The sequence below is a fragment of the Acipenser ruthenus genome, chromosome 5, assembly GCF_902713425.1.
Source record: "Acipenser ruthenus chromosome 5, fAciRut3.2 maternal haplotype, whole genome shotgun sequence".
In the NCBI taxonomy this organism is placed as follows: domain Eukaryota; kingdom Metazoa; phylum Chordata; class Actinopteri; order Acipenseriformes; family Acipenseridae; genus Acipenser; species Acipenser ruthenus.
In genome coordinates, this window is record NC_081193.1 from 11,861,058 (window position 1) to 12,005,236 (window position 144,179).

Below are 144,179 nucleotides of genomic sequence, written 5' to 3' on the forward strand. Positions count from 1 at the left end.
TTCTAATATTGTTTTGTCAATATAAATCGACGATAGGAAGTAGTACAGTACTTCAGGCGGGGGAAACCGGTCCTGGTGCTGCCTAGCGCAGAGGCCGGGTCGCTATAGATGCAAATACACAGCCACTATGCTATATTAAAACGCTATGCTATGGCAGGTAGAGTGATACTTGGACGAGCTGACTGTCCAATTAAAGTGACGAGAAAAAATAAAATAAAACATATAGCCAGCTATCCCGGTTTAGCAACACATTTAATGTCATCATAAAAACAGTTACTTGGATTTTTGCTGTGCTGGCGTTAAAACATTCTACATGAAAAAAAAAGATTTATCAAAACGTATTGCAGCTTAACATCACATTGCGCAGTGGAAAAACATCAATATAAATGATACATTCTCTTAACATTGATTCTTACCAAGATTTGGCTTCTTTAGAAAGAAATGTGTAATTGGTTGGTTTTTCCTCCGTTTCATGTTAGTGCTGCACTGTAAACCAGTGTACAGAGTAACTTGGGAAACTGACTAATGAGAAACGTCTTTGTGGCGCGAATTTTACATACCGCAGTGTCTGTACAGCCCGAGATAACAGTAATGTGAAGAAATTAAAAATAATATATATTTACACTCACAAAAAATAAAGTGGGTACGTTTTGGGTTTTTTTATCTTTTTTTTTTTTTCGTCTTCACAATTAAGAATTGAGCCGATTTTTACCGAGGCGGCCGCCTTGGCTGCCTCAATGGACGCTACGCGCCTGAAATACTTTACTATTCTGGCTTCCAATAAACCTCTGCGATATAATTTTGTAGTTCCTTTGATTAAAATGATGTTAAATAAAATACCTACATTATGTTAATATACTTTTTTTTATTATGTCTGAAATCCTAAAATTCTAGTGATGCCAACTTTTGGCCATAGTTGTACATAACATTTATCAACTTCTTGAGTGACAAGTAATTGAGGTTTTCTTAAAATGGGGAACCCCCCCCCCCCCAAAAAAAAAAACCCTTTTCAAAGGACTGGTTCCGGGACCCCAAATTCTTGGCTGCAACCCTGTTCATACACTTAGATAGAGTTTACATGGTTTTCAGTCAGCAAGTCGCCCCCTCCCCAGCCGCCAATCAGACACAGGTTCCTACCACATTAGACGTAGTTTATGGTGCATTAAAAATAATACAACATGTAAACGTATTCAGTTAATTAAACTGTTTTTTTTTAAAGCAGTTTATTTTATTTTTTACATCTATGATAATTTTCAGCACCATTTTAAAAACGTCAATGTAAACCTGCACCCCCCCCTCCCCTCACCCCCGCGAATCTCAAAGTTGGAATGATCGGAAGCGGTAAAAATGTGACGGAAACGGTTAGGTTGGCTTGATGGAGTTTGTAAAGATTGGACTAGAGACGATATCAGAATAATAAGCAGTGTTATTTGCAACTTTCAAAACTTTGATAAAATAACGTTTAATTAAACATATGTTTGAGACTACTCAAGATCGTAAACATTTTACCCAAATTAAACTGAACATTATGCAATGTGTTTAGTGAATTGTTGATTAATTCTGTGTGGATGAACAGACCGTTTTCCCTCCAACTTGTTAGTTGAATCTGACATCGTGTACTAAAGGAAAAAACAACGCTGGTGTGCCTGAAATACGAAAGGGGATAAGTAAGTCGTTTTTTAATGTTAAGTTTACGTGTTTGTGATATATTATACCTTTTATCAATTGCTGGTTGTCTGCTTTGATAATAAATGCCCCATTGGGGTTGGTTTTGTAATTTTAAACGCCGTAAATAAACCTGCGTAGTCCATTTTTTTTTTTTGCGCTAGGCCTTAGTTTTTCAGACTGCATACTATTCACTGTTAAAACTCAAGTGAACCCATCAAAATTATTATTTTTAGAAAAATGTCAGGTAATTGATGGCGTACATTGTTTTTTGTGTAAGTATAGTTTATTAGTTTACCATTAGATTGAGGCAGAAAGACGGAATTTGTGCAACCAACTAGTTAACATTATCAAAAAAAAAAAAAGAACCGTAAAAACTAATGTACAAAATAAATACGTTGGATAGTTCAAAATTTTCAGCTTGAAAGAGAAGGAAAATGAACTAAGTGTGCCAGAAAAGTTGTCTGTCAGTACGTTTAATTGAGGTAGTTTTCAGAAAAACTAATCTATTCGGAAAATTGAATCAGAAAATTGGCTTTCTGAAAACGACACGTATGTGTTTTACATGACTTGCCATAGATAATCCAGTTACACTTCCGATAAATTCAACTGTATGGATTTATTTTTTCGCAAACGTGGAGCATTTGCGCATACGCAGTAAGACTGAGGCATGAATTGGCAAGTATTTTAGATTTAACGAAGTTGCAAATTCTTATGCTGTATATCCTACATTTCAACAGACTATTATGCCGTACACCTCTCTTTAGTTGATGTCCACTCCTTGCAACAGCTGATCACTTTCTTAATATAACTTAAAACCTACTGACTTTGCATACATAAGGTACTGTAAATTCTCAATGCTTTTTCCTAGCTAGAATTGATCAAGCCTGCTTTATTTCCACCCTTACACAAGACACCATTCTATATAATTTACCAAGCAAAACTGATTGTTATCCTACTTCCCTTACTCTGTCTTGGTCTTGTTTTGTTAAACTTTCTACGATAAAGTCATTGGGCTATAATATTTATAAAAGTACAACTGGCGCCAACACTTTGATCACTGGACATTGTAGTAAAGAAACACAACTCCTTCTCCCAACTCCCTTGTTAAAGTACCAAGTCTCTTCTCTGTGTAAAGTTTAATCATATTGCCGCTGTGTTTTTTTTAAATTATTTTTTCTTCTTGCTAGAAATATGGATATAGTTGCTTTAATGATCACGTTCGAGGGAATTGTGAGTTGGCTCATGTGCACTGCACTGTCAAAATACATTTTCTGAAAAGTGTTTACATGTCTGTGGTTCGAATTTACACCTTTCTTTAACTCAATTTAAAAAAATGGAAAACGAAACAACGGTGTAACTTGAAAATACTTGCAGACGTGGCAAACGAAAAACAAATAAAATAAATGTACACAGTTTTTAATTTGTTTATTGTTATTAAAAGTATTTTAATTGCAGTTTATTTCAAATATTTAAAACGGTGCGCATGTGCAAACACCTTACTGTACTATTATGAACGGACGCAGAACCTACATAAAGCACAACGATGTTGAAGTTGCCTTATTTGCCAGCTTCTTATTCGGCCAACTTCTTTGCATACGCAAATGTAGCACAACTTGAATAAGTAACCTGGGGTATTTCAGGGGTCAGGGACTGTGGCTTTTTTGTCTGCATTGGCTCATCTGCAGAATGACAGTAGTTGCTGTCTTGGTATGATAGTAATTGATTGGGAGGAATGTGGCTGGTAATCAATTTCCAATCAGTCAATCATCCAACCTGCTGTTTTAAAATAGGTGATTCTCAATAAAAAGGGCAGCAGGTAGGAACCAGGTACACACACACAATCTGCTCAGCATGTTTTGACGGACTTGCAGAAAATAACTATTATGGGATTTTGCAAACCAAACTTAGAAAATACTGTCTTGATCAAGATAATAGTCATTCGTAATCACAGCTCAGCTCTAATACTGATTGTGGCTCTTAGAGCTGTTTTTAAAGTAGTGAAAGCTTACCGAGTGATGGACAAATCCTCAGTTTTATGCATGAGAACCTGCAGTATTTTATAAATAGGGCCATGGAAAATTCATGATTTTCACGGAAATCGTATTTGACTGCCTAATGTGAAACTTTTTTTTTTATTAAACATTTCTCTTCAACAGATTTTATCCTGTAGAAACCATAGACAACTACATAAATGTCTGCAAAGATAATAAAACTACAACTAATAGATCTTATTTATCATGGTGTCAGTCTTGGATGTCACATCTTTGCCACTAGATGCAATCCCTGATTTCACAAGCTGTAAAGATGAAATTGAATCTTACAAGCACCATGCTGCTGAAAGTGACAAATATCAATATTGGTGATTTCTGGGTGAAGTCTGAAATCAGATTCCCAAACATGGCAAAAATTACATGCTGCTTTTTGTCAATTCCACCAAACTCTGTGGATGCAGAATGAGCAGTTTCCACATATGGACAGGTTTTTACACCACAAAGACAAACCATGAGTGTTGAAACTGCAACAAGATGAGCGATGCTGGCCTTCAGCAAATAACTAGTTTTCACATAATTATTGTGTGTGTGCACAAAACTCTTACATTACTTTTGATGTTGGAGTTACTTTTTAATAAACTGTATTCCAAAAATTAACGGAATTCTTATGTTCATGTAAACGTGCTGTGTTAGTCGGTTTGCTTCCTACTGCTGGTAAAGCAAACTAATTGAATTATGAATGGTCGTCGCCTGTATTCAGTGATATGGGTCTGCACTTGATGGGAGTCGTTGCAGTGGACCTCATTCTGGGGGTGTTTGGTTCATAAGTAAGGTAACCCACATGTGTTTGAGAAGATTCCAAGGGTAAATTTCAAATGGCTTGTGGATTTTTATTTTTTGTGGAAAGTGTAAGCTAATGCTGTGCCCTTAATCAGGAACAGATAAAACTGTAAACTGTCTTGTCCGTGCAACAAAGAAATGAGGGGACATTAAGTTTCATAGTTTAACACTGACATTTAACTACATGGAACGTCTACCATACGAGGAGGGTATTTCTCAGGTCATGACATTTGTATATATTTTAAGTGTTATATGTAGTCATGATATTGCCTCCCTTGTACACCAGGGACAGTTTCTTAAAAACGAGTTGTGACAATTTGCAATAGTAAGCACCTCGCAAATAAAAATTGGGTTTCCTAAAAGTACCGCAGGTCTGCGACGTCGCAGATTTACCAGAAACCTGCGACAGCCAGACAGCAGCCGCAAGTAGCAATGTATCGCAGATCCTATTAGAACATACAATGGTGCTCATACTGCTAGTGAAATCCTCTTGATGCATGTACAGACTTAAGTACTGATCAAAGTACAGATTGCTAATATTAGGGTGGTAGATTTAACCAGAAACAAATCTAAATTGATGTGTTTTATTAATCAGTTTAAACTAACAGATTTAATTATTACTGTGTTTTTTGCTGTTATTTGATTTTCTGCTGATTTTTACTGTACCTTTTATAACCGCTGTGATCTGTAATGTTATATATCTGCAATGACCGGTGCCAATATGTTGAATTCGGAGTCGTGTCTTCTAGAATCGATGTGCAGTCCCACACGGAATGAAGCGGAGTTTACATATTACAACATTATTTAAGCTTTGCCACTTTTTATTTATTTATTTATTTATTTATTTACAAATTTTTCCTTTAAATTGTTTAATGCTGACGGGTATCATTTAAATCAGAGACAAAAAACCCCCCAAAAAACTTAATGTTAACTGCTAGATCTACTGCTGTTTTGTATTCCATATATTTTTCTAATGAATAAAGTGATCAGTAATTGTGCATAATCAATGTCGTCCTTCTGGAGTCCTGAGTCCTGGGTAGGCTTGGCTTGGCTCGGGTGTGCAAGTGTGAAAAGGCTATTGTAGAACATGAGGCGAGTCCACACTGAATTCTAAACTGGCCAGAGCAGGTTGAATTTTGCTGATTTTAATGTTGAGATTATAACCACTAATAATATGCCTCTGCTCAGCTGCCGGCAGACAAAAACACCCTTAACACAGTGAATGGTAGGTGAGGCTGCTAGAGTACATGATGATAAATAATCTTATTTAGTTGTGGGTGTTGACATAAATTTTAATGGATACTCATGTTTGTTAGCAGACAATTTTGTTTTTATATAAAAAGTGTCGCTATCGATAATCGTCTCAAGAAAAATCACGGTTCACTGTGTGACTCGATGAATCGACACACCCGTAATTGACAGTTTTTTCTGAGTTTTAATTCTGAAACAGAATTGGCTAAATTTGTTCAAAGCCCTGCTTGTGTGTGTTCAGATTTACTTTTTCCAAAATACTTGTTTTATTTCTTGGCAGTATGAACCTCTGTTAATATCGGTCATTTCACATTATTTTAAAATAAAACCGTGCATGGTGAGATACTATCATATTAATTTCCGCTGTTCATTGCGCTGCTAGGAACTGTAACCAAAATGTAGTTGTCGCCAATAGTTGGGTGGGTTTTTTTTTTGTGTGTGTGTTAAAACCCCGGTTTTTCTCACCAGGGATCGCTGGTGCGCTGTGAACCGTGGATTCCCCTGCCAACCTAAGCCCTCCCTACCCTTGCGCCGCCCCTCAGTCACAGTCGCTAGTGACATAGCCTGGATTCGAACCAGCGATCTTCAGGCTATAGGGCGCATCCTGCACTCCATGCAGAGTGCCTTTACTGGATGCGCCACTCGGGAGCCCAACCGAACTATTTTAATAGTAATAGTGTATGTACACGGTACGCCCAACTAAACATGAACCGGTACTTCAGTGTGGATGCTTTAATCTGGATTTAATTAAAACGCTTTTCAGTACCGTACTCTAAATCGGTTATGTAATGTGGACAGGGCCTTAAAGTAAATACTTAATGCTGTGTAAGCTAAATATGAAGCTTACTGCTGCCACTTGGAGGACTGGAGTGTACCTTAATCAATGCTGTTATATTGCCGAACAGTGTGGTGTGTCGTGTGTTTTTATTTAAAAAAAAAAAAAAAAAAAAAGTTTTTATTTTACGGTAATTTTGCTGCAGTGTAATAGATTACCGCGACTATGCATGTCTGCATCCCTTTCCCATTCTGTGCATCCAGTGAACGTAAGACAAAATATTTCAGTCCAATGTATTTTGCTTCTAGGACGCAAAATTTTGTGTTCTCGCAATCTGTGTTTGTTTTGGTTTGTTTTTTTATCTATTTATTTATATCTATATATGTAGAGATACAAGCAGATTTGTTGTCCGTGAGATGTTTCATCAGCTGAGTGGCTACAGCCCTTTTGAGAGTTTGGGAGAAAAGGGAGATTGGAGATGCGACGGAAATTGGATCAGTCAGCTGGGTCATTGGAGGGTTTTTTGAGTACTGACAAGTCGGGCAAGCTTAAGGGCAGCAGGAACATGCCTTACAAAAAAGTAGTATACTGGTATCAAAATTGTCTAGTTTTAGTATACTGTTGGTACCATTATACTATCCTATTTTGGCACAAGTATACTTGCAGTATACAACTTTTTATATTCTCTTTGTAAATAATGCAACATAGTTCTCAAATATTGGGCATTTCTTAGATTGCATTTTACTTCTATTTTGCATACCTGCATTGTCTCTTGCTAGATAAGCACCTCCAGATTCTGACATACTTTTACAAAACCAGGTGCAAGTTCTGCTCTGGATCAAAAAGAAATAATGCTCTGCGGCTGCCCGCCTACGTGGATAACTATCGAAAAACTAGTAGAAACTAACTGAAACACAAGTCTGGGAAAAACAAATGGAAGTCTGGAAAAAGGATGGAAAAACTATGGAATTTTGATGTTGAAAAAGTGTATGAACGCTGATATTTAGTTTGCTGTCTTATAATACTATTATAAGAATTTTTTGAGAAATCTTTATTTTTGCGTTTTGATTTGAGAGCAACTAAAGATGTATTTGCGTTGGCAGCAGAAATTTGGAACGACTTCATTGAAAACTGCATTGCCCGTTTCAAGCTAAACATAAAACAATACATGGACAAGCAGCTGTTTCTGACAAAAGCACGGTGTTGCTGGACACGCATGTCAAACAAACCTGTCAAATTTGGGATCAAGTTTTGGTTGGCAGCGGACCCTACCCCTACCTGTGCAAAGATGAAACTCGCCCAGCTGGTCAGACTGGATGACAATGTGGTACTGAGGCTGATGTAATCGTGCTTAGGAAAAGGGATGAATGTTACCAATGACATTTTATTTCACTAATTAGCAAAACAGTTGAAAGGGGGGTGGGGGACGGACAGCCTGGTTGAAACGGTAAACAAAGCAAGAAGAGAGTTTCCACCATCTGTGCATAACTTAGTACTCTGTTTTACAATGTACTGGACATGGCAGCCATTAATTCCTTAGTTTTGTACAAAGAGTGCTGGGAAAAATATCATCTTATGATGCTAGCTACGGAGATTTGGCAGAAACGTTTAGATAGGAAAACTGCAAAGTGCCACGGAAACGCAGCTCAACCGGGATATAGTGCGCATCGAGTGAAATCAACGCCAGGTAACTAAATGCAATAAAAATCAAACGTTTCTATGCCCAGTGTGAAAGAGCAGTATGTGGTAAATGCACACGACAAGTTGATAAGCGTTTACATCTGTGTGGATTGTGCTAATATGGGGGCTATTTCCCTGAATGCGCATTCCTGTTGCACAATGTGAACAGAGTTATTTTCTTTTTTGTAAATATTTTGATTTTATAATTATGTATGTAGGCCTACATATAACCATTTTACAGCTGGTTACACTATTTTCTTTTAAAATGTTTAGTTTTCATTTTTTGAAGTCGTGCTATGCAGTAGGCTAATGTAAGCCTTTTATGATGATTTTGTAAATTACTTCATTTTTACAGTTTTGTATGTACATATAGCAGTTTATACCTGTTTACACTATCTTTTGAAATGTTTATTTTAGTATAGTTTTTTCAATTTTTTTACATCATGCATTATATGCGCTAATTTTGAAAATAAAGCCTTTTATTTTTTTTTCTTAATTATGGTGTTTCTGCTATGCAAATGTTAGCTATGGTCATAAATAAAACTTTTATCTGACAGTTTGTTTAAAATGTACCCGTCAAAATGATTACCGCTGGCGATTCTAGGTAGTAGCATAAACAAGGCAGTTCTAGTGTTAACATGCTAGTATATCTGCACTTTTTTTTTTTTTTTTATTATATAAAAGCACTCGCCAACAGGACACGGACATCAGGTAGTCCTCCGTTTTAATTCGCCTCGGCTGAGCGCTGGTTTCTAACCCTGCTACATTATGCACTAGACCAGGGGTCTCCAACCCTAGTCCTGAGAGCTGCTGTGGCTGCTGGTTTTCGTTTCAACCAATCTATTTAATTGAACCAGGGGCCGGTTGTACTAACGATCAAAAAACAGGATCGGATCCAGGCTCACTGGAGCCGGATCATGAAAAGGCGCTGTACTAAGCGGATCAGGATCAAGCTCCACTGATCCGAAATCTTGATCCAACCCTGGAGCTGCGCCGCCGTAACTAGGGAAACTGAACAATTAGAAGCGAATATGCGTGGCGCAGAGATTGAAGAATCAGAATGTCAGAAAATGAAGTGCGTTTAATTTAAACGACATGAATCGGAAGCAACTACTGTACATGTATAATTTAAAACTTCAGCGATTCTATAAAAACAGATCGAGTATATTAATACCGGTATCTGGTTTTGTTTTGTTTTTTAACTTCTAAAATGTTTCAATAAATGTTACCGTAATCACGGCCGTGTGTATTTTCTGATGGACACACAGATAATTTACAGCGGTATAACCTCCATACACACAAGCATCTAGCTGCAGCGTCGGTTCAGTGCAAATTATCAACACAGTTTGAGCAAATGTAATCAAGTGCTGACACAGATTGAGGCTGTGAAAAGGTAATCTTAAGTTATTGAAAAGAAAGAATTGGTGGTGGTGGGGGGGAAATGATATGCATTTAAAAAAAAAAAAAAAAAAAAAAACGACGTTAAATCTAATTATTGATTTAATTGTAATCGATACCCTGAGAACGCCAGTATGACTTTGTCAACACAGAACACGTAGAAATATTATTTATGAAACCTCATTAGGCAGTCAGGTCTCTTTTTTTTTTTTCTGTAGCTATACGGCGAAAACAGAAATGTCAGGTATAGCTAAACACAAACAAATATTGTACAATTTTTTTTTTTCTAATTTGATATTATCTTAATACAGTACTGTTACAGCTACTTTTTTAAATGCATTGTTGCTTAATGTTTTCTAAACTGTTAAATCATCTCTGTTTCAATCTATGTTTAGTTCCTCAATTTTTCAAAAGTGGGATCAAGTTCTGATCCTGCTCAAAAGCAAGATCAGGTTTGAGCTCAGATTGAGCACTGATCCTAGTTGCGTTGTACTAAACGGATAAAGATCAACATCTGAGCCCGGATCTGGGATTGGATCCCTTTAGTACAACCGGTCCCAGGTGTTCCAGATCTTTAGCCACTGATGATGTAAAGACACCTATAAAACCTGTTGGATAGGGGCTCTCCAGGACCAGGGTTGGAGACCCCTGCACTAGACAGTTTCATCTGTCTTGCAGGCTGCCTTTTTGTTTTTACATAGTTAACCATCACTATAGTCTGTAGCTAAATTACCATAGAAATAAAAATACTGGTGGTTTTGCATAGTTACCCCAAACTGCACAAAGTGAAATCTCTTGAGACCCCCTGCACACAACATATTGACTTTTACAATGTTGGTAGTAAAAATTAAAAATCACTTTCTCGTCATGGAAAGTGCCAAGCTGTTGGTTTGAGTTTTTGGGGGTCAAAATTGTTTAAAATAATTGAAACCTTCAATGACAGAATTTAATGATGGAGTATGCATAATTTTAAATGCATAACTATTGCTTCAAAAAAGTGTCAATTGCACATTTTTTTGCCTTAAAAAAATTAAATAAAAAAAAATTAGCATTTGTTTTTTTTAAAAAAAATTAACTGTTTTTCCGTCAAGGCAATTTGTATTTATTCCAAAATCACATATGAAGCTTTCTATTGATATCGCTTGTATTTAAAGTTAAGGTCAATGTGAATTTTTTTTTTTTGGGGGGGGGGGGGGTGGACGGGGGACACCTACTAAAACTTTTTTCTTTTCTTCTCCCCCCCCTAGGTTGTGCAGTATCTGGACATTTTTGTTATAGATCTTAAACCTTTTAATGGAAGTCTTTAACTTTGGAGTTTCTTCAAAATGTGCTCAACTCCTGGACTGCCAACACCAGGTTCCAGTATTACTGTTAATTTTACCAGGATCAATCTACATCCATATTCTGTTCTAGTGGAGATATGGGGCCAATTTGATCAGGAGAGAAAAGTAGAATACCAGCGTTTAAGAAGAGAAATTCAAACTTTCCCGAAGACTAGGTTTGGTGATGCAGAAGGAAGTCCTGGGGATTTGTGTCTGGTGCAGATAATTGAAACATGGTACAGAGCAAGGATTCTTGTTCGAAAAGGAAGGGATTATCATGCGTTTCTCATTGATGAAGGACGAACCCTGAATGTCGGTGCTTATAATTTAGCTCATGGGCGGAATTACTTTTTTCACCTTCCTCCTGAAGTGGAATTCTGTGTTCTTGCTAATGTGGTGCCACTTTCCACAGAGAATAAATGGTCCCCTATGGCTTTAGAGTTTTTGAAGTGTCTCAGTGGTAGAACATTTGAAGGCTGTGTTCAGGATGTGTTGGTGCCACACAGGACTTTCCTCATTGATGTGCCCTGTGTATCCAAACAGATGTTTGAAATGGGATTTGCTAAAAGGTTGTCCAGTAAAACTTTTAAATTCTTTGTTGAAAGATCAATGCACTCAATGACTACTGCTTTATCCAATCAGGAATCTCAGAAGCTTTCCCAGTCCATCGGATGTGAAGTTGTGGAGACTGGAGATGTTCATGAGAATGACATTGTGATCAACCAAGATTATTTTTATCCGCAGCTGCAAACTGAAACTACAGAGGCGGTAGTTGTCACAGAAGTGCTTAGTCCTTTAAGATTTTTTTGCCAGCTGAGAATTTTTTCTCAAGAACTGAATAAATTAACTGAGCATATGAGTAAGTTTTATGAAGGAAGATCTGGCTTTACGAAGACTAGACCTGAAGTTCTGGGATCTCCATGTGCAGCTAGAGGAAAAGATGGCAGGTGGTACAGATCTATTGTGCAGCAGGTCTTGTCCAGCAAGAAAGTTGAAGTGTTGTATGTAGATTATGGGAAGAAAGAATTAATTCCTATTGGTGGCATCAGAAGTTTGGCCGCTGAATTCTACAGAATGCCTGTTATCACTTATTTATGTTCCTTGCTTGGCATATCGGACCATGGAGTTGGATGGTCAACTGCCCAGATAGAGAACCTGAAATCTCTTATTCTACACAGAGTTGTAAATGCCAAGTTTGAGTATCACAGTTACTCAGAGGGAGTTTACTATGTTACTCTCTATGGAGATGAAAGTGTAAACATAAATAGCGTGTTTGGCATGAGAGAGCAGTGCTTTTCAGAAACAAAGGAGAATCCTCTTGAAGGTCAGATTACCGGAGAAACGTTCTGTCGGCAACCTCAAGCATTAGATCAAAGTGATAAACTGACTTCTGCAGTGCACAGCACTTCAATGGCAAATATGTACATTAAGACAGAAACCCTTGGACTGGGCTGTTTCTATGATGCAGTTGTTGAGTTTGTGACTGACCCCTCGGAATTCTGGATTCGGACGCAGGACTATGCAATTAAGTTTGACCAAATGATGTGTAGTATTAGAGAGGTTTATACCAAGGCAACTCAACTGGAAGGCACTGTCAGAACCCCTAAAACAGGACTGTATTGCATTGCTAAAGCCAAAGATGGCTTGTATTACAGGGCTGTCATCCGTGAATTGCATGGGCAACAGATTAATGTCTATTTTGTAGATTATGGAAATACAGAAATTGTTGAAAAGTATGATTTGAAAATTCTTCATTCCAAGTATCAAGAGTTGCCTGCTCTAGCAATGAAATGTCGTCTTTCAGGTATCCAACCCATAGGTGGAAAATGGAGTAAAAATGCAATTGCTCACTTCATAAATAGAGTTGCCGACAAGGTACTTATGATTCACGTATCTGCAAAACATCAAGATGGGTATGCAGTTGAATTAATGGATAGATTTGTTGATGGAGAACAATGTGTAAATAAGCTGATGTGCAGTGCTGGATATGCAGAGTACGAAGAAAGTGAGAAATCTGTCGCCAAATTTACAAGAATTGCACAGTCTTGCCTTGCAATGCCAACTCAAAGTGAGAAATCGGTAAACTTAAATCCTAGAACAGACCCCAGTAAACTCACCAGAGGCCCTCCTGTGTCAAGCAGCATTCCAGCAGGTGGCTATGAAACAAGGTCGGTCTTCAAAGAAACATTGTTTCCCATAGGAAGTGCAGTAGAAGTAAATGTATCGTATATTGAAAGTCCAAATGACTTCTGGTGCCAATTGTCTGAAAGTGCAGGCAATCTTGAATCGCTTATGGAGGAAATTCAAGAGTATTATACGACTTGCCCAGACCCTTACAAGCCTGGTGAAGTAGCCTGCATTGCTCGGTATGCTCACGATGGAAGGTGGTACAGAGCATTAATTATCAGGAATATTCCCTCCTCCCTGGAAGTTGATGTTTTGCATATAGATTTTGGCAATACAGAGAAGGTATCCTTGAAGGACTTGCGTGCCATAAACCCAGCATTTCTTCGGTTGAAAGGTCAGGCTTTTAGGTGTAGCCTGTACAACTTGATTCAGCCTGTTGCCCAGGATCCTTTACACTGGAATGAGAGAGCAGTATTTCAGTTTCAGGAGTTTGTTGATAATGCTGCTACGGCCCGTCTGCCGTTGAAGTGCACTATTTATGCAGTTATGTACGACTCAAACAAGGTTGTCTTCAATGTGGTGGACCTAGAAACACCGTTTCAAAGTATTTGCAGCTTACTTGTTCAGAAAGGATTTGCTCAGCGTGCACCACCAAAAAAAGCCCCACAGCCTCCCTTTCATCTCGACACCTACTATTATTCAACGCACAATATAAAAACGGGTGGAGAAGAAGAGATTTATGTAACGCATATCAAAAATGTGAGTAACTTCTACTGCCAGTTAGGAAGAAATGCAGACATAGTACATCAACTGGCGGAAAAAGTGAACTATCTGTGCCAAGAGCTGCAGCGCATAGACTGCCCCAAAACATTTGGCACAGTGTGCTTTGCAAAATATAGTGATGGGCATTGGTACAGAGGGCAAATTAAATCTGTACAACCGACAATCCAAGTGTTTTTTGTGGATTATGGAGACACACAGATGGTGGAGAAATCAGATTTGCTTCCTATTCCGATTGAAGCTAGTGACATTATGTCTGTGCCTGTCCAAGCTGTTATGTGTTGCTTATCTGATGTCCCAGTCGATGTACCTAGAAAAGTAAATGAGTGGTTTGAAAATGCAGTCTTTGGCAAGACCTTGAAAGCTCTAGTAGTAGCAAAAGAGTCAGATGGAAAGCTGATTGTTGAACTGTATAATGAGAATACACAGATCAATGCAAATATCAAAGCAGAACTTGCTTCCTTTGAAGGAGTGGAAACCAAGTTTAGGAAGGCACAAGAACCAACTCCAATGAGGAAAGAAACTACACCAACTTTTAAGAGCAGAGATGAATATAAAGCAAGATTGCCTTCCCAAACCAGAGAAACTAAACCATTCAGTGGCGATTCAGGAATTGCAAAAAAGCAGCAGATTTCCTCTCCCAAATTTGAACACGATAAGAAAGTTGCTCCATCTAAACAGATGGATAATAAAAGTCCTTCTGGTGGACCTGGACCTGCACCTACACATGACTGGGAAGTTTGCAGTTTAAAAGAAAGTGGTGTGGGAAAAGTGAAAACAGGGGTGCTGTCTTTACCTAATCTTGGAGACCTCCCCCCAAAATGCATAGAGCCTGGTGAAGTAAAGGAAGTGTATGTTTCACATTCAAATTGCCCATCTAGTTTTTTTGTTCAGTTGGTACAAGAAGAAGGTGAAATATATTCTGTTGTGGAAAAACTGAATGCTGATCAAGTGGTTGCTACAAACTTTGATGCTGACAGTTTACAGCCAGAAGATTTAGTGTGTGCAGAGTTTCCTGATGATGGTTCCTGGTACCGTGCTGTTTTAAAAAACAAACTTGAAGATGGCACGCTTAATGTGGAATTTTTAGACTTTGGAAATACAGCTACAATTGATGCCACAAAAGTTCGTCCACTATCCCAAGACTTCATAAAAATCCCAAGGCTAAGCATTCATTGCTTGCTCACTGGAGTGGAAAGTGCCAGTACTGATGGTGAGTGGGGACAAGATTCTGTGCTGCAATTCAAAAAGGCAACTGGGGAAAATGAAGGAATCAAAAAATTAATATGCGAGTTCATGAAGCAGTCTGGACAGTTGTGGGAGGTTAATCTACTTGACCAACAGACCGTTGTTGCTGACTATTTAGTTAGGAGTGGTTTTGCAGCCAGTAGGGGTGTTGCAAAACAGTGTCTACAGAAAGACCCTGAAATGGATAAACATGCATTGCAATATGCCAGATATGAGATATCACCTGGACAGACATTGGAGGCCTATGCTTCTTCTGTGGTGGGTCCAGAATATTTCTGGTGTCAGTCTGCAAATTCAGATGTCCTTCAAAGAATTGCTGAAATAGCTGATGCAGCTGGAAACAATCCAGAAGAGACCAGTGTCTGTGTTGGTTCTCTGTTTCCTGGAAACCCATGCCTTGCTCTATTTACAGAAGATGAACACTGGTATAGAGCAGAAATAAAAAGAATAAATGATGATGTTCTCTCAATAATATTTGTGGACTATGGTAATGAAGTTGATGTAAACCAAGAATTAGTTAAGTTGGTGCCTGCTGAATTTTTAAAAATACCCAGGCAAGCATTTTTGTGCATTTTGGAAGGGTTTGATCTCTCTGCTGGTTTCTGGGATGTTGGTGCTGCAGAGAAGTTTTATGAACTTCTTTCAGACAAACTTTTAAAGGTTTCAGTTTTGAAGTGTGAAGAGCATAACCATGGAGTTAATCAATTTCATGTCAAAGTAGAGAGTGATGAAGCAGTGGTAAATGACATCATGAGAAATTACTGGAAAATGCACACTGCAGAAAGAAAGGAGTATGTAAATACTGAGCATGAACAGCAAACTATTGCAGACACACTGGTTGCAAATGAAGGGTGTCCACCTGAAGATAAGTCCGAGTTGCAGAGAAGGGTCATGGAATTATTGAGTAATGCTGAAAAACTTCAGATTGGCACAGAACAAAGTATTAATCTTGCTTCCAAAAAGGAAAGCTTTACACTGGATGAAACAAGAGGAGACACAGTTAGAACAACATATGAAGCTGTTGACCATGGTCTTCAAGCCTCTGCTCAAAAATACGTTCCATCTAAAAAAAATTCTTTGTCAACTGTACAAAAAAATATAGAACTCTTTAGTGACGCTGGAAAGAGTCGGACGGGCATGCATGAAGAATGTACAGTTGAAAGAAGTGATTTTTCTCAATTGCTTTCTGTACATGAAACTGGAAACAATGTTTGTCAGCCGCTAGACAATGTTCCAAAAACCTTTACAATGGAAGAAAAGTATGAAGTTGTGTCTACAGTACAGAGTGCTACCAAAGAGCTTCAAACAGATGAACAAAGTGTGACTCTTCCTTCAAGTACAGACACTTTTCAAGATGTAACTGATGTAAACAAACTCTCAATAAAATTAAGTGATGCTGTTGAATGTGAAAAAGCAACCCATGATGTCCAGGATGTTGACAGAGTTTTCTTTGAAGAAAATGTTAACAATCCTTCTAGCGGAGAAAAAACTTGTCCAAGGGAAGAAACCAAAGCTGAACAACCCACAGTGGATTTACCTTCTCCATGTAAATCAAGAAGCAATTTTCATCCCCTAAAGGATGTTCAAAAAATAATTCTGTTTGAAGAGTCTGAGTATTTGGAATCAAGTATTGATGAGCGAAGCGTTAATCTTTCTTCCAATGGAGGAGAAATTTTTACACAAGAAGAAAACTATATGGACACAAACACAGTTGAAATAAATTATACAGTGGCTAATCCTGAATATGACCATGTTTTCCAGCACCTTGAAGATATTCAAGGAAGTGATTCAAATGTCAGGGAAACTAGTACAGCATGCAATGTTCTAAATCTGTCTCTTGCAGAACATTCTTACTGTATGCTGAATGACGTAGATCAACAATGCGGCATAATGGATGAAAACCTTGAGCCTTTAGTTTATGATCAGGTAGAAGGTAATGATAGTCACAAAGATGTTCTCGGACAACTAGTGGGTTCTGATACAGCAGCCAAAGAGGAGGAGGTGCTGGATATTTCGGTTCTGGACACAGAGATCGAAAGGTTGCAAAACAAACAAAGTAACCCTCAAGGATGTGAACCAGGTGGGTTGGCTTGATTTTAATTATTGAATCCGAATGTTCATGTAAAGTCAAAATAATATCCACAGTAAGGGGGCACCCTTTTTGCATAACTGTGTTTTTGATCGGTTAATTTTACTGTTGTGGGTAAGTGCAAGTACACCTCCTGAATTAAGCAAATAAAAAGGCATTTGTTTTTTATCTGGCCATAGTTAACAGCATATTTATCAGATAGCTAGGTACCTTTTGGCCTTACTAATAATCCTAGATCATGTCCTTTACCTCGGCTAATGTTCATCTGTGTTTCAGCTATGTGTAGCTCTGTTACCAAAGTGAATGCAACTGTATGGAAAGCAATGCAAAAAAATCAGTTTTTTTAACGAAAGTATCTTTCTAGATTTCGTTGGATTGAAGCTTGAGACTGGGGACGAGCTTGGTGTTGGATCTGATTGTGTTGTGTGGTCCTACGCCTACAAAACTTGGTGCAAGGCTCAGATTCTGAAGGTCTATGATGAGACGACAAAGGTAAGTGAAAATCGGCATTTGAGTTCTATGCCACTTTTACAGTGGCAATTAGGTGAAACATGTAGCACTTTTAATACCTTTTTTTAATACTCATTTTCAACACTACAGACCAGTATAGGTCTAATGAAAGATGACTCAAAACTGCACACTGTCCTTGGAGTATGTCTGGGTGGGAAAACAAAAGTTAGTGGTGAAAGTTAAGTTAAATGTAGATGTATATCTCCTTGTATTTACCAAAGCATAAAAAACAGAAAAAAACACCAATTTTTGACATGTACTAATCGGACGTCATTTCTCTTTTAGTTAACTCCTAATACATCATTTTATTTACAATTGTACAAGTTTTTTTATTTTTTAAATAGTTTGAAGTAGGACTCAATGTGTGAAACCTGTGATTGTAGGTATTGCTATTGGAATCTAATGCTGAAGATACAGTGGTGTCGCAGAACATTTTGAAAAGTGCACCCAAGAGTATAAATCATCCCGCTCAGGTTGGTATGCAGTACTGCCTAATTCAGAATGTTTTGTAAAAGCATTACCTTCACTGGATTACCTTTTGTCTTCATGAACTGGTTATGAAATGGATTTATAACCTGCGGATGCAGACTTAAATGTAGGGCTACAGTTTTTCCAATCTTGACTTGGCAGATTTCATTTTTCAAAAATGACCCAATTCCACTTTTTATGAACTTACTAATAATTAAACATGGCATTTGAACATAAATATAATGTTGCTAGTTAAAGTAAATTTAATATATTACCACGATTATTTTTATCAACCCCTTCTCTGCTGAAGCCCCTGTAATGCCCTGTGCTACAGGCATCTTTTTAATTTAGGACTCTTTTGGCTTGCATCAGAATTACTCTGTTCCTTTTCAGGTACCCCTGGCAAACTGTATATATATGTGTATATACAGTTGTATGCAAAAGTTTGGGCACCCCTGGAAAAAATGTATGTTACAATGAATCTTTCAGTGAACAAAAGTTGACCTGACCTCTACATGGTACAAAGTTAAATATGACACCTTTCTGCAAATTAATACAGGATTACTATTTATTTGCATTTATTACAGATTCAAAATAATAAACAAAAGTGAACATGACGCGTGCAAATGTTTGGGCACCCTGTCACTTAGTACCTGGTAACACCTCCTTTGGCAGATAACTGCTTCCAAACGTTTCCTGTAGCCAGTTAAGAGTCTTTCTATTCTTGCCTTGGGAATTTTTTCCCACTCTTCCTTGCAGAACTCTTCCAGCTCAGAAAGATTCTTAGGTCTCCTTGCATGCACTGCATGTTTGAGATCTCCCCACAGATTTTCAATAATATTCAAGTCTGGGGACTGTGACGGCCATTCCAAAACCTTTCTCCTTCTTACTTGTAAATATTTCATGGTTGATTTTGAGGTATGTTTTGGATCATTGTCTTGCTGAAATATCCAACCTATTTTTAGCTTCAGTGTTCTGACTGACTTTAGGACATTAGCTTCTAGGATTTGTTGATATTTAGTTGAATCCATTCTTCCTTCCACCCACACAATATTTCCGGTTCCACTGGCTGCCACACAACCGCAAAGTATATATAGTGTGTGTGTGTATATATAAACAAAATGCAACTTTTTCATAAAATGTGTTATACCTGCATCACAATTAGTCCCTAAAATGATAATGTTTGGTGTAAGAATGTAGACACTTTTAAAATGCTGACTGTGCCTGTACCTGTGTGGAAATCTTTTCATTGGGTTTGGGGGGGGGGGTTTACATGCTCTTGATCAGGGGTGCCCAGACTTTAGTTACATAGGATCTACTTTTTCCACCCTCTTCCTAACGCGGTCTACCTACCCCCCCCCCCCCCCCCCCCCATTCAAACATGTTGCACACTACATTACCAGACCACAAATAAAATAGGCCTTATTTTTAAAACAATTGTACAATAATAATAATGGGGCAGCAGTGTGGAGTAGTGGTTAGGGCTCTGGACTCTTGACCGGAGGGTTGTGGGTTCAATCCCCAGTGGGGGACACTGCTGTTGTACCCTTGAGCAAGGTACTTTACCTAGATTGCTCCAGTAAAAACCCAACTGTATAAATGGGTAATTGTATGTAAAAATAATGTGAAATAATGTTATATCTTGTAACAATTGTAAGTCGCCCTGGATAAGGGCGTCTGCTAAGAAATTAATAATAAAAAAAATAAGAAATAATAACTTTTTACCTTATTGATTTGATGATTTGCACTGCATGGTGTCAGCAAGCTTTGCATAGTCTGGGTTGTAGCTGCTGATTGCTAGCCTCAAGCAGGTGTCCAGGTGATCATCTGTTAGAGTGGACCGGTATTTTGACTTGATGATCTTCATGTCTGAAAATGCTGACTCGCAAAGGTAGGTAGATCCAAAAAATGCTGTCAAGTACATGGCAATTTTTCTCATATTTGGATATTTTTCCTCCACGATAAGGTTCCAAAAGTGTTCCCCTGATGCCCTCGATTTGATTTGGAGGTCGCTTTGAAGAGTCAGAATTTCACACTCGACGGCAGATGTCTCCATGTGAAACAATGATGCTATTTTTGTTGCAATTTCGTCAACATCAACTTCCACACCAAACGGAAAGCACATAAATGTTGCCACAGGTTCCAGGATTGCAAAGTCTTGAAAGCGTCGGTCAAAGTCTGCGATAATGTTGTACACCTGTTCAACGTATCGACCACTGTCGCAATGTGCAGGTGCTTTTCCCTGACTTTCGAGCTCTGACATCATATTTTTGAAATTCCTCAGTTCGTGTCGCTGCAATTGTGAGGACAGCAATTTTAATTTGTTTAAAAGCTGTCACAGAGCTAATCATTTCAACAATATTTTTGCCTTTTCCTTGCAGCTCTAAATTGAGCTCATTCAACCGAACAGTTACGTCGGTCAAAAAAGCTAAATCTAACAACCACACTTCGTCTTCCAACTGTTTATATTCCGCATCTTTTGAAGCCAGAAACTCCTTGATCCCTAAATCGCTGCAGGAATTTACCTCTACTAAGCCACCTTACATCCGTGTGTAGCAAGAGGTCTGTGTGTTCAGCTTCACTTTCTTCCAGTTGAGACCTGAAGAGGCGCCTCTGCAGACTTCTGCCCCGAATCGAATACACGATTTTGAGCGCGATATCCATGACATCTTTCATATTCAGCATTTTACCACACAAAGCCTGCTGATGGATTATGCAGTGATAATTGAGGAAGTCTGGAAAGTCATCATCACTTTTGCAAAGGGCAATAAACCCATTGATGCGGCCAGTCATGGCTGGTGCTCCATCCGTAGTTATGGACACAAGTTTGTAAATGGGTAACTGAGGGCTATTAATAAAGTCCTTGAATGCCCAAAAAATGTCCTCCCCTCGAGTTTTTCCTTTCAATGATATGATTTTGAGCAGTTCCTCTTTGGCAGTCATATCTTCAAACACCATTCTAATGAAAATGCACAACTGAGATGTGTCGATCACGTCTGAAGTGAAAAGAACACAGTCATTTACGTCTTTAAGATGCTCCCCCAAATCCTCATCCATCATTTCACAGCGCCGTGTAACGGTATTTCTGGATAGCTGAACATCCTTAATAGCAGAAATGATTTCTGATTTATTTTTGAAATCATCAAACAATGATTCTGCTGCCTCCTAAAAAGGCCTCTTTTACCATTTCTCCATCCTGGAACGGTTTCTTGTGCTTTGCTAGTATGCGACTCACCCGGAATGATGCAATCGTGGCTGCCTTTGATTTTGAGCTGGGCCTTGTAAAGATCGATTGTTGGGCAGCTAGTTGAGACTTCAATTCTTTCACTTTTTTCTCTTTCGTAGTTCACTTTTAGCTGGAAAGTTGCTTTCATATTTCTTGTGAACAGTTTTGAAATGCCTCTGGACATTTCCCTTCTTAGCAAGAGCTACACTTGAATGGCAGATCAGACACACACATTTTGAATTTGTTGTGGTGAAAAAATAATCTTCCTCCCACTCACTGTGAAAGTGGTAGGTTTTCGGTTTCTTGCTGCTTGGTCCAGCACTCGTATTAAAAACTTAACTGCAATTTTATAGAAAAAAAAAAACTTAGTAAAAAAACAACCAAGAAGAAAAAATATTCTGTTACAGGTCTCCTGCTTCGCAAGCGTGGAACGTAAACGTACGAACAGCAGACGGTTGCTATGGTAGCGACAGTTTGGAAAAAAAACAATGTAGCAACTACAGTGCCATGGGTTGGTCAAATTTTATGTCAATCAAGCTGTTTTTTTTATATTTTGGCTGTGCAGTAATATTCGAGCAAGAAGCAATCATTAGTGTAAGCAAAGCATACGGTGCTTCAGAACTGTAGACCTCATTATTTTTAAGGAGACTTGATGGTCAATCTGTGAATTGCCAAAATATATATTTTTAGTGCATAAGTTTTGAAAACTTTTATGCGGTCTACTAGAAACAAGTTTGGGATCGACCGGTCGACCGCGATCGACGTCCTGGGCACCAATGCTCTAGACAGATACCAGGCCACTTTGAAAAACACAGCCCATGGTCTATTGTACCAACCATGATTTTCAAATGGCCACTACTCCATTAAATAATAAGTAATATATTTTCTTAAACGGCACGAGAAGGATTTTATAAATGGGTAAATGACCTTGTGCGTCAGTGGGGTGTTACCCATAATCCTTCTGCAATTTGAGGTAATGTCACTGCATATCAAAGTCACACTTTCTTATTTGGACCTGTGAATCTAACTTCCAGGTAATATTGCTGCATGACAAGTGACTTTTTTTAGTACCTTTTGTTACATTTGTTACTGGTCATGGTGGTTTGTTCTGGGGTTTAGTAGTTCTGGTACTCCTGTACTGTGTGGTACCTTTTCAAAACACTCCTCCAAACAGAGACCTGGCTGAGAGGGACACTGCGGACAGTAGTACCGTGTATCCCACTGCATGCCCTTGCAGGAACATAGTCTAGCCCACTGTCTCTAATCTTACTGTTTCTGGCATTTCTTGGCTGGCAAATACGAGGCTGGAGGTGACAGAAGTTTGAAAAGCTAGAAAAGTACGCTTTGTTTTCTGGAGTCGTACAGTACACGACATGACTGTTATATAACGAAATCTGGCAATTTTTTTTAAATTTTTTTTTATACCATGCCATGGTCTTTCTTGCAGCATTGTACAGCTCCAGCATTTGGTCCGACTTTACACCTCATGTATCTATTGTAGTACAGCACACACTCAGGCTTGTCAAATTCTGGATGGTCCATCGGGAGAGCATTAGAATTGTCATTATAGTGTTAATTAATTGGAACCTGTCCCGGCTCATGGTGGCCGGGACAATTGGGCAAGTTTGAACAGGGTCAGTGAACCAATATAAATGAATTCTAGGTTTATTCACCAGTCCCATCAGAAGGGATAAACCCCAGGACTTTTTCGTTTTTTAGATTAGTGGGGACCCATTTGCGCACCCTAGAATATCACCCCAGGTTGTCCCCCTTATTGTGCCATGTATTGCTGGGCATACAAAGTGGTCTGAATAACCAAATACTCAGTCATCAGTGATGAACAACTGGAAGAAGTCAATTGGAGTCAATCCAGTTGTGTTCATCCTGGTACCTGGTGTGCCAGAAAAAGGTGGAATTTGAGGCTGGATGTTAGGGGGGTCCTATCCTAGAGTGGCTGAAGTCCACCACTCCTTGGTCCAAGACCTACTGTACGGGGCCCAGGCTCAATGTCTATTAGCTCCTCTTTCTCATTACTGCTGGATTTCTCACCTGGAAGAAGAGTAACTCTGTACATATTAACTACCAGAGTCATCGGGCACAAAATCACCCTCCGAGTGACTCCATTAGGAGGTTAGCAGCAGCCTCTGCACTGAGCCGCTTTTTTGCCATTTTACTGAGAGATTAAAATTAACAATAAAATAATAAAAACACAAATTAAGGCCAGTTTATCCAAATTTAAATTTATATATATAAATTGTTGAAAGGCGAGAAATTGGATCTATACAGGATTTATTGAAAAACCAACCCCCAAAAATCCTTCATTACTATAAAATTGTAGAAAATATATAACCTAAAATAAATCAATAAATACTAATCAAAATAGTGCGGGGGGAAAAAAAGAACATTCTTTTATAGGAAAAATACTCCTCTGAAATATGCAATGCTATCACAGTACAAAATTGATAATAAAATGATATCCTATTATGTTGACAGGAGATTTCCTTTTTTTAAAGAAATTTTAAAGCCAGTCCTCCTCAATTGACAGTACTGAAGTTTTTTTTTTTGAACAAAAGAAATACATTAAAACCAATAACTATATTGTATACAATCAAAACTATTATGAAACGGGAATGTGAATCTGATTTTAGTAGAAAATGAAAAACCACCCTTACCTAAAAACAAATCATTGTCAAATCTAAGATGCAAATGTAAAATAGATTGATCAAACTCACTAGACTAGTTTTGTCTCCAACTCCAACTAAACCAGACACAAGAAGTCTGAGATGCAAGGTTTCATGCACAGTAGCTATATAGCAAAAACGTTTTGTAATTTTTAAATAGCGCCCCTTTTAGTGCAAACGCATAATTAATCCTCCCAATTTGTTTCTTTGCTAATTCTGCCTTATTTGCAAGTTAACAGGAGGTGTGTCTCCAGACCGAAGGTTTCATAAAAACAAACGGTGTGTAGTAACTACATCCACACAATAAAGCGATCAATTTCCTTTCTGTTAATATTGTTTAAATAAACGGTCATGGTTTAACATTGCTAATTATAGCTTTTAAAGGCAGGTAGCGTGGAAAGGATATAAACTAAACAGAATTTTTTTTGGCTTACTTTGGGAAAGCCCCACCTTGATCACTGTACATTTTTTGGTCTAAGTTTTTCAGCATGGAAGAATGCAGGTTTTCAATTGGTTTTAAAGTACGTGGCACATCTAAGATGGGTCCCCCTTACTATCTCAGACACGTAGCACCGAGGGGGGACTGTACGGGAGGGAGGTTTCCCAGTGGAAGTTTTTGAAAAAAGGATTGCAATGTTGCATTCTGGCACACATTTTGGATGGTTTAAGCATGTGCCAGACTAATAGTCTGCTTGTAGTGTCTGACAAAGTACTCCGTTAGTGCAATGAAGGAGCTTTAATTCAGCACTGCTCACAGCAAGCCAAGATTAGCAAGAAGAAAAATGGACTTTGAGCATCAAGGCCTCCCAACAAGTACACGCTTGACCACATAGTAGAAGTAATTTGTATAAATTACACACCACAATTTTCTAATCCACTAATACCTTGGCAACGTGTGTGTGTTTTTTTTTTTTTGTTTTTGTAACTTTTTTACTAGATTGCTGCATTTAAATGTCAGGTTCATGTATGAAGAAAGCAGTATCACTTATTTGCTAAATTACCAAAAACGTAAATACCTTAAGTTTAAAAGATTAGTCTGTGCGTTGCCTGGGTTTCTTTTGTAACCAACAGGAGATCAGCTTGTTCCACAGCTAGCCAATCAGAAGTAAGTAGGGGTGGGATGTAAACACTGCTTTTTTTTTTTTTTTTTTTTTGTGTGTGTATAGTAGTTGCTGGTCTACCGCAATTCAGTTTTCAGAAACTTGCGTGGCTCTAGAAATATACCCAGTGTTTTGCTAACAGGATAAACATAGGAATAATAAATAAATAAAGTACTTGTCCAACGGACAAAGTATAACGGCAAAACTTTTTAATGGTATTGACTCGTACATGATTAATCAACTGATAGCAAAACTTGAATAGTATCCTGCCATCCTCCTATAGATCAATTTTTTTAGATGAGTCTTTTACTGAAGCATTGCATTGTTTTATTTATTTTCTTTGTTGGTGCAGCTGCCATGTTGAGTTTCAGCAGAGACACACAAGTGAAGTCGCATGATTAACTCAACTTGGCTGGCTGTAGTGCAGGGGGGAAAAAAAAACCTAAAAAACTGGAGTAGAAAAAGAAATTCCATTCCCAAAATGCCTGATTCTGCGATCATGGAAAATCAGTAGCCCTACAAGTGTTACCGAGAAAGTATTCAGCCTTGGAAATATAGCTCCTGGTGAATTTCTTTCCAGTTTTTATGAAATTGTATGTATCTGTTTGTTTTTCTACTATTCTACATGGGTCATTTGGATATCAGTGTATGTAAATATATCTGTGAAATCCTGTTGTACTGTGTATTAACATTTTTTGTTTTTAAACAGATGGCTGTTCAGGTCCCAGGTGCAGCTCTAAAATGCAGTTCTACAACTGGTGCAGTCCAGCTAGGTATGTCTTTTACGTGTTAGCTCATTTTATGCATTCTATGCACAAATTAACCATGCTGACTTTAATGCAAGATGTGTGAGATACAAATGGCTTTGGGGTAATTCACAAATTTCACCCATTTATTTGCAGCATGTCTATAGTAATGATGCACATTCCCTCCATGTTTGAGTAAATATTTTGTGTGAAATTGAGTAACTAGGCTCCCGCAATAGTTCACCATTCTTTTTAATTCATTGTAGGTCCATGTTGACAGTAAATTGTACTAATTTATTTTGTAAGGGCACGTCACTAATTCATTGTTTTTATTTATATAACGTATTTGTGTATTACTTTGCCTGTTGGACAAGCGCTTTTTTTCTGGGGAGTCGTGCAAGGTCCTGAAAACAGAACTGCGGAAGTCTCGCACATACAAATTAATAAAAAAACCCAAAATGCGTAACTCTAAACCTCAAAGCAAAAATCTATACAGAATACACAAATGCACACATCCTTTTAATTCACAAACCCTCAGTCACACACAGTAACAAATGTATTGAAAGTAATGCAACAATACTATTATATTGCCTTTTGTCTACAGTAGGACCTCAGTAAAGTTTGACCACCAGCTAGAAGAATATTTAACATAATAAAATTATAAAAACCTGTAAACTATTTTATATGCAACGGTTTATCAATAATTTCATTTAAAAAGCTACTTTAACACTAGCATCGCCATAGCCGCTTTTTGAACAGCTTTTGCAATTCAAATTTAAATATCTCTGCATATGAACATCTCGTGCATGTCTGTTCTTAATTGAATTAAATACCCATATGGTGTTTCAGCTGCAGAATCGTAAAAATGAATAAGTTATAAGCACATGCTTCAACTGCCAGACCCGCAGTTTATGCGGCATTGAAATCAATACAATATAGCAGACCATTTAGTCTGGACTTTTGTAATAAAATCAACATCATTGTGAAATAACTCATTTATAATCCTGTTGAGTGCTTTGAAACACTAATGAAAGTCATTCTACTCATTATTATTTACACTACATTTCTCAGGCAGAACGACTGTGCCACCCTGAGTGTGACGGTGCAATTTATTATTATTTCTTTTTAATGTGCGTATTCTAAGCTCTGCACAGATCAGTGACCTTCGGGACGAAACGAAAGCCAGAGACTTGCATTTCACAACGCAACAAAGTGTATATGGCACGGCTGTATTCTGTCAACAGTACTCACAGGTGGCCTGTGTCTTCTTTTTTTATAATGTTTTGGACCTGGCAGCCTGGTTTTGTACAAGGAGTGCACCGGCAACACAATCACTCGGAGGGACTTCATTTTGCAGCTAGCCCTGGAGCTACGGCAGAAACATTTTGATAAGAGACGCGAAAACCGGCTGGCAAATGCCCCTCAACCTTCAGCCAGCGCTGCGCCCACTGGCACATGGAAAAGACAATGCCAGGTTGCTAAATGCAATACATAACTTTTGATGTCTGCGGCAAATGAACTCTGAACACAGCCTTTGAACTCTTTCACTAAAAGCGCTTTCACGTTGCATAAGTTATGTAATTTTTGTTTTATGCTATTTTTTATAGCTAGTTATTTGTTTTATAATTGTATGTGCATTAAGCTTTCTACACCGGTTTACACAAGTTTATTAGTTTTTCATGTTTATGTATGTGCTCTTGAGAAATAAGTTTAATTTTCAATGTAAATATGGTGTTTCTACTGTATGTATGATCAATAAATAAAAATATTAAGTGGTATCCAATTTCTGTTTTTCATTTTCATATCGAAGCCGTTTTAAAATGGAGCCGCACATTTTGCGGGTGCAGTGGTTATATGTAGTCCAAAATCTCAGCGGTTCTAGTGTTTAATCGGGTGGTTGGCAGTAGGTTTGTAAGCTATAGATTGACTGACTTAATTATTTAATACAACTTTGCACTGTGAGACAGACAGCACAACGTCCACAAAATACTTTTTTTTTTTTTTTTCTCTTTTATCCAATGGCCATATGGAAACCAAAATGTATTCAACAAGCGGCATCGCCATTCTTCTGGGTACTGTAGTTTAGAAACCAATCCTTTTAATCCGTCCACTCCGGTAAACATTCTACCTGTTTGAGGTCTGACTGACATGACATGACTTTCAGCTTGTGTATCAGGACAAATATCCACCGAAAGTATACCGTATTATAGCTTTCTGAAGATTAAGAGAATAACGTTTTCACTATATGATGAAATATACTTGGATTACCTAGTTTTGAATGTGGAAAAAAAAAAAAGTTTTAATGTAATCAAATTTAATTTCTTTAAATGTCTCCATAAGTGTAATTTAGTGATCTCATACCTAAAAACTGTAAAGGATCTGTGGTAGCCACAACACAGGAAGTGTGATCAGAAAGAATGTGAGAAGTACCATGTCTGGTTTTCATTTTACACCAAATTGTTTGACGGTAACATTTTCTTTCGGCATAAGCATTCTTGGTTATGTAAAGCAGTTTAGTTTGTTCTCCGGTAATGCTGCGCTTTTAAAATCATTGTGTGTGTATACAGTAACTGAAATCCTAAAATACTGCACCTCGTATTAAAAAAGTATCTCTACTGGCCTGGTGTGTGCAGTGCGACCTTGCCATATGTCAAGTACAAGAAGTAGATGGGCTCAGTTTTGGCAAGTGTGTTCTGAATTTCATTTTTTATTTCATGAAGCAAAAAATATTATTGGCCACTAATTGATTGTTTAATAAAAGCTAAATTCTGATAGTTATATTCTATGTGTTTTTGTGGGACAGTGAGCAGGCAAGTAGATTAAGGGCAAGCAGGTTTTTTGAGCATTTTGTCCCATGGACTAGAAATGGTGTGTTTTTAATTTTTTTTCAAAAATGACACACCCCAGGCTCCCGAGTGGCGCATCCAGTAAAGGCACTACGACCAGTGCAGATGTGCCCTATAGCCTGGAGGGGGGATTCACACCCCTGGTACTGTAACCCCCAACTCCACAAACCAGCCAGCATTTTTGTAAATCGCAACACATGTACTTTTAACAGTAAAATAAACAAACATTTTATTTGTCATCGGTGTCAGTTTTGGGTGGAGTTTCGTGGAGGTGACACGGCTGATTTTCCCACTGTCATCCCATCTGGTGCTGTCAGGGTCAGTTTCTCAGCACAGTACAGTAGTAGCTCAGTAATCTCTCAGTAATGAGGTGCAGACAGGTGATTTGATCGATCTGCAGGAGCGTTTACTAAGGTGCCTTTTGTGTTTTTTTTTTTTTTTAATTCTAATTTTTATAACTGATTTTATTTTTTTTAGGAAAATTTAAAATGTAAGCCTATTTAGGGATTTTTAGTTTCTAATCCAGGGGGTAGATCTAGCCTTTTAGCTTGAATGGTTCACTAAATTCAAGATACACAAAAGGTTCCCTGTGACCCCACCTCAACAAATGTGTAACACTTACAGAAATGTTCCATTTTAAGTGCAGTTTTGAACACATTTGCTAGTAAATTTAAGTAACATACTAAGAGTACATCTCTAATGAGCAGTACTTGAGTTATTCAAATCTAAAAATAGCTTCTGTCTGTTTTATTCCACCCTTTCTCTATATGCTGAATTCAACTCCTGATGTACAGGTGTTTTAGTTTGTTGCATCATATATACAAAGTCATTGCCAACTATTACTGCTGCTTTGTGGAATTGATATTTTTTTTTCTTGACATTTCAGTTTTGTAACCGCTGAACCCCAGATTTTTAAAGGACTTGTGCACACAATTTTTACAGTAGGCTCCATGAAATTCTGCAAAGACAAAACAGTATTTTTTATTTGTATTTTTGTGTGTGTGTGTATATGTATATATATGTGTGTGTGTGTGTATATATGTGTATATATATATATATATGTATATATATATATATATATATATATATATATATATATATATATATATATATATATATATATATATGAATGAGTACAAGTTTTTACAGCTATTTTTCCTCATCCGACATGTCCTATGATGGCTAACTGGAACAGTTTCAGTTTTTTTTAGGGCAACATTCTTTCCCTGCACTACCCGCACAAAAAAATAAATTTTATAGATATATATCTATCTCTCTCTCTATCTCAGAGCATCAAAAGAAACTTATCACTATTATATAAATGATGGACATTGACTAAATGTTTTTGGATTCTTAATCACTCGATCATTCATCCTTGACCATGACACGCCTGAGTGACTGAAGCATATGCACTTAATCCCCTAATTAGTGAGACAGTTGATTGGACACTGGATATGGAGTGATTTCAGCTGTTGAATTGCAAGCTTGAATAAAAGCAATAAAGCAAAAAAAAACAATATGCCACGTCTGTCAAGAGACCAGTGCCTTCATGCCATTGGCATGATGGAGGCTGGACTAGGGCAGCGTACTGTGGCTTGCCGTCTTGGGTGCTCACAGCCAGCAATTTCAAACCTGGTGAGACGATATAACCAGACACGCTCTGTCAATGACAGGCCACGAACTGGGAGACCAAGAGTCACAACACCTGCCCAAGATCGACAGATCTTTTTGCAGCATCTTCGTGATGTCGATTGTTAATCAGCACAATAAGAAGTCACTGCACCTGTCAGTTTGACATTTTCGTGAATTTTATCCAAATATAAGCGATACGTTTTTTTGATACTCGGTGTGTATATATAGTACAGATAATCTCATAAGCATTTCATTTCTGTCAGTATAAACATGTTTGTCAGTCTCCATGTTTAGTCTCACAAGTCATTGGGTTGTGCATGTCCAATAAATAACTGATATCATCTCTTCTGTTCAAATCTTGTAAAATGTGTGTTTTTTATTAATATAGCATTTTAAATCTAAAATTTGTAAATGGTAAATAGCAAACTAGGTTAGTAACACTAAAATCAAAAGATAAACCTTGTGTATTTAAACATCCCAACAAGTACATTGACCAAGAAGTGTTCTAAATTGCACAACACTAAGTGTGTTTTTTTTGTTGTGTTTTTTTTTTTCTTTCTAATCCACCAATACCTTGGCCACTGGCGTGTGGCTTTTTTTTTTTTTTTTTTTTTTTTAACTTTACTAGATTTTGGCATTTAAATGGCAGGTTCATGTATTGAGAAAGAAGTACCACTTATTTGCCAATTTACAAAAACCATACATAACACCTTAAATCTGCCAGCGGCGCGCTTGGCAGCCATTTCTTGGTTTCTTTGTAACCCATAGATCAGCTTCTTCCACATCTAGCCAATCAGAAATGATAGGGGTGGGACGTAAACACTGTTTTTATTCTGAATACAGCAAAAATGATGGTGCTCTGTGTACTTCGCAGCTAATGTGGTACTGTAGCTTAAATTGGAAGACAATCTCACTGACGTTGCTGCTTTGAGTTAGGGTGTGTCTTAGGATGATCTTCAGATCAGGTTCGGGTTAAGAGAATTTTCTGCATCACGATGGGGTCATTCGCAAGACAACCCCACCCCAAACACAAAAAGAATTTGGGGATCTAAAACTGTATTAACCCCAACCAGATGGGGTCGAACCGATGTAGATTGGGGCATATTTCGGATTGGGGTCCTAACACATACACAAATAAGATGAAATTAAAGATGTTGGGATATCCTATCTAGGCTACAAAAGGCTAAAAGTAAAATGTTTTAAGTATCTTTGATGCAAACAGTCATGAAGGCATTGGCTGAATTGTCAAAGAACATTTATTTGTCGCTATTATATAGAATGATAGAGCCTTCATTTTTATACCACCTTAACCTGGGTACACTTACCACAGTAAGATTTTGCACAGAATTAATAAATTAAATGTGGTAGACCTCCCATATGTTCTGATATCCTTCATGTATAAAATTAACATTTAATGTTATGTGTTTTAATATAGATGTGCCTGCATTGGATGTGGAAAAAGAATGTGCCTCAACCTCGGGATTTGAAACATTTTCAAGAGAGCCCCATTTTGAGGAGGAACCGGTACTGAAATTCCTGTTCATAAGAATCTGCTTGAATGACACTGGCTTTGATCTATTAGGGAGCGAAGGGTGGGGACACACAATGGGTTAATGCTAATTCTATAGTTGTGTGTGTGTGGGTGTGTTTTTTTTTTTTTGTTTTTTTTTTTGGTACAGCTTTTGATTCATTTAATTTAAGTATTTGGCTACAGTGACAAATTGGCACCCTATATTTTATTATACCATAATTCAAGGTAACTGATTAAGGACAATCATTTAGTAAACGTATATAGTAAAATACACTTTATAGTAATTAATATCTTTATCAAAAAGAAACTTATGTTATTTAAAGTATTCATTCATGACAATTATTGGCACCCCTGCTTTTAGTATTTATTTAGCGTCCTTTTTGCTTTTTTATTAAGATTCAGATGTTTCTGAATTCTTAACACCACTTGTTGAATTCTGGGCCCATTATGTCTTGCATATTTCTAAGCATTGGACACACAATGCTTGGCTACAGCTTTTTTTCAGATCGGTCTAAAGCACTTCTATTGGATTGATCTGGTGATTTGCAAAAGCCATTCCAGAACCTTTATTTACCCATGTGCTTTTGGTTGTTACTGTGTTGGAAGATATCTGCCTACGAGCACATGTTGTTGTACTTTGCAGAATGTTTGATAGTGTTCAATATTATGCCTGAGGCTTCAAAATCTTTCAATTAAGTCATTGGCTGTTAATGTTGGAATTTTATTTAACTGCTCAGATGATTCTCCCACCTGTTGTATCCGTAATTCTTTGGACATCCATTTTTCAAGCGTTTTCAGTTAAATTTGTTCTGAGGAACATCTTGATTTATCATTACTCCGATTTGTGAATTTTGGTATTCCCGATTTCTTTTGATACTATTCTGTAGCCATTTCCTTTGTTGCAATTTTGCTACGAGTGCTTTTCTCAAATGTGAATCTCATTTGTCTTGACCATCTGCCGTGTTGCCAAATTGTTCAACAAAAGATGGAAATAATTGGCCATTACTGGCTGACTTTTTATAATGCAGCTTAGTACTGTGTACTGGTTTTCAATCAAAGAATGCGTATTTTTAATTGGTTCTGTTACATTTTTACCGACAATGTAAAGGTGCCAGTACTTTTTGTCATTTAACAAACACTTGAAATTGTTGGTTTCTAAACAACCAGAAATTGTTCATTTTTGGTGTTTGTCATTAACTGGTGGCTAATGTTCGCTAAATGCTTGTATTTTAACATGTTTTATTACATGTAGGTGCCATTTACTTTTGTCTGCAACCTGTGTAACTTGTTTGCATTAAAGTACCTTTCTCCCCTACAGGTTATTCGGTTGCCAGAAGACGACAGTTATGTTGCAGAAACACAGGGTAGGAGAGATTTATTTATATATATATATACAGACGTGCTCAAATTTGTTGGTACCCTTACAGCTCATTGAAATAATGCTTCATTCCTCCTGAAAAGTGATGAAATTAAAAGCTATTTTATCATGTATACTTGCATGCCTTTGGTATGTCATAGAATAAAGCAAAGAAGCTGTGAAAAGAGATGAATTATTGCTTATTCTACAAAGATATTCTAAAATGGCCTGGACACATTTGTAGGTACTCCTTAGGAAAGATCATAAATTGGATTATAGTGATATTTCAAACTAATTAGTTTCTTTAATTAGTATCACACATGTCTCCAATCTTATAATCAGTCATTCAGCCTATTTAAATGGAGAAAAGTAGTCACCACACTGAACATGGACCAGAGAAAGCAAAGGAGAGAGTTGTCTGAGGAGATCAGAAAGAAAATAGACAAGCATTGTAAAGGTAAAGGCTACAAGACCATCTCCAAGCAGCTTGATGTTCCTGTGACAACAGTTGCAAATATTAAGAAGTTTGTCCATGGAACTGTAGCCAACCTCCCTGGGCGTGGCCGCAAGAGGAAAATCGACCCCAGATTGAACAGAAGGATAGTGCGAATGGTAGAAAAAGAACCAAGGATAACTGCCAAAGAGATACAAGCTGAACTCCAAGGTGAAGGTACGTCAGTTTCTGATCGCACCATCCGTCGCTTTTTGAGTGAAAGTGGGCTCCATGGAAGAAGACCCAGGAGGACTCCACTTTTGACAGAAAAACATAAAGCCAGACTGGAATTTGCTAAAATGCATATTGACAAGCCACAATCCTTCTGGGAGAATGTCCTTTGGACAGATGAGTCAAAACTGGAGCTTTTTGGCAAGTCACATCAGCTCTGTTCACAGACGAAAAAATGAAGCTTTCAAAGAAAAGGAACACCATACCTAGAGTGAAACATGGAGGAGGCTCGGTTATGTTTTGGGGCCACTTTGCTGCGCCTGGCACAGGGTGCCTTGAATCTGTGCAGGGCACAATGAAATCTCAAGACTATCAAGGCATTCTGGAGCGAAACGTACTGCCCAGTGTCAGAAAGCTCTGTCTCAGTCACAGGTCATGGGTCCTCCAACAGGATAATGACCCAAAACACACAGCTACAAGCACCCAAGAATGGATAAGAACAAAACATTGGACTATTCTGAAGTGGCCTTCTATGAGTCCTGATCTGAATCCTATCGAACATCTATGGAAAGAGCTGAAACTTGCAGTCTGGAGAAGGCACCCATCAAACCTGAGACAGCTGGAGCAGTTTGCTCAGGAAGAGCGGGCCAAACTACCTGTTAACAGGTGCAGAAGTCTCCATTGAGAGCTACAGAAAACGTTTGATTGCAGTGATTGCCTCTAAAGGTTGTGCAACAAAATATTAGGTTAGTGGTCCCATCTTTTTTGTCCATGCCATTTTCATTTGTTTTATTATTTACAATATTATGTTGAATAAAAAATCAAAAGCAAAGTCTGATTTCTATTAAATATGGAATAAACAATGGTGGATGCCAATTACTTTTGTCAGTTTCAAGTTATTTCAGAGAATTGTGCGTTCTTCGTTTGTGGAGGGGTACCAACAAATTTGAGCGTGTGTATATATATTAATTGAATGCTCATCCTAAAGTTATTTTACTCTTGGGTTTTTGTGGATTTTTATACACAACCTAGGTTGAATTGTACTTCTGCTTGAAAATGGCTACAACAAGTTGCTGAAGTTTGTTTAGATAGAGAAAATATGAATAAATTAACTGGCAGATTAATAACATTTGATAATATGCTACAGCCCTTAACCATGAATTCAGAACCCCTATGAAATGTGAAGTACAGTAACTTATTGTAATTGTTGAATGTGCTATGTATTAACACAATGTACTTAATATTTACTGCATAGTTTTATGTCGTGGTGGTTTGTAATGCGAGACAAGGATTCCAGGTTCATCTGTAGTTGGGTCAGAGTTCCACTGCACTTTTATTAACCATGACAGTTTGGGTTTATAGTTTTTGACTGATGTAAATGAGAACCTTCTATGGCAGTGTTTCTCAACGGGGCCAGTACCACTCCCTAAGGGGTGTTCATCCAAGAGGGGGTTGTTTTAACTAAAGGAAGTTCTTATTTAAAATTAAGGAAACCTTTTTAATTTCTAAATGTAACTTCTCACACAATATGCCAGTGGTGTACTCACTGACTTGTACACATCAAGTTAGAAATGTTTGTTGCTACGCAGCAACGTCGCTGCCATTTGTGGTATCTGGTTTGTCATGCAAAAGTAATATGGTCCAATCAGAACGAGGCAGCCATTCCATTTTTATGCCTGTTGCCGTGTTACGTTACACATCTGAGTTTCACAGTTTATTCTTGTTCTCTATCTAGTGATGTGCATTTTGGAATCGGTTCAGTTGCCGAGTGGGAGCGACAGGAGCCGAGGCAAGGTGGGGTGGGGGGATAGATATATCTCATGAATAGTCATACATGGCCCTGGTATCAGATAACGGGGCGGTCATAGTAAACAAGCTGGCTGAGTGCATCAGCGCACAGAGACTATCATGGACATTTGCAGAGCATTTTTCAGATGTTATAGTAATAAAATAATGACTTGGATCGCATTATTGAGGAGTTTGGTGATAAAACGAGTGATCAGGAGATGATTGATCGGTATGTACGACTATTTTATTTTTATTATTTATTTCTTCCATAGGTGAAAGCGATAGCGAACGAAAGGGTGGGGCGGGGCTGGAGATGCCTAGTGAGTGCTTTGTTGATATGCAGGGCCATTTAAACCCGTTTGACTGTGGAAAAAAATACTTTTAAACCGTGTCTAAAATTAACTGCGCATGTGAAAATAAATTAGACCTGACGTGCCTGATGCGCAATTAATAAATGGACTGCAAAGGGTTAAATTACTTTTTTAGGTAGTTGAAATAGTGTCATGTTTGGCTTGGGGTTGTCTTGCGTACGATCCTGTCGAGGTACAGAAGATTCACTTTTACCCAAAGTGTTTTCATCACTTCATGTAAAAGTGAGACTGAATTGTTCTCCAGGGAAATACATTATTTCTGTTATTGCTGTAATGAATATTTTGTAGACCTTTATTTCCAAGTGTGAACGGGTCAATTATAGTTATCAAATGCATTTTTGACATTTTAATGTTTTTAATAATCTGTTTTACTAAATATAATGGTACTCGCTGCAACCGGATCCCTGATATTTGTATCCAGTTTGTTGGTTCCAAAGCAGGAACCGGGTACCCAATTTTCAAAGGAACCGGTTCGCATATCTCTATTGCTATCCACAGCATGGCGCAAGCAAAGAAGATATGTTGGCAATATTCCATAAGTCAGCATTTTATGTATGTATCTACATGTTGAGTATACCAGTGACTGGGGTTTTAATTATTTAATTTCTCTCGAACTAGTGGAATTTAAATGTAAATAATAATTGATAATTGACCGGCATTGTTAATCTGCAATTTTTTTCTGTGGCAAGGGGGCGATGACTAAGCTCAGCTGATCCTTGGGGGGCGTTGTTACGAAACAGGTTGAGAAACACTGTTCTGGTGGTAGTGTTCAAAACCCAATAATAAAAATAGTTGTACAAATACTATCTTTACCTTGGTACATCCACACATACTTGAATGCAATGTCCTAAATAACAAGTATGTGCATATATTTGAAACTACCAGTAGGCTTATTTAATCAAGTAAAGCATTGTGTGTTTAAGGACTGCTCAGGATCTTTCACCCAATCAGAGCGCAACTTTCTGCAGTCTGTCATTTAAATAGGGTTTCTGTGTCATCAGCCATGCCACTAAGTGGTGTGTGTGTGTGTGGTGGTTTTTTTTTTTTTTTTTTAATATTTTTTTTTTTTATACCAAACTCTAATTTTAGTGTTAAACTGTATAAATAAATGCAGAGTATATAGTGTACAGAACGTATAAGAGCAGGACAGAGGAAAAAATAAATAAGGCAGCATTAAATATTCTTTGCACACTGATACCATCAAAACAGCACAGCCATAAATGCATATGAAAGAGTACAAAGATAACTAGTGTATTCAAGATTAAATCTATGTGTAGTACTTGCCTAACAGCTTGTTCTAATGCACTGTTGAAAACTCGATTTGTTAAAGAGAGAACAATGTCCAGCGTATTGTTTTTATCTGGAACTACTTACAAGGTTGTTCGATTTATTTGTTAATATATACTTTTTGCTAGTTCGGCGAGGTGTGTTGGCTTTTAGGCTGTGTCTCCAGCTGAGAATGCACAACTCCATAAACTGAAACTTATTTCCACATCGCAAGTATTGCAGGGTACAGCTAGACACTGTGCAGCCATTTGATATAGGTGAGGGAAATGATCCTTCATTGAAGACCAAAAGATCAATGAATTGGTGTCCTGGGGCACTTCCAAAGCCTCGGCTCTATCCTCCCATTTCTTTTAAAGCGTCATCAGTGTATCCAGGTAAGGAAGCCAAAAGCGAGTTTTCTGTCCAGTAAGCTGACAAGGTTTGGGTTCAAAAGCAGCAGGCTGGCAGAATTTGGGAGCAGGATCAGATGGTTTTTTACCTAATGCGAAGTACTGTTTAATTTTCTGCACAGAAAGCTCCAACGATTGTTTTGCATTACCCGTATTTAAGGGTAAAGTTTGTAGTTGGTTAGTAAAAGAAAGGAGATCCATTGCATTGTTACACACTGACTGGGAGACTCAATTTTCAGAATTATGCTACAGATTGGGTGACGGTTGTCGGCAATGTGTCCGACTTCACACTGAACAGATTTGGATTTTAGTAATTCCACTATCTTGACACATCGTGGAAGCAGAACTTTCCATTTCTAGAAAAGCAGTTAAAAGCTCTGTTTTCATTGATGTATTGGACAGCATCAAACCATGTTTTCCAGCGGGTAACAATTGGCTCTGGCGGTCCTGGTACCTTTTAAAGTGGCTTTCCTGTTTCTTCTGACGCATACTTTCGGTAACGCAACTTGCATGCAGCTGATTTTGTTTTGAAAGATTTTTTTCACTGATGCAACTGTTTGGTTGGCAAAGGTAAACTTGGTCTGCCAAGTGTTTCCGATAAGTGCATAGAAATACGCTGTACATGTGACATGAATAGAGTTTATAGCCATGTCTTTGATAAGACTCGTAACATTTATTCATATTTGCAGCATTATCAAAAACAAATGCAGCAATTCGTTCCCATTCAATACTGTTGTCGCAAAGAGTTTTGACAATTTACTGCGCTATTGTTGCTCTGTTTTGTGTGGTGTTTTTTTTTTTTTTTTTTTTTTTTTTTTTTTTTTCTAGAAACACAGATTGTAGATTTGTAGTCTCTAACTTCGCCAGCTTTGGTCTGAGCAGTAAACAAACTTGAAACAGTAACTTGCTTTTTCCCTGGCTCACCAGAATCACGCTGCACTAACTGCAGCCGTTTTCTTTAAGTGTTTCTCGTGTTTAAGATGTTTGACACAAGTCTCCTTTCTATTGTGGTCTACTGCTTCGTTACACACCGAACAAAATAGATCATCCGATGAAACTCATCAGAAGGAATCTGTTTTGCGTTGCTAAGCTTGAGTGCGAGATGTGGATGCATATCTAGCAGCCATAGTTGCAGTTTAACCCTTTGCGGTCCTATGTCGGACCTGGTCCGACATCAACAGAAAGACGCAAAAAACAGGTCTCCTAGTCGTTTTCTCTGGAAAAATAACCGGGAAAGCCATTCAATGCCGAATGAGACGGATAGGAGCCAAGAAGCCGAAAAAAAAGAGCGTATCATGAATACTGATAGACCCGATAGATATAGATAACACAGACATAAACAAACAAGATAGCTGCTTCCGCATCCAGCGCTCAAAGAACATTACAGACATTTGCAGAGTTTTTTTAGATGTTTATAGTAATACAATAACAACTTGGATTGCATAATTGAGGAGTTTGGTGATTTAAAACGAGTGATCAACAGATTATTTAAATGTCTTCAGATATTTTGAGAGCTGGAAATTCTTTTTAGATATCTCCTAAATGATCATTTGGCTTGCCATAGTTTAACCCCTACCCACCTCTTCTCCTCTGGACTTCTAATTACCCAAGTAAAATTTAAGATTAGCCTAGATCCTAAATTTGAAAGTCTATGTGGGGGATAGTAATGTTTCACTGGTCCTCTTTTAAATGTAGACTCCTACAGTGGTTGTCATACATTTTGTTCTCTTAACAATTTCTACATATTCTTTGTAGAGAATCGTGCATTGGAAAGAAATCAGCAGGAGTTAACCAGCCTTGTTAAATTACCCTTAAAAGTTGAAGAGGACTGTTCACCTGAGAGACCCATGGAAATTACTGAGATGAGTCTGGACTGCACTGAAGGTCCTGAAATCTTTGAAATAGAAAAGGCAGAGTGAATGTAACTATTTTGCATGCCCTGTACGCCCATACGTATTTCTAGCACAATGGAATAACACCCTACTGTGTTCATATTATTGTTTTGAAAAAGTGTTAACTACAGTTAGTGTCCTTTGTGCCTTTGTCTGTCTTTTAGTTATTGGAGTCTGTTGTGGGGTAAAGGGATATGTAACTATCCATTGGGGGCGGGGCGGGGGGGGGGGGGGGGGGGGGGAACAAACAAAACCAAAAAAAAAAAACCATACCTGTCATGTATTCAAGTGATCTGTTCTGGAGTACTAAAATGTTCTTTGTTATGGTTCAGTTTAGTATTGATATTTCTTAATTCTAGACACATGCTGAAGTAGCACAACATTTTCAAAGTGTTGCAAAATGTGATTTAAATACTCGCATTTATTTTTTTGCTGTATTATTTAAGAAAGCATTGAAGTATAACATGTATAAAGACTTTACCATTGTAACAATTGTATACTTTTCAATGTACATTACTGAAAAGTATTTAAGGAAATGTTGTGGACTTATCTAGAACTCGGTACTTAATCTTTTTTGTTTTGATGAAAATTGCAGAAAATAAAACATTGTTGAACAAATCTTGTTTTTAAAACTTGGCTTTGCATTTTAATGTGTAGTTTTACTGTGCATTTTTATAAAACCATTAGCCTTTTGAACTATTATCCACTACATGATATAAACCCTGAGCTCTCTTTTGTTTCAACTCTTCACAAACATTTTATATAGCCAAGCAGATGTGATCAACATTGTATTTGTTCAAATGACATGTTTTTTAAGTTGTTAAAAACAGAATTGGCCAATTTAATAAATAAATAAATAAATAAACTGAATTTGTAATTCCCAAGAATGGAAAATCAGTAGCCCTACTATTACATCAAATGTCCTATCCAGGATTACTTTGGTATAAGAAAACAAGGCCTACTGTTTCCTTAATATCTATTGAGACCCTGAGAGTAGAAGCACCAGGCAAGACACAATTCAAAATCACAATAATCTGGTTTTATTAACACAGGTAAAACTATACAGAGAAATGTACTATTACTATATGATCTAGCCCTAATACAGATTAACAGATAATGTAAAAACTTGGCTGTAGAATCTGGACAATTGATGTTCGCTTTCTCTCCTCTTCTCCAACTGTGAGTGCACCAGTATACCAATACATATAACCTAATCCCCACCCTCTACTTGCCACAACCTACACATTCCCCAGATATGAGAGAGTGAGAGACCCTCTCCTTAATTATGTTCTCCAACACAGACCCTGAATGTCTCTGCCTGTCTTGACTTTTGTAGGCAGTCAGCAACTCCTCAGGGTGTTGCCGCTTCACAAGGTTGTCGGACATTACATGTACTGAAAAAGTTCAGTCCTCAGCAATTGAATGATTATTAAAATGGTTAAGTACTAAATGCTATAGTGGTATGTACTGCATTTTTTACACAATAACCCTTACAATTGTTGCACACAATTTAACCCTTAATTTAGTCAATTTTATTTAGTATTTATGTAAGAGGTACAATGCTAAACTAAACCAAAGTCCAGTATAATAATCTCATGAGTAAAAGTTTCTCAAAAAGCCTTAATTAAATCTGTGTTGGCCAAATTCCCAGTCTTATCTTGAGCAAGATGGCCAGGTGGTGGTGATTTAACAGCTACATTATTTTACTGATTTAATCATAGGAATAAATATTGGCCAATACAAATGAGTGCAGTCTACCTAATGAAAGTATTATAATTTTGGGTTAGAGTTAATAGAATGCATGAAAAATACATCTGGTTTGCGCTCTGGACTCTTGCGCTCATTTTTTTCAGACCACTGATTAAAATTCTGCAAGGCTCAGTTTACCAAACTTGCATTTACAGTCCACATAAGCTACACCATTCTGCAATATCTGGCTGTCTTTACAGTTGTCCTAAATCGAGGTTAATGGGTTTTGTTTTTATTACATTTTTATTCCAGAAGCAATATGAGGATCATTTTTACTACTTGTCTGAGAAATTCTCTTCAAATCAAACCAAAATTTTGCACTTTGTTTTTATTTTTTTAAATGATCAGGTACAATAAAACAGCAGAACAAAAAATACTATAGGTCAGAATTTTAACTTTGTAAGAGATATTTGTGTTGCACATCATTTACTTATGAAAAAAGTAAGAAATACAGGTGTACTGTACCGTACGCATTATTTTACACATGCGCAGGTTCCATTAGGTCAGTGACTGCCATTGTGACTGCAAACATGTCGGCAAGTAAACGTAAAACACAGCTTTCACAATTCAAGAAAACCTTACAATGGTTGAGAAGCATAAGGCTGTACTGTAAAACAACTTTCAGTGGTATCTTGATTGAAAGAAGGAAGAGTTAATTTCATATGCGAGTAGCTGATTCTTCAAGCGGTAAGTGTAGACGTGGTTCACAGCAACACAAACTGCACTAACAAGTCTGAGGTATTAGGTAAGAGCATGGCCCACTGCATGAGCTAACATGCTCTGGTTTTTCTTGCATGGAAAGGCACAATGTATTTTCTGTTTGAAATACAGAACAGGTCCTCTTCACTCTGTATTTGCAGAAGGTAGATGAATGTTTGTGCCTGGAATAAGATTTGGATCCATCCCATCGATTAGTGGGTCCCACTGATTAAAGTTATTGTGAATTTCTGAAAACAAGCAATTTATTGTATTTTAAGAGCCAATAATTTGAAATGATTTACCAGTCTAGACTTGTATTTCCACTTGCATACCTGCACTGTTCTGTAAAAATGACTGCCTCTTCCCATATCAATGATTCAGACCACATGCTTTGACATACTTTTTTTTTTGACATGTTTTTTTTATAGTCGGTCGATGTATTCTTGGATTCCATTACCGGTGTTGTCCAGTGAACATTAACATTTCAGTGTCACACTGTTTTACCCTCAGGACATCAACCATACAGATATTTATCAAATAAACATTTTACTTTAATGTTTACAACTATGAAAAACATTGGTTTGATTTGGAAAAACAGCAATCAAACCAGGTAATACTGTGGTGTCTTACGCACTCTTAAGTTTGTTAATATTCCTATTACCTGAAAGGTAAAATCCAATACAATAAAACCACCTGGACTGAATATCTGACCGACTCGCTTTTAATATCGGTATGCACAATTAACAGATCTTAACATGTCTTGCAGCAAGAGTGCTTTATAGTAGCCAAGTAGTAAGAGATTGGAGCAAGGGAGGCAATCGCCACTGTGTCAAAAAGCTGGGCGAGAGGTTCTAACAACCAGATACTCCAGTGTAAACAGCATATGTCTTACCTAAGTGTCTCTGAAGAAATGCTAATGATGCCTTATTGCACAGATCTATGGCTATGTTGGGGTCAATCTCTCCCTTCAGCTTGAAGATCTTCCCTATCAAGGTGCCAGTCAGAAATGTGAAATCTGGAAAGCTTTGGTGAACAGTTCCCCTGGAAGCACAAATTGTTTTAAATCACACAGAACATGTATAATAAAACTTGCAGCAGTAGGTGTTTAAATAATGCATTCAATCTTAAACATAACATACAACTGCCCTGGTGTAGTAAATCAAATGTGTCATATAAAGGGAGTCCTCTGACTAGAAATACAGGTTTGTCAGACTAAGATGATGTTAGATTTTTCCTGCGAAAATTTCTCTATGCATCAGGTGGAAGATCTTACGTTTTGTAAGCTAAAAGATATTAAGGGCACCACTGTTTGTAAAATAAATAAGGAATAGATCACAGTACTAGCAAGAAATAGCTAAGATGCACGTAACTCATAAATGACTCCCTTTTATTATTTCAATGTTTTATTTTTCTTAGCTTGGCACTGTGGGGAATTCTTTGTGAATATGAACTTCTTGAGGTATTTTTTATTTCAATACTTCCACCTCAGGCAGCAGTGTTACTTACTTGATTGTTATCATTTTTCTCTGTATAGTGTTTGCATCAAGCTTTTTCATCTTCATGATATTCGCCAACCACTGGAATTTTTCAGAATTGATGAACAGTATGGGTTGGGTCACTCTAGCATACACCTCATCGTCCAATGGTAACATCCATGAATCGAGAGCCACGCCACATCTACAAATTGGATAGAAAGTGAAACACAAATCTTTTTCATACTTATTTTTAAGCTAGAAGTATACATTATAAAGATGCAAAATGCTTTAGCTATCGCTTCAGATACACTTTCAAAGAATAACTACTTAAATGTGCCCTTGATACCACTATCTTAGTCAGTAAATGTTATTAGCTAGTGTAATGATAACATGGAAGGATACCATGTTAAGATACAGTGCGTTTACATGAGCATAAGAATTCCGATATTTTTTCGGAAAACTAAGTTTTCTGAAAACTAATTCCGATATCAAAAGTCATGTAAACACAGTTTTCGGAAAATGTATCGGAATATTCCTTAGGTCAGTTTTCGGAAAACCACCTAGAAATTTCTGATTCAATTCCGAAAACGAACCAAATGTATTATCATGTAAACGCACTTTTCGGAAAACTTCTTCTGATAGCGTACTGCACATGTGCAAACTCTGACCTTCATTCCTGCACGTGGTTTTAGAAAACAGAGAAAATAATAATAATATGTAGTCAGTCTGCATGGATCCATTTGCTCCGTTATTGAATCGTATTTTGTCATATACTTGTACTTGCTAGAACCGAAGTCATTGTATTTTATCTTGCTCTTAATTGTATTAATACTTGTACTGTGATTCTTGAAATGTATTTTTGTTTACGACTGTAAGTCGCCCTCGATAAGGGCGTCTGCTAAGAAATAAATAATATTAATAATAATAATATTATATAAGTTAGGGATAAAGTAATGTTTGTCCCTATGTATTTATTAATAGCCCATACTGAAGCAGCAGATGTTTTCCAGCTTTAAAATGACGTGATAATTTAAAATAATGTCTGCAAAAGAAACTGGTAATATAGAACAGGATGAACTGTTGGAAAGGGTGACTGCACATTGTGGGGAATCTAAATAGAGGTATAGGATAGTTATCTATGAATTTAAGACCTGACACGATAAAGCACTTGTTATTGGATTGGTCTCCGTTCTATCGCAGAAAAAATGTCCGATCTGTTCAAATCGTACTTTGGGTACTACAGTACTTTGCATGCGAAAATATCCTGCGTTTTCTGAAAACTTCAATCCATGTATACAGTTGAATTCTAATTAGACTTTCTATCGTTAATCATGTAAACACAGAAAAGTGACGTTATAAGAAAATCAGTTTTCTGATTCAGTTTTCCGAAAACATTAGTTTTCGGAAAACACTTTGTCATGTAAAAGTACTGAATATCTGCAACTTACTTGAACTTTGTCTCCCTGCAGAGAGATTGGATAACAGTAGCTCCTCCAAAAGAATGGCCCATGATCGCAGTTCTACACAAATCCATAGAGTCCTGCAGCATTGAAACAAAAATGTAACATGGTAACATCCATCCGCAGTGACTACTAAATACAAATTAATGCAAAAATATATCCACTGTACGTAAAGTGGCTATAGTAAGTATTCACCCCCCTTGGACATTTCCACAGTTTGTTGTGTCACAACCTGAAATCTTGATGCATTTAAATGACATTGAATATCCCTTGGAGCACAGTCAAGTCGATCATTAAGAAGTGGAAGGTATACGGCACCACCCAGAATCTGCTTAGAGCAGGCTGTCCTCCCAAACTGAGCAGCCGGGTAAGAAGGGCATTGGTCAGAGAAGCCAGCAAGAGGCCAATGACAACTCTGAAAGACCTACAGCGTTCCATGGCTGAGATGGAAGAAACTGTCCATGTGTCAACAATAGCTCAGGTACTCCACAAATCTGGCCTGTATGGAAGAATGGCAAGAAGGAAGCCATTTCTGAAAAAAGCCCATGTAAAATCCCGCTTGGAATTTGCAAAAAGGCATGTGGGAGAAAAGATGTGGCAAAAGAATCTGTGGTCCGGGGCTCCCGAGTGGTGCATCCGGTAACGGCGCTCCGCGTGGAGTGCAGGATGCGCTCTATAGCCTGGACATCGCTGGTTCGAGTCCAGGCTATTCCACAGCCGACCGTGGACGGGAGCTCCCAGGGGGCAGTGCACAATTGGCCGAGCGTCGCCCGGGGAGAGGGAGGGTTAGGTCGGCCTGTAAGCTGCCCGAGAGCTGCATTGTCCTCCAACGCTGTAGCTCTTGGGTGGCTGCATGGTGAGTCCGCAGTGTGAAAAAAAGCGGTCGGCTGACGGCACACGCTTTGGAGGACAGCGTGTTTGTCTTCGCCCTCCCAAGTCAGCGCAGGGGTGGTAGCGGTGAACTGAGCTTAAAAAAATAATTGGCAATGGGCTCCCGAGTGGCGCATCCAGTAAAAGCACTCGCTAGAGTGCAGGATGCACTCTATAGCCTGGACGTCGCCGGTTCGAGTCCAAGCTATTCCACAGGCGACCGTGGACGGGAGCTCCCAGGGGGCGGCGCTCAATTGGCAGAGCGTCGCCCGGGGGGAGGGAGGGTTAGGTCGGCCAGGGTGTCCTCGGCTCACCGCGCAGCAGCGACCCCTGTAGTCTGGCCGGGCGCCTGCGGGCTTGCCTGTAAGCTGCCCAGAGCTGCGTTGTCCTCCGACGCTGTTGCTCTGAGGTGGCTGCACGGTGAGTCCATAGTGTGAAAAAAAGCGGGAGGCTGATGGCACACGCTTCGGAGGACAGCGTGTGTTCATCTTCGCCCCTCCCGAGTCAGCGCAGGGGTGGTAGCGGTGAGCTGAGCCTAAAAAATAATTGGGCATTTCAAACTGGGGAGAAAATAATAAAAACTAATTGGCAACGACTAAAATATTAGGGAAATAAATAAATAAATAAATAAATAAATAAATAAATAATAATTGGCAATTCCAAATTGGGAGAAAATAATAAAAATAATTGGCAAAAAAAAGATTCTGCGGTCCGATGAAGCAAAAATTGAACTGTTTGGCCTAAATGCAAAGCGTTATGTCTGGCGCAAACCCAACACAGCACATCACCCAGGTAACACCATCCCTACTGTGAAGCATGGTGGTAGCAGTATCATGCTATGGGGATGCTTTTCATCGGCAGGGACTGGGAAGCTTGTCAGGGTAGAGAGGAAAATGGATGGAGCTAAATACAGGCAAATCCTTGAGGAAAACCTGCTTCAGTCTGCAAAAGACCTAAGACTTGGAAAGAGATTCACCTTTCAGCAGGACAATGACCCCAAGCACACAGCCAAAGTGATACTGGAGTGGCTTAAAAACAAGAAAGTGAATGTCCTAGAGTGGCCCAGTCAAAGCCCGGACTTGAATCCGATTGAGAATCTGTGGCAAGACTTGAAGATTGCTGTCCACCAACGATCCCCATCCAACTTGACAGAGCTTGAACAATTTTGCCAAGAAGAATGGGCGAATATTGCACAATCCAGATGTGCAAACCTGGAAGAGACTTACCCCAAAAGACTCGGCTGTAATTGCTGCCAAAGGTGGTTCTACCAAGTATTGACTCAGGGGGGTGAATACTTATCTAACCAAGACATTTCAGGTTTTTTTTATTTTTCATTAACTGTTGTTTCACATTAAAATGCTCTTGCCTCTTCAAAGTGTTGAGTAGGTTGTGTAAATCAAAGGAGAAAAAAAATCCCATTTAAATGCATCAAGATTTAAGGTTGTAACACAACAAACTGAAAACATCCAAGGGGTGTGAATACTTACTATAGGCACTGTACGTACGTACAAGTATAAATGTAAGTGAGTAGTAAAGGTTTTCTCCATATGTCCCCAAATTTTGATACTCTCAATAACTGAAAGACGGCAGGCAGGCATCTTGTTCTATACAGAGATTCTAATACTTTTAATAAATAAACCAAGTTTCACCATGCAGTTATACTGTTTGTAAAACTAAAATGTGTTAGGAACGCAAGCCAAAATACAACCCCATCAGCTTGGGGTTAATTGACATTTTTAAAAACACTAAAACTTTTCGTGTTCGGCTTGGGGGCGTCTTGTGAATGACCCCATCACGACACAGACTACTCTCTTTTTACCAAAAGCTGATCTGAAGAAGAAGATCCGATACCAGAGGATTAAACCCATACAATATCCGGCTTTTCTGATCATTTAGGAATTTCATAGTTTCTGACTATAAAACAACTCATGACAAGCTTACAGCTGTTACTGAAAAGCACTGTATAGCATAATATAAAAAACACAACCGAAGATCTAGATATTTTTTTTTTCCCCCATCCACAATTGAGTTCTTACCCTGAGCTTGGACCAATCAAAATGTAGATTTAGCACATTGTTAACAGATTGTCCTGCGTTTATATCAGTCAGAAGATTCAAAGCCCCAATACATTCATTGGCTCTCTGTTGTACCTTTTAAAAAAAAAAAAAAAACATTAATAGAAACTTAATAATAAAGATTAAGAATTGAAGTGAAATGTGACCAGTATTTAAATGTAACAAACTGGTCAAGTGTAAGATTTTAATGAGTGCTTTTGCACGTCACTGTTTTATATATACAGCTATGGGTAAGTGTTGCGTCACCTAGAGTTTTAAGATTGAGACATATTAAAAAACTATATGAACATAATTTAGATGTTTTATTTAACATTCATTTTATCAAAGAAACTACAAAAGTCTACTGGAAGCCATAATAGTAATACAGTATTTCACGTTACATTTAAATATATAATACGACAAAAAATTGGAATAATAATCGTTGACTATGTCTGGTTGCTCTTTTTTATGTTCTACGTTTTCTTTTTCATTACTGTTTTTCTTTTTTTTTATTATGGTAAATTACCGTGCTTATTTAGGCACGCTACGATTTGACTGGGGAAAGATAACATAGGGTTATTGGAGTTCACAAAAAAAAGTAACCTTTTCACTTCCTTTTTAGCTTAATTATTGAGCTTATTGCTTCATTTAAATTGTTTTCTTTGTGTTAAGTTTTCAGGGCATTTTGTCTATTTTTGTTTTTCGCTGTTCTACGTTTTTTTAATGCAACTGTTCATTTTAACCATTTTTTTAACACAACAGTACTCACACGCGTTTGGTCACCATCATAACTGTTGCATGAAACCAGAGTGTAATAATCCAGCACCTCTACACTTAAGCATTTGTTTGTCAGCTGACAAGTGTTCAGCTGATATCCCATCACGACTTTCTTCTTAAAGGCGTACAGCCGCTATATATGAGCTCCCAATATCTCTAACAAGCACCTGGGTACATATTGTTACGATATCACAACAAAAGGAATATGCTTTTTTTTTTTTTTTTTTTTGGTGCATATGTATAGCTATTATGTACTATATCACCTTACAGTACAATAATGACAAAAAATTCACTGAATAATAATAATACCTGAAAATCTTTTTTTAAAGTATCCGGCGCAAATAGTATTAGGCAGTGGATTGCGCCAATCGCTGGCTTATCTTGACCCCCTGCATTCATTGTCACTATTTTTGCTCTCGAAGTGCTTAACACAGACGACCCGCCCCTTCAACTCTCTGATTGGTTAAATGTTGTGTCAAGACGTAACACAGCTGTCATGTGGTTCCACGGTTTTTTTTTTTCACTCAGCAACGCGCAACTGATCTAGTCTGCTAGAAGCACAATCAATCCTTATTGTTAAAGGCACAGTCTGTAGGTTTTACCAAATCTTAGACTTGTGAGGTTGTTTGTAAACTAGAGTTTCAGCTGCTCCCCTCTCCTTAGCAATGGCTTGCAACAGACATAAAAAAAAAGGAAACCCACAAAGACAAAGCCGTTATTTACTGCCCTTTCCCAGCTGTCATTTCAAACGGGAGTACACAAGGCAAACAGACAAGATCTAAGGGTTTAGTACTTAAGCTTCCTGTTATTACCTGCTGATTCCGGAGTGGAAACTCCGGTTCACCTGGTTTCAGCGTTCTGTAGTACAGCCATTCCTCTTGAAGATGTTCTGGTGTAGACGACACTTGATGTTGTTGCTCTGTTGATTGATCTTTATAATAGAATGTAGCTGAAGCAGATTCATCTCTATATATAAAAAGAAAAAAAAAGAAAAATGCTTTACTTAACTTGAGGTAAATAATGTGTAAGGACTATCTGACAGAACTGGTTATCAGTTGCAGATAACTTTCTTAGAACTGTATGTTGGTCTGCAGTGTTGAGTTACTGTAAATACTTTTTTTATTGAAACTGAAAGTTGTACATCATTAACAACACTATTTGCAAAACTATTTTTGAATGATAACATTTTCTTGTATAGTTAAAACCTCAACAGTTTTATTGAGCATTATCTCAATTATTTAAAACAATTGAAATGTATTGTGTTCAGCAGTGACTCTTGCTGTCAAACTCCTTTATTTTCTGATGATGACAGTGTGAAGTTGCAACAGCATTTTCTAAACTAAGTTCCAATTTGATGAGACCACAAAGCAAAATAGTGGTTTTTGCGGTTACTGCAGGAAGTGCTAGATCATGACACCTAGTGTTTTAAAGCAACAGACGCGCTACAATGGCCCAAATTCCAGACAATTTCAACACTGGAGATACACCCGCCTCCACTTGAACAAGCACCCAGAGATATGCATTGTATGCTATGAAGGCTACTGTCTATTTTTTGGTCCGTCACTATCTTTACAGCTGTTGATATCCATACAAATACTCTATAGCACAAAAGGCTCTGCATTCAAAACTAGACTGAGATTACTCAGGATTATTACTACTGCAGTATACTGAATAGACATACAGTATGTTCTCAGTTCACTGGTGCTGCTTATAGTGACTATAGAGTTCAGTTAATCAGTTTGGTTTCTGTATGCAGGACACATCACACATGGGCCTTTATGTTAACCATATAGCCCCAATGAACTATACTGATAAAATGTGATGAGCTAGTTTGTACTATTGTCTGTGGGCCCCCCCTCTGTCATAATGTTTTCATGGAACATGCTTTGCTACTGTTCGGTTTAGCCAGTGACCCAGAAACACTGACCTTGTTTCTTTAACAACAGCACATTCATACTCAGCACAATTCCCCTTTCCAGACACTATTCTTAAATGGGGTAACACAATGGTATGGAATATATACAGCAAAGTTAGTTTCTTCACATATTTTTTTGAAGGATTGCCAGCAGAAGCAACTATATATATATATATATATATATATTTTACTGTAATCTTTAATTGCATCAGATAAGCATTGCCCTAGCACTGTATGAGAGTTTTTAGATAACATGTAATTCTTGCAAAACACTTTTTATTCCAGAGCTTACCTGTGCTCCACAGCAGCAACAATAAAACCCTGCGACGCAATTTCTATGCAAACAGCTGAATACAGACTCCTAATGGGGAAAAAAGAACAACTTTTCAGTAGAATCTAGCTCAGAATGTAAAGGGCTTATCATTTGGTTTGCTTGCTTAATACATTTTGTTTTTGGTGCATGGGCTTGCGAAATAAAACATCTACACCATTTTGTTTCTTGCTTCATATATGTATTTGTACAAACACAGGAGTTTGCTTGTTTTATAAAACTTTCCCCCTCAATACAGTGTAAAAGAATCTAGAGCTCACGTACAGTATATATTCATACAATGTGCCACCAAACACGGATATTCAATACATTTTGAAAAGGGGGAATTATTAAAAAAAAAAAAAAAAAAAAAAAAAAAAACTACCTGAATGCTCCAAGTCCATGAGAGAAAATAATTAATGGATATTTGTTTCCGGGCTTAAATGGTGCATTCCACTCAGCAGGAACTGTATATGACCCTGATTGGGGGAAAAAAAAAACACAACAATGAGGACACGTTTAATATTACACTGCACTCCGTTTATAAGAATCACATCCGTCCCGGATTATTTGATTCTTAGAAGCAGACCGATATGATTACAATTACCAAAAACGTGCCTCCATGCATCAGCAGTTTAAATACAGTATACAAATGTCAATGGTGCTAAATAACTGAGCACAATACATCAAAACCAGTCGTTGTGGGTAAGCAGCTTGTTATACGATCACGGTTGTGACTTATGCTTACGCAAGGCTGCAGAATCCTATTTTACTACCGTATACTTGAAAAGCGATCGTCTCGTGAGGGTGCCTAGTTTAACTGCTGTGCGGTGTTACGTGTAATGGCCTTTGAATTAAAATGACATTACAGGACAGTATTTTGCCACTGCATTTCAGCATCTGCGGCTTACTTATTTTCAGTTGCAATGCAAATATAACAGTTTTTCACGAAGCAGAGATGCAAAGCTCCACAAGCACCACCCCCCCCCCGCACACACACACACACCATAACAGTGCTGTACTCAGCATGTCTTCAATGAATGTGTATTCACTTTATTAAAAAAAAAATCACTAACACAGAACACAAAAAACATACCTGCACTATGCAGTGAAGCAGTCACTGTTTGATTACAAAGTGTTCCCTGGATCATTGCACGACCCACGCTGCGTACGTCCCTAATCACGCAAGATGTGATCAAATTCAATTAAAAAACAGCTTTATTGGCTGTACACGTCATTGCACTTGATACAGTACTGTTTTACATGTAGCCAGTTTGCCCCAAAATGATTCTTATAAGTGGATTGCTTGATTCTTACAAGCAGATAGTATAGTATAGAATAGGAATGATTTGGTCCCAGTGGTTTTGATCACTATATGCGGTTGATTCTTATATCAGTGATTCTTATAAACGGACTGCACTGTAAAGTTCTTATAGAATAAAACTAGCTGTATAAAAATACACAATATAGCTGTTTTAATACATACAGCACTTCAACTTTATATTTTTCAATCGTAAATGCTGTTTCTGTCATAGGTTTTTTCTTTACTTTTAAGTTTCTCCTCTTTCTGTGCTTTGGGGAACAACTACAACATACATTAATATTGTACTGTACAGTTTTTTTAATATTGCTATATGACTGACATGCATTTGTGTCAGACTGCGTAATTATATATTTAAAATGGCATGGTATTCAGTAAGCTATAGCTACTGTGTATTAAGGGCACAGTGCTCCTTGAACATCTACAAACCGTGTGCCTTAACATTATCTGATGTGCTGGAACAAACACTGGATTTTCATGTTCGGATATTTAATTTAAATATTTGTTCGGATATTCGTTAATTTTCAAAAAGTAATGAAAGCCATTATATTGCTCTGAATGCAGGCAGAGACGGCATAGCAGCAGGGGCAGGGGGACGTGGCCCCTGTGTGTGCGCCTTTATTTTACAGCAAGACCTTACAATATGTAACACGTTAAAATAGAAATAAGAATATGTTGTGTAGGACTTACTTTACCCCAGTGAATTAACTACAAAACAAAGGATGCCAAATAGCAGTTCAAGTTAAATGTTGTTTTGTTTATAGTACGTAAAGTTGACGCTGCACCGAAAACACTCAGCATTTTGGTTCTCGTTTATTACATTCCACATAAGAGAGTCGGAACAAAATATATAATATATATATATATATATAATATATAAAATCTATATAAAAATCACTCCACATTTCCAGCAAGTTGGGCACTGTTTAAGCAAGGCATTTCAGAATGATGTGTTTCCCTTTTTTCAGTCCCATGAGATTATGACTCGCTCTAAAGCAGCACAACGCGTTTTTGTCCTAGATGGCTTTCCATAGAGATCACTATGTGTGCATGTGCATAATCTGGTTTGTTTACTTTTTGCTGTCTAAAACTTTTAAATAGAAGTTCAAGAGCTGCTGTGTTGATCCTGTTTTTTTTGTTTGTTTTTTTTAATAACGTAATCTCACATATCACACTGAGCTCTTTTTCATTTGCCATTTTTAAACTGTTGCGCAACTTCTGGTGAGGCGGTAAATAAGTGCAAGGTATTTTTGTCATTTCTAGCGAATACGATCATCTGATTTTTGTATCCGAATACATGTCAAAAAATATTCGTTATAATATTCGGCTATTTGTCCCAGCCCTAATTATCTGTGGTACAAGTATAATTTAAAAAGGAAAACTGCTTTGAGTTTGCATACAGCACTATAGAAACCCTTTTTAATGAAACTCTTACACTCCACTAGCCTTGTTGGAAAACATGGATCGAGAATTGATTAGCAGTTTGCTACGCATGTGGACTGGCAGAGCTATACTGGTGTTCTTTTCTGAAGAGACTAATATTGCAGATAGCAGACTGTTTGGTTCAAATTGCATTTACTGCTAACAACTGATAAGAGACCTTGCGTCTACAAGCTTCTTGTCCAACATTTACTGCAAGCTAACAAGATAACAATGCTGCTCCCAGGGACTGCCGTTGGACCCAAAGGTTCACAGGGAGAATAAGAGATAATGCCACTGGACTCAAAGGGTCTCAGGCAAAACGGAGAGATAGGAACAAGGAAGATGACAAAAACCAGATGTATGGACCTTTTTGGGGCACCACCAGGGGTCTGAAGAATGCACTGAGTTCAGAGGTCGTCACACTAGATTACACACACAGACACACACACACACACACACAAAATTAAATATATGGTAACAGAATAATGTGTTGTACCTTTTCTATTGGTTAAGTGTAAGAGAAAGAGGAGGAGAGAGACACCTATGCAGAAGGGTATTTAATGTCATGTAAAAGATGTAACAACTGGTAATCGGTTCTATACTTGGACTGATTTCCCTGCATGTATGAAATAAACTTAACACTGATTAAGAAATGGCATCTGTACAGTTTCTTAAGAAACATCGATACTCACGTTTTAAGTTACATCAAGCCTTTAAACATAAAATAAATAGCTTAATCAAATATACCGAACACCAATTCATAAATACCTTTAGTTAGAAGTTGCCAAGTTTAAAAAATGTGTCTATTTTTATAGTAACTTAATTCATGTTCTCAACTATTTGAAAATCTCAAATTCAATGAGTTAACCAGAAGATTCCAAATTTCTGAGCTCAGGCAGCAACTCTACCTTTTGAAAACAGAGCTCAGTAACACACTGACGTTATCTTTGTACAGCGCCATGCCTCTTCAAGCATATTTGTGTGAAATTTTGCTACTATTTGTTTAAAGTTTTTTTATTTTTTTATTTTAGGGTTGTTTATTTTATATCATCACCAGAAAATACACCCAGAGAGAAGAAAACGTCACATTGGAAATAATATAATATTACAATTGATATGCTTACATACAGCAAGTAAACAAAGAAGACTATGCGGTGATCTGATTCAAGCATTCAAAATTCTAAAAGGTATTGACAAGGTCGACCCAGGGGACTTTTCCAACCTGGAAAAAGAAACAAGGACCAGGGGTCACAAATAGAGATTAGATAAAGGGGCATTCAGAACAGAAAATAGGAGGCACTTTTTTACAGAGAATTGTGAGGGTCTGGAACCAACTCCCCAGTAATGTTGAAGCTGACACCCTGGGATCCTTCAAGAAGCTGCTTGATGAGATTCTGGAATCAATAAGCTACTAACAACCAAACGAGCAAGATGGGCTGAATGACCTCCTCTCGTTTGTAAACTTTCTTATGTTCTTATGTACATTACATTGCCTTAAGTTCCTTACCATACAAATAACTAAAAATTCTATCACCCAGGCTTCTGCTGATTTTAAGAAAGTCGGCAAGACCATTAAAATACTCCTTCTTTGGGATCCAGGGTGGCCGTTCAGGGCTTGCAGAGGTTTCACATGGGTAATACAAGCGAAGGAAGGTTCCCTGTTTGAATAAAAACAACATCATTTCTGTCTCTGGCTACATTTTCTGAAAGACAATATTAATTATCATTTAGAGTCAACCCAAATTAGAGCTGAAAATATACTGTAGCTATCCTGACTGGCACAGTTGTAAAACTCATTATAACCTATTTTCTGTAAAACCATTTCATGATTACAACCAAAAGTCCAATACTGCTGTATAATTGATCAACTAACAACTATAGGATAGGATCTTAATGTAGTCCTAAGTTCATGACACATTATACACTTTTTCATATTAGCCTACATTATGAACAATCCCTTTATTTGTGCAACCTTTAGTTTTTCCAACAAATTTAAAGGAATATACTCTGGGATACCTGGATTGTGTGGCCCACCATCAGATCAGTGCATCCCACATTGTTTGGTCCTTTTCCCGAGGGAATTCCAAGACTGCAACTGCCTCCCATATCCAGCTGTTCCTAGAAACCTGTCAAATATAATTAAGCTCACAAGTATTAGTCTTCTTTAAAAGCTCAGCACCAAGAACAGTGACTAATCCAGAACATAATGAGAACAATTTTAAGACACAGACGGCAACTAAACTGAGGTGCTCATTACATCATATTAATGCTGCTGGTGTTTACCCCTCAGGGGTGACTTACTGACCTCTTTCTTAACTTCACAAATGAATTACAAATACAGTGAAAAGTGGTCTGCAATATTGCACAAACTATGTAACATAGAGAAAGACACACAGTGACACCATATGTATTTGTTAGCATAGCTTTAAATATACCACTGATTGTGTCTGATGATAATTTGATGATCTTCCCCTCTGCTGCTACTGGTTACATTTAATTTTAATTAGGTAATGCTGGTACTCATAATTATAATTGCCTTTAAGAAGCATTTATTGGCAGGTATACAGCAGTATAAATATCAGTGCTTATGCTTCCAACCGGCTTTTAAAACACTCAATGCAGAAGTTAATTGCCATTGATGGGTATTCACTTGTATAGGTGAGGGAAGGACAGCTTTTCTTGTTTTGAAATCAACACATTAATGGAGAGATTTATTCAATACCTGCTGATAGGTACTTCTTAAAGGCAATTACGAGTACACACATGAGCATCAGTACATCCGAGTACAAATACTCAGCTTAATCAAATATAGTCTGGGCATCCTTCATTAAGCATTGACGTGATCAGTGTTCGGGTCCCCCTTTTCTTGTGCTGAGAATCTTTTGGTTCTTCTTTTACTTTTTTGAATGTTAAATACTGATAAACTGCTGCATCCTGGCACCTTTGCTGTTGTAGGCTACATGGTCTGACTGCAGCTGGATAGTTAGCGTAACGTAACTACAAACACACATATGATTTGGTACCAGGAAGCAGCGGTATGGCTACATCTATTGTACTCCAAACTGAAGTATAAAATGCAAGCAAAGAACCAGAAAAAAGAGGGTGAGGGCAGTGGTAATAATGCTAGTGCTAATCATTTTGGATTCAGTGAGTCTGTTTTTATATAGCGCCTTTCCTCTAAAACATCTCAAAGCGTTGTACACAGCATAAAATGCAGTTGTTAATATAGCTTTTAACTATCCACTTTTGCATGTAACAAACCCACACTACTCTACCTATTTACAAGTATCATTACTGCAGTATTACTGAACAGTTAAATTAAGCAGAAAGATTTCCCAACATCCTAGCAGAAGACTATCAATGATCACCCTATCAGTTAACTCAAGTAAAAGAAAATGTTCTCATATATGACAGAATAGAACAGTCTTATGGCTAAGACCTTGTAGAATTGATCAGAACTGTTGAGTACATAATATACACTATTGAAAGGCAATGTAAATAAAATGAAAATATGTACGGCATACCTTATTACAAACAAATTACAATTGCAATTAACCATTGGACCTCCACTGTCGCATTTGCCAATCTACAGCCTGTCAGCTCGACATGCTCAGCATCTTTCAATAACAACAAACCGAGACACGGACAGTTCAGTAATATTGCTCCATTCTGATATCTGGCACTGTCCAGACGAACTATAAACCACTCTGACAAGTAAAAAGCGATTACAAATTCAAGGTAAATCTATGTTTTAAAATGTTGTTTGAAAGAAAATAATGAGAATAAAGTGTTTTCTAATATAGTGTCCTCTCGATTAAGGCTCTACCATGTTGTTGTTGTTGGCCTTGACTTTCATTAGCGCCCTTGCCTTTGGCTTGGGATGTCTAACTCCCATTCAAGTACCACACGGCAGAGCCACTGTTGCCAGATCAGAGGTGTACCCACCAGGTCTAGAGGTTTTAAGTTTCTGCTCAGGGCAATCTGGAGGTAAGAAATGGGCAGGTTTTTTTTGTTTTGTTTTGTTTTTAAAGTACATTTTTAAATTTAAGAGGATTTTCTAGAGTGTTTTTTTTTCTGTCTGAAACTAGTTCATAATGTGCAAGTCATTCCTTTAACAAGATGGAGGATGCTCTGTGACATCATGCCTGTCTCTTAATAAATAAAGTAGATATTGAACATTTCACCAGCCCAATTGTGTGTGTGTGTTTAGAATTAGAAAAACAGGTACTCACACCCTCATACTAAAAAAAAATAAATAAATAAAAAAAAATCTCACTTTGTTAAACAGTTTTTTTGGAAGGAGGGGGGTGTATCTGGTAACACTGGGTAGAGTCTTCTGGTGGAAATCGTTTTGAAAATTGATACTAAAGTTTTTTCATGTTTAGTTCCAGAGAGAAGACTAAATGGTGCTAAATTATCAAACCCCACCTTAATCAAGCCTCCCACACATAGTGCCAAATTCGCACAGGTGGCCTTCATCGACTGGCACTATGAATAATGTTACATTTCAAAATTCTACTGGGTCTCTCATTTTCACTTTTTGTATAAAACAGGAGAACATTAAGCACGTCCCTAGTGTAGGCTACATTGCCACTGTCCAACTTTTTGGATGCAGACCAGAGTTGTTCTAAATTCCCAAACAATGTAGAGTAACATACCTTTAAAATACTAATGGCGTAACATGTCACGTGTCTAAAGTGATGTATTATGTAGGCCTTCAAGTTTACTACAATGGATCGTGGGTGGTTTTAAATTAACATACTGTAACCTTCTAAAAACGTGTTTTTCTTCTTGTCGCTGTATTTTTTCTGTCCCACAAGTTTTAAAAGTTTAAACGATTGTTTCTATAGGACGGTCCACAAACACATTCACTTAAATTTACTTCAGGGTGCAAAATAATGAAGAGTGATAATATTTTGTAATGATTACATTACTAGTATTACTACTAATCTAGCAGTAAACGTATTGCTGCTGTATCAAACATTGTATATTAGTGTAAAAATAAACACCAAGTCATTGCTGTGCTTTTAAGTTCAATATTCCCTACAGACTGTCGGTACTTTTCCTATTTTCACTGTCTTCGCTGAACAAATATAAGAACAATCCTGGGCTAAATACCGTGATTATTATTACTAAGTTATGCGGTCTGTGTCAGGGTTGGTTCGCAATTTGACAGTCGCTTTTTTCGAAACTATTTGCATTGTTGTAATTAAATAAACACGATACTTAACTTATGCTTCTTACCTTACTGATTGGGACGATCTGGCTATGAATCCACGTTATAGTTGTGTTTTTTTTAAATAGGTACTTAACCAGTGCCACAATAGGACAGCTTCACTCGATGAACAGACACAGCTTGTTACTCTATAGCTAGCTCATTTCTTTTTACACTTAGACATTGGGGGAGTGGCTTAACTTTGGCCTTCTTTTCCATCGATTAAATCAATGCAATATAACAATAAAGCTTGAAGTTTTGCCATTGTGTAGAAATATCCTGTTGGTTGAAGCAGGGTGCGTTTTATATTTACATAATTGGAATACCTGTGACTAATATACTGTTGGTGTTTCACAAGAAATGGGAACACATGAATGTACAGGGTTTGTATTTATGGACTGACCCTCACATAACTAACTTATCTTATGTAAATTACATCTGACATCTGTAATATATTAATGTCTTTCAATGTTACAAGTACGTTTTAGTCAAAATGGGCAAAACAGCATATTTAAGTTTTCCTTTTGGGGGGGTTCTGGATTTGAATTTGTACTGGGAACAAGAAACCTGTCAGCAGTTTCGTCATAATTTTTTTTACAAAAAAAAAAAAAAAAAAAATCAACACACATTTTCACCTTCAGACAGAATGAAATCCAGGCAACTTCCATTTTTGTCACGCGGGGCACCCGTAGCTTTTCAAATACATGTGGAGGGGAAGGAGCTCGTTTCCATGGTTTACTCAACAAAACAAGGATCTGGAGGGAGCGTCGCTAGTGTTACACTAACTATTTATTGTAAGTATATTGATTAGACCTAAGGCCATATTCTTTGTATACGATTGCAATGCATATGTATGTATGTATGTATGAATGTGTATCATTCACAGATAAAGTATTTTGCTAAAATGTTTATAATAAACTTTTAAAATGATTACATTTCACTTGCTGCTACTGTGCATAAAGCATTCATTTAACTACATACAGAAAACAAATCGACGAAACACCGGTTCATGTGTATATCCCTGTTCCATAACTACTGGAAAAGGGGACATTACAATATAGTCAGATACATTTGCCTGTAAAACGATCCCATTATACGTATCCCATGGAGTTAAAAGAAATGTTGCTGTATTTAGTTAGATCATTCCAAATTGTACGTGCTAAGGCATATTTTCAAGTGAAAACAAGTACTGTATATCACTAATACATCCTGCAGCAGAGCCTAAATTCAAAATTGCAGCTAGTGTGGTGAACACGTTTATAACATATTAACAGTATGTCCAGATATACAACAGAACTTGGCAATAAATATATTTTAATCACAATTCGATTCACCAGAAATATGCACAAGATGTGAGTGTGACATGCAGACGGACAGACAGACACCCCCATACAGTAGACCCCCAGCATCTGATTTTCTCAGTTATGTTAATATCAGGTTTCATGACAATTGGATAGGTTCTAAAGATATATGGACAGGTGTAGTGTAGACAGAACAATGTAAGACTCCACTACACCCACACTCCACTACACCCCCTGTGCAGGGGATTTCATCCAGAGCGGGAGATAATACACAAACAACTGCTTCTAGAAGATTACACTGTGCTAGTGAATCAGCATTTTTAGATAACTGCTTTCTGGTTTTATCATACTTCTCTGAAATTACAAAAAGGAAGTGCCTCAGTTTATTTAACAACACATTTTCCAGTGCAAAACAACCCTGTTATATTACTGGATTCAGAATGCAGTAAATAACATGCACAAATACAAACACACTTGACACAAATGAAGGCTCTGAACCAGGGTTATACATTGTAAGACATTTAAATATACAGGTTGGTTTCCAAGAAAAGTAGTCTATAGGGTGAATTTTAAGATGCAATGCAAACCTATCACTGCAACAAAGAAAAAAATGCATTTTACTCCAGTGGGACTGTGTGCAGTATGTGCTGAACATTGACTTTTTTCAATCTTGATAAATAGATAGTTGAACACCCTTATAAATAGCTTCTTTTCAATTGACAATACTTATCTTTTATATTTTTTGGCATTTCCTTTTGAATATGTTTGAGCGAAAAGTAAAGTGGTGGCATATCCACTCTTGTGAAATATCTAAATTGTGAATGAAGTTTGTCTGGGGGGGACACACATCTTTTTCACTCCCCTTTTGCTCATGGGCCATGTCTTGCTTTACAGATGACTGTGACAAATGCTTTATTGGTATAAACAGCATCCCACGTGGTTACCTGTAAAAGAAATGTTGCCGTTTGTAGTGTGAGAGTTACACATGCTGGCGCTGCAGTATGTTTTCATGTGAAAGTAACAGCTGTCAGAATTGTGGTTTTGTGTGATTATATCACACATAACTGAAGGAAGTGCCCCATTTACAGTACTTATTCAACTACATTTTTTGTTGCAAAACTAGTTGCTGTGCATAAACACCTCCAAGTGCAGTAATTAATATGCACAAATGGAACTCCCTTCATAAAAATCTTATCACTGGCATGAAAAGCACATATTTACTCCAGTAGGTCTGGTGTTGAACATTGACTTTCTCAATTTTGATAATTAGTTTCAAGTTAAACTCCCTTATAAAACTTTAAATTGAAGCCTTAGTTACCAGGACTTTTCCTTGTTACCTCACTGAACATTCACATTTCAATTTAAAATAAAAATAAGGAATATGCTTTTGAGGTAGGTTGAAGATATGAACTCTAAGGTATCTGAACTAAAACTCAGGTAGACAAACATTTTGGCTATGGCTTCCATCAGTATAGTGTTATCAGCATAGGAAAAACACTAAAAGGTAAAAATAAATCCTTACTTTCCTTCCTGTGCTGCTTCTAACCAAGCTTAAATGTGCTATTTAATTATAGCCTCCAACTGCTGCAAGATGCTGCATGTTGGCTCGGAGTGTATTGTGGCAGACAAGTGGAGGTAGAATCTATATCTACAGCTAACTACTTTTGGGCATTATAAAACTATGGGATGATGTACAGTAGTAAATGCAGTTTCATTATATTTTTTTCTGATAGGTGAACAATTATTTTGCTTTCTTGGAGTTAAAAACGTCAGAGATGACTGAATTACACCAGGCTGCAGCTGCAGGAGATTGTGATCTGGTAGAAGATATTCTGAAAAAGGGTTTATGTAATCCAAATCATAAAGATATCGATTGGGACTGCAGGACTCCTCTACACTGGGCTGCTTCCAAAGGTAGAAATCAATATATATATATATATATATATATATATATATATATATATATATATATACAGACGTGCTCAAATTTGTTGGTACCCTTACAGCTCATTGAAATAATGCTTCATTCCTCCTGAAAAGTGATGAAATTAAAAGCTATTTTATCATGTATACTTGCATGCCTTTGGTATGTCATAGAATAAAGCAAAGAAGCTGTGAAAATAAATTAATTATTGCTTATTCTACAAAGATATTCTAAAATGGCCTGGACACATTTGTTGGTACCCCTTACAAAAGATAATAAATAACTGGATTATAGTGATATTTCAAACTAATTCATTTCTTTAATTAGTGTCACACATGTCTCCAATTTTGTAATCATTCAGCCTATTTAAATGGAGAAAAGTAGTCACTGTGCTGTTTGGTATCATTGTGTGCACCACACTGAACATGGACCAGAGAAAGCAAAGGAGAGAGTTGTCTGAGGAGATCAGAAAGAAAATAATAGACAAGCATGGTAAAGGTAAAGGCTACAAGTCCATCTCCAAGCAGCTTGATGTTCCTGTGACAACAGTTGCAAATATTATTAAGAAGTTTAAGGTCCATGGAACTGTAGCCAACCTCCCTGGGCGCGGGCACAAGAGGAAAATCGACCCCAGATTGAACAGAAGGATAGTGCGAATGGTAGAAAAAGAACCAAGGATAACTGCCAAAGAGATACAAGCTGAACTCCAAGGTGAAGGTACGTCAGTTTCTGATCACATCATCCGTCGCTTTTTGAGCGAAAGTGGGCTCCATGGAAGAAGACCCAGGAGGACTCCACTTTTGACAGAAAAACATAAAAAAGCCAGACTGGAATTTGCTAAAATGCATATTGACAAGCCACAATCCTTCTGGGAGAATGTCCTTTGGACAGATGAGTCAAAACTGGAGCTTTTTGGCAAGTCACATCAGCTCTATGTTCACAGATGAAAAAATGAAGCTTTCAAAGAAAAGAACACCATACCTAGAGTGAAACATGGAGGAGGCTCGGTTATGTTTTGGGGCTGCTTTGCTGTGCCTGGCACAGGGTGCCTTGAATCTGTGCAGGGCACAATGGAATCTCAAGACTATCAAGGCATTCTGGAGCGAAACGTACTGCCCAGTGTCAGAAAGCTCTGTCTCAGTCGCAGGGCATGGGTCCTCCAACAGGATAATGACCCAAAACACACAGCTAAAAGCACCCAAGAATGGATAAGAACAAAACATTGGACTATTCTGAAGTGGCCTTCTATGAGTCCTGATCTGAATCCTATCGAACATCTATGGAAAGAGCTGAAACTTGCAGTCTGGAGAAGGCACCCATCAAACCTGAGACGGCTGGAGCAGTTTGCTCAAGAAGAGTGGGCCAAACTACCTGTTAACAGGTGCAGAAGTCTCATTGAGAGCTACAGAAAACGTTTGATTGCAGTGATTGCCTCTAAAGGTTGTGCAACAAAATATTAGGTTAGCGGTCCCATCATTTTTGTCCATGCCATTTTCATTTGTTTTCTTATTTACAATATTATGTTGAATAAAAAATCAAAAGCAAAGTCTGATTTCTATTAAATATGGAATAAACAATGGTGGATGCCAATTACTTTTGTCAGTTTCAAGTTATTTCAGAGAAAATTGTGCATTCTTCGTTTTTTGTGGAGGGGTACCAACAAATTTGAGCACGTCTGTATATATATATATATATATATATATATATATATATATATATATATATATATACTGTGTGTATATATATATATATATATATATATATATATATATATATATATATATATATATATATATATAATTACTGGTTGGGAACCTTAGTCATTTTAATATTCTGAAGCAATATATCAGATTGTAGATACCATAGTTTTTGTCTATAATGTGTTTCAACTCTTTCAGCAATGCAGATATGTAAAGAGATCTAGGAAAAATAACTCCACTCAAAACAACAGACTGCTAGTGCAGTCTAGGAAACATAACTCCACTCAACACACCAAACCAATTAACCGGTATGCCCCACTATAATTCTTCTGTGTTTTCCATTTAATTAGTCCTTGTAGGGTGGTTGTTTTGCAAAAAGTTTAACTGTCATCTGTTACAAAAGGGTAAAAAAACTGAGTGGCCAGGAAACCGCTTAGCCCACCAAAAAAAAAAAAAAAAAAAGAACATGTGGTTTTGGTAACCCAGACTATCACCACCATTGATTGTTGTCTTCAAGAAACTTGGCAAGGCAAAGTACCTGTAACTATTAGGAACCATGGACAACATACAAATAAAAAGCTATTCATACATAAGAGCTCCAGGTCAGGAACAAAAGCAAGTGGCAGTAACATTATGCAGAGGTGAGAGGGTACTCTACAGTCCATACAGTCTTTTTTAAATTTAGTAGTCGCCAATTAGTGTTTTTTTGTTGTTGTTATTTTCTCCCCAATTTAGTAGTGTCCAATTATTTTTGTTGAGCTCAGCTCACCGCTACCACCCCTGCACTGACTCGGGAGGGGCGAAGACTAACATGCTGTCCTCCGAAGCGTGTGCCGTTAGCCGCCTGCTTTTTTACACACTGCAGACTCACCTTGCAGCCACCCAGAGCTACAGCGTCAGAGGACAACGCAGCCCTGCACCTTACAGGCAAGCCCGCAGGCACCTGGCCAGACCACAGGGGTGGCTGGTGCGCAGTGAGCTCAGGACACCCTGGCCGACCTAACCCTCCCTCCCCCCGGGTGGTGCTCGGCCAATTGTGCGCCGCCCCCTGGGAGCTCCCGTCCACGGTCGGCAAAGGAATAGCCTGGACTTCAACGGCGACGTCTAGACTATAGGGTACATCCTGTACTCTACGCGAGTGCTTTTACTGGATGCGCCACTTGGGAGCCCCATGCAAGGTGTTTTAAGAGCATAAGAATAAGCTATCATTCTTCAAACCAGGTGTTTATTTCGACAGGCCATTATTATATATCACTGTCTATGGCTGAACTTTTTTTGGAGCTATTAACCCTTTGGATCATTAGGCACAATACTGTTCTTGTTGAGTCTGTAATATTCACAAGAACTGCTCTTCAATGGGTACTCTAGGATCTAAAATGCTTACTCGAATTAGTTAAAATAAAAGGCTAGGATTTATGTGATACTGTTTTTCACACTGTGTAATACTGTTGTTCGTTTGCTATCCTTTAGGACAAGCTGAAACAGTAAGGATTCTGGTAGAGCATGGGGCTCGTGCTTGCCTTAGGACTGACACTGGCTGGACTCCGGCTCATTTTGCTGCTGAAGCAGGAAGGCTGGTGGTCCTCAGAATGCTACACTCACTGCATGCTCCTGTTGACAAGGATGACTTGTTTGGTGACACACCTGCAAGAATTGCAGCAATATATGGACATAAAGAATGTGTTAAGTTTCTAGAAGTGTAAGAAGTAATAACAGTATATTTTTAACAGTTTGATTTATCAATCATCTATAACTGCTGAACCCTCAATTTCTAGTGCTAAAATATTAAAGTAATGTAAATAATTTAAATGGACATTTCTCCACTGGGGAAAAAAAATAATGTTTGTCTTTGAATTTATTATTTTTCTTTTAGTATTTCTGAATCATAATTATGTTTTGATCATTTTAAGCATAATGTATTTTTTCGTTGCAGAGCAGAACTTGAGAGCAAGGATTACCGGCAGATGGCAGAGTCCAGAGGCATTACTTTGGATGACACGGATGAAGAATGGGAGCAACAGAAGAAAGACATGGAGGAAAATAGGTTTTCATGTTTGGACAAAAATGCTAAAGCATTGGAGAAACAAAATGAAACTACAGCAATTGCCTCTAAAGGAAAAACCAAGTTGGAGACACAGTCAAGAAAAAATCGAAATAATACATGTAGGCCTAGACTCCAGAAACATGGTCCAAAAGCTCAAGCTAGGAGCTAATACACAGACTACACGTGCAGGGATGATTCCCAAAGTGTGTGTATATACCGCTTTGTAATAATCTAGACTTTTGACAACACTAGTCATTTTGTAGACATTTTGTCTGATGTTTTTGCAAAAACGGGGACCACCAAAACATACAAAAAAAGAATTGATGGAATAGATATACAGTAGTTCCAGATTTTACAAATACTGTACACATACACAGACACTTTCAGTTTAGCTGATTGACATACTGTATCCTGTATAAATATGCATGTATACATAATGTATATGTCTAAATATGGATTTATAGACATACTGTATGTGGAATGTAGTGGCAGGGCAGTAGTGTGGAGTAGTGGTTAGGGCTCTGGACTCTTGACCGGAGGGTCAAGGGTTCAATCCCCGGTCGGGGACACTGCTGTTGTACCCTTGCGCAAGGTACTTTACCTAGATTGCTCCAGTAAAAACCCAACTGTATAAATGGGTAATTGTATGTAAAAATAATGTGATATCTTCTAACAATTGTAAGTCGCCCTGGATAAGGGCGTCTGCTAAGAAATAAATAATAATAATAATAATAATGTTATCAGAAATAAGAAAATTGCCTACTTTGTGGCCCATGCAATAAAGATGTACCGTATTAAATGTGTCATGCAAGTACTGTACTTACTGTTAAATTTTGTGCATTTTGCAAATACTGTAGTGGCTGTTCAATTTTGTGAGTGAGCTTTTACTGTTATGCAAGTACTGTATGTTATGCGTCATTATTTTTAGTTGCAGCTCTTGTCATGAAACACAGCGTAAAACATTTTATTTCAAATGGTGATAAAGAGGGAGTCTTAAGAACTTATGTTCTGGTTATCTGTTTGTATTTTTTTTCTTGTTTTTGAACAAATGAACAAAAATCCATCCAGAAAGCAAGTATATACGTGCAAACTGTTTATATTTATGACCATGCCGAAACTGCAACTTTATTACGCAGCGGCCACAACTACTTGATAAAAAAATCACGATTTTCTTACAGCCTTATATATATGTATGTATGTATGTGTAATATATTGATAATCTTTGTTTACACTAATCATTGTGGTCCAGTGGTTAAAGAAAAGGGCTTGTAACCAGGAGGTCCCCGGTTCAAATCCCACCTCAGCCACTGACTCATTGTGTGACCCTGAGCAAGTTGCTTAACCTCCTTGTGCTCCGCCTTTCGGATGAGACGTAATTGTAAGTGACTCTGCAGCTGATGCATAGTTCACACACCCTAGTCTCTGTAAGTTGCCTTGGATAAAGGCGTCTGTGCTAAGTAAACAAATAATAATAATACCAGACACATACTGTAGACACTGCTGTTCTGTATGTGCACTAATGCACTAGGTTCACTAGAAGTATTTTGGCAAGAAGGTTTGTTAACTCCATTGCCATAGCTTTATTCAGATTTAAGCAAATAAAATAATAATAAATCTAAACTGGCAATAGAAAGCCCTAATTTGTCTGCATGTTTTCTTTTCTGTGCTTCAGTTAATAACTGATGAGAAATAGTGTTGGCTGTTTCCTTTTAACTTGTATTTGTCTAAAATATGTTTTAATTTTCATATACATGTAGTGCTCCATATTAATGACATGGTTTGTTAGTTATGTATGTTTTTTTTTTTTTTTTGTACAGTAACTGGACAAGAAAAATGAGAAATCAATGCAAGCAGGTGAGTAGGAACTGACATATACTGAACTTTCCATAATATAAAATAGAATTTAAGGGTATTAGGCCGGTAAAGTCAACAAAGTAGGATGTTTCCCCAAAGAAACAGGCATTTTCCAAAGTATTTAGCACATTTTAGTTCTTTTTAAATCATATGGTTGGCGGTTAAAACATTCAGTTCCCTTGTTAAGATTATTGCTGGATCATGCTACTCTGTAATGAAAGATAGACGGATAAAATTGACATTTGACCCTTGTAACCCTGTTTTGTTAAGCACACTCTAAAACAGAGTTCCAGCACACACAGAGTTAATCACGTGCATACAACGTGCAGGGAACAGGTGACCTAACTGAAAAAAGTAAATGTATCTTTTTAGAGGCACTAGAGAGAAGCTTCTAGAAAAACTGACAAAAAAGACAAAGTAAATTGCAAGCAACAGAGCAAGTCATTAGAGCAATATATAGTGCTTTTATTTTTTTTAGAAATAAATAAATAAAAAGCAAGCAGAGTGTAAACAATAGAAAATACGTTTTACTTATTTTTGGTAAATAGAGAAAGAAATCGCAAGCAACAGCAAGTTGTTAGGATTTATTTTGCAAACAATATAGTGTACCTATGTATATATATAGTTTAAAGGAATCCTTGAACTTTGGGAAAAGAGCTGAAGAACTTCAACGCTTTAGGGACTGAGATCTGTGATTTTCTGGTGAGTTATAATATATTAAAAAATAACTTAAGAAAAACGGTATTTTTGTTTATTATTGTTCTGCAATACTGTATAAAACCAACCAGAATTTATTTGTGTTATGTGCTTTTGAACAGTAATGGTAAACAGAATGTGTACTATGATATATTTTATTTTTGTATTATTTTAAATGCAATCCTTATGTGTGTTTTGGTTAAATTGAAAGAAAGTGAAGCTTACGATTCTGACAGATAGTAAGGAAAAAAACCCTGTAAATTAAATGTAAACACATTGAAATTGTGTTTATAAAGAGATGCTGTAGAAATCATTTAAGTTAAAAGAAAGATAAATATAACTACGCAGTTGCAAAAGAAATTAAAACAAAGGCAGAGGAATACAGAATTTGTGAAATGCTGTATACTTTTATTTCTGTTTTAGACAAAAGGTTTATATAAACGCACATTTCTTTTTTGTTGATAGTATACTGGAAAATTAAACTGAAAGAAAAATACACTATGAATAATCTGCAATGTTAAAAGAAAAAAACGATTGTTTAACTGTATATCGAGTGAAAATTATTTAGACCTGCATAATGATGTGTGTTCCAATATGTAGGTTGGTTTTTTTGGGGGGAAACGTTTCTTTGACCGAGAAGCCATCACCATTCCTTCTTACCAGGACTGATGATATTGTAACAGCTATTCAGCAGCAACGTTATCCACAGCTGTGAACCAACTCTCTGCAACGACTTCATTTCAATTATTTTATTGGCCTAAGGATTGAACTGAGTGGTAGGATAAACCTAACTGGGTAGATAAATGAATGGACGGTGAACTGTGGATTGTGCTTATTTGTGCTGTATCAATTGGTGATGTGCATGATGATTTAATATTGTTACTGTTTTTATTTTCTTTAAGAAAAAAAGATAAATGTCATATGCAAGAACAGTAATTACACTTGTTGTCAAATTATTTCTTTAGATTACCGGTATGTTACTATTGTGCAAATCAATGAAACCAGTCTCCCAACGAACCTAACGGTAACCTGGAAGTATATTTCACTAAAGTAGGGTTACACCCTCATGATTGTTGTGGATTTTAATGGGGTTTTTATGTTCATAATGACTGGTCTTGTGTACACTAGCATAAAGTATTTTGTCAAAATGTTGTTGTTGTTTTTTTTAACAAGATTTAAACTAGGTCAACTAGAATAACAAATGTGGATTGCTCCAGTGGTTACATTATCTGTGCAGGGATCTCCACACACCAACCCCTATATAAGAAAGAAAAAAAGAAAATGCACATTGGTAAGTAGAGTAGATTGCTTCAAGCAGCTGTATTTAAAACAAGGTTCAATATGTGGATTCTGTGGATGGCCTTTACTTTGTGAATGCTCTTATACTCTTCATCAGGCAATCTGTTGATTTCAAATGCAATAACTGCAGTATTTCTTTAAAATCCAAAACAAAAATCATTTATATATATATATATATATATATATATATATATATATATATATATATATATATATATATATTTTTTTTTTTTAAATATATATATATATATACAGTATAGAATATTGTATAGGGTGCTGTATGACATAAGCTGATATCCGCCCCACAGGTTTGAGCAGCTGCTTTGCCTGTTTATTTTAAAGGCTTCCTCGGTCAACATTGGTTCAATTTCCATGGAAAATGAAAAATAAGTCTCACTTTTTTCTCACTCTTTTGGTAGTACTTTCAGGTTGTGTGTGTTTCCATGTACCAGTATAGTGCTAAAAAGTGGTACATTGTTGGAATGTGGTACACATACTAAAACTGGACCTGTGTAATGTCAGAAAGTGGTACGCTGTCAGATTTTGTTACTGGTGCAATCAATTGCAATCAGAGGTACATTTCCCATTAATTACAGATTCTTTTCTTGCAAACTTAAACTGGAAATGGACAATCAATTTCTCTAAAAAGAATAAAACAATTCACGTTGAACAAGACAAAATGAGAAGTCCACCACAAACTTGCACAAGTAAAAAAATGTACAAGACCCAATGTTTGCATATGATAAATATTTGTAAACTATTTTCTTAATGGTGGAAAAATATGATAAATGACATTAATAACGATGTTCCAGACTGGAAAATATGATATTCAATTTAAAATTATACAAGGATAGTACACAGCACTTTCCTATGGAATGTATTATTTGCTAAACATTTTTGAGTGCATCTATATATTAATTATAAACCTATTATACTTATTATTATTATTATTATTATTATTAATTAGTCATTCAAGATGCTTTTTTTTTATCCAACGCTAGAGACTTGGGGTGATATATGCATAGGATATATACACACGTACATATTGTAGCGGCCGGCTATGCGGGAGGGTTCTGGTGGTCAGTGAATAGGTAGACAACAGTGTGCAGTTAAAGCAGGGAGAACGATAGGTTACGGATGTAACCCTGGTTCCCTGAAAGAGAAGATGAGCGCCAAACATACTTTTGGGATTTGCCTGCTTGTCAGGTATTTGCTGAGCATTTTATATCAAAGCTGCCGATAGGCCCCTTCGTGGAGTGATGTCCTCCTAGACTGGATTTAACTGAGAATACTTGGATATATAGTTGCCTGCTTTGAAGTTTACTATGACGCTTCTACCAGCCCCTATCAAATATGTTTTAGTTAATTGTTAAACCACATCTATACATGTAACGAAGCCAACCAAATAAGGAGGATGTCTTTTGATATTAAAAGGAACATATATATATATATATATATATATATATATATATATATAGTACTGTGCAAAAGTTTTAGGCAGGTGTGGAAAAATGCTGTAAAGTAAGAATGCTTTCAAAAATAGACATGTTAATAGTTTATATTTATCAATTAACAAAATGCAAAGTGAGTGAACAGAAGAAAAATCTACATCAAATCAGTATTTGGTGTGACCACCCTTTGCCTTCAAAACAGCATCAATTCTTCTAGGTACACTTGCACACAGTTTTTGAAGGAACTTGGCAGGTAGGTTGGCCCAAACATCTTGGAGAACTAACCACAGTTCTTCTGTGGATTTAGGCAGCCTCAGTTGCTTCTCTGTCTTCATGTAATCCCAGACAGACTCGATGATATTGAGATCAGGGCTCTGTGGGGGCCATACCATCACTTCCAGGACTCCTTGTTCTTCTTTACGCTGAAGATAGTTCTTAATGACTTTCGCTGTATGTTTGGGGTCGTTGTCATGCTGCAGAATAAATTTGGGGCCAATCAGATGCCTCCCTGATGGTATTGCATGATGGATAAGTATCTGCCTGTACTTCTCAGCATTGAGGAGACCATTAATTCTGACCAAATCCCCAACTCCATTTGCAGAAATGCAGCCCCAAACTTGCAAGGAACCTCCACCATGCTTCACTGTTACCTGCAGACACTCATTCGTGTACCGCTCTCCAGCCCTTCGGCGAAGAAACTGCCTTCTGCTACAGCCAGTTCCTGTGTTTTCGTGCATAGTTGAGTTGCTTGGCCTTGTTTCCACGTCGGAGGTATGGCTTTTTGGCCGCAAGTCTTCCATGAAGGCCACTTCTGACCAGACTTCTCCGGACAGTAGATGGGTGTACCAGGGTCCCACTGTTTTCTGCCAATTCTGAGCTGATGGCACTGCTGGACATCTTCCGATTGCGAAGGGAAGTAAGCATGATGTGTCTTTCATCTGCTGCAGTAAGTTTCCTTGGCCGACCACTGCGTCTAAAATAGTTTGGAAACACTTGCGGATTCTACATAATTCAGAAAAATTAAAAAAAGTATTTCTTAAGGCCCCAGTTGTAGCATTCAAAAGAGAAGCTAATTTAGGTGATATTTTAGTTCACAGTAAACATAAGAGTAATTGACAAAATAGGTTCTACGAACATGTGCACTAGTAGATGTAAAGTGTGTAAATACATAGACAAAAGTAAAAATATAATTAAACATAAGAACACCACATATCCACTAAAAACTAATACCTACTGTAAAAAGAGCAATGTTGTTTATGGAATAGCCTGTGAAAAATGTGATGAAATCAAATATGTTGGAGACTGGAACTACTTTATATAAAAGAATTCAGAACCACCTTTCATTAATTAGAAATAAAAAAATGAATGAACCAATAGTACAGCACTTCACCAGTCAGGGACATGACATAAATGATGTAAAGTCTGTAGTATTAGAACAGCTCAAATTAGACAATGCGACATATAGAAGAATAAAAGAAAGTAAATGGATAAATAGACTGAACACGATTATGCCAGCGGGACTCAACAGAAAAGAATGAACTAATTAACTTCAATAAATATATAACATTTAAATAAATAAACAAAATTCATTCAAAAGTTGTGCATGCTGATGTGCTGGGGAGGCCAAATCTAGACTGATCCTCAGAGCCAGCATTGCATGATATAATAAAAATATAAGTTTATATAAAGTAGTGTTAATTAGAATTAATACAGATTCAAAGATAGAAGTAAAAATGATGTCACAATATATAGAACACCATTACATCATGTAAGATTAAATCATGGATTTGAATGTAAACAATAACAAGTAGTTGTCGTGCCGTCAAAACCCTATAAATACCTCCAATGTTTTGATTCAAACACAAGCTCCCTTGAGAAAGATATGTACAACATATCGAAACGTTGGGCAGCTGGCTCTTTGAGCTAATATACATTATATATATATATATATATATATATATATATATATATATATATAGTAAAAGATCTAGTAGACACATGTTTCTGAACTACTGCTTTCACGTTCCACCAACTGGCACAGACTCAATACGTTTGCAGGCAAGTATCTTTTATTTACAATATTTACATCAAATAAGCAGTTTCTGTCACAGTACTCGCCCTGTACGGGCCACTGACTAACTAACTTCTTCAACCCTCTCTAGCTACATCAGGAAATGGAGATAAAAAAGAAGTCCAAGGGTCCTCCAACTGAAGTGAGTCAGTCCGCGGGTAAGAACAGGGTCAGCTCCCTTCCCTAGAGCTGTCCTGGGTCACCGGTTAGTGTAAGTTGAGCTCCCTCTACTGGAGTATTCCGGTAACCCAGGTAAGTATAAGCCTGGCTCCCTCTACTGCAGTAGATCTGCCACACAGGTAACTTTCCAACAGACTCCCTCTGCTGGAGTAGTCCTGTAACTCAGGTAAGAACAAGACAGGCTCCCTCTGCTGGAGTAGTCCTGTAACACGGCTCCCTCTGCTGGAGTAGTCCTGTCTCACAGGTAAGTTCAAGACAAGCTCCCTCTGCTGGAGTTGTCCTGGAACACAGGTAATTACAAAACAGGCTCCCTCTGCTGGATAATAAGAATGGATCAGTTTTAAAGAAGACTTCCAGGAACACAATAGAGGTAACCCCATACGTCAAAAGAAGTGTACAAAGATAAAACAAGTTATATCCGGGCTGTGGAGAAAGAACTCCTGCAGCCAACTCCCGGTCATCCACAGAAGCAAATTGTATTCCTTCTAAAAGCCAGTGTCCATTTTCCCTGTATTCATCATATGCAAGTGTGTTATGAATAAACAATGTCTTGCACTTCCAGTCTCACAAGTCCGTTCTTTCTGGTTATTATTTACTGTCTCTGCAACACGTAAATAACCAATACCTCTCCGGGTTATAAAGCATATAGTACAACACACTATGGTTGTGGCGGCGCACAACCGCACAGCACAGAATACCGCGGGTCTCTTTTAAATTGCTAAGGAGTACGATATCTTCAAGTCGCACCCCGACAACAGAAAATAAAAATAAACTTTAACAAACAAAAGGCTACCTCAACAAGAGGGAAAATTGCACTTTGTAGAAACTAAACGCCGACTATATTTTAACACAAACGATAGCTTTACCTTGCGAGCTCTTTCTTTTTGGTTGTTTTTCCAACACACTCGAGTCTGCACGCTATTTCCTTGCAGGAACAACCGGGCCGTGTTCCCCACACTTCTCTCTCTATGGCTCTGCCCTGCTCCTTTTTAAACCCAGAAACCCCACCCAATTAATTGGCACTTGGATTTCTGGGTTGTGTGGTTTCTTCCTTAGCGCTGCCATTTCTTAAAGGCGACGCTATCCTTTCCTCACTATATATATATATATATATATATATATATATATATATATATTGTGAGATTAAGAGTGTCAGAGGGGTTAGAGACATTGAACAACCAGGAACTACAATTCCCAACAACAGGGCAAACACACCTTGCATGACGGGTAACAGCGGTAGCTTTAAAAAGCTGCGGGAATCAGCTAGAGGAGTGAGTGAGAACAGGTGCACACACGAGCCGTGGGACGGGAGAGTACCTAACCAAGACGAAAGTGGGCAGCTGCATTGGGAGCGAGATTGGGATATTAACCAGTGGTAACCCAGAGGAATACAATTTTAGCACTTGTTTCTAAAAAACGGTACAGCGTAGTGGGGCATTACATTGAAGCAACCTTGCGGACTTCCATTGTCACCAGTCGGAGACAACCATTGTTTCTACAGCGGGACAGTGCACGGTGGTTTTACCTTGAAAACAACACGGCGGACTACAAGCAACGCAGAGAACGCGGATTGCTGTAGAGTGAGTACGCTGTGTTTACCGTTGATATGCTGGGAGCTACTGAAGTACGGGACTTGTGTGTATTCAAACAGAGTGCTTAAACACTGTATCAAAAGCCCACGAACTGGGCAAGTGATTAACCCAGGAGAACTGTGTCCGGCTGGAAGTGTTGAACGGTGTAAAAATACGCAGGGACACAGAAAGGGTGATTTAAACAAAAAACAACTTTATTGTATGTCCGGGGAACAGGGGAACCTGCAACAAAAGAGAGGCGAGAGTTAGAGAACGCTCATTGCTCACTGTTTATCACCTGTATTAATTCTATTCTACACAGCAGTGTTATTACTTACCTTTACGAAAGGTTGGCCGGGTGTTGGGGCCGCACTATACTGCAAACAGGCTTCCGGGGCCATCGGGAGTACGAACCTATGAGTAGGACGGGGACTTCCACAACTCCACAGCGCCATCTGGTGGATGACTTTGGAGCCAACAAATGAGGTGTCGAGGCTATAAGCACCGAGGCACCGAAACCCTTGAGGGGATCAAGTGCACTGGTGCAGTATGCGATTCTGGACAGAGGGTGTCGAAGCACAGAGGCTCTGGGGTACTGGGGTCGAGGGTGCTGAAAAACACAGAGGACACTGCTGTAGGGAGCTGTGGAGCGTCGCAGGCGTTGAGCGCTGAGGTGACAAGTCCTCGAGGCTATGGAGCACCAGGGACCCGAGGGTCTCGAGGGTACTGGAGCACAAGGCTTAAAAAGTCTTAGCGCTGAGTTGTATAGTCCTCGAGGCACCGAAGGGTGTCGAAGCACCGAGGTACCGAGGCTATGGGGCGTCGGGGCACCGGTGTGCAGGGCTTATATGCATCGAAGGCGTGGAAGCGCCGAGGTGTTTAGTCCTCAAGGCACCAAGGGTGTCGAAGAACCGAGGTACCAAAGTTATGGAGCGCAGGGGCACCGAGGCCACCGAGGGCGCCGATGCGCAGGGCTTAAAAGCCTCAAAGGCGTTGAGGCACCGAGGCGTGGAGTCCTCGAGGCACCGAGGGTGTCGATGCACCGAGGCTCTGAGGCAGCGTGGCACTGAAGGCACTGCTGCGCGGGGCTCGAAAAGCCTCGAAGCGTCGAAGCACAGAGGCATGTAGCTCTCGAGGCACCAAAAATGCCGAAAAACCGAAGCACCGAGGCTATGGAGCACCGAGGACCTGAGGGTACCGCGGGCATTGAGGCCTAGACACTGGGGCGCCAAAGCACTGAGCACCAAGTACAGATGGCAAAGCACCAAGGTACTGTGTCTGTGTCTGGGCTGCTTGCAGTCACACAACCAGGAACAGCACGTAGCTTGCAGCGGGGTGGCACAGCCTACAGACCTGGAGAAGGGAGAAAAAGAGAGACAGAAGAAAAAAAACACTTTTTCTTTTTTTCTTTTTATATATCTACCCACCGCTTTATGGGTGAGTGGATCAACTTGCTTGTCTGCTCAACAATAGGGCCAGATATCGGGCCTAATGGAGGAAGCACAAGGTTGTTGTTTTTTTTTAAAACTGCAAGGCAGTAGTATACACTATACACTAAACAGTAAACGAGTGTAAGGATTTTTTTTTTTTTTTACTGTAAGCAGTAACGAAAAAACAATAGTAATAAACAACCTGTAGGGGCGCTAGGCCGCGCACAGCGAGTGGGCGTGTCGAGGTCACCCAGAGCCCTCGAGTCAACAGCGGCGCAGAGCGGGGCTGGACTCGCTGGAGTCGTTTTCTCCTTTCTATTTTTTTTTTTTTTTTTTTACAGCTGCAAAGAGGAAACATTATAGAAAAAACACACGCAGCAAGCTGCAGGGTTAGAAAAGCAGACTGATCACTACGCGATGTAGGCTGCCGAGTTTCTGATTCCGGGAAGGTGGCATGCCTACTTCCAGCAATAGAATTGCAAGGGAACTACATAAAAACATGATAGAAAGAGTTCTTAAAAGAGTCAATCACACAACTGGAAGAGGTTAGTTTTATACTCACCATACCTACCTGTTCGTAAAAGGCAAAAGAGACTGAAGTCTCCGTGCAGTGACTATTTATTAGGGAGGCGGGAACGAGGATGTCACTCCATGGAGGGGCCTATCGGCAGCTTTGATATAAAATGCTCAGCAAATACCTGACAAGCAGGCAAATCCCAAAAGTATTGTTTGCCGGTCATCTACAAATTGAAAGGGAACTGCTGTTTTATTTAGCTCTTATTTTTGGCTTTCTCTCTCATTCAGCTCATTCATCACTGCACTCCCAGCTCTACCCCTCAGTTGGCACACTGCACTCCTTTTCATGGACTCTGACTCCGCCCACTCATCACCTATTGGCCCATCTGTATCCACACACACACACACAGAGAAACTGACAGGCAGGCAGGCTGCTCCGAGGGTAGAGGGAGAGAGAAGCCAATATCAGTCAGATATTTTGAGTCCAATTCCAGTTCCTAAACTTTTTAGAAAAACATGTCCATATGTCAATGTGTGAGAAGGAAGGATGGCATCTAAAGCCCCTTTCACACTGGCATTCACTACCCAGGTCAGGTATGCGATTTCACACTGCTTTTTGTAGGGACCAAAATTGAAATACAGATTCTCAGAGAGTTGAGAGTTTCTCTGAAGTATGCAGCTCTTGCAAAAGAAGGAACTGCGATACACTGCTAAACAAAATTATCCCACCCTTCACCACATTTTGCTACAAAAGAATTTATTACTGCAGCATAAAAACCAACATCTTACAACATTTAATATCTTAAAATAATTAAGCCCCTTCTTTTTAATAAAGCAGGGTTGACCTGGGTGACAGACGCAAGTGCACAATGCGCGTACAAATGCCCCAGAAGCAGCTTGTTACTGACGCTTCCATCCAAGCTTGTCTGGATTGAACCCTCGGCCCAAATGTTGATTAGAGCAAATGTTTCTACATCCCATGCTATGTCCCAATCATCAAAAATATGGCTAAACAGAATAAACAGCAAGCATGTAAAGGATTGTGCTCAACTAACCAAATCAGAGACGAGGTGCATCCAAAAATGATAATAATAAAGAAATAAGAACAGCGCAACACTCGCTCATTGAATTAAAACAAATATTTTATTCTATCTGCATTAAAAATAAAAACATCTTGATGTTTCGGCTGCACATGCGGTGGGTTGCTGGGACCCGCAACGTCAACCCGGGTACGACCCAGGTACGTGGTTTCACACTAAGTGGGATTGTAATCCGGGTAGCCAGAACCTGGGTCCGGACCTGGGTAGGAGTGCCAGTGTGAAAGGAGTTTTATATACATATTGTAACGATCTCTGCATTTATGCTTTTCTACTGTATTTCCCACTGCTGCTTTGTTTACCTGATTAGAGGAGAAACCTCAGAATGGAGCAAGGTAACCAGTGGAGTACCACGGGGATCAGTATTAGGTCCTCTGCTATCCCTAATCTACATTAATGACTTTAATGCCTTAGATTTTGGTATAGTAAGCAAACTTGTTACATAGGAGGAGTAGCAAACACTGTTGCAGCAGCAAAGGTAATTCAAAATGATCTAGACAGCATTCAGAACTGGGCAGACACATGGCAAATGACATTTAATAGAGAAAAGTGTAAAGTATTGCACGCAGGCAATAAAAATGTGCATTATAAATATCATATGGGAGATACTGAAATTGAAAAAGGAATCTATGAAAAAAACCTAGGAGTTTATGTTGACTCAGAAATGTCTTCATCTAGACAATGTGGGGAAGCTATAAAAAAGGCCAACAAGATGCTTGGATATATTGTGAGAAGTGTTGAATTTAAATCAAGGGAAGTAATGTTAAAACTTTAGAATATTGTGTTCAGTTCTGGTCACCTCGTTACAAAAAGGATATTGCTGCTCTAGAAAGAGTGTAAAGAAGAGCAGCCAGAATTATCCCGGGTTTAAAAGGCATGTCGTATGCAGACAGGATAAAAGAAGTGAATCTATTCAGTCTTGAACAAAGAAGACTACACGGTGATCTGATTCAAGCATTCAAAATCCTAAAAGGTATAGACAATGTGGACCCAGGGGACTTTTTTGACCTGAAAAAATAAACAAGGAGCAGGGGTCACAAATGGAGATTAGGTAAAGGGGCATTCAGAACAGAAAATAGGAGGCACTTTTTTACACAGAATTGTGAGGGTCTGGAACCAACTCCCCAGTAATGTTGTTGAAGCTGACACCCTGGGATCCTTCAAGAAGCTGCTTAATGAGATTCTGGGATCAATAAGCTACTAAAGACCAAACAAGCAAGATGGGCTGAATGGCCTCCTCTCGTTTATAAACTTTCTTATGTTCTTGATCTCCCACGGGGGCAACGTACCTTCTGTCAGCGACTGGAAGACAGGCTGTAGATCGGGATCCTGTTCCTGTTGTGCCCTCCAATCTTTGGCCGTAACCGTGGAGATCTCCCCGCACCTCTAACTCTGGACAGAGGTTCATCCTGGCTCTTTGCCTGCTCCCCTTCCAGGCGCCCTTCTCTTCCGGCTTCTCTTTCATGCTGCTCCCTCCTCTCACAGTGGCAGAAGTCTTTAAGTAGACAGGGGTGGTGGGATAGCGCATCCGTGTTTGAGTGGTGGTTGTCCCACTCTGTGTTGGATGGTGAAGTCGTACTCCTGCAGCTGCTCTAACCTGCGGGCAAGTTGACCTTCAGTCCCCTTAAAACTAATTAGCCACTGGAGGGAAGCGTGGTCAGTCCACAGTGTGAAGTGCCTTCCGCACAGGTACAGCCGGAACTGCTTAAGGGCAGCTACAACAGCGAGTAGCTCCCGGCAAGTGACGCAGTATTTGCACTCCGGTTTGCTGAAGGTGCAGCTGAAGTAGACTCTCATGCTCTCTCCTCCGGCCATTGGCTGGGACAGCACGTGCCTAGACCATGGTTGCTGGCATCAGTGTCCAGGAAGAAGGGCAGCTCAGTTGCAGGTGGCATTGGGATAGGGGCTCGGGTCAGCGCATCCTTCAGCGAGCCACACTAACGGCTGGTGTTTGTGAAGCAGCTAGTGGGGGGGAGCAGCAATGCTGGCGAACTGTGGGACAAAGCACCATTACTGGGAGGTGAGTTTTAAGAAGCCGCGCAGCTGGGTCTCCCGAGTGGCGCATCTGGTAAAGGCACTCTGAGTTGAGTGCAGGATGTGCCCTATAGCCTGGAGGTCGCAAGTTCGAGTCCAGGCTATTCTATTGCCGACCGTAGACGGGAGCTTCCAGGGGGCATGGCACAATTGGCCCAGCGCCGCCTGGGGGGGGGCTTAGGTCTGCCAGGGTGTCCTCGGCTCACCGTGCACCAGCGACCCCTGTAGTCTGGCCGGGCACCTACGGGCTTGCCTGTAAGCTGCCCAGAGCTGCGTTGTCCTCCAACGCTGTAGGAGGACAACACAGTTGGTCAGTCAGGGTCGGCCACCTCTGGACTGCCTCGATCTTCTCGGGATCAGTCTGGATTCTGTGATTCCCCACATTTCCTCAGGAATGCTCATGTTGTATCAGCCTGCACTTGCCGGGGTGCTTTGCTCCAGGCAAAGCCCCTCACAACTATTATGCCAGCCTGTTTCTACTGCCAACCAGGTTCCAGGCTGGGTTGATGGGGGTCCAGGGTGGGGACACTGAGGGGGGCCAGTGGCGGGTGAAGCAGCGCCAGTCAGGCACAGGGGAGGGGATGTCGGGCATGGTCAAGGGTTCCAGGGGGGCCCCAGTACCAGTCTAGGGTGGACGCGGTCAGGAGTGGCGATGTTCCCATTGTGCAAGTCAAGGAGGGTCCCCACATGCTGTAGGAAGTCAAGTCTGAGAATGCAGGGGTCTTGTACTGCAGCCAGCCAAACATCATGGTGCTTTGTTACTCCTCCATAGTCGACTTTCCCTTCCATGGGTGCCAGCTCCCCAGTGACCGTCTTCAACTGCACTGGGGTTGGGCGGACTCGCTCTCCAGTCCGTCCCTGCCTGCTGCAACATGTCCGGTCGCACGATGGTGATGGATAACCCAGTATCGATCAGGGCGGTGCAGGGGACTCCCTCGATATGGACCGAGGTGTGCAGGAATGTTCCGTCTCCTGTGTGCCCAACCACAGCGGTGTCAGGTGGCTCAACATTGAAGGTGAGTTGCTGGGCTCGCGATTCCCCTCCTACACGGACCCCATCCCGTTTCCCTCCGGTCCTGCTAGGGGGGAATGTGTCTATATTCACAGCCTGAGGTTCTTTCAGGGGTGGGGCCAGTTGAGTGAACAGGCCTGGTGGTTGTGTGATGTGGCAGGGGCTCCTCGTCTTGTAGCATGGTCTCAATTCTCTGGCCTGGTTCACTGCTTCCTCCAGTGTTCGTGGGCCAGCGAGGCAGACCTGATGGCGCAGCGGTGGTGGTTGCAGGCTGTGCAGGAAGGTATGCGGGGCAAGCTGCCGACTGAAGCTGCTGGGCTCATCACTGTACACCCGTCTCGCCAGGCATGCAATGTCCATGGCTAGGGCTCCCAGCTTCTCTCCTGGTGCTCTCCTCTGGTGTTGGAGCGGGTCCTGTAAGGTAGGAATGACAATCTCCGATGCTTCAAAATAATTATTATTTATTTATTTCTTAGCAGACGCCCTTATCCAGGGCGACTTACAATTGTTACAAGATATCACATTATTTGTACATACAATTACATTTTTTTTTTTTTTACACATTATTTTTACATACAGTTACCCATTTATACAGTTGGGTTTTTACTGGAGCAATCTAGGTAAAGTACCTTGCTCAAGGGTAAAGCAGCAGTGTCCTCCACCTGGGATTGAACCCACAACCATCCAGTCAAGAGTCCAGAGCCCTAGCCACTACTCCACACTGCTGCCCTAATTCCCTTCAGTCTCACAGCTCCAGCTGAGTGAAGACTGTGCACATTAACAAAGTTCTCTAAACTGGAAATGTATTGAAGTTCATGCAAGTACCAACCTCATACTCTTCCAAAATGGTCTTTTTTAGACTTTGTGGGGCTGGCCACATTGTCTACAGCGAGATCAACTGCGACGTGTATCTATCTATTATTACCACAATAACTGTGTTCTCTTTGTAACTAATTATTTGACAGTTAGGTGTGGGGGTAGGGTTTAGGTTTAGGGTTAGGTTTAAATTAATATAATAAAGGTCAAAGATGAGAAATTTGGTAGAATTTTGTGTTTTTGAGTGTGTGAGTTAATTGTTAATTTCTTTTGCATCCTCTAGCGGCCTCTAGTGGCTACTACTGACGCTCACCGCTCTGAATTGAAAGGTAATATGCAGTAATGGTTTCACCTATATTTCATAAATAAATTCATAATTTCTATATTTTCCTCACTTTATTGTTCTTACAATGAACGATTAAAGTTTAAGAAGCAAAAATTTGGGAGTTAAGTGTACCGTACCCAACCAGTATTTGCAAGATATTTTATTACCCTAACACTAGCCCCAGCCCTAGTCTGAACCTTTTCAATTTTTGACAGATATTATTAGGAAACATGAGGACATTACAAGTAATTACCAGATTTATTACTCTAATTCCTGTTAATGAATGACTGGCCAATGCTATATGTGAATGTTGTTTAATGTTTTTCATGCTTATGCTATGAATTTACAAGTTTATCATGCTTTCATGCTGTTTGCTTCTTTACCATACTTTTTTGTGCTTTACCAGTCTTGCCTATTTGTTACCATGTTTTTCACTGTGCTTAACTATAATTTATGGTAAAAGAGAAGCAGAAAACAACCAAACAGTTGTAAAGATTTGCTGTTGAAGAATTCAATATGAAAGAACATTCACCCAGAAACATACTCCTGAACAAAAACCTGAAAAAAGAAAATAAAACATACTTTAAACTTGGGTACAAGCTAAAAAAAATATTTCCCTTCCTTTACTTTCATCAGTGTTTGCTATAGAGGATGATCAGATACGGACTGACATCCCTTACCTGAAACCTCTTGGACCCCAAAAGTTCCCTGATTGCCCTTTTGAGAACCTGTTGGAATTTTAGAAACAAATTAATTCATATGAGGGGCTGTGAAACAAAAACTTTTTAATTTTTTTTAGGCAATGACTAGATTTTCTTTCTCTCGCTACAGTATGTTGAACTTTTAGAAACTGTTTTGTTAACTTAATACATTATTGTCTGTATGCTTTAATCTGGAAATGTTGTTTCCAATGTGAGTACTTGTCCTCTAAGAAAACAATGCATGCATTATATAGAACTTACAGTTTTGCATGTCACATATTTACATCCACAATCATATTCAGGTGTCATCCTGATGCCATCCAGAATGTAGTTTGCAATGTAAATATGGACTATAGCATACCTTCCACATTTTGTAAATGTACATGTGATGTCATTGTTGCTTAATCTTATCAGGTGCCCAAACACCACTGATTGAAGGAGACATGGCTATCCCATTAAGTAGTATGTTTATGTATTTTTTTTAAGTAAATGCAATTGGAAGTATGGTATATTTGTCTTAAGAAAATATATAGCCTTAAAAATGGCAAGACCCACCTCCTTGCCAATGGATCATGCGACTTACAGGATACATGGAACTGTTTAAAAACTAGATGTTCAAATCTAATAGAAGTCTATCTTCCACTACAGGACCCAACAAACCTGTTCATAATATAAGGTTGGTCTTGGTCCAAAGTAAGCTATACATTGTACCAGGGCTCCATTGTCCAATTTTGTTGAGCTCCCCTGACATTGAACCTTCTCCTATCTGACAGAAGACAGATTATATTAGATTCTAAAAATGACTTATTACTTTTATGTGCAATTAACGTACAAAGCAATCTTTAGTACCCTTATCTCTTCCCAGGCCTATAAATGTTTATGATCTTGTTGGTGTGAAGGGTCTTTATGATGTCTTTATGATGACCCCACACATTCAAGCTTTCTATGTTTTTTACAGTCTGGATGCAATGCACTGAAAAACACCACCTACAGATGGAAATTCCCCATCCCTTGTATTCTGGGTGACAGCCTAGGTAAAAACATACTGACTTTCATCCAAGATTATACAGGTCTGTACTTGAATTTGCTATTCCATATATCAAGTTTGGCCCTGACTGCTCATTTGATGACACTATAAAATCAGATGAAACTACTGACCTGCCAAATAGGGCCACTAGTCACATATAATCAGAACTAATCAGTACACAAAGGGTCATTGCTCAATAAAATGCTTGTATCAGAAAAATAAAAACTCCAAGATAGTTTCCAGACATACTGGAAAGGAAATTCAAGTCAAGATGTCAGCATGTGTGGAGTAGTGGTTAGGACTCTGGGCTCTTGACCGGAGGGTTGTGGGTTCAGTCCCAGGTGGGGGTCACTGCGCTGTACCCTGAGCAAGGTACTTTACCTAGATTGCTCCAGTAAAAACCCAACTGTATAAATGGGTAACTGTATGTAAAGAAATAATGTGTTATCTGTATAATGTATAATGTGATATCTTGTAACAATTGTTAACAACAGGAGATGCAGAATAACGCCCCCCCGTGGGTGCCTTTTATTATTACAGGCAAACAAAAATAAACATGCCTGAACAGAACCAGCGATGGTGAAGCTTAGGCTGAAAATAAAAATAATAAACAAACAAGTCCTGAACACTTTTACACAATCCAAATAAAGAATCTTTCACACGACTGGTGCAACAGGGTCAGGCAGCACGGCACAGCGGTCCTCAGTCGGAAGCTTCTCTACAGAGCGCGTACCTCTGCGCTACTCCTTCAAGTCACCCCTCGTAGTCTGCAACGATGTAAGCACAAAGCTGGTCGCAAAAACACAGGCAACACAATGCAGCCCAACACTCGAGAGCAAGCTCTCCAAAACTGCTCCCCTATGTACTGCCAGGCTCCTCCTCACAACCAGCACTGCACCAAAATCTAGCCAATCAGTGTACACTGCAGTACTGACCACAAGTACACCTGACAGTAGAACAGGGTTAGGTCCTACCTGCCTTCGAGCGCAGCACCCTCACAGGTCAGGAGGGAGATTTACAGCTCAGATTCATTCTCTCCCTGTCACACAAGCTCACTCAACAAATGTCCTAAAATTGTTGTTATAACTTCCAAGCCAGCCAACAAATCAAATATCAGTGAGACAGTGTTGGGCTGCTCCCATCTTGTAATGGTGATGTTTTCCAAAGATACTTCTCCTGTGCTGCCGAGTGTCAGTTGAGCAAATAGCTACATAATGGTCGGCTGCTCTTGGATTCATCGCTGTACTTTACTGTAGTTATACTGCAGCTTACATGTATTACCTGAATTATTTACATATATTTTTTATGTTTCACACTTGAATGCCAAGGGTGCTATATTTCAAGCATTTGAAATGTACTGTGTTGATTTCACCGTGTAACAAATTTTTTTTTTGTTTTGGTTCCTGGGTAGTAAGTGTTATTTCCTAATTGCTTATGCCTCAAAAGTATAGAAAATGGCTATTATTCCCCACAAACTTTGCTTTTGTGACCAGGACAGTGATATTTTGAAATTTACCTATTTTCCAGAACATTCCAGATAGATTCAGTGCTGAGTAAACTTGGAGTAACTTCTAGAACTTTCTAGAACTTTCCAGTAATATAAATAGTAGTATAAATACAGGGGCCTTAAGCCCACCAGTTCAGTTTAGTTCCAGCTGCCTAAATGGATACATATCTGCATTTTTCTGAGATGGCATCAAGGTCATAGGAGACTTCAAAATGGTGACATTCCTGATGGGTCTCCAAGGCGGTTTTACCAAGTTTCCCTGCTATCTTTGCCTTTGGGACAGCAGGGACACCAAGGCGCACTACCACAGGCAGGACTGGCCACAGCAGACCGAGTTCTCAGTGGGGAGGAACAACGTCAAGTGGGAGCCACTGGTGGACCCCCGGAAGGTGCTGATGCCACCACTGCACATCAAATTGGCTGACAAATAATTTGTCAGAGCTCTAGATAAGGAGTCGGCAGCCTTCAAGTACCTTCAAGACTTCTTCTCTAAGCTGTCTGAGGCAAAGGTCAAAGTGGGTGTCTTCGTCGGACCACCAAGAAGATCCTGGAGTGCAATGAATTCCCCAAGAAGCTCACTAGTAAGGAGAAAGCGGCTTGGAACAGCTTTGTCGCAGTGGTTCGGGGCTTCCTGGGCAATCACAAGGCCGAAAACTATGTGGAGCTGGTTGAGACTCTGGTGAAGAACTACGGCACAATGGGCTGTAGTATGTCCCTCAAAGTCCATATCCTTGATGCTCATCTTGATAAATTCAAGGAGAACATGGGAGCATACTCGGAGGAGCAAGGCGAGCGCTTCCACCAGGATATACTGGACTTTGAGCGCCGCTACCAAGGACAGTATAACGAGAACATGATGGGAGACTACATTTGGGGGCTGATTCGTGAAAGTGATTTACAGTATAATCGTAAATCTCGAAAAACTACTCACTTCTAAATCTTTTGTAGTCATTTTTGTATTACTTTAGTATAAATACATGTTAATTTGGATTTATATGTTGTTTTTTTCTGACTTTATGTGAACGAAAAGACACAAATTCGCCCGTTTTCTCATTGGAAATAGGTACATTTCAAAATATCACTGTCCTGGTCACAAAAGCAAGGTTTGTGGGGAATAATAGCCATTTTCTATACTTTTGAGGCATAAGCAATTAGGAAATAACACTTACTACCCAGGAACAAAAATTGTGTTACATAGTGTTTTAAACCCTATGAAGGAGAGAAACCTTACTTAAAGTTTGACAATTTTGATGGGTATGTGTGACAGAAATACAGTGATTCTTGGTGGTAAATCTCCCTCCCGACCTGTGTAAAAGGAACAGAGTACCCTGGACTTAGATGGACAGACTGTTAATTCCAGGGTTGGAAGTCGGCTATCTTAGTAAGGGGACGGAGCCACAATACTGCAAGTCATTGCCCCAAAATGGTCGCCGATGTGTCAATTGTGGATTGGAGGAAAAGCGATTGCATGCACTGCCAAAGGGGGCGTGACTGGTGGTATAAAAGGGGATGTAGCAATCTGTTCCTTTGTTTGGTTAAAGCTTTGAACCTGGAAGGACCCGTATTGTACTGTATCGTGAGTGTTTTGTTTGTTTTGTCTAATTGTTACTTGTTATTATTAGACGGCTAACACATTACGGAGCTGTCGGCAGAGGCCAGCACTTACCTGGAACATCACTGCACTGGAGCACGATAAATTGTATTTACAGCACGATCACTACTGCACTCACTGAGGACTGGTGACCTTGTATGTGTTTTGAATACCGTGTACATTGTTTGGGACTGCCCTGTGAATTAAATATACAGAGCAGTACATATTGTTGTGTATTGCCTGTATCTCATTATTATTTCTGATGCTCAGTTTGGACCCCTGGATTATAAATAAACAATCATCACTTCATCAGAACTGTGTTGTTTGTCTTTGTTTGGAGCACTGCATCACCTCTATACCTGCGCACTGCAACCCACTTTGCCATAGTATGTTATTGTGTAATATGTTTTTGGCCATAGTAAGGACAGCTTTGAGTGACATCTTGCTTGTGTGCTTTAGATATATGTGCTACTTGCTTTTAAGAAGTTTGTAGTATTCACATTGACACTCCATATGCATTGCTTTGCAAAATGTGTCTTTATTTTAAACAATTAAACTTCTAACTTCAATACAGTACACAAAGAATTATTAATTTCTGATTGAACTGTACACATACCTGTCTTTTGATTTGTGGCACACTCCACAACCTGGTTTCTCAGAGACATCAGATTCAGTGGTCAAGAGTTGCGACACATAGTGAAGAACTTATCTGAAGCAACAGAGAGGAGCCTCAACTGGCTCTGGTTGAGACAAAAAGTTTCTGGTTGTGGACCTCAAGCACAGTAGAAAGAAAGCAACGTCGATGGAAAGGAAGGTAAGTTAGCTGGGCTTAGCTGAGTGGGGGACGGAGGGGGGTGATTCTGGGATGCCAGAATCACTTTCGAGCCCTCTTAAGGTGTCGTGGGCTAGTCGACGAAACACCAAGGATGGAAGGTGCGCACTTGAAGACCCCAGAGTAGTACCCTACTCAACTCAGTCCAGACGGTTGTCATGCTGATTAGCTAGGGAGGCCACACTGTGGTTGATCCCTGGAGCCAGCATTGCAGCCGTTGTGTGTGCTGATGCACCAGGTAGGCAAAATAGGCTGATCCCTGGAGCCAGCATTACACTTCAGCCATCAACACCAGGCAGAAGGCTATCTGCATTGTCATATGGATGGAAACGCAGATGGATCACATTAGTTTACAGTAAAAAAAAAAGCTATGTCTTAGTTGGTGCTTATCTTGGCGAGAGCAGAGTCCAATATCAGCATGAACTTTTAACACCTACTCTCATGTAATGGAAATCTTGTTAACCATTCTATATTTGCATAAAAAAAAAAAAAACATGCATACATTTTACTTATTGCTTTGTTTTGTTTTTTGTGTACACTCTTTAGCATACATGTATACCGTCCCACTGATACAATTACTTTTAGAACTTTTTCTACAGGGAATACACAAATACGACTTGAGTACACCGGTATTGATTTTTTCTACAGGGAATACACAAATACGACTTGAGTACACCGGTATTGATTTTTTCTACAGGGAATACACAAATACAACTTGAATACACCGGTATTGATTTTTGTAGATTATTCCAGGACTTGAATAGAAAAAAATGAACTTGATTTAAACGATATTAACATATGTTGTATTGACAGTTTATAATGCTATATCTCTCCTACTCTGTCCATACTGTCCATTAGATTGGGGGTATTTAACTTATTTAACACTCATCTTGAGGGCTCTAGGTTCCGTTGCTCTATTACTGACTTATTAACATTTCCTCTACATCTGGAAGATAGAGTTTTGTATACCTAATGCTGCCAGGTAGCTAATCAGTAAATCATCAGCTTACACTTCTAGCATTACTCAGCTCAGCTAACTGAAGGTTTTTACTCATGCACTGATTAAGTTATTTCTTAACAATACTATAATTGAACTTTTGAATAAATGCAGAAGTAAAATATAAATAGTACTGTAAACACTGCTGCTCAACTACATTTGTATTGAAAAGGTATATCATGTTTAACAGAAAATTAAAGTTTCTACAGGAAGATTAAATAGGTACTGCTTATTGTACAACTGAACTGAGTTGGCTGATTTATCACATTGTGTGCATGATTTCAATTACACGAGAGTAGATGTTAAAACTTCATGCTGATTTGAACTCGGCTTTCCCCAAGATAAGCATCAACTAAGACGTAGCTTTACAGGAAACTAATGTGATCCATATGTGTCTCCATCCATTTGCGCTTCCTTCCATATGATGATGTAGATATCCTTCTGTCCGGTGTTGATGGCTGAAGTGTAATGCTGGCTCCAGGGATCAGCTTATTTTGCCTCCCTAGCGCATCAGCACATCCCCCACTCAACTCAGCCCAGCTTACTTACCTGTACATCAGCGTTTCTTTCTTTCTATTGTACTTGAGATCCCCAGCCAGAATCCTTCCGTCTCAACCACAGCCAGTTGCTGCTCCTCTCTGCTGCTTCAGATAAGTTCTTCACTGTGCGACGCAACTCTTGGCCACTGAATCTGACGTCTTTGAGAAACCGGGTTGTAGAGTGTGCCACAAATCCTCGACAACCCACCTCCACTGGGTAAACACGGACTCTCCATCCTCACTGTTCCGCTTCAGTGGCTAGTTGAGCATACCACAGTTTCTTTCTCTCATACGCCTCATCTACAGCATCCTCCCATGGCACTGTTAACTCTACCAGGTGAACAAGGCGTGCTGATCCAGACCACAAGACAATATCTGGTCGAAGGTTAGTGGTGGCAATCTCAGGTGGAAAAATAAGCCGTTGACCAACATCTGCCAGCATTTTCCAGTCTCTAGCAGCTTCCAGTTGTCCTGGGCGAGGATTGGTTTTAACACCTTTTCTTGGTGGTTGCTCTGGATGGAGGAATGTTGTCTTTTGTGTGTAATGCTTTGATGGAATAGGTGACAACTTATTGGTCATGTTACGCTTGTCTTGCAATGCTAAGGCCAAACATTGCAGCGCCAAGTAAACCATCCTTGGCTAAGAGCCACCTTACATCCTGTCAAAATGTGCCTTAATGTTGCAGGTGATGAACACAAAGGACATGAGGGATCCTCTCCTACCCAGAGGTTTAGGTTCTGTGGTGATGGGAGAACATCATATGTTGACCTGATGAGGAAACTGATCCTGCTCTGTTCCATTGACCATAGGTCTTGCCAGCCAATCTTGCGTTGTTCCACACTCTCCCATCTCATCCATTCTCCCTGCTTGGCCTGGGAAATGGCCTTTATACACCTCATCCTCTCCTCCTGCTTTTGCACCTTGTTGACTACCATCTTCCGCCGTTGAGCTGGGGCTGCCTTGTGCCATGTAGGAGGAGCTGAACTGAGACCAAGACCCCCTCTTCCATGCTGAACTTGCCCCATGATATCACCAATTCGAAGGGCAGCCTTTGCATCCTCCACAGCTTTCTTTGCCACCCACCTTCTTCCAGTTTTCAGCACAGGTGCTACCTCCCTTACGCATTTGTCTTGTGACTCTACTAATGTGATTTTCAACTCATTGGCGATGTTTACATGCACAAGTCATGATACTTTTCCTCACAACGTGTTTGCCGTACTTTTCAGGAAATTAGTTGCTATGCAGTTCTGATTTAAGCCCGTTATTATCTCTACTGGGCCTGGCAGCCATCATATTATTCATCGTTTTGTACAAGGAATGCACTGGGGAAAATATCAGTAGGAGGATTTCATCTTGAAGCTAGCTACAGTGCTTCAGCAGAAACATTTCAATGAGAAAACTGCAAAGCTGCAAAGCTGCAGTGTTGCCAAGTATAACAAGATAAAAAAAAGCTGCACGTTACAGTATGGGTGCTTATGCAAATTCCAACCTGTCACTCAAATTCCAACCGTGACTGCCAAATAAACAAGCCCAATCCCGCTTATTATAAGCGGACTTGGCAACTGTGGCAGCAGCTCAACCTGGATTCTGCGCTGCGAGTGACACACACGCTAGAGAAATCATATGTTACTTTTGTTTTAGATTAAAAACTACTTTTGTTTTTACAGTTTTGTATGTACATAACCTTATACCTGTTTACACACTAGTTTATTTTAAAATGTTTATTTTATTATAGTTTTTAATTATTATTATTCTTTTTAATTTAGTTGTCGTAAATGGTTTTTACCCTGGTTTTCTCCCCAGTTTGGAATGCCCAATTATTATTTTTATCCTGGTTCACCACTGCAACCCCCTGGCAACTTGGGAAATGGAGGCTGAGACACATTTCCTCCGAAGCGTGTTCCTGCCAATCCGTCATTTTTCACACTGCGGATCCACAGCGAAGGCACCAGACCTATAGTGCCAGAGAACAACACAGATCTGAATGGCTCCATTGCAGACCCGCAGGTGCCCTATCAGCCACAGGGGTCGCTGGTGCGTGGTGAACTGTGAATTGCCCTGCTGACCTAATCCCTCCCTACCCGGGCGGCGCTCGGCTAATTGTGCGCTGCCCCCTAGGAACCCCTGGTCACGGTTGGCAATGACATAGCTGACATTCGAACCTGTGATCTCTAGGCTATAGGGTGCATCCTGCACTCCACGCTGAGTGCCTTACTGGATGTGCCACTCGGGAGCCCAGTTTTAGATTTTTTGAAGTAGTGCTTCATATGTGATAAGTTGGAAAATGTTTAATTATTCATTTAAATATGGTGATATGTTTGATATGATGTGCTTGAATAAAACGGTTGAGTTGTATCCTATAGTTTGTTTTTCATGTTAACATTGATGATGTTTAAAATGTACCGTGATAACAGTTGTAGGTATGAGTATAACCATGGCAGTTCTAGTGTTGAAATAGTCTATAAATGTACATTTTGTGTGTGTATTTTGTAAAGGACGTCATTTTGCTGTTTCACGATGTGTTCGCGTGACAACATCACATCATGACTGTAGAGTCGATTTTCACCTGCGTGTAAACCCAGCCATTGTTTACTCTTCACAGGGATCTGAATTTGCCAATACAGCCTTTTTTTCTGGCACATTTGGTACTAATAAAACCTATTTGTGAAACGCAACAACCTATAAACTTTACAGTTTTATGGCAATGGATATCAAGCAATGATGCACAGGAAAAAAAAAAAAAAAAAATAAGAAACTGGATTCTCAGCAATTTATTAGCCATTATATTCTGATGACTTTAGAAAACTGAATTAATCTGATATACAGATCAAAGTTCATGACTGAAATGGTATTTATATTCCTGCAAGCCCTACTCCAGTGTTGGTGTGTTTAATTCACTCACCTTGGAAGATGGGCTTCTTTGGACTGCTTTGTTTTGTGGGCCTGGTCACTATTTCCAACACTTATACAGTAAGATTATCCAAATGCAATGAAATAAAAAGATGTGTATTGGCTGATTAAAGGTATATTGCTGTAGTATCTGAAGTAACTTCAGTTTTATACTTTTGTATTTGCAGATCCAGCGTTTATCTAAGGACAAAGGTATTGTTTTTACTTTTCATTACATTTTGTATTGAGAACAAACAAACTATGTTTATCTTTAAGGCCCGATCCACTGGTTTATTGACTTTCCATCTTTTCGGAAAATGTGGGAGACTCAGTAAAATATGTGGTGACTAAATCTACCGGTATTTGTTAACAAGTTGCTTCTCTTATAAAAGTAAACAACTTGTTTAAAGTCTTTTGAAAAGCCTCAATTACAATAATTTACACAGATGCTGTATTTTATCGACCACAGTTAGAATTCTTCTTGACTTTACATGCAAATTTATTTTTCCAGCGTTTGCTATAGATGACAAACAGAAAAGAAATGACATCCCCTTCCTTAATTCAGGTATGTTTTTTTATTTTTATTATTTTAAAGCTGAACCTCTTTGACCATTCCACATAACACATGAATCATTTTTTTTCACTTAACAAAATGTCTTGTGTACTATGTATTGCAAGTCTCTTTTTAAACAGGAGGCTGTGTGGTCCAGTGGTTAAAGAAAAGAGCTTGTAACCTGGCGGTCCCCAGGTCAAATCCTGGCTTAGCCACTGACTCATTGTGTGACCCTGAGCAAGTCACTTAACCTCCTTTTGCTCTGTCTTTCGGGTGAGACGTTGTTGTAAGTGGCTCTGCAGCTGACCGTAGTCTCTGTAAGTCACCTTGGATAAAGGCGCCTGCTAAATAAACAAATAATAATCGCAGTTGTTTTACTATTGTCGTCCACATGTTGGTCCATTAATCACCTGAGTGATGGTTCTTTCGCTGCCACCTTCTCGAACAGACTTTTAGAATCCAATGTAGATCCCATATTTCCCTGAACATCTGAGTAAATCATCTACGTAAATCTGTCACAGAAAACTGCAGGTTTTTATAGTGGGTGTCACTATGATATTCAGAAGGCTATCGACATTGTTTACAGTGAGACAGTATGTTTGTAATGTTTTAAAACTGTTCTTGTTCCCTTTCATCTTTTCTCACTACTTTAAATAACCAGCACAGGAGGTAAATATGTGCAATGCAAAACATGAAACACAAAGCAGTATTTGCAAATAAATATCCCCAGGTGCTTACCTAGTAAAAGCACTGTCATTTGAAGTGCAGGGTCAGCCAGGAAAACTTGGTTCCAATCCCAATTGCCTCAAGTTGCCAATCTTGCCTGAGGATCCAGGTGGAGTGCTGCCTTGGTCTTTGCACTCCCACATTTCTAGGGAGGCAAATGTGTATCTTGTAAAATATCTTATAGTTATGTATTTTGCAAGTTTAATACCCATGACAGTCTCAATGTATTGACTGATACTTTAAGTTGAATTAATACACACACAATGTACAACTTTAGCATTGTTTTCTGATTTTATTTGATTAGTCTTTTTTTGTTTTTAGAAACTAAAACCCCAGTTGTTGAAGGAGACATGGCTTTACCTGTAAGTATTAATGTGGGTCTTCTCCCAACGCATTTTGATTTACAAAGAATATACAATTGGCAAAAACATTTTTTGTATCGGCCTTGTGTTTTGCAACACACCCGTTACAGGCATCAGTTTTGCTGTTGTATATAATTGTTACAAAATACGTTCCTGCTATCAACTACTTAATAAATTAGCCTACACTTGTTATTTCTAACTAGGTGCATATGTTGGACAATAAACTGCTGACATTTTATTACATCTATGAAATATGATGCAATAGCAATAAACACCTATTCTAGCCTCACCTGTAAACAAGGCTAGCTCATTTCAGGTTATCTGGTAGAATGTGCTATTGTAAAAATCTTAATTTAGTACTGGATCCCCTTGTCACTTGGTTATTGCTGTGATTAACCAGAATGTTTTTCTGCATATTTGGTAAAATAGTAAAGATACTCAAAACAGATCATATTATGCATGTTACATATTTATTCATTTATTTTTAAATATAAACAGCCTGGGCGCAATGCACTGAGAAACACCACCTACAGATGGACATTTCCCATCCCTTATATTCTGGGTGACAGCCTAGGTAAAAACTTAGTAACTCTAATCTAAGTTTCATTTGAAATACTGTATGTGTATTAACCTCTAAAAACCTCAATAACCATGATCAGACTCAATCAACAGAATCATAAAATACAACTGGATATCAAATGCAAAGACACTGAGCCCCTATTTGTGAAAACATTTTAACAAGCTAACAACTTCTATGATTTAATTAGTATTACCTGCATCAATGTTTCTTGTTGATGTAATACTGTTAAAATAATTTGTATTTCTTTCTGAGTACTTCAATTTCCAAACCAAAAGAAAGTGGCTGGGTGTAAAATTCCTCTTAAAATGATCCACTAGATATGCTGATTATTAAAACCAGGTGATGAAAAGTTAAACAGTATGTTTTAAATGTGTTTTTTATTTTCCAGACTTGAACGCCAAGGGTGTTATATATCAAGCATTTGAAATGTACCGTCTAAAATCCTGTGTGGAATTTAAACCCTATGAAGGAGAGAAAAGCTTCATAAAGTTTGAAAAATTGGATGGGTATGTTAATAAAGAATAACAATAAAAGTTTTTTCTTATGAAAACACAATGCTAAGCTAGCAACAGGTGCGGTAATTGGTTCTGGTTTTTTGGCATTAAACAATATACATTTTTTCCAAACTTAAAACCTCGCTTGTGCAAACTGGTTCCATAAGAAATTGTTTTGCCAAAGGTAAACATAGGTAGAATAATTATCTATCAATCGATCAATGGATTTATATAAAAAACATGACGTGGCTAGCCCAAAATTACAAATTGTTCTCATACATATCATTAAAATTCACCAACTATATCATAATAGGAAAATAGGAGGTACTGTATATTAATTGAATCATTCCAGCCTAAATAAACCAATCCACTGTTTTCCCTTTAGGTGTTGGTCTCAAGTTGGAGATTTACAAACAGGCCAGTATTTATCCCTTGGTGAAGGCTGTGACTATAAAGCCACTATTGAGCATGAGCTACTTCATGCCTTGGGATTCTACCATGAGCAATCCAGGAGTGACCGTGATGATTACATTAACATCTGGTGGAATGAAGTCCTTCCAGGTGAGATTCGACACCTCCACATACTGTACCAGGTTCCCTCCACCTCAGTGTTAAAACATTAAACCAAAACCAATATTTATTGCTCGTTACTCAGGGAAATAATATTACAATAATAAGGAGTGTGTTAATACTTACAAGCCATGTCAATGTTTAAAACAGGAGCTAAACAAAATAACTTATTTATTTTACAGGCATGGAACATAACTTTGTGAAATACGACGACAGTTTCATTACTGACCAAAACACTCCATATGATTATGAATCTATCATGCATTATGGCGCATACTCCTTTAACAAGAACTCAAGTATCCCATCTATCACCGCCAAGATTCCAGAATTAACCAGTGTCATAGGACAGTACCTGGATTTCAGTAGCCTTGATTTAAAAAGGCTGAACCGAATGTATAACTGCTGTAAGTAATCTTTTATTCAACCTTGTGGCATATTCCGTCTTAGGAAATGTAAGCAATTACATAAAGACTAGTCATATTTCATGTAAAACAATCATTAACTTGTACAGAATGTCATTTTATAGCAATATATTTTAAAAAAGGAAAAACTATTTTATTAAGTGAAGTCACATTGCCATGGCCAAAAACTGTGATATCACAACTGCACCCGTGTGACAATCATTATGTCAATAATTATATCTTCCTCCAGCCTCTTCTCTTACTCTGTTGGACCAGTGTGCTTTTGAGTACATAAACATCTGTGGAATGATCCAGAATTCAAAGGATGATGGGGATTGGGTTCATGTTAAAAGTAGTTCCGGAATGGAAGATCACACCCTTATTGGCCAGTGCAAAGGTAAAATAACAGTGCAAACCAGGTGCTAAATACAGGTAATGGCATGTTTACATTTAATAGAAGGATACTATCTCCTGTGCAGTGCAGGTACTGTTTCTTATTCATTGATTTATAGTGCCATTTATTTACATTATATACCTGTATAAATAGTGGGAAGGGGAACAATTAAAGCACATGTTTTTCTTACATACTTTTAGATGCAGGATACTTTATGTACTTCAACACCAAAACTGGACAACGTGATGAAACAGCCATTTTAGAATCAAGGACCCTGTATCCTAAAAGAAGCCTGCAGTGCCTTCAGTTTTTCTACAAGATGACAGGAAGTCCTAAAGACAAGCTGCTAGTTTGGATAAGAATGGACGATGGAACTGGAAATGTCAGAAAACTTGTTAAAGCACAAACTTTCTGGGGTAAAAGCTATACATGTACTGTAGTTATTGTGTGCGTACTGTATAAACATGCATCAGCTTTTTTTCGTCTGCCCAGCTCACAAAGTGGCTCTTTTAAGTCAGCTGACAAGATGGCTGTGCTGGAGAGCAATGCTTTGAATTAGCTCATGTCATATGTGGGTTAATAATTGACCCTACTGTATGGATAAGATATCACCCTATCATGGCAATTAATGAATCATTCTCAATCTCTCAGCATGAGTACAGTATTAACATTCTTTAAAATGAAAAGGAGTGGCATGCACAGCCCCTGATATAATGACACATATCCCAATTTTAACTCTTTAGTGAGATGCGTCTTTACCAAGTCACAGTGCTTGGGCTGACCCTGGTCACAGGGCCAGGCAACATTGTAGTAATAACAAATAGAGTCCAGTGGTTAAAGAAAAGGACTTGTAACCAGGAGGTCCCCGGTTCAAATCCCACCTCAGCCACTGACTCATTGTGTGACCCTGAGCAAGTCACTTTACCTCCTTGTGCTCCGTCTTTCGGGTGAGACGTAATTGTAAGTGACTCTGCAGCTGATGCATAGTTCACACACCCTAGTCTCTGTAAGTCGCCTTGGATAAAGGCGTCTGCTAAGTAAACAAATAATAAATGCACATTTTCAAAATGCTCTTTCTAGGAGACAAAGACCATTCCTGGAAAATTGCCCACGTGCCCCTGAAGGCCAATGTCAAGTTCCGCTACATGTTCCAAGGTGTGAGGGGAGATCCAACTCATTCAGATGGTGGAATTTTCATTGATGACATCAGCCTGGCAGAGACCCGTTGCCCTAGCGGTGTCTGGCAAATAAAGAATTTCACTGGCCTTCTTAAAACAACTACCGCTGGTGATTCTATTCTAAGCCCCCGGTTTTACAGTCCTGAGGGGTATGGTTATGGCATTGAACTCTTACCACACTCCTACTATGGTTACATCGGGGCTTTCTTCCATCTGACCAGTGGGGAGAATGATGCCTTGTTGGAATGGCCTGCTGCAAACAGACAAGTCACAATCACAGTGATTGATCAAGATCCTGATGTCAGACTGAGGCTGTCATCCAGTAGAAGCTTCACGACAAGTGGAAACCATGTTATACCAGGTAAAAACATGAATCAATCAGGTTCCAAATAAAATACAAACTTTTAAAATATACTGCACATGGTTTAGGTATTTTAAGTTTGTAATCACATTTGTGTTTGTTATTGAGGTTCAGTGGGGCAAAATTAACATATAAAACATCCTGGCCATTATTTATTTATTTATTTATATTTATGTAAAATGATACACCAATAAGTATTTAAATCTTGCCAATACAAGGGATATGTTTATCTAATGTACTATACAATTCATTTTAGGTACAAATGATCTTCTTTATTGGGACAATCCCTCTAAAACTGGAACCTATGATCCTTCCTGTGCCTGTTATCGGAGCTGGAATTGGGGATGGAATGCATTCTTCTCTCACAATGACCTAAACCGCAGAAGCTACCTGAAAAATGATGACCTTATTGTCTTCATTGACTTTGAAGGTACTTTTTTTGTAGTTATTTAATTTATAACAGTACAGTGTAAATAGAATACAAGCTACCAGTTACATGCATTGTATTAATAATGCATTAAACATCACCACTAGCAAAATTAGAACAACGCAGTTCTGTAATGTCTTTTGTACTGAATGGAAGTATTTGTAACCAACAATTAAAATATGGTATGCATGTTTTGTTTTTTTAAAAACATTTCAGTTTTTTACCACAGATCAGTAATAATAACAGAAATGTTTTTTGTTTTTTTTAAATAAAAGATCTGAAGCCCCTTATTAAAACTGAAGTACCAGTCAAGCCAGTAACATCACGTGAGGAGCACCGTGATCTCATATAACCACGGCATACTCCTTCTGAGGAGGCAGAAATATAATCTGCAAACCACAGGTACATGTACATTGCATCTCGTGCATTATTTGAGGTGTCATTATGAAGTTAGAAATGATGTTAAATGTTTTAATTGCATAGAATGGAATCTACATGATTCTGGGATCAAATCGTTATGGGTCAACCTAATTTATATAATTGAAACAGAATTTGGTTGAAAGAAAAGCTCATGGCTTTGACTGGTTAAAAAAAAAAAATGTAATAATCATACTGTGGCAAAGTGGTTTGCAGGGTACAGGTCTAGGAGTAATGTGGTGCGCAATGAAGAGATAGACAGTGATAATCCAATCAGAAAATACATTTTATTTATAATCCAGGTCTGGTGACCAAGACAATAATCCCAGTATTGCACTGTTGAAAACAAAGGGTTTGCACTCCCAAATAATAAAACACAGTCCAGTTACAAACACAAGATACAAACGCGGTCACCTGTCCTGGGTGCGTGCTGCAGTGCTCGTGGTGCTAATACAATTATTATCGTGACACAGGTGTAGTGATGTCCGGGTTCATGCTGGCCTCTGGCGACAGCTCCAGAACGTGTTAGTCGTCTACTAATAACAATCAACAATAATTATTAGAGACGAGAAAACAAACAAAACACTCATGTACGATATCACAACAATAGTCCTTCTGGGTCATTTCCTTAACCATAAACGAAGGAACAGATCACGTCTCTCTGTCCCCTATGACCTCTTGGTAAACAAGTGCAGCCGCTCCTCCAGTCCGCGGCTGCCACATCATTTCCCTTCCGGGTCGATGAGTTCGTGCAGATTTCCTCCCCCTTTCTAGATGACAACTTCCTTTTAACCCTCGGAATGAAGTGTCAGGCCAACCAGTCCAGGGTACTCTGTTCCCGTTACTTAGCGCCCTCACAGGTCAGGAGGGAGATTTACCACCAAGAATCATTCTATTTCTGTCACACATACACGTAATGCTGTAGAAATATTTAAAGTATATCCTTTATATCTGGAATGATTATTGAACTCCTGTTTCTAATGCACTAAATGCGGCCTAAATTAAATCAAAGTTTATGACGTCTCCATAGCTATACTTTATAATGGATAAGACGCCACCATCATTTTGATATAATCCAGGCCCTTGTCAGATTTAGCAACTGATATTTGTAAATAGAAAAATAGAATACACAAATCTTAGATTGATTATTTATAATGTTAGTTTTTAATTAACTGATGTGCAAATACCTATTTTGACTGAGCAATTTCAATATCTTTTCACAGATGGGCTTCAGAACTTACACTGGGACAGATATGAAAATGTCATATCTAGAACAATGCTTTGCAACTGATAATTGATATTATGCTTGTGATTTTATTACTTCTCAATAACTATCTTAAACTGTTTCTCCCTTCTGGGATTTTCCTTGGTTGTTTTCTGATTGAAGCCTGTTAATATAAATTTTACATTGTATCACTATGGGGAAAGAAAAAAAAACAAAAAAACACCCCACACACAAAACGTGTACACAATATTTGCAATAAAATAAAACTTCTGATAACATTATTATGTTCTATTAATCTCTTTTCTTGTGCTCTTAATCCCTTTCATTATATACGTGGAGTTCAAAATGTTTGTTTTATTTCTTAATATTGGTCATTATTTTTTTCCTTGAATTTAAAGTGTACGTCACGGGTGGGGTGACCAGAGGTGACCGTAGTAAACCTGCTTTTAGAATTTGTAACGACTACGCCATGTTGGATTTGGCAAGGACAAGGACCTTGATGACCGAGTAGATAATTTCCCCTATGCAGGTTCCTTTTATCCCCGGGTTCCAATATACACACACTGGATGCTTGGATAGGTAAAAACAATTGTTATTGTTTCTCAACAGGGTTAAAATAGAATACTAAAAACCACACAGCAACAAGTTTAAAAAAAAAAAAAAATAATAAAAAAAAAAAATAGGGAAAGCCACAAAAGATAAAAACCACACCAGCAGTCCCCTCCTGTTGGTAGTTCTCAAAAAAAAAAGGAAAGGTTACTGTCCAAAATGGCGGATAAGCCAAAAAGAAGGAATCAGTCCGATAGCTCCGGGGGGTCCCCAAGAGACCCCTCTCCCCAACATCCACTTCCCTCACGGCCCAATTCCCCCGCAGACCTCACCACGCCCACCGCCCAGACCTCTAACTGCCCACCACCATCGATGAACCTGGAAAGGAGCGGGGCAAAGAAATGGCGGACCTTGAGCGTGTCCTGGCAGGACTACAAAGAGATCGCTCAGCATAGGCAAGTGCAAAGTACAAAAATATTAAAGTTAGCAGTTCTGGAAATGATTAAAGTGCACATGAAATAATGTTATCTATTCTCGCCCTCAGGCCCTTGGCCGTTTCCCGGGACCAAGACCTTAACTCAACCAGTCACAGCAAGGCAGTTACCCAAAATTAAAATCCATCTGTAAACCAAAAAAAAATGTCTTCAGTGTCAATAATTCTCTACACCAATCTGTGACCACAAAAAAAGGTAGCTCAAACACAGTCCAACAGTGGCTGATGATAAAACAAAATCCCCAAAAAAACACAAAATCCAAAAAAATAAAAATCCATACAAAAATATACCAACCAAGTCCCACTGCAACAAAGTCCCAAATAGAAAAAAACCAAAAATTCTTCCAGACACATTGTGTGCTTCTTCCCAAAACACTCCTCTCTCTTCCTGGTCCCTGTTCCTCCCTTTTTAAAGTCAGCCCATGACTATCATTGGCTGGACTGGCAGGGAAGGCGGGACTTCCTATCGACTGTGGGGAAAGTGCTTAACCCAAACGTCAGCTACAGTGCACAGGAGAATTAGCAGCAGTTTAAAAACAACAGATTCACTAATAAAACACACAACAAAAATACAGGCAGTTAAAAAGCATCACTTGTGACATGTACCTTTTTAGTCTGTATTGCATATTCAACAGAAAATTGACTAATACACGGAAGAGCAAAATTCATGTACTGAGCGAGAAAAAAAAAACACTAAGCCATCAATTTTAGGGACTATTACTATGTGTATTATAATGTAGTTGTCAGCCATTGTTTACATTTCAATCCAATGCCACAAAATGACTCTTTAAAAAGTCAAATGAACAGTTCTCAATAGGGGAAGAGTCCCACAGAATATTGTGAACGAGTCTCAATGGACATGCACACTAATAAATGAAGAGTCAGTTCAAAGACTTTTTTTTGTTACTGAAATGTGTACATTTATTAACAGATCTGTTTAAATGTTCAGTGAAAACAGACATGTAATTACATTTTTTTTTCTATGCTGCACATTTTTTCATAGACAAAGACTAACTGATTGTACTGGTCCCATGATTTTGTTGGTTAACTCTGTAGAGCAACCAAACCAGGCTACCTAACAGTGTGGGTGTTTTGTGAAGCAACAGTGTCTACCAACAGTTTATTGTCCAGCCAGCAGATTAAAGTTGATTCATAACAACTATTTAGATATGCTTATATACAATATGCTTCCCATTTGCAAAATCAACCTGGAAAGGGTACACTAATTTGTCTCCTAGCCATCCTCATCGTCCACACAGGATTATCAGTGTTTCTCAAAAGAAAAAAGCCTAAATTAAATAATTGTGAGGCAATAGCAATAGATATTGTATGTCATAACTGTCAGACGTACACAGACCACTTCATTACTGAACACAGATGGGTAATTAAAAAGGAAAACATTTTCAGGAAAATCACACACATAAGCAGTCACATACTTTACCTAATAAATACTTTTTTTTTTTTAAATGTATGGAAATACAGTACTACTGTCCTTTTACAGAGTACAATTAAAAACTCAGGGTCTGAAAGCAATCTGGGTCAAAATCCAGCTTGCCTATATGAACACAAACCCACAGCATTTAGAAGTGTAGTTCATTAAAAGGCAATAACACAAGCAACAAAACTATCAATACCTGTGAAAAATAATAGCAGTGTTCTTACTCTTACACTTCAATACATTATTATGATATTTCTGAGAAGCATATTCTAGCACTCTTTAAATATTACAAATCAGAGATGCACAGCATTGGCAAATAGCTGCTTATATCGTTGCGAATATACAAAATCATGCTGGGTCATACTATAATCTTCTTTAGTCAACAAACATTTACACTGTCTCAGTTTTTCAATCTCTCCCAAACTCAAACATCTCAGTGGATTCTACTCTGGCAAACAGACGATTTCCAAACTTGACAAAACAACAGATGCAGTAGTAAGGATAGCCAAGTGTCTTCATGTGGCACTATGAACTGTATCAAAGTTATAACTATGACTAATATCACGACTCATTAATAAGGTTGTCAGTATAAAATTGACGCTTTATATTTTGAGTTAATTACATCTTGGCAGCTGTTCATTATTGTTCACAAAGTCACTAACTTTGTGTATATTGGGTTATCATGTTCAAAAAAGTGTGGTCATCAGCAGCAGTCCCACGTGCTAGTCGTTGTTAAGAAACTGAAATGTTTCCAATTAGATAGTTTTCACTGTACCAGAGACCAGTCTTTTTTTTTATCTAGGCAATTTACCCATACCGGTATATTTCTGTGCTGTACTTTAAATGTAGAGCATTAGGTTAGTCATGGCTAAATAATGGACTACTTTAGGTCCTTTTGTTTCGCTCTGTTATTTTCCAGCTCAACTGCATTTGTGGTAAAGTGAGATTTTAAAAAAAGGCATATTTTACCAAATTTCTGCTTCTTTTTGATTTCCATATTAAGAATTCCACCTTTGAAAATGGTATGGTCTTTTTTTTTCTTCTAAACATTGCTTGAATTTACCTAAATCTTACCTTTTGTACTAAATAAACAAATACACTTCAAAAACTGCCCACAGAGTGGCACAACTAAATAAATGATCTTTTTTTCAACTTTCATTGAATATATTTCACAGTATGAAGTAGATGTGGGGGCTTGAAGACATGAAGTAGATGTGGGGGCTTGAAGACATGAAGTAGATGTGGGGGCTTGAAGACATGAAGTAGATGTGGGGGCTTGAAGCCCTGGGAGTGTGGGGTCTACCCCTCCTAGACTATTTATTTTTCCTTGTTTGTTTTGTCGAACATTTATTGTCCATGTGAATGAACTTTTTTTCTTTTTTCTGAGACCGCGACCAACAGGAGGGGACTGCCTAGTGTGCAGTGTCTTTTTTTGTTTGTTTTTTTGTTCTTTTTTTGGCACACCCTTATTGAAGTTTTAGCTTATTTTTAGTATTAGACTGTGGTTTGGTCTTAATAATTGTTTACCCTGTTGAGAACAATAACATTTGTTTTTACCAGACGTTGCTCCATTGTGTATGGGAACCTGGGGAACAAAGTACCTACATGGGGAATGAAATAACTATTGGTTATTAAGGTCCTTGCCTTATCAAAACAAGTGGCGTAGTCGTCCGCTACATAGGTACACTATTTGTACTTTTTACATTTGTAAAAAACTAAAACTTTAGATTTAAATATTAATTACATAATGGAGACTTTGTCCTGTATATTAAGAAATTAATATTAACTAATATGTTTATATATTACCAACATAGATGGGTTTGGCCAAGGATATTTAGGTATTATTGTTAAATGCTATATCATAAATATGCACGACATAGCCCTCTGAGCCACTGCACTGGGGGAGAGAAAGAGAGCAATCAGGCAGAGTTTAAAGAGTAAGTAGCTGGTTGAGAAAATGGTTTCATTTAATGTGAATAATTGAATGGGTCATAATCATAATCATTAGGAGTTGTTAATTTATCAAAATACAAGAAGTTGTTTTGTGAAGGTGCATTGAGTAATTTAAAGTAACAGACCCTGACTCTCCCACCTTGGATTCTAAAACCACTTTTAAGGTATTTTTTTCTAAATTCGGAAAAGTCAACCTAAGAGCAAATATATATTGTTGTCCTATGGTGAATGTTGCAATTTACATTCCCGTCAAAGGAGCGGTCCTTTTTTTCTACACAATTATTCAATAAATAAATGTTCTCTTGTGTAATATAGATGGTATATAGTTTTCTGGTACATTGCATTTGCAGGATAACAAGATATTAATATATTTTATCGCCAAACAATAACTGACCTACAGTATCTAGAAACAATACATTCAAGAGCCTTCTTCATGAATATTTGTGGGTTAATTCTTAGTTAGGTAATCATGTATGTGGGGCTGGAGCTGTGGTAAAGTTGTCTAGTAGGGGTTATTTACTGTATAGTGCGCGCTTGGAAGCTTTCCTTTTTTTTCTGGATCGATCTAAGAAAGACCATGCCACCCAAGTTCACTATAACATAATACAATACTACAGTTGTAACCATAATAATCAAATATCTTTATTTCAGCAATTATTTGTAAAACAGATCATTATTTTAAATATACATTTCTAGGTGTGAGAGTGAAGTATTCCTACAACTCAATAGCTATTGCTAATATCAATACAATTAGAATGACTTATTTACTAAATATGTATGGATTAAGAAAAGTAAACCAAACAAGCTGAAAATAAAATGAAAGACACATTGAAATGTGTTAAATAAGGTACAAACCATTACATATTATTTCACGTTTTGCTTTACATTGAAGAATACAATTTTCAGACAGTTTTTCTATTAAATAAGTAAAAATAGTATATTTAATAAAATATTGTTTCCAAACTTATGATTCATCAATTGTTACATAAAAGGATTGTCCTTCTTAACATGCCCAAGAAACAACAACCAGAATAAAGAGTACATAGTCATTTAATTAATTCTTTACATTGCTATATGTTGGGGTTTTATCATGAATGTAATCATTCTAAGTGGTTCTAAGTTTTGTTGTTCATATATTTATTATTTTTCTCAACTGCCTGGCACTGAACAGTTTCCCTTATTCCTCATTCCCCATTGTCACATGACTCAAATGGAAGAAGTAAGTTTGTTCAATGTCAGGCAGTAAGGAATATTCAAGTTCACAGGAAGCTAGGCAAAGGCAGATGTTAAGAAAACCTGTAATGAATTACTGGAGCAACACCATCTAGAACTGCTCAGAATGATAATGAATTACTGGAGCAACACCATCTAGAACTGCTCAGAATGATAATGAATTACTGGAGCAACACCATCTAGAACTGCTCAGAATGATAATGAATTACTGGAGCAACACCATCTAGAACTGCTCAGAATCCCGACCTGGGGGAATAGTGCCGGAGATTAAATAATGACTGTTACAACAGTTATCGAATCCTTACAGATATTATCTTATTCCCCAAGTAAATCCCCCACCTAGTATCTACAGGGCTGGCAACAGATCCCCCCCCCCACACCCCATCGTTCTAGTATAGAGGGGATGTTCCCAAATCCCTCCCCCCCTTCTTGGGTAAGATGCCATGGTAAATCTCAAGGTGGTGCCCCACATTTCGTAGCTCCAGGTGAGGGCGAGGAGGAGGGAGTGTTCTCTTTGACATTACTATTGAAAGAAATCAAAGGTAAAACATAACTCTAAAAGTATGTATATTTCTCATCTTACACTAATTATTAGTAGTTTACTTCCAATTTAAATTTGGTTCAAAAATAAGTTTGTCTATTATATATTTCAGAACCACTTTTGTTGTTCATTTAATTTTGTATTTATTTTTTAACATTAAGGCAATATTTAAACGTAATAATAACTTATTTTAAAATTTTAAAATCCTACATTTATCATAAGGGTCTATGTAAAAACAAAAGAAAAAAATCATTTCTCATAATTGTTCTGCTATTCTTGCTTTCCCATTTGTAGACAGTAAAACACACACAGCTTGGTTTTCCAACGCTGGAAAAGTACCCAATTCAAATATCTCCATTGTGGAAAATACAGGCCAGTTTTGTTGACTATACATTTCCTTAAGGAGACACAAAACCCCTTCTGTTCAAATTTGTTGGAGTTATGCAACCCGGAGTATTTTTTACAAGAGCTGTTTGAATTTGTATATTTTGATGTATGTGTTTGTACACAAATTGAAACTGAGGCTGCGGTAATTACTAATGAGTTAGAACTGAAAAGCAATTGAAACAAGTAAGGGTGATTTTTTTTTTGTTTACAAATGCCAGGACGGATGATTTTCTAATGCATAAAAAAAGATTAGTTTGTAAACAAGGTAGCAACAATAACTACAGCACATTTGCAGTATACATCACCATTCTAGGCTGCTGTTTGCTTTTTTAACAACAGTCTACAACAGTTCCATTCATATCAACCTTTATTTTATTTATACAAAGATGACTTATTTAAATATCCTTGTAGAGAGGGCCCGATATTGCATTTCAGGTTCTTCCAATTTTCAATCTAGAAAAAAAAACAAACAAACAATAATAATATTAATTATCCTTAGTATTATTAGGACCCAACGTAAACCACCCCTGCACTTTAAAACCTTTTTTTAAAAACATGATAGCGTAAGGTATGAATGTATAGGTTAGTTCTTTTGGCAATCACAGAACTGTACTGGTAAGTAGCAGGATATTAAAAGACACAATTAATTCTTTAAAAGAATTTAATCTAATATTGGAGTATAACTGTTTACATTTGATATACTAATTGTACTAGTGCTGTGGCAGGAATCTATCATGTGAAGTACAAACACACATTCCTAACGGGAGTGTGGAATATGTGTTTACAAAAAGTATAGCGTGGGTCTATGAAAATCTTTAGTGTTCAAATGATATGCAAGTAACAGAAAAGCGACAAACCTGTCGTCATTACTTTCTTTACTTCTTTATAGAATTTGAGGTTTCACTCTTGGACGATGGCGCATACTGAAATGTTGAAAGAAAGAAAATATGTTATAAAATAATGTATCAGTTTAAAAACTGTTAAAAGGTCATGCTAGAATTAAGAAGCAGTTCAAAAAAAGATCCACTCACCACAGAGTTCACATGTTTCAAGAGGGCATCTCGCACCTATGCTCAGACATAAAAGAGAATATTATACAGTGACCTGTTATTTCAGAACAAAAAGCTAGTAACAGTGGTTAACCACCTAGTCATATATTGGCAATTCCATTTTCAAGGCACCATGAATAGCAAGAAGGTATCAAAAACTACAGCAGATGGTACTACAGGGGACCACAAATGTATTTCAGTTCCTGTTAGCTGGTATCTCATACACTTTATGGAGAAGTGGTGCTAATATATCTTACTGTGGTTTCATACAAAGTTTTGATTGGCAGTACAGTAAAGCGAAGGAAAGCAGAAAATAGAACAAAGTAACTCCAAATATTTAGTTAAGTTAATATCATATTATGTGTGTTCTGTATTGATAGCTGCTGTTTTTCCTTAGATCATTATTATTTGCCATGCTTACTAACTATTCCAGCAGAAGTGTATCTGAAACGACATCTCTTGGGTGATGTGAGGGCAGGAAGCATATCAGCCCTTATTTTTAATATATAGTAGAAAAGTTTGATCCTTATATTTTTCATATATAGAAATTGGCCCCTTTTTTTATATATTTAAAATACATTGGATATATTTCAAATATATTTTAGTCTGTAATCCATATATTTATTTTTAAATATATCCCATATATTTTAAATATATAAGAAGGGTCCATTTTCTATATATGAAAAGTATAAGGATCATACTTTTCTTCATCTACCTTTCACCCATCTTTATTTACAACTGTTTATAATTTGTTTATCTTTTCACATTTATGTTAGCTATTTACCTTCCCTGCAACTTACATTTCTCTATCTGCCTAGCTGACCAAACAGTATTTAACATTTTTAAATAATAAGTGTCCAATTCAACTGTATGAAGACCATTTCTTTCAGTGGGACCAATTAAGGAAAACGTACCCTTGTAACTTGGGGAAGGGGCCATAGTAACACAAATCTCCCCCCTTCCGTGTATCTTACTCAGAAATCCACCGATTGAATTGAATATGAAAATTAAAATACTGCTCATACACACCTTTTTCTCTGTAAAGCACCCAGTTATCAAAATAAACAGGCCCTTTAAATAATAATAATAATACAAATATGTTAGTATAGTTGTTAGTTTAGCATAGGCTCAACAAGTAGTTACACGTTTATTCATTTTAAAAATGCAAAAAAGAATCAACATATTAAATAATTTGTGCATACCTGTAATGAGTTAAATATAGAAAATAAGTAGTGAACTGCTTTAGCTCCAAACGTCTCAGGTAGGTCAAATATCATAGTAAGGAATCCCAGGGCCCATGTTAATCCAAATACTGGGGTCAGGATAATAACTGCTTTCAATATGCTTTTCACAGTCTCCATGTCTTCTGCTTTACCTCCCTCTGATACGGAAGGTCTCAACAGCTTTGAAATGACCACAACCAAAGTAAACGTATTGATGATAACAATGATTCCAACAGGTAGAACAAAAGCAAAAATGGATCCCTTCCCCCCCCCTTCATACATTAGCCAGCAGGAATCTTTCCTATAGTATTTATCGGGATTTCCCATGTATGTTCCAATCACAATGAATATTGGGCCTAAGTAACCAAGAGCAAATGAAAAAGATAGGTACATTTTCTTTCTCAGTTGTTGGAAGAGGAAAATCATTTGGTGAAGGAGCATTATGCTTTGACAGAGCATCCAAAAGAACATCGCTAAGAAAGAAACATGCATGGCCATTGCTAGAGGTAAACAGAGTTTACCGCCTTTGCCACCTTGGAAAGAAGCAGACAAAAAGCAGCAGTCTGCAATAAGCAAAGACAGAGAAATGTTAACCAGGGCTGTGTGTCGAAAATGGGAGATGTTTGACTTAACTACTGAATTCCATACTAAAAATTCAATTACGAGACAGAGCATGAGGGAACAAATGGACACACCCACTCCAACATAACCAATTTCATCAAGCCAAGGTAAACTGATAGGAAATTTTGACATTAGCACAGAAAAAGATGTCAAGTGGTCACAAACACAAGATGAGGTGGTTGAGTTAGAATCTTGTTTCTCCCATTTGCAGCCTTGACTGGACCATCCTCCATTTCCATCATTTGTTTTGAAATCCCAGTAAACACACATCATTGGATACTTTGAACTTGTTTCATTTTCCAATTGAAATGTAATTACTACATTTTCTGTTTTTGCATCTACTAATATGATGGATTGAATTGCGCTGTGAACACTGAAGCCTTCCATTGTATTGCTGGGTAAAATTGAATTTAACGAAAGAAATGTTAAGGTAGAAATTGTGGCGTTCGTGGAGTTTTTGTTAACGTTCATTTTGACAGATGCCTGTGGAGAGCTGATTTCTGCTTTATTATCTTCTGGTATAGAAGCTCCTTTCAACACAACATTTTTTAATGTTAAAGTATATGATCCATTGTTTGTATATATCTGCTTTGCAAAGTCTTCGATAGACTCAAGGAAGTCAGAAGCTTTAAAAGTAGATTCTTTCCATATAGGTGTGACAGAAGGGTCGATGAGTCTGTCTACTATACCAACAAAGCTCTGCATGAGGTAAGAAAATTATAGTTAGTCATTGAAAAACATGCTCTATACCAACAAATAGATGATTTGTATTAATTCAAAATGAACTAGTTATTTATACATGCAACATGAAAATAAAAAAGTTAGTTGTCGGCAATGGTTTTTTACCCTGGTTTTCTCCCCAATTTGGAATGCCCAATTGTCATTTGTATCCAGGTTCACCGCTGCAACCCCCTGGCGAACACGTGTCCTCCGAAACGTGCTCCTGCCAATCCGTCATTTTTCGCACTGCGGATCCACAGCGAAGCCACCAGACCGATAGTGCCGGAGGACAACACAGATCTGATGGCTCCACTGCAGAACCAAAGGCGCCCTATCGGCCACAGGAGTCACTGGTGGGCGGTGAACCGTGGATTCCCCTGCTGACCTAAGCCCTCCCTACACAGTGTATGCACTTTGATAAAAAAAATGATAACACTTTTATAGAGCTGAAATATTCACATGCCTTTCTGCAATAATACTACAGCCACGACAGATGTCGCTTTTGTCATAGTTCATAATATTTTACTTTTGGTTAAGAAAAATGATCCTGTTAGCATACCTTTGCTTTCCAACTAACAGCATTCACGCCTCTGAAATGGGAATGTCCCATTCGGGTAATTAGCACACACACACACATTCCTCTTAATGGGACCATTAAGAGAACATTCACACTTTATCAATTAAGGGCTGGAGTCCACATAAGTATGTGAATCTGAACTCATTTCAACATTGAAGACACTGAAAAAGAATTCTAGTCAAAACCTTTGTCGTTGAAATTATTATGCCTCTATTTATAGGCTTCAGAAAAAAGGAAAGACTTACTTTCAAAACATTTGCTGAAAGTTTGGTCTTTGCATTCTTTGCAGCAGAACTTATTAGTGTCAGAATGTCCAATGATGCATGAAGAGCTGCAGCTGAAATTGGTATATCAGTATTTTCAGTGTTTGCAAGGTCACTTAACAAATCACCGACAGTTTCTTCTGGGTTTCCAAGACCTTTTTCCAGTTTCTGAAATAAGGACAAACATATATATGATCATTCAGTGAGACATACTGAATATTTATATATTTTTAAGCAATTAGTTACCATTATGTGGCTAATATTAACTAAATGGGAGTTTGAAGAAAAGCACCAATGTAGAGGTATTTATTCATTAATTAAAGGATGTTTAAGAAACAAAAGTAAACTCAATGTATGTGTATAGATGCACATACAACATTTTGTAATTTTTTAAATAATATTTTAGTAAACTGTAATGTCAATCTGATAGTTTACGTTAAACAAACAAACAAACAATGGACAGTTTTTTTTTATCCTTCAGTGAAATATATTAAATTAATACAGTTACTATATTTGATGTAACGTGCATAATGGCCAGAATAAGGCTCTTGAGCTGCCTTTGTTTTCTGTGTTCTGACATTGTTTTATTCAACCACAAAGTTTTGTCTGTATTGGAAATCACCTCCAATCAATAGGAACACTAAAAACATCAATGTTATGAAGAATAATAAAGATAACTATTTATACAATCAGTACATTCAAAGTATTGCTTGTTATTATATAGCATTTCAGTTCAGCAAAAAGATCAATTACATTAAAGCACTGTCTTGTCACTTGGCATATATAACTCGCAAAGTCCAGAAAGATGATGGGAGGCATACTGTACAGAATGTAACACGCCAGGATAAGAAACTGTAAAGTATGTTCTTTTGTAATTTGAATATAACAAAAAAGAAATATTTCTGACCATTAAGTTACTAGCCTTGCACAATACACACCACACAGGACTTTTTATACCATATTTACTATGATATCCCTTTCATTTAAAAAATAAAATAAAAAGACATTTATGTGTTTTTATATTCTTTTTTGCAAATTGAATTATTTTAAATGCACAATGTTTTAAAATGATTTCTGGGACAGTACCAGCACCAGAAATATTAACCTGTGGTACATACCAGTAAATATACTAAAAAAGGGATAAACAAGACATCTGACCTGCTCTGAATATGTACAAAAGCCTCTACTCCTTGCTTGCAACAATGATTTGGCATGACCTCAACATGAGAAAAACTTTCTACATCTATAAAACCTATCCCAGAAAAACAGTAAAGTTTAAAATGGTGTTTTTTAAGTATTGTACTGCCAAGACAAAAGCTAACACAGGTTTGTTAAATAGATAGCCAGTACAGGCAAAAAAAAGCTTTGTTGAAATGTACCTGTGCACTTTGAAGTACTTCATATAGTTTTTTGTTGATACAGTCTGCCACTGGTCCTTCCCATCCACTTTCTCCACACTTCCGTGTTCGTGTCCCCACCTCAGTAGGTAAACAAGCCAGGATTGACACTTTACCTTTTTGGCTTAATGGCCAGTCTCCCTCTTTTGGACAAACATTATCATCTGGAATTTTGATGGAAACAACATCAAATCAATGTTTGTGATATTTCAATATTGAAAGGTTGTTGTCACACAGTTCTCAGAGTGTAACATTTTCAGATGAATATGTATGTTGTGGTATTTATGTTTTTAATCATGTCTGATGGAAGCGATGGGATTTGAATACTGAATACCTTACTGCTGGGATTTATTTTCAGTTCATGACATCACTGTTTCAGAGAAAATAAATTACAGAAGTAATGGAATCAGCATAGCTAGTATGATATTAATATAATTCTTTCATAGTTTGAGTGTTACGCATTCACATATATAGGGTTCTATATGGTGACATTTACAAAAAAATGATATAATAGCAGTTATTCTTCTTCACAGTAAAAATGGTACTATGAACTAGTGCATTACTTTAACAAAAGTATTTACAATGACTTTGTAAGATGTTAGAAATGAACCTGGTTTTACTAGAGATGTACTTCTTGTTATCCTTTCTTTTCTCTCTGACATTGATATCATTATGTGTTACATTTCTTAAAGAGATTGGAACCAGGTAAATAAATCAATAAACGACTTTATCGAGGTTACCATCCTTGTTTTCTAGTGAGCTAAAATATACGTGCAGCGTCAAATAAGCAAAAATAAACTAATCTTATACTTATCGGTAAGGAAGCTTAACAGTAAAACTTTTCAACATTTTAAAGTTTACAAATTAAAAAAAAAAAAAAAAAAAAAAAACTCTGAAAGCCTGTTTAAATGGCTTTAAGCAAAGTCATGGTAGCAGGAGACCTGTAATAAGCAACTGACTTATTATTGAGGAATATTTGTGCTACGCAAACAGTTTCAGTTCACAGACTTAAGTTACTGTACATTGCTGCTGAACCGTTTCACATGTAGCCACACATAGCTAAAATGGTGTTCGTGTCATTTTTATGAATACTAGATTCAGTTTTGTTGAAAGCCCTTTCAGCCAAACATGATTTGAATGTGGGTAACTGTAACTCTTAGCCCCGCTTTTAAAGTTCAAGACCTGTAAATACTGTAGTGCAGGGGTGCACAATTCCAGTCCTGGAGGGCCGGTGTCCCTCCTGGCTTTTGTTCCAACCTTGCCCTAAATTACTTAATTGGACCAATTATTACCAATTATTGGTCTAATTAAGTAATTTAGAACACAGTTGGAACAAAAGCCAGGAGGGACACCGGCCCTCCAGGACCGGAATTGCACACCCCTGCTGTAGTGGGTCAGGGTAGTGTAAATAGTGTGGTTGTGTGTGCGTGCAGGGGTTGCATGGTTGTGTGGGTCGTGCAGGGGTTGATGGTGTGTGTGGGCGTGGGTGCAAGGGATGCATGGTGTGTGTGTAGGGGAATTGTGTCGCAGGGGGTACGTGGAAATGATTGGGAAAGACAAGAGTGAGAGAGAGAAAGGTGTGTTTGGAGAGATAGATGGATAGAGATAGCAGGAAAGGTTAGGGTACAGAAAAAACAATACAAATAAAACATGTTATTTTCATTTTTCGACTCCAAGTTTGCTTCCCCTTACGTTACGATTTATTTCCGTGCTATTTGTGTTCAAAATAAATGGCTTGTGCCCAGGGCTGGCATTATTTTTAAATACATATTTATTAAAAATATATTCATAAAATATGTGCCTGCACACATATTAATGGGCAAACTAATTTAAGTCATATACATTTTTCACATATATATATATATATATATATATATATATATATATATATAAGTCTAAGGGGGGTGAATACTTTTGAGAGCCACTGTATATATATATATATATATATATATATATATATATATATATATATATATATAATTAAGTATAATAACCCAAATGTAAAAGCCAAAGGTGTTTGAATGCTTGTTGATACTCTGATTTGGCTTGCTAAATGACACATTATTGGTATGATTATTATTCATTACTATTATTACTGTTTGTCAGATAAAAGGTCTATACGGAAATAATGTAACACTATAAATATATATTTATACTTTTATGAAACGATAGCCTGCATTCAGAATGGACTGCTACTGGGATATACAGTAATCCTTGATTGGTAGCAGATGTTTCTTATTCATATATATTTGTTCAATGCAGCCCAGTAGCAATTTTAGGATATATATATATATATATATATATATATATATATATATATATATATATATATATATATATATATATATATAATTGTATTTTGACTTAATGTTATGGTGCATCAACGATCTTAATATTTGTGGATGAGAACAGTATTTTATGTGTGTGTGTAAAAGCAAGTCGCTAAAGAAATGATCGGCATTGTAATGTAAAGACACACACTTCTGCAGCTATGTACATCGTTGCATGCAAAATAAACAATGGTAGCTGAATATGCCAAGTCACCAGCATTACTGATCATTATTGAAATCCACAATCCTGCAGTTTTTATATTTATCGCTTAGTTACTAAATAACAGGAAGAAAAGGTAATTGTGACACATTAAGCTTAATTATGAATGCACTTTATATATTTTTGCGCGCGAGTATGCGAGCATTTTGCGCGCAGGGGTGGCTCTATTTACCTTTCGTGTGCGTGGGAGTATAGGAGCGTCTAATGAGCTACTTAACCACATTCGTCATGTGATATGAAAAGACGGCCCTAAGTCTGCTTTGCGTTCATATTTGAGAAATTGCAAGTGTGAATGGGGTCTTGGTTATTCTTGAGATTTTCCGGTAAATGTCTGAAATAAAGCATTATCATGTTTATTTCAGACATTTACCGTTTTGCTTGGTAAATGTCGACATTTACCAGTAAATCTTAAGATCTGCCAATATTCTGACTTTTACTGTGACACCTACACAATGGAAGTGTATGTCCTGTGTACACAGAGGTTGCAGTTTCCCTTATGCGACTGAGTACAAATCACATAAATATAACAAATTCATTATAAATTACAAATTAAAATCATATTTTTCATTTATTATAGAATGAATATCTTCCGCTGTGGTAATTCCAGCTAGGATACCTGTAGCCGCAGTCAATTATCTAACTGGAATCATCGCTGCATTGGACCTTAGTGCTTAAAAATTACTTTTTTAAAAACATTGCTTGAGTCATTTTAGGAAACTAACTATCCCTGTTAGCTTCAGTGAAACAATTTTAATCAACTCCTTAAATTAAAATGAGTACAGTAGCTATGTTCAGAGGAAAACTTACCTTTTATAAGTGAAATGTTTATGTATTGCGTTTTCACCTGCCCCAAAACGTTCTCAAATGAACAACTTATAGTAATATCCCTATCAGGATCAGTTGCACAATTTACTGTTTTTGAAAATGTATAGACTTCTGAAAAGATAAAATAGACTTAGTTACACAATAACATAAAAAAACAGTAAAAGGACATTGATCTTGACATTATCTCCACATTCCTCTAGGTTTTTCAGGATAGGCAGTTATTTACATCTAAATTTACACCTATTTACACTAATTGCTTCACATGTTATATTTGATATTGTATGTTTTCAACTGAGTGTGTATTTCCTTAAGTGACATTAATTTTCCCCCCAATCTTACCCAAACACAAACCTCTGCTATAACTACCACATTATTCCTCAATACAGTACTTGGCTAATGTAATACATATTAAAAATCAAGTTGCTAATTTACGTCTATTAAAAAAAAAATAATAATAATACTAACATGTTTTTTTTTTTTACAAATTAAAATGAACCCCAGGACCAGGAGATACACACACCCAACACACACTCAGAAGCAGCTATGCAGCTGTTGAAGTAATCTGAAGAAGACAGTAATTGAGTTTGCACTGCTCCACTAGCCTTATGTTTTATTATGTTATGTTACTACATGCACGAGGTGATTGTAATTCATTCAGCCAGACTATCAATTTCAGCGTTGTTCTGACAACTCATCTACAAGGATCCAAGGATGTGGGACGGTTCTAACAGTACATGCTGCAGTAAATTGGGCAGCAGTGTGGAGTAGTGGTTAGGGCTCTGGACTCTTGACCGGAGGGTCATGGGTTCAATCCCCGGTGGGGACACTGCTGCTGTACCCTTGAGCAAGGTACTTTACCTAGATTGCTCCAGTAAAAACCCAACTGTATAAATGGGTAATTGTATGTAAAAATAATGTGATATCTTGTAAGTCGCCCTGGATAAGGGCGTCTGCTAAGAAAGAAATTATTATTAATTATAAGTAAAAAGTAAAATTATGATAGATTTAAGATTATGGAATTCAGAAAACCAGGAATCGGTGGTGCCTGGGGCCAAAATGCTGAAACAGAGTTTTAAGAGTTCTGGTTTGAGAGTTCAAAATTAGGTTTGTTTGATGAGATAGTCCATCAGAGATTAATCAACCCCCTCAAGAATGTCTAGCCAATAAGAACCACACAGTTGAATAAATGCTGTTAATATATGGAGTTGCATGCTACTGAAAGTAGTAGTAAATATTAGTAAATGGTAACTACAGAGTAACTGCATGTACAGTACCTGTATTTGTAGTTAATGCACATTTTAAAGTATAGGAAAAATCTTTTGTAGCAAAAGTTTTGCTTTTGTGGATGAGGAAAAAAAGCTACAAGAAATAGATGTCTATTTAGATCGGGACTTTGACTAGGCCATTCTAGAACCTTGATGTTATTCTTCCTTAACTATTCTGAAGTAGATTTGGATGTGTGCTTTGGATAGTTGTTGTGTTGGAACGTCCAGTTGCGCTTTAAACCAAGTTTTATAGCGGAGTGTTTCAGATGATTGACCAATATCTTTTGGTATGCTATGGAATCCATTTTACCATGTATTGGAACTAAATTTCCTGTGCAATTAGAGGAAAAACAGCCCCATAGAAGGATATTACCACCTCCATGCTTGACAGTAGGTATGGTGTTCTTTTCTTTGTACGCCTCACCAAACTTTCTCCAAACATAATGACTATCAGCGTGACCAAATAGCTTGATTTCTGTTTCATCACTCCACAAAACCTTTGACTAGAACTCATATCCATCATTTAAACTTTAAGCGATTTGTCCTTGTGACGCTGTCCTAAGAGTGGCTTTTTCCTTGGCCTGCGACCATTGAGACCTTCACCATGCAATACTCGACCTATGGTTGAAATGGAAACCCCAGTCCCACTTGCAGCCAATTCACTTTGAATATCTTTGGCAGTCAATCTCAGCTTGTTCCTCACAATTCTTCTACTTGTTCTTGGTGAAACAACCTTCTTTCTTCCAGACCAAGAGAGCGTTGTGACAGTACTATGAGTCTTGTACTTCTTGATAATAGAAACATTTTTGAAATTGTGATACTCAAATGCTTGTAAATCTTGTATCCTTCTCCAGCTTTATGACAATAAGTAATTTTCTGCCTAAGGTCTTCAGATAGCTCTTTACTTTTTCCCATATTGACTTATTGGTAATGACAGCAATCATCCTATGCCTAACCCTTTTACACTCTCTAAGAATGTTCACCTACAATCCAACATTGTCTAGACTTTTCTGGAATTAGGTTCTGCATTATCATATTGAAATTTCTAGCACCTGTGCTACAAAAGATTTTTCATAAAATTCTGTTTTTGAGAAATTTCTAGAAATTGTAAATTTCCATTGGGGTATGTAAACTTTTGACTACAACTGGTGTGTGTATATATATATATATATATATATATATATATATATATATATATATATATATATATATATATACACAGTGCCATGAAAAAGTATTTGCCCCATCTGATTTTCTGCATTTTTGCACATTTTTCACATTGTATTTGGTCAGATTTTTTTGTGGGTTGTAGTAGTATAAAGAGGGAGTCAGAGAGAAAAAATGACACCAAAGTTTGGTGCTTCTTTCATTTGTTTGGTGTGCAAGGTAATCAAACATGCAATCTTCAGATGTGAAAAAGTTATTGCCTCCCCTAGTTAACTCAACCCAATTAAAGGGATAATTAGGGTCAGCTGTTTGAGTACTTTGGTTCTTTGGTTAACAACCAGGCCTGATTTGGGCCAGCCCTGCCCAATATAAATCTGACTAACTTTGGCCCTTACCATCGGAGTGAAGTTGTCAGCACACAGGTTCTAGAGGCACATCATGCCACGAACAAAAGAAATTCCTGAAGACCTCTGGAAAAAAGTTGTTGATGCCTATCAGTCTGGAAAGGGTTACAAAGCCATTTCTAAGGTTCTGGGGCTCCACCGAACCACAGTCAGAGCCATATTGTCCAAATGGAGAAAGTTTGGGACAGTAGTGAATCTTCCCAGCAGTGGCCACCCTGCCAAAATCTCTCCAAGAGCAAGACGTAAAATCGTCCAGGAAGTCACAAAGAACCCCAGAACAACATCCAGGGATCTGCAGGCCTCTCTTGCCTCGGCTAAGGTCAGTGTTCATGACTCCACCATCAGAAAGACACTGGGCAAAAATGGGATTCATGGCAGAGTAGCAAGGCGGAAACCATTGCTCACTAAGAAGAACAATGCTCGTCTCAAGTTTGCCAAAAAACACCTGGATGGTCCTCAAGAGTTCTGGAGCAATGTTCTATAGACAGATGAGTCAAAAGTGGAACTTTTTGGCCAACATGGGCCCCGTTATGTCTGGCGAAAACCAAACACTGCATTCCACAGTAAGAACCTCATACCAACGGTCAAGCATGGTGGTGGTAGTGTCATGGTTTGGGGATGCTTTGCTGCATCAGGACCTGGACGCCTTGCCATCATGGAAGGAACCATGAATTCTGCTCTGTATCAGAGAATTCTACACGAGAATGTCAGGCCATCCGTCTGTGAGCTGAAGCTGAAGCACACCTGGGTCATGCAGCAAGACAATGATCCGAAACACACAAGCAAGTCTACATCAGAATGGTTGAAGAACAAGAAAGTTTTGGAATGGCCTAGTCAAAGTCCAGACCCCATTGAGATGTTGTGGCAGGACCTGAAACGAGCAGTTCATGCTCGAAAACCCACAAATGTCACTGAGTTGAAGCAGTTCTGCATGGAGAAGTGGGCCAAAATTCCTCCACGGTGCTGCGAGAGACTAATCAATAACTACAGGAAGCGTTTGGTTGCCGTTATTGCTGCTAAAGGTGGCATAACCAGTTATTGAGTCTAAGGGGGTGATTACTTTTTCACATGGGGGCATTGGGTATTGCATAACTTTCTTTAATAAATAAATTAAATATGTATCAAATTGTTGTGTTACTTGTTCACTCAGGGTCCCTTTTATCTAATATTAGGTTTGGATTGAAGAGATGATAACATTCAGTGTCAAAAATATGCAAAAATGCAGAAAATCAGACAAATACTTTTTCACGTCACTGTATATATATATATATATATATATATATATATATATATATATATATATATATATATATATATATATAACCTTTTCGCTCTGAAAGTCCAGTGAAATTGTAGGTTTTTCATAGCATTCTAAATGTATTCTTTGTTAAACTTTACAAATGTAAACTTTGATTGAAAAAGGTTTAAAGGAGTAAGTAATTTACACTTTGGAGTAAAAATATTAAGAATATGAATTAAAAGATGAATTGGTTGATGAAAAAGTTGCAATTATTTGATGAATCCAAAAAACTGTACGACAGTAAATCTGACCATTTAAAACACAAGCTTCATACTGCAGACAATGGGATTTCATATAACATACACACAGGTACTGTAGAGTTATGTTATGCTCAGATACATTGAAAGCAATAAGCAAGGAAACTTGGATTTAATGAAGAGAGTCTTACCTTCAGTGACTCTCAGATTTGAAATTACATCATTCCATTTCACTGTATAGGTCTCATTGCTCTTTTTGATACTGCAGGTTAAATTTACTTGAATTAGTCCATTCTTCCTACAGTCAGGGAATTGTGGGTTTGCAACACCATCAATATAATCTGGTAAGAGGGCTACTTGAAGGGATTTGACTCCTGTGTGAGTTATTGAACCTTGTGAAAACTCACAGGTGTAGATACCTAGGAAAACATATAATAACTTTTAACAATACCTCCATTTTTTTCTAATAATAACTACAGATCTCTGTTTCTGTTACATTTGGGCAACCCCCAAATCATTACAATACAGGTTTGCTGATAGATACTGAACTGCTGGTGAAGAATGAGTACATACTCATATTATCTTGTAACAATTGTAAGTCACCCTGGATAAGGGCGTTGGCTAAGAAAGAAAGAAATAAATAAATAAATAAATAAATAAATAATAATAATTAGGATACATGCGCTTTTGATCTGTCTTTGTATTCTTCTTTTCTCCAGCAGTGGCTTCAAATGCCATTCTAATTGATTTTTACATGTCCCTAACTTTTTTTCAGGATCTGTAGTGTTTAATCTACTAGTATGCATGCCCAGTTGTCTATTTTATGGTAATTTGTAATTATTCTGAATGGTCTGAGTTCTGTTTCTCCAATATTGTTGTAATCATTTTTCTTTACTTCAATTTTAACTTGCCCAGAGAATCGTCCTTCTTTATTATTCTATTCAAATCATGTGACAATGACCTTTGAACTCTGCAAACTCTCTGCCCCTCAAAGCTGGCACACATGGCCTGTATTCACTTGTGTGGAAGAAGCTGTAATTGATCACGGAGACCCATTTATGAATTATCTTTTTATAAATTGTCAAATTCGAATGTGAATCATTTGTTTATTTCTCAAATTCTACTTTAACCTGATGACAGGACATATGTACAGCGGTCATCTTTTGACACAATAAATGGCAATAAGAATACAATTTAAATTGGAATATCACAACAAAATGATAATTTTTAAAATGAACATACATATTCCTTTCCCTGGGCATATTTTAAATGCTACACTGGGTGATTATAAAGTCACTTTGAATTGAATGAGGCCATCTGTTATTGAAGTGTTGTGTGTCCCTGTGAATATGCTGCATTCTTTATGACAGAACACCTCCTCGAAACTAAGGGAGGGCATAAACTGTACCAATTACAGGCATCTAGGATACAGTACTCCACATCACCCTCTTTGACCCATGGTCGTAGTTTTCCTAGCTCAGCTGTTTTTTTTGTTAATTTTTTCACAGTAATTGCAGAAGTGACCAAATAAATGTACTCACTCTAAGAGAATATTATCACTTGGCTTGTCTCTTCCATAGCGAGGTATTTTGCATTCAAGAGTAATACAAATGTATACATACCTCCCCAGTCTTCACTGGTTTTGTAAATGGTAACATTGTAAACTGGTCCTAAAGAACCAACTTTCACTCCTGTTCCTGATACAATTTCTGCTTGTACGCCTTTTTGACTCAAGAACCATTTTGGTTTCACAGTATTGTTATCTGTAGTACAAGTCATTACAACCGGAATTCCAGATGGAACAGTCTTTCCATTTCCTTCATAAATGGCCATTTCAGCAATTCCTAATTCAAGGGTTACATGGTAAAGACATTAATGATGTATTTGTTATGTTCAGTAGTTTTATTTATAATATTCATCTTCATTCTTATTTCTTGACTTCACAAGTGTTATATTTTTAAACATATTGGGCAGGATTTTCAAAAGGTCATAAATGATAACTCCAGTGTTAATCAAGAAATCGGTATGTAGCACTGATTTTAGCATTTTCAAGCGGTCATTATGCCTATTTCGTTATCAAAAAATCGTCAATGTGATTTCCGACATAATGTTGATTTACGAAATAATGTTAATATCTTAACGAGCAGTGCTTCTTGCGACTATTTCTTTTGTTTGCGTGGGATTTTAAAAGCAAATCCGGGTTAATTGTCATAATTTATCAGGAGTTAATTTGCACTTGGAAAAGGAGGGTTTTAATTAATGAAACAGGCCGCGACTGTGACGCCAATGATACAATGACGATAACCTTAAGCCCAATGACATCGCAGGAAGGGATGCATGGATGCATAAAGTACAGTGGCAATGGGGTGAATCAATAGCGAAAAGATAAGGCTATGGCAGTAATAAATATCTGCCATTTTGGCTAGAACTTTAAGGCGTCGTGATTGTGAAAACCACATATGACTGGAGACATCACAGGCGTATGGGTAAATAAGTCAAATAAAAAAAAAATCACATGCTGGTGATTTGTAGATAAAAAGAAAACACCAACATAAAACTTTAAAAAGGAATGTTTACCTGTTGTGCGGACTGTCATATTGCCCTTCAATATAAAAGAAATTTTATCCATTCTGTCTTGAAGCATCTTATTGGTGAAAGCTGCATTCGTGAACATTATAAAATCAACAAAAGTGCTTTTTCTTCAATTGATTTTTTGGTTCATATAAAAAAAATGACAACAAAAATTATTGTTAGAAGCAAGAAGGAACACATGCATTCATAAATATATATCTTTAAAAAAAATGTTATGTACGTTAAAAAAAACCTTTTCTCTCATATGCCTTCACTGCAGTTTATATAATATATATATATATATATATATATATATATATATATATATATATATATATGTATTTTTTACCTGAATTGAAGGATTTTCACACAGTCAAATTCATTTAAATCACTGAAATATGTCTTCAACTGAAACACAAAAAAGTGACATGTATATTTGTGAATTTGTGAACATTATAAAATCAACAAAAGCGCCTTTTCTTCAATTGATTTTTTTGTTTATATAAAAAAATGACAACAAAAATTATTGTTAGAAGCAAGAAGGAACACATGCATTCATAAATATATATCTTTAAAAAAATGTTGTGTACATTTAAAAAAAAGTTTCATATGCCTTTAATATTGTACACTGCAGTTATATATATATATATATATATATATATATATATATATATATATATATATATATATATATATGCATTTCCCCCACCGACATCATCAAAAAGACGTCAAGCACAGGTCCCTAGTCATTTTTTATCCGGAAAAAACAGAGAAAAGCTTTCAATAGCCGAGTGAGGCTGTTAGAAACTGAGAGAAACTGAAAAAAAAGGAGGCAGATCTGAGCAATACGCATAGTCCCTTCACCACAGAGATAACACGGACATAAACAAACAAGATAGCTGCTTCCGCATCCAGCACTCAAAGAATATCGCAGACATTTGCCAAGCTTTTTGAGATGTTATAGTAACAAAATAATGACTTGGATCGTATTAATGAGGAGTTTGGTGACAAAACGAGTGATCGGGAGATGATTTATCAGTATGCACGACTATGAAGAGATATGTGATAAATACAGCGAACAAGGAGTGGGGCGGGGCTGGAGATGCAGTACTGAGTGTCCTGTTGATATGCAGTGCCTTTTAAACCTGTTTTACTGTGAATAAAATTACTTTTAAACAGCGTGTGTGAAAATAAACAGCTTGTGTGAAAATAAATTGGACCCGACACGCCTGACAGATGCTGAATAAATGGACCAAAGGGTTAACACTCAAAGACCAATATCCATATTCAGCAGATCTCTGCGCTCTACAGCAGGCCACTGCACACTACCGATGGCAGTCCACCATCCACTAGTGCATTTAACTGCTTCAGCAGATCTCTGCTTTCTACAGCTGGGCCACTGCACGCTACTGACAGCACTCCATCGTTTACTTACTCAGAGCTCTGCACTGCTCAGCAGATCCCGCCCTCTACTCTTAATCGCTCCTCACTACAGCAGATCTCACAGCACCCTCTTCAGATCTGCTCACTGTTGCAGCAGGCAAAAGTTGCTTTAGTTAACCGTTTAATCTGCAACTGCCCTCCTCCAGAGCTTCCAACTCCAGCTTTCCTCCAATACTCAGCCATTTCCGCTTGACTTCCTCAGCAATCTAGTCATATGTACACATATCCTTTCAAATACTACAAACATTAACCCTTAGCGGTCCATTTATTCAGTGCGTCTCAGGCCAACTACTTCTGCAGCCAAAGCTAACATTAATCTCCATCTAATCAAAAACATGGGGCACTGGTCCTCTGCTGCAGCTAATTCATACATCCGTTCATCCCCTACCAACATAGCAATAGCCCTTCAAAGACTAGTTAGCATGCCCGGAGTGGGGGCTACCTGACCGCCAGGGCCACCAGAGGTTTTCCCCTTCTAGGAAGGGTTTTTTCCCTCTCCACTGAGCAGCAGGTAACCACATTAACATTAACACTATTTTAACCTCTCCAGTTTGTCTTGTATGTCCCTTTCCCGTCTTTCCCAGCTGTTTCTTTTATGTTATGAACTGGCACGACTGTATTGTTTGTCTCACGGTGAGGGTCTCTGCAGGTAACCAGGGGTCCAACCTTTAGGAGGGGAAAGTGTGGATCCACTCCCCCGACCTCAGGTCAGCCACGCTGCCTTGTCCTCGCACGAGGGGGGTTCCCACCGAGAGAGTCAGAGGGGACCCCCGGCCACACTATCCTTGTGTAGCTCATGCAACTATTCTACCTCACCACGCTAGGCGCTGTCCTTCCTTCGCTGGGGACGTGGCTCGCTTTACGCTCTCAGTGCCCAAGTCCCAGACTAACCTATCTCTCTCTGTTGCAGGTTCCCTGTGGGATGCTATTCCAATCGCCCCGAGAGGTGCCACCGCCAAGCATATGTTTTCAGATCCTCAGGAATGTGACCTTCAACCAAGCTCTGTCCTCGCGCAAAGGACAGCTCATCGGTCGGGATCTCTTTTTTATCCTCATTTCAAGCCTGGGCCTCTCTAAGCCCGCATCTAATTCCAAGCTTCGGGCTCGTCACGCTATCCTTGGCCGAGCGTCCTCCGGTCAATACTGTCTTACTAACAGCTCGTTTCGGCTCGTTCCTGTGCTCTATCCTTACAGCCCCAGCGGACACCCCTTGAAATACCTAAAATCCCCAAATAACACTCAAATAATAAATGGTATGCCTTGTAGATGTGTTGTATCCACTGATTGATTATCTCATACTTTACTGTACACAACTACCTATATCACAATAAACCACAAAATAACTAGCAAATCATAAGAAATAAATACATCTTGCAGATCTGCAACCTGGTCTAAGTGATCTCCACTTCAACTGTGTACATTAGTCTCTGTAAGTCGCCTTGGATAAAGGCGTCTGCTAAATAAACAAATAATAATAATTAATCACTGCCCCATCATTGACATCCCATATAATGTGATAATAAATAGTCTTGCTTAACAGTAATTTACAGAGTACAAGTATTTATACGAGTATTGTTTTCTGACTATGAGTTCGAACAATGGGTTCTCTGCACAGCCATATTGGAAACTGAATAACATGAATGACACATGGGCAAGAGAGTAATACATATTTTAAACTCTTGAATGATATTCTATTACACCTTGCATTAGAATGGCTGTGTTTACAACAACAATTAGAAGCAGCACACAATGATTGTAGCACTATTGTTCCAAGAAAAAAATCCATTTGACCCTGTCCTTTTTATGCCACAACATGGCTTTACAACAAACTTAAATGTTGCCTCAGTGGGTGTCATTTTATGGTAATTAAGGAGGGATTATGCTAATATTTTGGGTGTCACACATAAGAACTGTACTACAGTTACCACCAAAAGTTTTGCATCACCTAGAATTTTAGGATTGAGACCATTTTTTAACTATATGAACATAATTTAGTTACTTAACGTTATGTAATCAAAGAAACTACAAAATGATATCGCAAAAGTCTACCGGAAGCCATAATAGTAGTACAGTATTTCATGTTAAATTTTGAAATGTCACATTTGGAAAATGACAAAGCGGTATGTAATTCAATATGTTAACATAACATTATTCAGCAGGTTTCATTCAACTTTATGAAGCAAAATTAACTGATGCAAAACTTTTTTTTAGCTGTATGAATGAAACACACATTGCTTTAAAAAGACGGAGAATCAGGACGGAGAATCCGCAATGTGAGTGATTTGAATTGCAATTGAACAGACAAATTAATGGCGATGATTAATTTGGCTGAAGAACTTGTCCCTGGGTGCTCGACAGCTACCCGCAGTGCTGGCCGGCTAGCGCATATACGAACGGTATCATGTAGGCTAGTGCCGCAGACAGGAAGTGGGTGTGGGAGATGACGTATTGAATAGTGAGCGGATTCTCCTTCCAGAAATACAACCAAGTTTCTATTAGAATGATGCTAAAAAAAAAAAAAAAAACTTTCTGGTCTTACCTTTTCATGGCCAACTGAAGTACCTGTACTGACTTTTTGTCTACTTACATTTTGTTTCCAAGGATGGTTAAATGCAATTATTTGTTAAATGTTTCCCTTAAGATTCCCTCGTAGCACAGAAAAGATTTGTGCTGTGCTAAAGTGCTGCCAATCAAATCCAAGCACTACTTTTTAACTACGTACTGTTAAACTTCACTGTAGTATGAACATTTGTCTGATAAGAGATTCTTAACTCTAAACCAATGCGATTAGGCTATAACTACAATAATGTTAGAACTGCTTTTGTATTAAATACTTTCTAACAGCGGGATTCAAAGCTAAGAGATTAGAGACAACAAATAAAGGTTTAAGAGACTGAGCTACACAGAGACCTATGCTTTCTTTTGTAATGTTTTTATCAGTAACAGTCTGGAGGTGAGTATACAGTATCTTGACTAACATATTTGAAATTTGTATTTATAAATGCTATAAATGTATAAACAGATATAAATATTTTTAGATTATTTTCAGGGATAGCTCTTGTGAAATGCGTGAGAATGTACTTTGACACTGGCTATGTTTACAATAGAAATGTTGTGCTCTGGATTCCAAAAGTCATTGTAAACATAACCTATAATAGCAAGTACATTGTGTTATAAAGGTGTATTATACATACCTGGTCTCCAACCTTTTTTTCAAGGGTTATGTAGGCAACACTGTTAATGTTATTAAGATCTTCTGTAAATGGATAAGGTATAAAGAGCGTTCCCCGCACAGTTACTGTAAAATTATAAAATCACATACACAAAAATTAACTTAGTATGCCTTGTATTCTTGCATTTATTTCATCCCTTGTATTTATTTGTGTAATATATTTGATTTTATTTTTATAATTTCCTAATATATTTGCAAGCTCTGTTTTAAATTAGAACAGTTATCATTTTAATTCGGATTTATATTTAATAGAAATGACAGACCAAGGTTTCTTTGCCCAGTAGTACACCAGGCAGAAGCAGACCAATGTTTGTTGGCAGACCATAATCAGTACTACTCAGAGTATGTGAAAGCAGCCCTTTATGGATCACTGAACACCATTTTAACAAATAAGTGCAAGGAAAAGATCATTAGAAAAATAATAGAAAAGTTTAGCTTTTAAAGATCAAGTTAAAAAATAAACAACATTTTTTTTTATTTGTCAAACAGATGGTAGTGTGCATATGAGGATGAAAAACAATGACACATTATATTCAATGGGAAATAACTTACCCCTTTTCTTAGGTAGACACATGGGTATGTTATCTGATACATTCAATTTGCAGAATGTTTTGTTCAGACAACATTGAGGGTACAATGTGCATACAAAGCCACTCCAAGTATAGTTTTGTTGGCACCTACATTCTGCTGCTTGGTCAATGATACTGCAATCTATAAAATAGTGCAATTACAGAGAATGTAAATGTTCTGCTCTAATGATGAAACTAAATTAAGAAAATTAAAGCAATTCTCATTATCTTTCCCATTACCATTTCTGCTGTTGTTGCTGTGGGACAAGCTCTACAAGAAGTCATATTTAACTCAAGACTATTTTTTTTTTTTAAAAAGAAAACAAACACACTAGTAGCGCCTGCATATTTATTTTTTATACTGTATATATATATTTTTTACTGTTGCTGTTTAATTAAGCAATTATACCAATTTCATTTTGATGTAGGAAAACAATGTATTCCATATGCTGCTAGAAAATAATTACATTTGTATTTATTTACTCTATTTCATCTGGCAGGCGGAAAGCCTATTTGAGAGACAGCCGGTTTATAAACAAGGTTTAAATCATTCAAGAAAATTCTTAAACAACAACAGTAGCACCATGTGCCATTTTATGTAGTGGTTTTCATGTTAGAGGGTTTTACAACAAAATATGAATACAAATTCCGAAGTCTACAAATATCACTAACTGCAAAGTACATCACTACTATATCAGGATTGCAAAGTAAATCATTTTTCACAGTGATCCTAAAAGTAATTACTTTGGTATAGCTTACATATACAGTATTGCTACCATAGTGACCAATTTGAGCTGTAACATAAGAACAATATTACACCAGTTCAGCCTGCATATATAAATAAACAAAAACATGCTAATGAAAAAGGCCTACCCCACTCAGATCTGCCAGTGCCATTATAACCCAATATTTTGTCAATAACTTTTTACCCTGTGAAATTTTACTTTTTAACTACAGGTGCCTTATTGGACCAATATTATGGGACTAAGTCTGAAATGTAGTGTAATTATTATTATTGTTATTATTATTATTATTATTATTATTATTATTATTATTATTATTATTATTATAAATTAGACAATATCAGATATTATCTTATAGCTCGAGATTTAGCGTACCATATCTGGGTCCTAAAATGACAAATGGTTAAAATGGAGTCCAATTTTTGGAAACCAATCAAGACATCCTTGGTTCCTGGTTCTTAAGAAAAGTGACATGATGACCTTTCTACTCTGAGATAACCGAGAGAGCTGGAAAGGCAGAGCCTCACATGATTTCTCAATAGGAACCAAATACACATGAAATAACAACATATGTCTGCAAGCAAAATGGAAGCTGACAGATTAAGAAACATTACAAAAATTGTAGCTACAGTATTTGTCAATAAATACAATTAATAGTAAGCTATATAATATATAATTTATATATCTGAAACCTACCTGTAGTGATGCTAATGTTGGTTACTAGGACATTATTTGCAGCATCGGTCAGGATAATAGGGGAATTTGCAGATAGTATGTTGGATGAAATGCTGTCAGCTACCTCTACATCAAGCACTAGCTCTGCATAATAGGCCATGATTGATAAGTCTGGAAAATGCAACAGTGTTATAATATATATTAACAACAATTATACAAATGTATTTATTTTTTACCTGTTTGATTTTAGGTTCTATTAAAATGTACCATGGACAACCCCTGTACACATCAACATGCTGTATTAACCACACAATATCTTTTCAGTCCCCAGCCCTAAAATATATATATTCAACACTCATTATTAGTACTTAATACACTTTGAACCATTGCCATAATACATTGTTAGCTCCAATCAGTGCAGAGAATTTCAAAGCAGTGCTCAGCATCGCCATCTGTTGACATTAATGTCACTTAATAAAGCATTACACTTGCATTCACTCATTGCACTACAATGCAAAATACTGCCTCATTATTAGGGACATTCTATAGTACTGCAGCAAAGTTTCTTCATCCAAAATACTGCAGCATTAGTACAGCACAGCAGCGGTGTGTCAGAAAATGTTGGATGGTGTTATGGCACTTTCCAAAATCAAATCCTTATTTATTCGTCTCCTGGCAAGGCAGATTGCAGATGAATGAAGGTTGTGGAGTATGTGATCTTACTATCGCTGCACTAAAATTTATGAACCTGATTTCATTTTATTGTATTTTTAATTTATGGAGTAATGTAATAAATGGGTCAAGGAATCACCCATATAGACTTAATGAGCGACAGCATTAAGATCTGCCAATTTTAAGATCATTAGAATTGGCCCTCAAAAAAGTACATTTAAAAAAATCTACTACACTTGTATTATGTAAATTAGCAAAAAGTAGCAAACAGGAAACGAATATGTGCTTTTTTTTTCAAAAAACATATAAAAACAGAATCTACATTTTATTTAAATCAGAAAGCTTGAAGCCAGCTAAAGGTTTGAGCAGTTGTGAATTTATTATTTTTATAGAAAAAAAGAATACTTACTTGTTTCACTTGCTGTGACCTATTGTAAACAGATATCAATTAAAATATATTTAGTTTGATGCCATTCCATTTTTTCTTTCTTTCTTTGTATCTGCCTGTATATAGAGGATGATCCCTGAACATTCATGGAGTACTGTAGATATTCCATCAACGAGTAAGGTTCAATAACTGACGAGCCCCTGAAGGGGGCAAGTGGGTTGCTTTTGGCTATTCTCATTAGTGGAATAAACATTCTGTTTAGTATTCTGTTTATATAACAAGTAAAATATATGGAGAAGAAAGTATTTTTTAAATCTAAATGAAACCGCTGAAGGAGAATTACAAGCTCTGTGTTCAACAAATGTAGTTCGGGCATCATGACTATATTCTTTTAGGCAATTCAAAATGTGCATCCTCATTCAAACATACATAATGTACAACCTCACAGTCTAATGCAAACTGACTAAAAGTGTGTATAACAAAAGCTTCCTTTGTGGCTTAAACACGTCTGTGTGTGTAATTTTTTTTTTTTTTTTTAACTAAATCTAAATATGAACCAAAGGTTAAAGATGATATTCTGTTGATTTCTGAGTGAAAGTCAGTGTGGCTCAACTTTGTATTGTATTTTACATTACCTATACAAATAGGCATTTGTCTTCTTCGCATTATACATTACATTTAAACAAAGTTTGAATATTCAATATTTAGTCCAGCAGTAGAAAACACTGAGTGTGTTTTGGGTTCAGTTGCTCCAATAGCAATTGATTATCTGTTCTTTAAATCTACCTTTAGCAGGCATTGAGCTTGCATTCAGCTTCTCCTGAGCATCCTAAAAATCATCAGAAGTCTTCTTAATCCATTTCAACTATGTAACCATGACCTCTGCCACCCACACCCACACTCTCTCTGTAGTCATCAAAGACATATTGTCACATCATTGGAATGGAACAAGGAAGGCTGTTCAGTCTGAATTCTTGGGATACTCTAGACAAGCTAAAAGCCAGGTTAATAGAGGATATGTCATGAAAACCCATGGCTAACGGTATGTATGTCATAGGCAGTCATGTCGATAACACCGCACACCGCCCATGACATTAATATTGTCGTTTAAATTTTTCATGAAATATCTTGTGTATGCCATGAATGTTTACTTTTTCAAGATTTCAGTAAGAATACTGTAGCTAGCCTAACTCATCTGAAGGTACTGTGCAGTAATCTATTACTTTTTACAATGCTGTACGGAGTAGGCAGCATAGAGCTTGTCCCTTCAGACAGGTGAGCTGCATGTAGAAAAGTGCTTTCCTCATACCCGGTATTTTCAAAATTCCTCAATTAAAATATACTCATCGAAGGCAAAATTCATTATTAGACTTACCTGGATGGTGAGGGCAAACAATGCACAGTTCAACAGAGCCAAAGGAGAGATCTTCATTTTGTGTCTGAAAAAGAAAAAGATATACATGTCACAGATGACCAAAGTTTTAATGGTTTTATTCACTGGTGGTCTTATTGTATACTGTTTTAATTGCACTATTTATTGTATTTTTTACACTGTGTGTTTTATTTATTTTTATACTCAAACAGAGGTTACATTTATGTTTTATGTACCCAGAGGGAGACCCCAATAAGGAGTTTTATGTATGTGTTTTTACCCTTTTAATTATTTTATCACATTCACGAGTGATTGGGACCTTAACTGTAGTCAAGTGCAAGTCATCATCACCCGTTGATTAGTTCCCTTAAAGAACAGGAAAAGAGAACATGGGGGGAACACACTGGAACCAGACTGGACATGGAAGGAAGAGAAGCGGCCCTGGAGCCTAAGCAATAAATACATTCAAGAGAAGCAGAAAGAAACAAAACGACACAACTAAATGCAGGGAAGACTGTACGACACAGAAAGTTGAGCACTCTTTGAATACTGTTTCACAATGGACTGCAAGTATAACTCGCGTTGTTGATGTGAGCATCCTGTTTGATGGATGCTAGTGTTCTAGTTATGGTTAACTGTTACACGACTCCAGTACATAGGGACTGTGAATGGAATAGGTATACTGTCGGACTTGAAGATATCTTTATTGTATTACTAATGCTGATGCATTGTAGTTTTGTCTGTCTCCAGGGCTTGCCTTCTCTCTCCCTCTGTTCTAGAAGAAGGATTGCAGAGAAGACGGACTGCTGTATTACCTGCAGACATCCTCAAGCGAGGCTCTCGTCTGCGAGAGTTAAGTATCAGAGGCCGGGTAGGAAGACTAATGCTCTTGTAGGGAGGGGCCGAATGCGGGGTGTGTGAATTAGCCCTGCTCAGATTGAGACGGGGAGGGGAGAGCGAATATTGAGGACAGATTGTTTACATTGTTTCTCTAGGATCGACGTCACGGAGGGAGGGAGGAAGCACCCCCTGGAGGCAAGCGTGGGATCTGGATGCAGAGTAATGGCAAGGAGCCAGTTGGCCTTTTATGGACAAATTAAAGTCCCTGTGTTATGGCGAAGACTGTTTTTTGTCCTTTGAGGAACGAGACACTCTGCGGCCATTAAAGGTCAGGTGACACTATACTGGTATTGTGGACATAATTAATCTGCCTTCTAAACAGTGTGGGACTTTTTAAATCCTCCAGTGAGACTGAACTATACTGTTTACTTGCCTGAATACTGTGTGGATATTAAATTATAGCATCCCTGGGAAAACCAATGTTATTTTAGGGGGTATAAGTATTTTTATTGACATTTCTTTATATATAAAAAAAATGTTCTGTTTTCTTGTTGTTTGACATAATAAAGAACAACCATTTTACTCACCTGTCTGTGTGGTTCCCGTGCACTCCTGGGGGGCGGGGGGGAGGGGAGTCCAGTGGTCAGTCTGTGATCCAAACAACCTGGGGGATATAAAAAAGAAGGTTATTATAAAAAATACTTACCTGTAAAGTTACGCAAACATAACCCCTGACATAGATACAACATATGTGCCCCCTTTCATCAAACCACCTACAGTAATCTCAATTCTGAATTAAAGTTTTTAGAAAGCATTTTTTTTTTAATTGAGTTTATACCTGTAGTTTGAATATGGAAAATAAACCTTTCATTCACTTTCTTTTTTTAAATGATAATGGAAACATATAAACAAATTGCATGGATAGTACTTCACATCACCACAATGGTTAAGAGTGATTAAAAAAATAAACAAAAAGCAAATGATGCCCCAAGGCGTGCAAGTGAAACGAGCCATGGTCTGTGTGTAAAAACCAAAACACATTAACAAACTGTAAAATAACTGCATAAATAAATATACCTGCATTATCCAAATGCTTGCATTACATACAGACGATTCAGTAAGATGAAGCGCTCTTGCAGTGCAGTATGAGGGTTAATGTGAATATCTTATTAGATACTCTAATATTCAAGGCCCTTTATTTTCAGTGGCTTTTTATTTTATTTGCCAAAAAGCATATTTAAATAATTTTCACATGTGGTAGATACATTTGTAAATATATTTGTTTATCATGCAAAATGTGGCTGTCTATTTAACATATGATAGAGTTGTTAACACTGGAAGCGAACAGAAAGTTGGAAAACAAGAAGATTTAGAGTTGATCAATGCAGTGCAATAAGTTGGCATAGAGGAACATACCTGACTTCAGACTGACTTCTGAAAGAATATAACATTCTATTTAATGTATTGTGACTCCTAGCTCTTCATCTCCTTCAAGTTGACAAGCCAGTACAACCCCTTGTGCAGACACATACCGTGCAGTATGAGAATTCTATCCCATGCATGCAAGGAACTAGACCAACTTGAATATGATGAAGAGCTAGACATTACTGAAAAGATGTAAGCATCAACACCTTAGGTAATGTAACAATTCCAAAGTCCTATAGAGTTTGCTGATGTGTTCACCTGTAGTTGGTGGACAAAGCCATATAAAGCCAACAACAATTACTCAAGTCATCAGTCACATCAAGGGAGACAAAGGGGTAGATGTACTAAGATGTTCCAGTTGCAGCCTGAACATACTGCAATTTGTATTTTCGTTGCGACAATTCGCAAAGTATACATTTTGTCATATGTACGAAGAGAACATATGTTAATGAAATGAGCCGCAATATACTAATTGAAATATTTGTTGTGCCTTCTTAGCAAGATCTCTAGCATACATTGCGAGTGTTGCACGACATTGTTCAAATAAATAACAGGAGTTGAGTTGTGGTTTGCTGCAGCAGTGGGTGCCCGAAGGATAACGCCTATACATGCAAGGGTAAACGTCATCTGTACAATGCATTTTGTTTTGTCTTCATTTGACCTATTTTAATACTATTATATATATATATATATATATATATATATATATATATATATATATATATATATATATATATATATATATATATATAAAATGAAAGGCAGTTTAATTCCATCAGATTCTACAGTGGGACCCCCACCTTCACCCCCAAAAAGCTTCACCCGAAAAACTGTCACTAACAGCATTGTGCTTGTTTAGTACATTTCACCCTAGACTTCCGACTCGTTTGCATCTGGTTTGCGACTATTGAGACTGGGGCAACACATTAGTACATCTACCCCAACGTGTTCAGTAATTTGGACCTCCACAGAGGATATCCAGCACAGCAGAAATTTTCCAGAACACAACTTGCCAGCAGAGGACATTGCATGAGATGCTTGGAGTTTTGATTAACTTTTGCTCAAAAGTCATCCCTGATTATGCAAAACGGTATAGGAAGCTAACCAGAAAAGATGTAGTGTGGGAATGAATACGGTCTCTGCATACTGCAAAAAGACTGACAATCATGGGATTCTTGAATGGGGAAAGGGAGCGGGGTTGAGAGTCGATTTGCAAAGCCTGGTCTCACAAGCAAAGTGTTACTACAGCAACCTTTTAAAAATATGCCTTTTCACTTAACTGAGAATTCTTTTGAAAAATCATCAAAATGAAGTTTGCCATCCTGTGAGCTTGCTGAAAAGAGGGTTAAAAAGGTTTTGGCTACATCTTTTTGCAGCGAAAGTAATAACCATAGCAACCATAGTAAGTAGAAAGTAATTACCATAGCAACATTTTAAAGAAGACATTACTACAGTACTGTTTACGAACAAGGTTGCTAATCAGTGCAATAAGACATATGTATTTTTTTACCCTAAACCCTAATGCAGTCACAGTTGACAATGACTGATACTTTTTATCATATATATTATATATGTTATTTTAATGGTGTTGCATTAAAATAATGTTGATTTTATACACCATGTGAAGCACAAATTACTATAGCCAGGTAACACGGTTGCTCCCTGAGAATGAATGCTCTCAAAGTAGTATAGAGAACTGAACAATATTAAGCACACACACATGCACACTGTTTTCTAGTTTTGCATCCAGAACTGAGCCCATTTATACTTTAGCCCATAAGTATTACATGCATACAGTCTTTTTTTCAACTTTTCATTGGTTATTGTCAAAAATGACCAGTTCATTTAAAAAAATAAAAGAAAATAAAAATAATAAAATTGCCAACTTTCACAAACATGTGTGGGTATTTTTCAATCTTAATACCATTTTCACTCAACAATGTTCTCGGTCATTGTCAACAGTCAGTTAAAGGCCAACATGAATTGAAATGATCAACTCCAACCAATACAAATGGTTATTGTTGACAATTTCAGCTCATTAAGGGTACATATATCAACAGCAGTTAACAAAAACCTTCATGAAATATCCACCTAAAAACAATAACATAACAATAACCTAAAAACTGTCAACATTTCCAACTGTGACATAACCACATTTGAAAAATATTCATTTCAACAATAGGTTAATCAAATTTTAAAATCAATTTTGTTTAAAAAAATAAAATAAAACATTTACCTCAGTTGCAAATGGTTACTGTGAGTGTTCTGAATTCTTACTTCAGTTTCCAAAGAAGGGTAAATAATCCATACTCTCCTAAACAGCTGTGAAGTAACAATCTCTCAGGATCTTAGCCAGCATCTCAATGGTAGGCTGAATGGAAAACACCAGCTTGATTGTTTTCTACTAACCAAATAAGTTGTCCGTCACACGTATCTGACTTTAAATTTACATGAAACATTATCATCTTTTGCATCTGGTCAAACAAACATTTCTATCACTTGCTATACCATTCCTCTTTCCATTCCTATTTGAATGACAAATATATTTTCTGCCAGTAACCTCAATGGGATGCAGTTCCCGCAAGGCTCCTACAAAGTGACACTTTACTAATATATATACATACTGTATATACAGTGCCTTGCAAAAGTGTTCAGACCCCTGACCAATTCTCTCATATTACTGAATTACAAATGGTACATTGAAATTTCGTTCTGTTTGATATTTTATTTTAAAACACTGAAACTCAAAATCAATTATTGTAAGGTGACATGGGTTTTATGTTGGGAAATATTTTTAAGAAAAATAAAAAACTGGAAAAATCAAAATGGAGCGAGGTAACCAGTGGTATGCCACAGGTATCAGTATTAGGTCCTCTGCTATTCCTAATCTACATTAATGATTTAGATTCTGGTATAGTAAGCAAACTTGTTAAATTTGCAAACGACACAAAAATAGGAGGAGTGGCAAACAGCAGCAAAGGTCATTCAAAATGATCTAGACAGCATTCAGAACTGGGCAGACACATGGCAAATTACATTTAATAGAGAAAAGTGTAAGGTACTGCACGCAGGCAATAAAAATGTGCATTATAAATATCATATGGGAGATACTGAAATTGAAGAAGGAATCTATGAAAAAGACCTGGGAGTTTATGTTGACTCAGAAATGTCTTCATCTAGACAATGTGGGGAAGCTAAAAAAAAGGCCAACAAGATGCTCGGTTATATTGTGAGAAGTGTTGAATTTAAATCAAGGGAAGTAATGTTAAAACTTTACAATGCATTATTACGACATCACCTAGAATGTGATCTGATTCAAACATTCAAAATCCTAAAAGGTATAGACAATGTCGACCCAGGGGACTTTTTTGACCTGAAAAAAGAAACAAGGACCAGGGGTCACAAATGGAGATTAGATAAAGGGGCATTCAGAACAGAAAATAGGAGGCACAGAGAATTTTTACACAGAGGGTCTGGAACCAACTCCCCAGTAATGTTGTTGAAGCTGACACCCTGGGATCCTTCAAGAAGGTGCTTGATGAGATTCTGAGATCAATAAGCTACTAACAACCAAATGAGCAAGATGGGCTGAATGGCCTCCTCTCGTTTGTAAATTTTCTTATGTTCTTATGTAAAAAACATATTATTATTTACAAGTAAAATAGGTTAACTTCTTCAAAATGTTATTACATGTTAAGCTGGTAAGAAAAATGTTATCATGATATATGGCATCTCAGGTCCTGGAAAATAAATAAATAAATAGACAAGAAAACCATTTTAGAAAACCAAAATGTAGAAATTTTATTGAGGTCACCAAGTCGTTTACAAATGAACCCCCCACTCCTTTTTGTTTCTTTCCTTCCTTTTCTCCTGAGAATGGCAGTGTGTGATGTTAGTTCTGCAAAAAATAAACTGTGAAATTTATGGAACCCATAGCATACAATATCAAGTTAGTGCCAGTGCACGTAACATCATTCTAGTGCTACTGATTGTGCATGGTTTCAGTGAAAAAGTATAGTACATGCTGTATGAAATGATTGTGCTTCCAAAAACTGTTATTATTATTATTATTATTATTATTATTATTATTATTATTATTATTAATAATACATCAAGAGTAATGTTCTCATTATATATCTGGTGCACGGTTGGAGTAAAATACAATAAAATATATTTTATTAAATATCTGGGAACAGTGGCTTGAGTTTTTTTTATCATTGTATTTATCAATTTGTTTGTGTGTGGCCTATTCCATTTCAAAAGCAGAATCGTGCACATAATTAATTTACAGCACACTGACATTTCAAATAGTTGTACTTTTACGCCAGCTCAGGTCTAGGTAAACACAATTTGTAATGTCACCCCCCTCCTTTTAGTAGACATCAGTTTATAAGGAGAATCCTATTTTTTTTTTGTCCAGACCCTCATATTCAGATAATGATCTATAATCCAAGCCACAAAACTAACCAGATTACCATCAGTTCTCAGAACAAATGAGTGATCTGAATAGTCCCAACTGGTTCGGGTTAGCGAGAAACTACTGTAACTTGATTTTTTGTTATATTATTAACTTCAATTCAACAATTTAGAAAATCTCTTTCCATGTAATTTGCCCATCCAGCCTCTGTTACCTGGAACACTGCTGGCATGAGATATTTGTATAGTATAAACAAGCTCTTCCCAAATTGTCTGTGGATAAATGACTTTGCTTCATAAACATTGTGGTTTTCAAACAAGCAGCCTGCATTTTAGTCATATCGTTGGCTGAGCACAAAAACATAATAAACATCAAAGGTTTGAATGTTTCTATAAAATCACTGCTCTATTATATGTTAAACTGATATATGTCATATGAAATAGCTTTGAAAAGACCACATAAATCCAAATTTTGTATTTTGTCACAACATGTTAAACACCCATTCATAGAATTCATATAATGTTTTTGCACTAAAAGGCATTACATACTGGGTGTAGTGATTTACTGATGGATGTGGTGTGTTTTTAGTTATATTATTTTATTGTGTGTTGTATTGCTGATGAGAACCACAACGTCGCCGTTCCGTCTCTGACTCGGGACCCGTCGCCGCTGTTCCGTCTCTGACTCGGGAATCGCTAGCTGTTTACTTTGCTTCCACGCTGGATCCGCTGCTGCTGAGTCGTGTCGCCGCTGTTCCGTCTCTGACTCGGGAATCGCTTGCTGCTCACTCTGCTTCCACGCTGGATCTGCTGCTGCTGAGTCGTGTCGCTGCCTGTTCCGTCTCTGACTCGGGAATCGCTTGCTGCTCACTCTGCTTCCACGCTGGATCCGCTGCTGCTGAGTCGTGTCGCTGCCTGTTCCGTCTCTGACTCGGGAATCGCTTGCTGCTCACTCTGCTTCCACGCTGGATCCGCTGCTGCTGAGTCGTGTCGCTGCCTGTTCCGACTCTGACTCAGGAATCGCTTGCTGCTCATTCTGCTTCCACGCTGGATCCACTGCTGCTGAGTCGTGTCGCTGCCTGTTCCGTCTCTGACTCAAGAATCGCTTGCTGCTCACTCTGCTTCCACGCTGGATCCACTGCTGCTGAGTCGTGTCGCTGCCTGTTCCGTCTCTGACTCAGGAATCGCTGGCTGCTCACTCTGCTTCCACGCTGGATCCACTGCTGCTGAGTCGTGTCGCTGCCTGTTCCGTCTCTGACTCGGGAATCGCTTGCTGCTCATTCTGCTTCCACGCTGGATCTGCTGCTGCTGAGTCGTGTCGCTGCCTGTTCCGTCTCTGACTGAAGAATCGCTGGCTCCACTTAGGCTGGGCTCACGCTGCAACTAGATGGTTGTCAAGTGTACTAATGCTTTTGCGTTCTTACATTCAATCTTATTGTATATAATTATAACAAACCAACATTCAATAGTGTCTGATTACAACATTGTACAGTACATAAAAACTAGCATTCAATTATGTTCAATATAGTAGTAATAAAACATAGCAAAGCTTAATAAAACAATTTAAACAAAATTATGCTTTGTAATGAGTCAGAGACTGCTGTACCCAAGAATTAATGAGTTCGCTATGGCATTCTTAATAACATATTGCTTGCAGGATTTTGTTCCCCTGTTGCAGCCTCTCACCATTGGTCACCCTTGAAAATCAGGATCAGGATTCTCACTTGCTATGCAATCTGAGCTCCATTAATCCTTTCCTTGAAAGTGGGCTACTGCTCCATCAGGTTGCGCATCACTACATGCTTTCTGCAGTGGGAGTTCTGCTGACCCTTTATTGACAGCGAGTTCTTGGTTCTGGGGGTAAATTCCTTCCCCCACCTTCTCGTGTTGGGGTGTGATGCCTTCCATCTGCAGTTTGTTGAATCAGGATCTTTAAAATCATGTGCAATATTTCTATTTTGTCTGCCAATCATAGCTTAAATGACACTCCTTAATGTCTTGACCACAGTCTGATCACTGCGGCATTGGATTAAATTCAATAAAAAATATAAAATTGTAATAAAATAGTAAAAATAAAGAAAAATCAATCATCATTCAAGCATTTGTCAATACATTTCTAGTCTGTCTAGTCTATACCTGTGATAGTTCCACAAGCCTGCCTTTTTTATATACATGACATCTTTATAGTATCGTTTGATTGAACATTACAGGTGACAGAACATAATGATAAACTATTTTATATACTGGTCCAAAAATGATACCGTCTCTTAAAAACTTTTTTAAGCATCATTTTTCCTTATGATTTTTTTTTCTTGTATAGGTAAAATTCCATCTTTCTAAAATCAAATATTCTAGACCATCTCATCCTTATGATGCATGTAAGACTGATTAAAAACTATAACTGCATAACACTACTATTGCTAACCCATTGTTACGAATAACATTAACATTCATCTCCCTTCATTCAATTTAAACATTTTCAACACTACAGTGAATCCGTTAAATTTCACATTATTTTCAAAAAATGTCCATGGTAGGTAACCTCGTGGTCAGGCATTTGTTTTTCAACAAACAGCAGTTTCAGTGGTCCTGTTGTATCAGTTCCAAATGAACCTGTAGGAGAAGAGAAAACCTCAGGCCTGTGTCTTTACTCTGAAAGTAACTCCAAATCTCTATAGCTTTATGTATGTGATTTGTAACATTTTTTCTGTAACTGAAAAAAGTTAAACAATTGCTTGCTGTGGTTTTTTTTTCCTTTAAAAGTTTATGAAACTCCAAAAACCTCTACTGGGAGTGTTTTTTGTTCCTCTATTAAGAAAACATCTCCTTCATTGCTCACAATTATCACACTAGACTAAATGCATCAGCAGACTTGCTTATCAGTGAAACTAGTTTCCAACCCAGTTTTCACTCTCTTATCATATCCTTGAAGATTCAGTAAAACTAAGCTAAACTCATATCTTTATTCAAAAGTTGATGCTTTTAAATTGCCTTCTCCAAGTTTGTCCATAATTTCATATGGAACTTTTCCATTTCGCATCCTACCCCCTTCCCCCCTTTTCTTCACATAACAAAACAAGCTAAAACCACGTCTGGCTTCACTTGTAATCATTACAAAACTGCCATATTTAAGTTTTTCTTAAGTTGTTTTTTAACAGAATTACATTCATGTGTAATGTCTACACTAGAGTTAGATAGTATAATGTGTACTTTATTACTTGGAGGGAAAGCTGGTATTTACAGCTGTGCAGTAAGAAGGGAAAGATTAATGATAGCTAAAACATTGTGGCTTCAGAAATACAGTACATGCAACATCACTGATAGCTGCTTTCCACATTGACCTATTAACCAAATAAATAATACCCTCAATTTTGCATGTAATCTAAATATGTATGCATGATTCAGAGGTGGTTCTTAAATTCACATGCGTCATGAAATACTGTACTACTATTAGGGCTTCCGGTAGACTTTTATATGGGTTATGCTATAGCAAGACATTACAAAGCAATGAATCATGGTTCTGTCTCAAGCTTAAAGTTTGTAGCTGTAGAAAAAGTTTCAACCTGTGTAAGAGGTGGTACCATAATCAATCAATTGTTAAGAAGAGAATCATATTGGATCTTTACTTTAAAAATTATGAAACCTTACAGCTTGAATGAAACATTGGATTTAAGTTCACACCTTTGATTTATTGCTTTGTGAAATAAAAGTAAATATCATTGATTCATACAATGGTTAAATCCTGAATTGCACACTTCAAGTACCAATTTAATGAAATTCAAATTTTTGGTTTTGATAGAAACGTTGTAATTTTATACACATGACTTTGTAGGAAATATTGTAGCATTGTCTGTAGTTTTGACTTTGAGTATAACATTGTACTTTATGTTTTCTGATTCCACTGCTGTGTAAGAATAGATACGTTAATAAATTAGTTTAAATTATTACCTGGATGATCGAGTATATGATTGTATATTGTCATTAAAAATAGCTTGATAGCAATGGCATGAAATAACTTGCACAATGTAATGTATATATTTATGATATATTCCTATTGAAACATTTAATTATCAATTTTGGTAAGTGATCAGACCTCAATACAGGCCACATGATTATCTAATTGATCGATTGTTTTATCTGTATAAATGACGTTGTCAAAACTTGTTGTTAGCTGCTTCATTTCTGTTTGCTTGTTTTTAATGAAATACCTTAGCACTGGCTTGTTTGTATCCTGGTATTGTCGTCTAAAAACTATTTTGACTAACAAATGAGCAAACAAGGAACAACGAGGTCTTCAATGTTACAGTTTGCATTTTTTGTTTCTATACATCCATATGTATTTGAATCTCCTTTGTTGTGCATCATGTAAATCATTCATCAAATGTCATACAGTATCTGAATTTATCTTTGATTGGATGTATTTCACATTGTGGTCCTTGTGAATGTACCGCGCAGAAAATGTAATTTGCCACTTCCAGACTGCCAATTTCATCAAACTGTGGGACGTTGTTTAAAAAAGTGACCTTATGCCAGAGTGTTACCACTGTGTAGATGAGAGTAATTTCTCATGAAGAACTGTAAAAAACTAAAACCTGTTAAGCCAAATATTAAGATAACCATTACAAATCACTAGAAGAAATTTGAATTGCCATTGACTCTTCTAGTAAAAGTGTAACCGTGCAGGATATTGGGAGCTCAACGGTTCTGGTTGCATTGAGCTCTCTTGGCTTGGGGCCCACAGGAAGAGCTTGGCTTGGCAGAAGGAACTGTCACCTGTTAACCTTCACTCCTCTTGGGTTGTAGCAGTAAAATGACATTAGAATTGAACATTTAAACTGGGTCAAAAAACAGGGTCAACTGAAGGCAACTTGCAACATGCTGGGCAGTCTGAAGCAACGACAACAAAACCTTGGTCAAAATCAGTATTTGCTCCAGCTATTTGAAAACACAACCATGCTATAAAAAACATTCCACATACTGTATTGAGCTTATTACAAATCTCTATCTCAAGTTTATATATTGTAGCAACCCGGGCACCGTTGTGTGTCTGCTGGACTTTTATGTTGTTCTGTTTATTTGTCTTGTCCTGTATACGTGTTACATGTATTACAAGGGTGCAACCACACCACTTAAAATGGGGAAAGGAACAGTCACATTTTGTTTTTACTTTAACATTATCATTGTACAAAAATCACATGCACATCAAAATAATGCAATACCATTCTGTGCTTGCTAAATGTTTAAGGGGGATTGATCAATAATCCCTACCACGAAAGCTAAAAATGTACGGCACAGGATGCAAACCTGGGCTGTCAGGGCTCCAGATTGAACGTGGTACACTGATCTAAAAAGCACTAGGCGCTGTTAGTGGAGCAGTAGTACATGCCTTTATACCACGTCACTCGGGCAAGTGCATACATATAGTGCACCGGTGACCATAACATCCATAACATCCCCCCCCCCCCCCAACTCAGAGAGAACACCTCCTGGAGAATCACAGAGCAACATGCCTACACTCACTCCGAGAGGGTTCAGTCCTATCAGCAATAGTAATTAATTTACCCACGTCTGTGACAGAACACAAACCTGGGTCATCACTGCCCCATAGCGAACACGTGACTGCTGCATTAAAAGAGCCAGACTCCACCCAGAGTGAACACGCTA

The 144,179-nt window shown here is 37.8% G+C and overlaps 5 protein-coding genes and 1 long non-coding RNA gene across 8 annotated transcripts; 4 read left to right on the forward strand and 2 right to left on the reverse strand.

Moving 5' to 3' along the window:
• The first annotated feature begins 1,356 nt into the window (after window positions 1-1,356).
• LOC117403215 (tudor domain-containing 6) lies at window positions 1,357-39,880 on the forward strand. Its single transcript, XM_059023646.1, has 8 exons — window positions 1,357-1,667; window positions 10,851-17,160; window positions 17,534-17,661; window positions 18,063-18,152; window positions 25,864-25,927; window positions 31,814-31,902; window positions 33,228-33,273; window positions 39,521-39,880. Exons 2-8 carry the CDS (start codon window positions 10,929-10,931, stop codon window positions 39,682-39,684), a joined length of 6,813 nt encoding a protein of 2,270 aa, XP_058879629.1. The 5' UTR covers window positions 1,357-1,667; window positions 10,851-10,928; the 3' UTR covers window positions 39,685-39,880.
• Window positions 39,881-40,674: 794 nt separating this feature from the next.
• pla2g7 (phospholipase A2, group VII (platelet-activating factor acetylhydrolase, plasma)) lies at window positions 40,675-59,105 on the reverse strand. The gene is made up of 11 exons (XM_034003666.3): window positions 58,954-59,105; window positions 55,726-55,835; window positions 55,217-55,367; window positions 51,352-51,445; window positions 50,949-51,017; window positions 49,554-49,707; window positions 47,947-48,060; window positions 45,029-45,120; window positions 43,612-43,782; window positions 42,998-43,146; window positions 40,675-42,353 (listed from the first exon to the last, which is right to left on the reverse strand). The coding sequence occupies exons 2-11, from the start codon at window positions 55,813-55,815 to the stop codon at window positions 42,250-42,252; spliced, it is 1,188 nt and encodes a 395-aa protein (XP_033859557.1). The 5' UTR covers window positions 55,816-55,835; window positions 58,954-59,105; the 3' UTR covers window positions 40,675-42,249.
• Window positions 59,106-59,570: 465 nt separating this feature from the next.
• On the forward strand, window positions 59,571-69,816 carry LOC117402257 (ankyrin repeat domain-containing protein 66). 3 transcript variants are annotated; one of them, XR_009328654.1, is made up of 6 exons: window positions 59,571-59,718; window positions 61,959-62,139; window positions 65,320-65,548; window positions 65,783-67,271; window positions 67,711-68,449; window positions 69,044-69,815. XR_009328654.1 is itself a non-coding variant. In XM_034003226.2 (4 exons), exons 2-4 carry the CDS (start codon window positions 62,001-62,003, stop codon window positions 66,060-66,062), a joined length of 648 nt encoding a protein of 215 aa, XP_033859117.1. In that variant the 5' UTR covers window positions 59,571-59,718; window positions 61,959-62,000; the 3' UTR covers window positions 66,063-67,690. The 3 variants fall into 3 exon arrangements, 1 of the variants encoding a protein (XP_033859117.1); XR_009328653.1 differs by having other exon boundaries at window positions 67,711-69,816; XM_034003226.2 differs by lacking the exons at window positions 67,711-68,449; window positions 69,044-69,815 and having other exon boundaries at window positions 65,783-67,690.
• A 12,225-nt stretch (window positions 69,817-82,041) lies between these two features.
• LOC131737199 (uncharacterized) lies at window positions 82,042-84,087 on the forward strand. Its single transcript, XR_009328785.1, has 3 exons — window positions 82,042-82,249; window positions 83,361-83,408; window positions 83,905-84,087. It is a non-coding gene; the product is annotated as an uncharacterized LOC131737199 (long non-coding RNA).
• An 8,263-nt stretch (window positions 84,088-92,350) lies between these two features.
• Window positions 92,351-98,727, forward strand: LOC117403264 (meprin A subunit alpha). The gene is made up of 13 exons (XM_059024746.1): window positions 92,351-92,410; window positions 92,518-92,542; window positions 92,841-92,894; window positions 93,930-93,970; window positions 94,469-94,544; window positions 94,939-95,056; window positions 95,430-95,605; window positions 95,797-96,018; window positions 96,266-96,412; window positions 96,610-96,825; window positions 97,490-97,948; window positions 98,205-98,378; window positions 98,651-98,727. Exons 1-13 carry the CDS (start codon window positions 92,351-92,353, stop codon window positions 98,725-98,727), a joined length of 1,845 nt encoding a protein of 614 aa, XP_058880729.1.
• Window positions 98,728-106,091: 7,364 nt separating this feature from the next.
• Window positions 106,092-131,898, reverse strand: adgrf3a (adhesion G protein-coupled receptor F3a). The gene is made up of 17 exons (XM_059023647.1): window positions 131,838-131,898; window positions 130,484-130,502; window positions 129,424-129,573; window positions 127,968-128,126; window positions 127,378-127,481; window positions 123,090-123,148; window positions 122,747-122,868; window positions 121,792-122,013; window positions 120,361-120,588; window positions 115,819-115,947; window positions 112,444-112,625; window positions 111,047-111,232; window positions 108,863-110,203; window positions 108,690-108,731; window positions 107,643-107,678; window positions 107,469-107,534; window positions 106,092-107,064 (listed from the first exon to the last, which is right to left on the reverse strand). Exons 1-16 carry the CDS (start codon window positions 131,892-131,894, stop codon window positions 107,487-107,489), a joined length of 3,084 nt encoding a protein of 1,027 aa, XP_058879630.1. The 5' UTR covers window positions 131,895-131,898; the 3' UTR covers window positions 106,092-107,064; window positions 107,469-107,486.
• Between the last annotated feature and the right edge of the window lie 12,281 nt (window positions 131,899-144,179).

Excerpts from the sequence above, each read along its gene's own strand:
- LOC117403215 (XM_059023646.1), top strand. The coding sequence starts at position 10,929 with ATGTGCTCAACTCCTGGACTGCCAACACCAGGTTCCAGTATTACTGTT. Across the intron at positions 25,928-31,813 it reads AACTGGTGCAGTCCAGCTAG|ATGTGCCTGCATTGGATGTG; the intron begins GTATGTCTTTTA and ends GTTTTAATATAG. Across the intron at positions 31,903-33,227 it reads CCCATTTTGAGGAGGAACCG|GTTATTCGGTTGCCAGAAGA; the intron begins GTACTGAAATTC and ends TCTCCCCTACAG.
- LOC117403264 (XM_059024746.1), top strand. The coding sequence starts at position 92,351 with ATGGGCTTCTTTGGACTGCTTTGTTTTGTGGGCCTGGTCACTATTTCC. Across the intron at positions 92,543-92,840 it reads GCGTTTATCTAAGGACAAAG|CGTTTGCTATAGATGACAAA; the intron begins GTATTGTTTTTA and ends TTATTTTTCCAG. Across the intron at positions 95,057-95,429 it reads AAGTTTGAAAAATTGGATGG|GTGTTGGTCTCAAGTTGGAG; the intron begins GTATGTTAATAA and ends TTTTCCCTTTAG.
- adgrf3a (XM_059023647.1), bottom strand. The coding sequence starts at position 131,894 with ATGAAGATCTCTCCTTTGGCTCTGTTGAACTGTGCATTGTTTGCCCTC. Across the intron at positions 128,127-129,423 it reads CAACATTAGCATCACTACAG|ATTGCAGTATCATTGACCAA; the intron begins GTAGGTTTCAGA and ends ACTATTTTATAG. Across the intron at positions 120,589-121,791 it reads AACCAGTGAAGACTGGGGAG|GTATCTACACCTGTGAGTTT; the intron begins GTATGTATACAT and ends ATGTTTTCCTAG.
- LOC117402257 (XM_034003226.2), top strand. The coding sequence starts at position 62,001 with ATGACTGAATTACACCAGGCTGCAGCTGCAGGAGATTGTGATCTGGTA. Across the intron at positions 62,140-65,319 it reads ACACTGGGCTGCTTCCAAAG|GACAAGCTGAAACAGTAAGG; the intron begins GTAGAAATCAAT and ends GCTATCCTTTAG. Across the intron at positions 65,549-65,782 it reads TGTGTTAAGTTTCTAGAAGT|AGCAGAACTTGAGAGCAAGG; the intron begins GTAAGAAGTAAT and ends TTTTCGTTGCAG.
- pla2g7 (XM_034003666.3), bottom strand. The coding sequence starts at position 55,815 with ATGGGAGGCAGTTGCAGTCTTGGAATTCCCTCGGGAAAAGGACCAAAC. Across the intron at positions 49,708-50,948 it reads GTTGCTGCTGTGGAGCACAG|AGATGAATCTGCTTCAGCTA; the intron begins GTAAGCTCTGGA and ends TTTTATATATAG. Across the intron at positions 43,783-45,028 it reads TGCAGGGAGACAAAGTTCAA|ATGTGGCGTGGCTCTCGATT; the intron begins GTAAGTTGCAGA and ends TCCAATTTGTAG.